The 144179-nt window shown below is 31.9% G+C and overlaps 3 protein-coding genes and 1 long non-coding RNA gene across 5 annotated transcripts; 2 read left to right on the top strand and 2 right to left on the bottom strand.

Moving 5' to 3' along the window:
* Positions 1-40867: 40867 nt before the first annotated feature.
* LOC143070833 (uncharacterized) lies at positions 40868-76939 on the top strand. The gene is made up of 7 exons (XM_076244955.1): positions 40868-40989; positions 55155-55273; positions 63172-63337; positions 66258-66463; positions 67127-67336; positions 70673-70765; positions 75418-76939. Exons 2-7 carry the CDS (start codon positions 55180-55182, stop codon positions 76125-76127), a joined length of 1479 nt encoding a protein of 492 aa, XP_076101070.1. The 5' UTR covers positions 40868-40989; positions 55155-55179; the 3' UTR covers positions 76128-76939.
* An 11122-nt stretch (positions 76940-88061) lies between these two features.
* LOC143070832 (uncharacterized) lies at positions 88062-92682 on the bottom strand. Its single transcript, XR_012976732.1, has 3 exons — positions 92344-92682; positions 91708-91916; positions 88062-88303 (listed from the first exon to the last, which is right to left on the bottom strand). It is a non-coding gene; the product is annotated as an uncharacterized LOC143070832 (long non-coding RNA).
* Positions 92683-97171: 4489 nt separating this feature from the next.
* On the bottom strand, positions 97172-135128 carry LOC143073347 (mediator of RNA polymerase II transcription subunit 27-like). Of its 2 annotated transcripts, none has more exons than XM_076248811.1 (8): positions 134887-135128; positions 132702-132843; positions 128959-129098; positions 112029-112122; positions 103146-103253; positions 101187-101228; positions 100227-100304; positions 97172-97324 (listed from the first exon to the last, which is right to left on the bottom strand). In XM_076248811.1, the coding sequence occupies exons 1-8, from the start codon at positions 135063-135065 to the stop codon at positions 97193-97195; spliced, it is 915 nt and encodes a 304-aa protein (XP_076104926.1). In that variant the 5' UTR covers positions 135066-135128; the 3' UTR covers positions 97172-97192. The 2 variants fall into 2 exon arrangements, with proteins under 2 accessions (XP_076104926.1, XP_076104925.1); XM_076248810.1 differs by having other exon boundaries at positions 97172-97327; positions 134887-135123.
* Positions 118388-121111, top strand: LOC143073349 (uncharacterized). Its single transcript, XM_076248812.1, has 2 exons — positions 118388-118427; positions 120546-121111. Exon 2 carries the CDS (start codon positions 120553-120555, stop codon positions 120997-120999), a length of 447 nt encoding a protein of 148 aa, XP_076104927.1. The 5' UTR covers positions 118388-118427; positions 120546-120552; the 3' UTR covers positions 121000-121111.
* Positions 135129-144179: the final 9051 nt, after the last annotated feature.

Below are 144179 nucleotides of genomic sequence, written 5' to 3'. Positions count from 1 at the left end.
AACGTGAAGTCAAATAATAATGAGTTTCTTTTCTTTTTTGTTCAAAGGAGTTCCTGTATAAAGTCTGCCTCATTTGAATGTATATGAAAAAAAGCAATGAGAAGAGAGGCACAAAAGAGGGACGAAAGCTACCAAAGGGACAGTCAAACTCATAAATCTAAAACAAACTGACAACGCCATGGCTAAAAATGAAAAAGACAAACAAAAAACAGCACACACGACAGAACATAGAAATCTAAAGAATAAACAACACGAACCCCACCAAAAAACTAGGGGTGATCTCAGGTGCTCCGGAAGGGTAAGCAGATCCTGCTCCACATGCGGCACCCGTCGTGTTGCTTATGTGATAACAAATCCGGTAAATAGTCTAATTCGGTAGGTCACATTCATGAAAGGGAAGGGGATTGTAGATACGACGTAAGGAACATATCCGATATCATTTGTGAAACGGTTATTCCATAACGGTCAACCAACTCGTGATGGCGTCCGTAAAATTTACGAAGGGATGATTTCATCATCACCATTTGGAACTCTTGGTTTAATAGCTTCATTGTGAGCAGCAACCCTCTATCAAGAAAATCATGATAGGAAATGCAAGCACGGGAATATCGTATCAATTGGGAGATATATACCCCGTATGCAGGTGCTGCTGGAATGTTACTACTTAGAAATGGAAAGTTCACAATTGGAAAGCTGAAATGATCTCTTTTGTCGTAAAGTTTTGTTTTCAACCGACCCTCATTGTCAATATCTAGATGTAAGTCAAGATATGAGGCCGACTTAACTGTTTCTGTAGTATCCCTTATTTCTAGCTCCATTGGATAGATGCGTTCCACATAGTCACCTAATTTTGAATTATTTAGTGACAGAACATCATCTATATAGCGAAAAGTAGAGTTAAAGGATATTGCTAACTTCTTATCTTTCTTCCTAAGAAGTTCTGCATGAAGTCAACCTCAAAATGATAAAGAAACAAGTCGGCAAGTAGAGGGGCACAGTTTGTTCCCATTGGAATGCCGACAGTCTGTTGAAAAACACGTCCTCCGAACGTAACAAATATGTTGTCTATCAAGAAATCAAGCATCTTGATAATATCAGTTTCAGAGAATTTTTTGTTCGAATCAGAGTGATCCTTTACAAAGTAGGATTTACCCCTCCCTAAGACAAGATACTTGTATCTACGTTGGCCATTCTTTTTTACGAAGCAAAGCAATACCAACTCTTTCAATTTGTCTTTTAGTTTGGAATGTGGAATACTAGTGTACAGAGTAGAAAAGTCAAATGTTTTAATACTGTTACAAGATGAAAGAGAGTTAGATTGTATGTATTCTAAACGATCTTTGGAATTTGTAAGTATCCACATCTGATCTACGCCCCCTCTAGAATAGGCAGTTTCACAATAACTTTGAAGCCCGTCTTTGATTGCTGATAAAATAGATGTTAATAATTTAGAAAGAGGTTTCGTGGAGCACTTGGAAGACCCAGCAATATACCGTTGTTTGTAAGAACACTTATGTAGTTTAGGTATCCAATACAGTGATGGCAGAGACAGTTCTTCATCTTTGGTTGAAATTCCAAAGGAACACAGAACAGACCTATGATTATCCAGGATTTCCTCCTTGGTAAGTGTCGTGAGGGTATATGTTGAGTTTCCAAGTGAATTGTCAATACCTATTTCGTTTATCAAGCAGTTAATGTAATGAGTTTTACATACAAAAACGATGTTGTTTGGGGCTTTATCTGCGGGGACAGCAACATATTTGTCATGGAGGTAGGATAGGTGTTTTGCAACATTTGGGTCTTTAAAGATTGACGTAGCATGGGCATTGATAGACCCATTCAGTTTCTTAATTCTGATTTGTATCAACTACCTCACTGCCTTAATCCATTCGGAAGAGTGTCTACGTCTTCCTTCTTGCGCTTAGCCCATTGCCTGGCATAATCCTCAACTGAATCCATCAAAATTGTAAAGTTGTAATTCCAATTGATGGATTTAGGCTCACAATATTTCGGACCTTTGGTAACACATTTGGTAGAGAAGTGTTATTAGCAATGTTGAGGTCACCGGTAATAACGTGGCCAGCAGGATTATATGTGAATTGGGAACTAGCACAAGTACAATCAGGAGGTTTAGACTTGAAGCCGTCAATATCGAGATCCTGCAAAACGTGTTTGTAATTGAAAATTTGAGTTGTAATAGGTTTGGTATAGGTATAAGAAATGATTGGTCCAGACTGGTTGCCTAAGTCGACGCCATCGATACATTTGTTGGCAAAGGAAAGATTAAGGAAAGATCTTTTCTCTTTTTCATCTTTGCCAATGCGGACTGGCTTTATAAGTCTGTGACTTACAATATCCGAAATTATAGCTGTAATTTTGTATTGGTTTGAATGAGGGTTTGTAAAAGTGGATTACAAACATAAATTGAACAGAGAATAAAGTTTTGAGAGGGGTAATGAATAAAGTTTCGTGCGAATGTGATGAATACCTAACGGCTTTTGTATAAATGGCAGCAAGTCATTAATAGATACATCATGCAGAGAAGGTGATGTATAATGACGATGACCATGACTGCGTCTAGGTCGAGGAGTCGAGTTGAAAATATTCATCACATTCACCGAGTTACACGAAGGACTAGATAGAATACCTATACCATCAATTTTGTCATTGCAACCATAAGGTGTCGCAGTTCCCAATTGTCTAATCCAGTGGTCCTCTTTTTGTCTACGGAGAGTTGTTGAAAAATTAGGATTGTTAGAGCTATGGTATATCTTTTCGATAATGTGAACTGTTATGGAAACGATGAAATGATCGGGCTGATTGAAATGCTGGTATAGAATGTCGTTAGCATTGAGGTTAATGTATGATCTATGACCGCACATACGTTTGTTTAGCCTTCCTTTTGTTCCACCGACGTATACCAATCCGCAAAGGTTGCACTCTAATCCGTAGACGACATTTATCGATTTACAATTCAGATCATCGTAACTTCTGGTAAAATATGACTTCTTGGTCAAATTACTAGTGAATTCAGCATCTGTAATTAAAATTGCACAAGTTTTGCAGCCTTTGGTCTCACATTTCGAAATGCAACAGTGTTGTACTGTGTCATCAAAAACCAAAATGTCTTTAAGGAGAACTGAACATGGCTGTATATGTGTAATATTGCTGTTGTCACTAGGACGATGATCTGAATGAGTCATGTATGTGATATTTGTCATGTCTGGTGATGAGGGGACACCTGATGTATCAGACGACACCGTGTTCATGGTGACGTCTGTTTCGGACCTTTTTATAATGGGCGACGTCCGAGCCAGTTTCCTGTTCGATCTTCGTAAATTCATGCAATTGTAGTTTTGCTACTGGGCGGATGATGTCCTCGGGGACAAAATGTCCACCAGCAGAGATATCGACCCAGTGGTTATAAAAGAGGGACGAAAGATACCAAAAGGGACAGTCAAACTCATAAATCTAAAACAAACTGACAACGCCATGGCTAAAAATGAAAAAGACAAACAGCACACACGACAGAACATAGAAATCTAAAGAATAAACAACACGAACCCCACCAAAACACTAGGGGTGATCTCAGGTGCTCCGGAAGGGTAAGCAGATCCTGCTCCACATGCGGCACCCGTCGTGTTGCTTATGTGATAACAAATCCGGTAAATAGTCTAATTCGGTGGTTCCCATTTAAATGCCGATGATTTGTTGAAAACATGTTCATTATCACTGAACCAGTTTATATTTGTTTAGGGGCCAGCTGAAGGACGCCTCCGGGTGCGAGAATTTCTCGTTGCATTGAAGACCTGCTGGTGACCTTCTGCTGTTGTCTGCTCTACGGTCGGGTTGTTGTCTTTTTGGCACATTCCCCATTTCCATTCTCAATTTTATTAACATACGTACATGTAATTGATATGTTATTAATCAAGATAAAGCATATTGATACTGTTTTTGTTTTAATCAAAGGAATTTAAAAGTACAACTTCTCCCTTCCATACCAAGATATTTCTTTATATGCTGGTCATAAATTTGTCTTTAATTTTTCAAGTTGGGTATTTTTTGTGAAAAGGTAATCATACATTAATATAATTGTGGATAATTTTGTACATATCTGTATCATAAGCCATTTCAAGGGGTAAATATTGATTGTTTTAATGTATACTATTATTATTATATTTACACTCAATATGTGACATATTAACATAATAACATAATGACATGATGACATAATGACATAATGATTGAATAAAAAAACATAAAGGTGAGTTAATGATACAGAATACGGAAAGTATATGGCTGTTCTTCGTTTTAAAATTTCTCGAAGGTCTTAATGCAACTTTATATAGTCAGAAACTGTTGAACTGAGCGAACATCGTGGTATCTGTTCAGACTACCTTCATAGAATTTGTTTTCGTAAAACGTTATCAAATCTCTTAAAATATGACAAATCTTAGACAACACTGTAATTATTTTCCAAGAAAGCATTTCATCATTTGGATCAATGTCTTTTATTCTGATACAAGATATTGTGCGTTTGGCAGAATTCTGTACCATTCTCGAAAATTGCCGATCCTATGTTCAAAACTTGTTAAAACTGTCAGTATAATGTCTTTGGCATATGTATTGTCTAATTATTCAATATATTATTTTTATTATTTGATGAATTTGCTTTTTTTATCACGAGGTCATATACAGTGTTACAATTTCTATCTGGGTTAAAGTATGCCATAAAATTTAATTCAATTATCCTTTTAAATTGTCTATTTATTCTTTCTTCAAAAAATTAGGAAACATAATATATACCCCGATACTTTCATAAATGTAAACAGAAAAATGGTAAACGTCAAGCTATCAAGTCTTTCAAATTAGATTGACATGTATATAACTGTGTGATCTCTCAAATTATCTGTTAAAATATAAAATATAAAATGAAATAAAAAAAAAGCTGCTACTAATTTCTCAAAATACCACAATATTGAGATATGATCAAATACAACCCTAAAGTTGGTTCTTTCTTTGATGGACACATGCATGTATGGCGCTGCGAAGCTAGTGTATTCAGCATATCAACACTCTCCTTCTTATCCCACACAGGAGTCTATGAAAATGTAGTTAATATATCATACAATACTAAGATCGTTACCAGAAATGGAGTTACATCTTATGAAAGACAAAACAAGTCCGAACAAAACAAAATTATTGTTCACGTTAAAACAATGCCCAAAATTTCTCTTCTCATGGTAAAAAGTAGACACATTAACATTAGCTGTACATATTGTATTGCCCTCACATATACTATTGTACTCCTGCGAATGTGTGCATTTCTTACATATTTTTAGGGGCAATACGCATAATAAGAATTTTTCTTTATGTTTAAACAATACATGTCGTCAATAATTAATAAGTTGTTTAATTATCATATACTTATCTTCTATTGGCGTGAATCTTATTATTAGACTGGAGATGTTTAAATGAACGCTCTCTAAATCTAAATCATATCTACAGTAGTCAAGGATATTAATATACAAATCCTCAATATATATAAAAAATACAAATAAAACATGATGAGGAGCAAACGTACACTTTAAACCTACTATATCAAGATTTTAAAAAAGTGGGACGAAAGGTACCAGAGGGACGGCCAAACTCATAAATTGATAAAAAAAAAAAAAAAAAAACTGACAACACCATGGCTAAAAATGAAAAAGACAAACAGAAAAACAATAGTACACATGACACAACATAGAAAACTGAAGAATGAGCAACACGAACCCCCGCAAAAACTAGGGGTGATCTTGGGTGCTCCGGAAGGGTACGCAGATCGTGCTCCACTGTGGCACCCGTCGTGTAAGTACAATTCAATAATAAATTATAGTGTGTCCTAATCTTAACCTGAAGATTTCTGAATTGCCTTCGTTAAACATCGTACAAATAAAATAGAAAGATATCAAACTACAAGAGAAATTCAAAATGGAAAGTCCTTTAAAAAAGTGTAAACTCCTTAGCGCTGACAACAACATCTAACGAATGGAAAACATCTGTCATATTCATAACTTGTTACAGACATGGGTAAACAAATGATTTTTCCACTGATAAATACAATACAGAAATAAGCTAATATTTATAACTATAGAAACACTTCGCGATTAATAATAAGCTTTCAAAAAGATATCGACAAAACTGGATATGAAAAGTGTCCATATAATAATAGATAAAGGTGTCCCTGCAAGTTATTTGTCGAAATACTGTTAAATATATGTATTAAATTATCTTTCACCTAAAGAATAATTGTTCAGATGTGATAAAACAAATGTTAGCATTCCTTGCTAATTTTTTCTCTTGTGTAAAATACCTTTAATCAACGGAAGATCGAATACATAACACGTGTAAAGAGAGATAACTGAGATAGATAATGTTTTCTATATCGTTAATTTTATAGAAAACAATTTGTTTTAACGAAACATTTGAAATTGGTCATCATAACATTTGCGTTGATAGACGCACTCGATTAGATATTAAGTGGAGAATTTCCATTGATTCGATTCTTCAAATTTATATGTATTTTATTTGTATATCTGCATGCCAAAATAATAATTGAATATTGTCAGATATATGCAATGTTCACGCATGTGTATATTTATGTATGTATTGGAGAAGACGTTACTAAGTTAAAAAAAATTGTTTATAGATATAGGAAGATGTGGTATGAGTGCCAATGAGACAACTCTCCATCCAAAAAACAATTTATAAAAGTAAACCATTATAGGTCAAGGTACGGCCTTCAACACGGAATCGAACAACAAGCTATAAAGGGCCCCAAAAAAGTTGTGTTATGTGTACTATTGTTTGTCTTTTTTTATTTTTTGGCCATGGAGTTGTCAGTTTATTTTCAATTTATGGGCTTGACTGTCCCTTTGGTATCTTTCGTCCCTCTTTTAAATAAACATGGTATCCTGAATAGTTCAACTCTGTATAGTATTGTTTTTACATGTTGATAAAACTGGATACTTATAGCATCTTTGTCACTACGCCATGAGGAAAACAAATAAAAATATCTTCTTATTGTTATTTGTTTAAATTGAGATGTTATAGTGAATAAAATAATATATTATATAATCAATCATTTTTTTGTTACACAAGATGTACTGTGGTGAGATGAATATGCCCTAATAATTTTATATGTTTCAAAGTAAGAATAAGTCATAAATAGGAGGAGACGCTTTTCATGTTTCGCTCGTACTTGCTTGTTTTTTAATTTTCATTTCTTTTTATAAATGGTTTATGAGATTTGAATTTGAATTAAAAAATTTTTGCATCAAATTACCCCCGCAAAATATTCAACAGGGGAAAGAAGAGCTATTCAAAAAATCCTTAAAGGCAAAATTTAAATTACAAAAATCCATGTCAGCTTGTAATCCAAGTATTGATACTGCAATTCATTTATATGATCACACAATAAAACCAATTTTATTATATTGTAGTGAAATTTGGGGTTCATTTAAAATTAACTCTGCTGCTTGCAAGAAAAAAAGTGACTATCTATTTGAATTAATCTACATAAATGATTATTTGGAAAAATCACATTTCAGATATTTAAAGTATATTCTTGGTGTAAATAAGAAAGCCTCAAATTTAGCAGTGTTATCAGAGGTTGCAAGATTTCCTCTTTATTTTTCTGTCATTATATCTATGGTAAAATATGTACACAGGCTTAACAAGTTGGACACAGGGTTACTTTATGATGCTTATGTTTGTAATAAAATTTTAGATGCAGAAAACATTAATTGTTGGTATTCATCTATGAAATATGTACTTCAATCACTTGATATACAAAATTTAGATACAAAGCTCAATAAATTAATTAAATTTGTAAAATGTAAACTTTGTAATAGTTTCAAAACATTTTGGTTGGTCAAAAGATCTGAAACCTTATCACAAGGTAATAGCAAATTAGAGAATTATTTCAACCTCAAGACTGACTTTGTAAAGGAGGCCTATTTATCAATTAAAGATTTTAGTATAAGAAGAGCTATATGTAAAATGAGAATAAGTGCTCATGATCTTAAAATTGAGAAAGATAGATATAATAAAAAATACATAGAGAAAACTCAACGTCTATGTCATCATTGCTTATCACATGGATCAAATTCTATTGAAGATGAGACCCATTTTACAGTAAATTGTCCATTATATGATGAACAGAGGAAATTATTATATGATAAAGCTACAACTTTTTGTACTAATTTTAAAGAACTACCTAATGATAAGAAATATTTCTGGCTGTTCACAAATGAGCATTTACCAACTCTCATGTGCCTAGGAAATTACATTATTAAAGGGTTAGAAATAAGATCCAGATGTAAACAAAATATATGAAGTAATTTAGTATTTTATTGTTATAAGATTTAATATAATAGTTATATAAAACACATGTTGTGTTAGGCTCTGATCCTGTTCATAACGTTAAAGTATGTATTAGTTTTCTGTTTTGCTTTTTCCAATCATATTGTGTTGTAAAATGATGCCCTTTATGGGTTCTTGATTAGATTAATAAAATTCTTATCTTATCTTATCTTATCTTATCTTATTCAGAATTCAATTCCAAGCAAAAAATGGAAGTTTTACAATAAAACAAACACAAGAATATGAAGATTTTAATGATTGTCAAAGAGAATGAAAGATTCAATGACAATCATGCAAACATTTATAGGTCACAGTACGACCTTCAATAACTAGACATACATTTGTTTGTTCGTGAAATGATTCTTGTGGTAGACTTTACGCATAAAAAAGTTGCTTCCCTTTGCATGCTTTGTACATACATTTAATGATAATCTTCCCCATGAAAAAATCATTGTGTTTTGTTGACATCTTCAGATCGTTTATTTTTAATTCAAATTATTCAACTAATGCCTTTTCAGTTTATAAATACGATGACTAAAAAACGACCAAAAGAAAAAGACTGATAAGATGATTAATTTCTGTTAATCCAGAAAATGTGGTTTACAATTTTAAAACAGTGTCATTATAAAAACGTCTACCTGATCTGTCAAAATTTTTCTACATTTTCGTTGTTCATTTACTTTATGGTTGATTTATACCCTTCAAAAGTGGCGAATTCTACCTTATTCATTAATTTTCATATAAGAAGGAAGAATTATTTAATTCATTCTGTCAAGGCTTAAATGTGGAATACAAGAGTCATGAGAAGACAAGTCAGTTATGTTTAAACTGTAAGTTTACATCGGAATCATGGTACCAAGACCTTGTTGATAAATATTCCGTATCAACCTCACAAATAATACATGATGGTCTTGATGTATAGATTCTGCGTACTGACGTTGTTTATCATCTTAACAACGTGTCATATTGTTCTTTCATTTGTCTTTGTACTTTTAATAATATTACTTTTACTGTTTGGATTGTTTTCTGTGATATCCATTTAACGTGGCTCGGTACGTATACATCCCGTCAATGTGTTTGTATTATCTTTTATTTGTGCTGGTGTGTTTTGTATAAGCGACTTTTTTGTTTATTTGGTTCTTATAACGTGATTCTGTACTTTAAAAGATCCCGTCATTATGTTATAATTGTTTTATTATATGTCATTATATCATAGTTCTATTATATATTAGAAAATACGTTGAACGACAATATTATTTTAATCGCGTAGTGGCATTAACCATTTGTGGATTCTTAGAAATTCTAAAGAACTTCTGGACAATTTTAAATCTCGGTCTATTTTTGAAATTAATTCTTACATACGTTTGGTTTGTTAACCCTGTATACCGACATTCCCCATGTGAAATTATAAAAAAAATGTATACACATTGAACGAGAAAATTTCTCCCTATGTGACGTATAAATTTTCTGACGTCAGACACGCGAAGCAATGGATGTGTTTTTTAATTTGATAGCTGCTTTTAAAATTATTTTTATTATTTTGAAATTGTTTCCTTTTAAAACAGTAACACAGTGATGACTGCTGTATCCATATTTTGTCTATTTTATTTATTATGTCTGTTTTGTTCACGCACCGTTGTAAATATAATGGAATTTGATGAGACTGTCGTACAAGTGAGAGGTTCAATCGACCATTTTCTACATTTGAAAATGCCCGAACAAAGTCAGGAATATGACAGTTGTTGTCCATTCGGTTTTTATTTATTTTGTTGTTTGATTTTGTCATGTGATTGTTACTTTCCGATTGAATTTTCCTCTTAGTTCAGTATTTTTGTGATTTTACTTTTCTCATCATTCAAGGGCTGTAGCATACCGCTGTTCGTTACTCGATTAAAAGACAACACATCCGGGTAACACCTTCAAACCGAAGGAAATACACGAATACATGAACTATAGAAGAAAACAACGGAACAACAAAAACACTGAACTGCAACTGCAAAAAAGCCAACATACATAGAAACGGACTATCTTAGTAAATGCAGATCCAGTCCTTGATATTTGGTTGAAATCTCTAAGGAACATGAAACAAATCTATTATTGTTCGTGACTTTCTTTTCTGTTAGTGGAGTGGTCGTATATGTTAAATAGTTATCCGATATCTAATTACGTTATCAAGCAGTTTTAGTAATGTTCAATTTTTCCGTTTTAGGATTTTATCTTCGCGAACAATAGTCTGTTGTCATGAAGGTAATATAGTGATTATGGTGCTTAGAAACATTTTGATATTATAAATAAGATACAGTGTGAATGTTTATTCTACAGGGCCATTTATTTTCTGCTACTTTGTATCAAACACCTAACAGTATTAACCCTTTCGAGAAGATTATTTACGTCTTCCTTATTAGTCTGGCCCTATAACATGTCGATAATCTCAGACACAATCCTATAGTATGTTAAAGTCATATTTCGAATTTATGGATTTAGTTTCACAATATGCTCTTTCGTTCACATATATTGCAGGGAAGTGGTTTGACAATGTTCGAGTCACCAGTAATAATGTAACCAGATGGGATTACAATTGAATCGGTAAATAGCGTATTGTTGTGCGTTTTTTTTTTTTTTTATATATTGGCTAGAGGTATGGGGGAGGGTTAAGATCTCAAAAAACATGTTTAATACCACCACAATTTTGCGCCTGTCCAAAGTCAGGAGCCTCTAGCCTTTGTTAGTCTTGTATGATTTTTAATTTTATAATTTTAGTTTCTTGTGTATAATTCGGAGTTTAGTATGACGTCCATTATCACTGAACTAGTATACATATTTGTTTAGGGGTCACCTATGAAGGACACCTTCGGGTGCGGGAGTTTCTCGCTACATTGAAGAACCATTGCTGGCCTTCGGCTGTTGTCTGCTCAATGGTCGGGTTGTTGGCTCTTTGACACATTCCCCATTTCAATTCTCAATTTTAGTCAGAATCAATAATTTTATTTATTTCTTCAGGAAAGTTCCCTGTCTTATAATCTGTGACGGGCTTTATAAAAGATCGTAGATTTACGTTTCCAAATGTTTTCTTAAATGTTAAGCTTGATGAATGCTTGCATTGTGAAAAGAAAAAAGAGACACAAGCTTTATAAATATTGTATCGGAATACCTTCAAGTATATGGCTTTGTCAGATCTTAATTTTCTTCAGTTCTAGTTTTTCTTTGTATCGTTTGTATTGGTATTAGTTACTAGTAACCTGAATTTCTTTTTCCGTTGTTTTCCAATTTATTGTTCAAATAGCTGTTTACTCAACTGTATAGCATTGAAATTTTGTATTGTTAGTATTTTTTTCTCTCACCTACAGAGACTTTCGCACAGGGCCATAACCGTTTTAGGGTTTTAGAGGCTATTTAATATCGTTGTCTTTTTTTAATTATTTCAACACTGAATTGATACTTCAACCGTTTTACCTGTTATGTGTTACATGCACTTTAAACATTTCACTACGACTCGTTAATACTCTTGGTGATGATATTATCTGTGGAAGAACATCATTTTCACAATTTCAACATTAATTACAAAAGGATTCTAGCGTATTTTCAAAGTGAGAAAGATTTGACGTAATGCATCCACTTTATCATCAGATTAGTCAAACTTGAAATATTCTTTTCAGTATTAGCTTTTCTTCGAATAAGCTGGCTGTTTCATTTTATTTTATTTGTGTTTATTTCGTCTCATTAATTCTTTAATCTTTAGAAATGGTTTTATCGATAGAAGGTATTGTGAGTAAAAGATTTAAAAGAATACAATAAACAGTCTACTGTACCAATATAATCTTATCATATATCATGTTTGTTCTTGATATTTCAAACCTAAAGGCCAACACAGTTAATCAAAGACCTTTTGTTGGAGAGTTCTCTTTTCGTCTATCTTTCTTTAATCCTCTGCAGATTTAAAACACCATTTTCATAGAAAATATTGTATTTAAGTCTCACCTCTTACAAAACATTTACATAACTTTACATTTAAAACAAGAGCTACTCTTAAAAGAATTATGAGAGACTATATCTTGTTATTTCAATGTAAAAGTGTTACAATTAAGTGCAAGAACAATATCCATGTGCTGTTATTTGTAGTTGTCCAGAAAATGAATGATGTCACAACAAATGGAAGTTTTTAACGACCTTGACTGGCTTAATGATGTCACAGTACACATTGTACCTTTATAAACCAAAAACGATTCAATCGATAAAAATTAAGATCAGTATTCAAATATATCTTTTTCATTGTGCCTGATGTACAATGAGATATTTCTTGTGCCTTTCATAATCAGCAAGTCATATACCCATTAACCACTAGATAGGCAGAAAAGTGCAGCAAATTCGTCCACAATGTAAAAAGTAAAATTACAAAAAAACTTTGAGGAAAACTCAAAACGGAAAGTCCGTTAGTGTAAATTCTCGTTATATTTGACGATGGAATTCAAGGGGACACTTCACCCATTTTTTTAAAACAACTATTCTATTTAAGAAAATGTAGTAATTTTATATTCATATGAACCTATCCTAGCAACATGTTTTCGTGGTCTTAGATCTTTAAATTCAGAAAATTTGTTTGATATGTATAAATAAAAATTAAGATCTGCTTGCTGGTTTGGATTTTGGTATAATAGTGGTTTATATTGTATAAAAATATCATTGACAAATAAATATACCAGTTTGTATTTGATGTAAAGTATTTATAATTTCAATTTTAGAAAAGCTTTCTTCGTGCAAAACGTCCGATGAACAATATAAAGAAAAGATGTTGAAAATAATGTTCGTCGAATAATATTTCGAAATTTTTGTATTGAATGTGTGATATAAGTAGAGAAAACTCTTGTTTACAGAACAAGTTTTTATCCCTAACGACTTTCAAGCATGAATTATTCCTTCTTCTATTTGTAATACATGACATTTTGTTTAAGTTTAGTAACAGTTTAGTAACCACGTTTGTTTATCACACGCACCATCAGGATCTGAATATTGAATAAGCAGATAAATCTCAAGCAATAAACCTTAGGTGGAAGAGTAATTGCAGATGAACGTAGACAATACATTAATTTGAATTTTATGATGAAATCAAATAAGAAGTAAATATCGAAAGCCTCCACATTTTGTATTGTTCAGTAACATGACATCAGCTTTATTGTCAACAAATAATGTATCGGAAATGTCTAATTTAGGAAAATATTGGAAATGCGCCACAGAAAGAAACTTTTCATGAATGATTTATAGTATGTAATCTTGCCTCCGATTGTATTCAAAATGTTCTGTTATGATCTACATGTATATATTTATGATATACCTATAAGCTGTATTGCTTCTGGTTTGAAATAAACTATTAACCTATTGCAGAACATGAAGTTTATGGATGATATGAGCTTCCTTTCTTCCTTATTTCATTATGATTACCTGATGAAAATAAGATGGAACATCGGCAAAAAGAGTAGCTTGGTTCCCAAAGGAATTTATAGTGTATGTTCAAATTAAACACTTTTACTAAACGTTATACTTTTTCCCCCGCTAAAACCTAATTTAGTTATCAAAGGTACAAGGATTACAATTTAATACTCCAGACGCGCGTTTCCTCTACTTAAGACTCATCAGTGACGCTAAGATCAAAATAGTTAAAAAAAAAAAACTAAACTAGTACATAGTTGAAGAGCATTGAGGATCCAGAATGTTGTTCCAAATCCGGCTAAGGTAATATTTCCCTTGGATAAGAAAATCCTTAGTTTTTTGAAAAATTCAAAGTTTTGTAACAGAAAATTTATAAAAATGACCACACAATTAATATTCATGATCCTGTAAGAGTGTTTTTACTACCTATAAGATAAAAATATTGCTTACAAGGAATCTGTTAAAGGAGGAGTTTCTATCTACGATAAATCAATTAAGGCCATCATGACTTTGTTAGCCGCTAGAAAAGTCTGTGTAAGAGATAACCCCATACCAAATGGGACTCATTAAAAATAATTCCTTTTTTTGCAAACACACCGATACATCTTGTTGAGCAGGAACTGCATACTGCATAGTATTACTGTAAATATATATCCAACTATGATTTTGATGGGTTCGTTTGTGCTTCACAAGGTTCAGATTTTTGTACCTTGTGAACTGGTATTATTTTTTAGGGGTTATCTCTTTTTGTTACTTATATTGTCTGTCATTTTAGGTACATGAGTTTGATTACCTCTTGCAACAAAAAATCACCTTTAAGTTATTTTGTATTTGTTAATCAGAATTCATCACACAGAAAATTTTAAATGCACTGTCTTCATGATGGTGTCATATGTTAAATAGGAGCAGCTTACAACGTTTTCCGTCCACCTGAGATATCCTCAGTTTTTTTATTTTTGTAGGTTCTGTGTTACACGGTCTTTAGTTTTCAATGTAACACAGAACCATGTAATATTATGAGTATTGTTGTTTGTCTTAAGATGGGTTTTTTATCCATGGTGTTGTTTATTTTTCATCGAATTTCGAGTTCAGCATCTCCCGCAACTCTGTTCAAATTATCTAAATAAGTTTGAAAATAATTTCAAAAAGAACAAAACGTTTGCATAGTAATTTGATCAAGAATATACTAGAAAGACGCCGTTGGTGTGGAGACAATAAAAACTGGTCTTAAGCTCAATCAAATTATGTTTATTTTGAAAAAAAAATATTGTTAAATCTATTAAACATTACAACAACAAGAGTCAATGTCCTTGTTTGGTCATTACATATTATGTTTTGATAATATATGAGTATCTGAACTAATAACAGAAAGCATAAAGGATATTCCAATATTCATACACTGAAAACAAGCCAACATATATATTAGAGACCCGGATTAGAGACCAATAATTGAGGAAGCAAGCATTTATGATAAAAACAATCAATCGATAGAACTTATAATGTACATTTCAGGTTAATTTTAACCATGACTGATTATAACCAACCAATCACAATTATTTACATAAATTAATCGATCAAACAGACGATACAGAAAAAACTAGGATAGTTCAATGCAATTACGTTTAATTAAATGAAGGCAGTAAAGATAAACAAAAACAGTTATATACGATCAGCATGTTCTATTGATTCTAAATTCTAAAACACATGTCGTGCGCACTCAAACTGGATTCGATGTCGACTTCCGGAAAACAAAAAGCAAAAAAACACATGAAAAGAAATTATATATCGAAGTTTAAAAAAATCGTTGTTTCGTGTTATTCAAGCTAGAATTACATAGTTTTGTAATACAATGAATTACGGAGGCAATGACATAAAATCTCAATATATAAGAAGTTAACATTTAAAGTTCAAAATACGACATTAAATACGGAGCCTTGGCTCAAACTGAACAGCAAGCTATGAAGAGCTATGAAGAGCACTAACATGAATAGTGTAAAACAATATAAACAGGAAAACCAATTGTCAAATCTATATAAAAATCGAGAAACGAGAAACACCTGAGTCACATCAACAAAAAACGTTATTACATACGCTAACATTTCACTGAGACAGTTGTGTTACTTTACTACATAAAAAGTCAAACTATATAATATCAATTGAAATGGCTTAACTCGATAAAAAAATACATTTAAACAAAAACAAGTAAACATACAAAGAACGCATAATTTTGATTTGACACAATACAGATACCATATTTAAACGTAGGTGCCTATTTAGCATAGACGTTACATGAAGTTATTAAAAAAAAAGATGTAGGAAGCCAGCCATAACCTTGGACAAAATCGCGTTAAATGTTAAATCAATAAACGTACACAGATATATTTAAAAATTTTAAATATTACAATTATGTTGTTAGGAGTACGAAAGTAAACATTTGTATACAAAATTCATGAATTTGTTGTTCAGAGTACGAGTACAGAAGTGAAAAATTTCTCGCTGCATTGAAGACCCATTGATTGACTTCGATTGTTTTCTTCTCTTTGGTCGGGTTGTTGTCTCTTTTACCCATTCCCAATTTCCATTCTCCATTTTATTGAATGTCCCCATGGTATCTTCCGGTCTTTTTTGTTTGTTTTGTTCGCTGTAAACTGAATACTGCCGATTCATCATATTATTACATTACCATCAGCATTTTTTTTACCATTGTGTTTAAACAAAGCATTGATTGGTGAGATAAAGTTTACTTTACATATGTCATGCAGAAAGAGCAATAAACACGGAATGAGTAGACTAGAATAAAGATAAATGATTAAGTATAAATTGTATTTTCCAAGCCATCATGGTTGATTGATTTACAAATTGCACAACGCAAACTAAGTTGGGCTTGATCTGCATACCATTTTTTGCATCTAATGTGATATGAAAGTACAAAGATACAAATTTGTTGTGTGCATTTGTAATATTCCGCATAGCACATCCAATAAGTAAAGATGGGGAAAAGATACAATAGCCATTTTGAGAATTCTTTATAATATATATATATTACATATCCAATGTGCAAAGAAGGGAAAAATAAAAAGAAGCACTACAACATATAACGGAAGACAAAATAACAACCAAATAAAAATAATTTTTAAAAAAATAAAGTCAACAGATAGTTTTCCTTAATTTGACATTTAGTCGAGCCTAAAATACAAACAATCTAAAAACATGTTATGAACAAAATGAACAGAAATAAACACAGATCTCCAATTAATATAAAATGGGAGATGTGGTATGATTGTCAATGAGATTATTGGCCACCGGAGTTATAATGACGTAGAGATAAGCAATTATAAGTCATCTTACGGTCTTTAAAATATAAACAAATACTGCACGTATTTCGATACAACAAACACGTTGATATCTAAATGATGACACTAACTGACGAAGTCCTTGATAATATTTGTAAAAAGACATAACTATATTCTTTTGCATTTCATTTTAAAAACTATGACTTTCCACGGCAATATATATATATATAACCAATCAAGAGAATACATCAGCTAGTTTGAAGTTAGATCGGGAATAATTAAAAATTGCAATGAGGGTACTTATACAGCCAACTAGCGGAAAGTAAACAACTTGGTAATGCATAACCCAAGTAAAAGTTTACAATCACTGAGCACTAACAACAGAAAGTCAACTGTATTGAAATATGGCTAGTTCAATGTTGCGAGAGAATTTCCGTGTTTGGTCATTTGAATATCAAAACGCAATAACCTGAGTGAACTTTGATAATACCTTGGATTCCAAATGTAAGGAGAAACGTGCACTTTATTGCATGGGTTAGAATAGTTCAATGGTCTTACGGAAACTTAATTAAATTCATAACTGCTACAAATGTATTTCAGAATTCTGTTTCAAGAAGGTAATTCATCGAAAATGGTAAGCCAAGTGAGATTTGACTTCGTAAGGGCGATTTTCTTTGTATATTTGTAGGACTCTAAAGTGCGATGATCACGCTAGGTTTATCACGCTAAAGTGCGATGGACCAAAAGGGTAAAATTTTAGGGCAAAAAACGTGAAAGGACATAAATGTTAAAAAAATGTATTTTTGCAAAAGCTAGAAAGCTAAAGTATAAATATGTGATAGCCTTTATAATTTACCGATAGGCTTGAGTAATTGTTCCTTAATTTAGAAGACCGACCAAGTTGTTTGTGTTGCCTAAAAGGTAATTTAGGTGTCACTAAAAAAATACAATTCAGTGGTCTGAAACGATGTTACTGTGTCTCATACTTCAAGTGATTATAATGTTTTGGTTGTTTAAAAACAAGAATAGTCGTCTGGTTGTTCATTACAAATGTCATAAAGGTAAAAGACAACTTTTCACAAAGAACAAAGCACACAAAAAGATTATCTAACAATCTAAGAAAATTTCAACACACTGAAGCAGGCAAAAAACTAATTTACACCTGCAGAAGTAAGCAGATTAAGAAAATAAAATAACGGGTTATTATCTCCAGAGTCCTCTTCAAGAAATTTAAATAAATCCTTATTAAGATATTCCTATTTTCGGATGTGTATTATTTTGTTTATTATTTTAATCATATCGTTTCAGATTAGTCGTGTCTGTTTTTCAAAGTCCTCTCTTCAAGAACTTTAAATAAATGCTTATCAAGATATCCCTATTTCCGGATGTGTATTATTTTGTTTAATACTTTAAATTATTCATATCGTTTTGGATTAGTCTTGTTTGTTTTTAGTGAACTTAATTAAGATGTCAAAATAAGTTTAGGCTCTCTAAGACACAACACATTGATCTGTATCGTTAATTAATGCTTACACAAACATGATGAATAATGTTTTCATAGGTTGAAATGGAAAACAAATCATGTAGTTTAAGTAACCTTGATATTAAGGTTGATAAATGCATCATCAGTTAAAGAGAAAACGTATAAGATGTTTAAGCAGAGTTCGTTCATAAAGAATCATTGAACTGATGAAAACTATCAGATTCTATCTTGACCCGGAGCCCATCTGATGATGATTAATCTGGAAACATTGTTTGTGTGCACAAACATCAAAACAATTTTTTTCTCTTGTTCTTCTCTTTTTTTGACTAAGTCAATGAAAAACTAAAAAACGCAATGACAAAAAGAAGAAAACGACTGAAAATCACAAAAGTATACAAACCCAACCTAGAACATTAAAGACTGATCAACACGAACCCTAACCAAAATTTGAGGGATATCTTATGCTCCAAAAGAGTAATAATATACTGTTTAATATGCGACACCTGTCGTGTTGGTTATATAAGTTTAGTATTTGAAATTGAAAAAAGCATAACCCCACATGTTTAACCCCGCCTCATTCTAAATTGTATTGTCGTCAGCGGCCAGTAGTTCGGCTTTGTCGGTGTTTTTTTTTTTTTTTTTTTTTTAATTTTTTTTTAGAATTTTTTTCGTAAAACATGAAACAGATTATTTGCTTTCTAGTTCATATTGTTTCACAATTTGCAATTATGTGGGGACATTTTAATGGTATATACAGTTAACGTTTTAGCCATTGTTTAAATACGTTGGGTACCTAGACTTGCTAACAACTGCGTTATTTGCATTCTGGTGGAGGGTTCCCTTATGCTTAATTATACTCATTTATATCTATTATCGCTGTTTGTTTCGCTTGCACGTTAATGTCAATAGTATGGAATTTTTTCTGTCATACAAAAAGAGGGGCGAAAGATACCAGAGGGACAGTCAAATTCATAGATCAAAAACAAACTGACAACGCCATGGCTAAAAAATAAAAATAAAACAGACAAACAGACAAACAACAGAACATAAGAAACAACATAGAACACTAAAGACTAAGCAACACTTTCCTCGCCTAAAACTAAGGGTGATCTCAGCTGCTACGGATGGGTAAGCAGATCCTGCTCCACATGTGGCACTCGTCGTGTTGCTGCAGTTATCATAAACCCAGTAAATAGTCTAATTCGGTTGGTCATATTCGTGAAAAGGGAAGGGGATTGTAGTTACGACATCAGGAACATATTAAATATAATCTGTGAAGTTGTTATTCGATAACGGTCAACCAATTGCAACTCGTGGTTGCGTCTGTAAAATTTACAAAAGGATTATTTGTTTTCATTGAAGCGCAATAAGTAAATATGTTATATAGAAAGATATTAAAAATCGAATTAGTAACGAATAGGGAATAAAGACAAAATAACGAATAGGTAAAGAATAAGGAATAAATAAAGAATAGGTAACGAATATGGAATAAGAAATAAGTAACGAATAAGGAATTAGTAGCCAACTTGACGACCCTATGCAAATATCAAAGCAATCTCTATTTTTCAAAATATTTTTTAAATAAACAATATTTTGATGCTTAAATTAACATTCATATTGTAATTTAATCTAAATCGTATATTTTATATTCCTTTTATCATGTAAACAATCAAATATCCAGTTAATTTTGGAATAAGCATGCATAATACATATATCACAGCGCCATTATTTGAAAATGTCAGCTCTTAATTTCCATTATTATTACAATCATTAATTTTTAACATGTGCATGCATACGAATTTAAATTGTTTTCCATTAACACTGTTTTTTTATCATTTAACATACTCTCTAAATTGATCATATTTGATACTTAATTTTTTCGAGTTTTGATTCAGATGATGTATCTTAACTTATGTACATTTTCGATGCACATTTTTGAGAATTGCAATTAACAATACAAGGATTTCTTTTTTAATTATCTTAAGTTAGTCCTGTCAGAACATTGGTCGCATTTCTATTCAGCGATCAAAATGATAAACAATTTTTTTTTTCTTTTATAAAACTCTTTTAAACATCTTTTTATGCCCTAAAAGGTTACGTTATTCAGCCTTTATAAACACGTGTCATGACCGTACCTAATGAATGTTATTCTACAAACCCTAGCATAAATCAAACAAAATTTTCATTTATATCGGTCGGCATCGCTGCTGGAACTGTTGCAGCTCTAAGAGTTCTATCGACCCAGGACCCTATTCTTCTATATCAACATTAGATTTAAATGATAGTCTGCCATGGAGTTGTCAATTCCACTTCGAGTTAATATCGTTATATAATATTCTCGGTGTATTTTAGTTTCAAATGAATGCTGTTCTTCACAAAGTAAAGATTTTTCATGATCTGAAACATTAAATAAAGGCAACAGTAGTATACCGCTGTTCAATAGCCATAAATAGATTGACAATCCTGGTCACAGACTAAAACTGAGGAAAACACATCAAACTACATGTATAAGAGAAAAATAACGGAAGAACGGAACAATAAACTGCTACAAAAACAAACGCCAACATACATAAAAACGGACTATTTGATGATAACAGTTATATTCCTGACTTGGTACAGGACATTTTAATAAATAAAAAACCCAGAGCAGGGAAATATATAAATACATAATACATGTATAATACTACATCACAACATGTAAACAATGTAATAACAATAAAGTCTATTAATTTACGACAGTTCACCGATACACTACAATAGAATTATGAACTGTGCGTCATACGAATGTATCAACGACACAAAAAGTGACATCATGTTAAAATATTTCTAAAAATAGAATATAAAATTGGGATGAAATTTGTAGTGGTGTTCAATCTATTTACCACAATTTTGTGAAAAAATCTCTGTAAAAAATAAAAAGAGGCAATACATACGATCCTTTAACATTACGAATGGTCGTGTAACTCGTAGAATAATCAAAGAACCTGCCAAATTTTAAAGATCGCTATAGAAAATTGATTTTCAAAGAAGATCTAGTACTTTTAAAGAAATCAAATTTGAATGTCACAACCGGTTGAATATATATCATCACATACCGTGCGTTAAAGTAAACATAGAAATATAGAAATCTCTCAAAAACCGATTTCGAACATATGTTATCTGGTATGATATTCGGTTGCAACACGACTATTGCCGCTTGTTGTCATTCGTCTTTTCCCCGTTTTTGGAGATTCAAGGTAATAAGAACAATGTGAACGTCTCAAACCATTGACCTGAGAATGCTTGTCTCATTTAACAAAATGTGCGTAAGTTTTAAAATAGAGGCGAAAGATACCAGAGAGACAGTCAAACTCATAGACTGAAAGTAAACTGTCATGACTAAAAATTAAAAAGACAAACAGACAAACAGACAAATACTACTACACAAGACAAACCAAAGAAATTAAAGACTTAGCAACACCAAAAACCGGGGTGATCTCAGGTGCTCTGGAAGGGTAAGCAAATTCAGCATTTGGATCTCTTGGTTTAATAGCTTTCTCAAACAAATTATAACAAAATAAAAAAATAAATGGTTGAAGACTAAATACTACCCTCTAGATGTCGTTCGGTTCTCTCTGACATTGTGTTGGGTTTTTTAGTATTGATTTTCAATAACATGCATTATATTTATTGATATGAACAGGAATGCCATACTACAATGTAGATCGATTGGATTTACTTCTATGTTACCTATTTCGGATTGAAAATTCTATTTGGAAGGTAGGTACTGTCCTACAAATGTTCGAAAATGTTGATGTCAAAGGAATCCTACAAATATTACATGTCAGTGGCGGATCCAGAAATGGTTATGAGAGAGGACCCACTGAGGGCCTAAGATGGGGCACGCTTCAGTCATGCTTCAGTAATTACCTAAAAAATCACCCAAATGGTGTCCCTCTTAAATCAGCCTTTGAACGTATAAGTGTAAGTGCAGTAATTTATTATTCATTGATATTAGACATCGATAATTAATTGGACGTCGATTAGAGAATCAAAATATTGGTCTTCGATTTGAGAATGTGACGTTAGATTTGGACGTCAATTTGAGGAACGGACTTCGATTAGAGACCAGACGTCGATTTGAGTCTAACAAATATACTAATTCGCTGGATTGTAAATATTAAACGACTTAAAGTGTTACAATTCCAATTAATGCTGAGGAAGAATACACCATATCGCTACTATGATTTGGAAATATGTTCCGCTTGAACATTCGATGTCATACAACAATCACTTTTCCATGGTGGCGTGATATATTTTCTAAATTCTTTATGACGTCAAAATTTTACGGGAACTTTTGTGATTTCCTCTGTTGATTTTTACATTTTTTTTCTACTACAGCACATTCGTAACTTTCTAAATTTCTTTTCATTGTGTTCTAATTTTTCATTTTTTTGCATGAATTTACATGCATCGTCATTTGATCTGTGAAAAAACACTTCTGATCGCCTAGCTGCTTCGGATGACAACTTGTTTACATATAGTTTTTGATTGACAGGTTACCGGAAGTTAAACTCGGGGGCTCGATATTGATTTCGAGGGCTGATATCGATATTGGCCTCGAGAGCTGATAACCAACCTTGACTTCCGGCTATTATTGGCCATGCAAAAACGTACATATCAGTACAAAATATGTGATAAACCATTATAATGGGTTTTATAAATTGTATTTTCAGGTCTCTTGATGTGTTTACCTAAATAATCAATTTAACCGAACTATATTAAATACTAAGCCCAGCTCAAGCTAAACTATTTTCAAATTAAATTTTTTTAAATAAATAAATGTATTAACCTACTCGTCTGTAAAAAAGTTAGCTCAAATTTTCATATACAATATGAATGGTTACAAACATTCTACTCAAACCATTAACTAAATAAATGTTTTAAAATGCTTTAAATAAAGATTCATAATGTGTTTTATTTTAACAATGTTTGTACACTTCAGTATGTTATTCTTATCTAAAAGCTTCATTGTTTGAAAAAAAAACCTGTAGCACTCCGTCTATAGTTTAGAGTGAAATTTTATTTGATGCAGAGTGATCTTCTTATTAGACCTCTGCAATTACCATCTACACCGCAACAGACAGGTAAAATGTAAATGGTCGTCTCAAAGGTAGTAATAATCGTTTATTTCACAATTGTAACTAGAAGTTGACTTCATTGAAAGAACAATATGTCTATTTCTATTTAACACAACGAAAGTTTGCTTGTATTGTTTGAAATGCCTTTGTTGATTTAAATTTGCATTATCTTTTTTTTAATGTGTCAGCCTAAAAGAGTGGTTTTTAATAATTGAATTAACATTTATAAAAGTTTAGATTTTGGCTTCATTGATAAAACTGGAAACAAATATATATTTATAAATTCGAGTAGTAAAGGTTGAATGAAACAATTTTCAGGTCTATTGACTATGGCGACACATGTCTCTGTTATATTTGTCTACGGATGCATCCTTTATGTACTTTATAATTCATAAATGTTTAATACGGCTATTTAATGTTAAACTTAATTCTGTATTTAGTGCCAATGTTTAAAGAACATTTACATATTGAGCATGTCTTTATTATATATCTTTTTTTTTGTTGTTGCCATATCAAAAAATGGGCAATTGGTAATAAAGAGAAAACAACGAACATGGAAATGCATAACATTACATATTACAAAACACAAAACAGATATTAAGAGTTATAGCGTGAACTCGAATACTGTCGGGGAACCATGAACAAGCAGCGATATATGTAAGTCCCAACAACCAAAAGAAACCATATCCAAAACGGGCGCAGCATAATAATGAAAAACATCTTCTTCCTAGAAAAGGAAATTACATTGACAAAATATATTCCGGACTTTTGACAGGCACATACATTATGCAGCGCCGCTTTTCTTATATGATTGTTTCAAAACAGCACTCTGTGAAATGAAAAACATCATAGGTATGTATAGTTACCCCGGATGACAGTAAAATCCCAAATTGTAGTTCAGTAAAAAATAAATTAAAAATACAAAGAAAATTCAGGGGACAAAAAAAATGATGCTCATGTTCGGAAACGGGGGGTATTTATAAGAAATGGACAAAGTTACGTGTCAGTCGGGACAAAGACAACTTATCTATGATAACATATTATGGAAATTGACGATATCAAATCACTACATACAGACTATTGGCTTATAATTTATATTCATTTATGCTTTTGATTAACAGATACAAGTTTTATGTCTGCTCAATGGTCGGGTTGTTGTCTCTTTGACACATTCCCAATTTACATTCTCAATTTCCACAATCATTATCCATTTTAAGAAAACAAGTGGCTGAAAACTTTCTTCACTTTCTTCACCGATTTTTACTCGAATTCTAATATTTTATTTAGAGAATACTCAAACGTATATCCAAATTATAAAAACTATAAAATAAACAATTAACAAGGCATTGGCTCGAAAATATGTACTTAAATTGCGTATTTTTGTCTAGACACCATCTAATTAACTGTGAAGTTGACCTCCGGAGACTGCCGACTAGTATAGATTTAAGTAAATAATTCATCATCGATATTTTTTACCTTATTTCTTCAAAAAAATCATACTGGCTGTTACAAACTAGTTTTTATTTCACTATTTAACTTTCATACAAAATTGAACATAACAAAAAAACATTTGTATATGTTTCGTAGCTAGTGCCGCTTTAAGACTTTCGATTTGAATACACATGAAATGTATGCCTCTGAACTTTCCGAAAACAAAATCAATCAATCAGTCGTTTTAAGAAACAAATCGATAGATTGTTTTTCAACTGCAAAAATACGGTCATTACTCAATACTATGTACATTTCATTTCCCCCTTAAAGCAATCAGGGTTTTTCTTCTATACAGTGTCACAACAAGTTACAGCGCTATTGGAAAGGGGGAAATCAATCAAAGATTCTTTAATCGAAAGTTGCACTGAATGCAGATAATGTTTTTAGTCAATGCTTTGGTACTAAATTTACATAATGTTCAATAACACTAAATTGTTAACTCACCAGGGATTACCATTTATAGTTGTACTGATCCATCTGCAATGAACCGATGGTGTAAAGTGTTATTGTTAGCATTATTTACTGAATTCCGCTGATTTGAATTCATTCCAAATTAACATGAAAGCCTCTTGTATACTGCAGATTTTCTCTTATAGTGAAAACAAAGGACCTATATCTAGAAGCAGAAATTAATCTTTGAAGTAAAGCTACCTGCAGATGATAATTCATTAATACAGACAAGATAAAAGGAATATATAGAAAAATAGAATCCGTAGTTCCTTCAATATTGAATAATTATACAGATATAATTCTTCCCTAAAGAATTTCAATTTTCCCCTCACACCAGGAGTGAAATTAGTAAGGGCAAGTTGTTGTTTAAATATAAGTCATTAATCAATTAATATTGATAATGAAATAACAAGCAATAACTTTCTACTTTTGAGGGTATGAACGTTTTTGATCAATATGTGAAAACACAGTCGGACATACAAACAAAAACAAAAAAACTATTTCGTTTCCTTATTTTGCAGTTTAAGGTAGATCATAAGTAAATGTTTTTTGAGACAGAATTCTCTTATAATTTGCAAAACTGAAGATTTTACTATGTTTTTTTTTAAAATATAATAAAAAGTATGGGTCACCGTGCTATTTTTCAAGCTATTAGTCGTTGAAAATTGCCTAAATTTGGTTAGTTTGTTCATGAAAAAAATACATAAGAGTGTATAAAAAAAATTCTATGAGTTAAAATTTTAAAATAAATTGTGAGAAGATAGGTTTCGTAATATGTTTTAAGAAAATAAAAAGAAAACATGGTATCACCGAACTTGTTTTTTTAAAAGATAAAAATAAAAAAATTCCCTATTAGCCCAGTATAAATTTTGTACTAAAAGAGTTATCTCCCCTTAAATGGCTCATTTGGAAAAAATGATTTTAAAAACCAAAAAGGTTGATATTTGTTAAAATATTTTTAATAATACAATAAATTAACAAGTTGATTTATATAAATAAACAGTCTAACCATTAAATTGCAAATCTGTTTCCAAATTTGCTGATTTCGGCAAATAACCAGACCGATCTCGTACTGTGATTGTACAATTCAAGATGGCGGTATATCACGTATCTACCTTAAATCCCTTTTTTATTACTAGATGTAGTGACAAACATATCGTTCAGTTGACAGAATTATTGAAAAAGTCACTAACAACAAAAAAGAATTGATGTAAAAGATTTTGGTTCCAGTTCAGTACAGTATCAAACAAGGTTTTCTAATCCTGACAAAGGAAACAAGATAGCAAAATTAGATAAACATCATACTAGCATTTTTAGTCAGATGAACTAAAATGTTCAATTTCACTTATATGGTTTATATTGACGGCTAAACCGAAAAAGTGAAAAATGTTTTTATTTGTAAAAGAGGGGCGAAAGATACCAGAGGGACAATCAAACATTGTAACTTTATTCGAAACAAACGTTAAAAAAAGGTCAATGAATTATTGGAACAGAAATGATAACAGCTTACAGTACTTGCAATTTCGAATGCGTTTCTATATAAACAAATGAGGTTTTTGTTTGCATCTTTAAGGGTTTTAGCTACCTTTGAACAAGCAAAATACCATTTTGGTCTCTGGATCTTCCTCATTTTCAAAGGCTATCATGTCGATCAGATATGTCATCATATGTTTTTGTCATTGATTGGGACTCTCCGTGTTGGATTTTCCTCGGAGTTCAGTATTTTTTTTTTATTTTACTTTTTTAATATAAATTTTAAGAATGTGAAATGGAATAATTAATCAATTAAAACTTTGATTAGTGTTCAAATTATGAAAGTAAGTCAAAACAAATTCTACCCCATGTATGGCATTTGCCAGATTTGATACAAGACTTGAAACCATTTGTGTAAAATTCTCTTCATCTTCTTATTTGATTTATTGTTATTTTTTTAAAACGCCATTAACGATGTTGGAAAAAGATACAGTTTTTTCAAACCTTGTATTCGTATAAATTGCTAACATTGTTCTTTTTTGACCGTATACACTTTTTAATGTTCCTATTATATTCCTTTTGGATCATGTCCAGTAATTTGATTAACTGAATTTCGTCCAAAATTTAGCACCATTTTAATATAATACAACTAACCTATCAAATAAGTTAAAACACTTAAGTTGTTGTTTGAAAATATAGACTAATGTTACAACAAACAAATTCATTTTAACATACCAATTAACAACCAATATTCTCTTTTAAACAAATGGTGATAAAATAATGGTTAAAATAGTAGTAGCAATTGCCTGCATTTATGAAAGAGTGAAAATTGTTAAATATTACATCAACAAGAATATTGAATTATGTATAAAATAAAATTGGTGAACAGGTAAATCGGAAATTCACTTGCTATTTTTGATTATAATTTTTCAATAAAATAAGAAATATTATAATATGACATCAACAAAAAACTAGAAAAATTGAAAGTATCATTGATAACCCTTACACATCGCCAAATCTATAAACCTTTGGAATAGGATAATTCGTCTGGCTGAACGCTTGTATGTGAATTTTTTTAAGAACAAAAATTCGACAAGATATTTAATGATGTTAAAAACTCAAAGGAAGAAAAATTTAAAAAAAAACACGAATTGACAAGATACATGTAACAATGCAAAAACAAAATAAACCTCCATTAAACAGTGCGAATTCTTATTCCCTATAAATAGAAGCAGATCATATTCCACAATGTCATTTGTCGAGTTGTTTATTACAATTAAAAACGGGTAATACATTCTGTTCGGTAGGTTTGCTGTCAACGAAAAGACGAATTTGTTAAATAAAGGCAACAAAGTCACAATGATGTTTATCATTCTTTTTTAAAATAATAACTTTCAAATTAAAAAGGCTGTGTTTAATAGTTTATTTGTAAGAAGCAACTCAATATAAAAAAATCGTGATAGGAAAAGTTAAAATAACAAAATACCATTAAACAGAGGAAAATTAAAATGGAAAATCCCTTATCAAATGGCAGATCAAAAGACCAAAAACATCAAACGAATGGATTATAACTGTCATATTCCAACTATCTGTTTTAATATAAAGAAAGTTAACAGATGTATAAATCACACGTATATACATATAAAAGATGTGGTATTAGTGCCCTAAAAACTAAAGCTGATGCAAAATGCATCATCGTTAAACTACTTTGGATTACGTCCATTATCACTGAACAGTATGCATATTTGTTTAGGGGTCAGCTGAAGATCGCCTCTGGGTGCGGGAGTTTCTCGCTGCATTGGTAACCTTCGGCTCCTGTCTGCTCTATGGTCGGGTTGTTGTCTCTTTGACACATTCCCCTTCCATTCTCGATTTTATTTGGATAACATATAAGTTACAGAGGGTTCACATTTCAAATCTAGTTCTCCTGGTTAGAAGCGCTGTTTTGATCAGAACAAGACAAGAAAATCAATCACAACCAAACCTTTTATAATAATAATGTATCCTATGATCATTCTGTAAAGATGTTGTTTAATTCATATTTGCAATAAATGTAGAACTTGGATTCAAATTTACTTTACATGATTTTAATGAAAGTTACTTGGTACTTTTTATTTGAAGCACAAAACCAATACCACAGATTGCAAGGATTGCATATAGTCTGATTCCTGAGTATGAAAAAAGAACGCAAATTTTAGAATAATTGTTTGCAATATCGACCAAAAATATCACTTTTTGTACCACCTCTTTATAGAGAGATAATAGGTGTAAATAGGTTATCATGTCATGGGAAGCAAAACAAAATAAAAACTGAAAGAACTGGCTTATTGTTTTTAAACGTTCGTTGTTGAACTAACAAAGGCGCAAATTCAATTGATAGGTATGCATAGAATACACTTTTAGTGTGAGTGCTGTAATGTTAAATAAATTGTTTTGTATGAATATTCGAAAACTGTTTGCTATTGGGTGAATAAAATTCAACAGAGGCACCTTTTTATAAAGTATCTTTTTGTTTTGTACAATATCAATAATCTATTGCTTCTTTTCAACACAATCAAATAATTCTGTTTTATATTTAATAATAACGTCTTAATTTTGATTCAAATTGCTGCAAATCAATGACTTTTATGTACGATATAAGTAGTTTATAAACAATTATCCTCAACTTTAATACAAGACTTTTGTAGTAATTCTAATACCATTGTAAAGCCTGTTTAATGTGAATAGCTTGATGGGGAAAATAAGATACAATATGAGCTTTAAAAACAAATATTGTTAAGGATATAACTTTTGATGCTAGTAATACTCGTAAAAATCGTTAATACATTACTTCATCTTTTAGTTAAATGTTTGTCGTGCGTATGCATCTTTTAAGTTGTTACATAATTACAATTAAGAGGGGATTTAAGTTTAACCCTTGTCTATTTTTACAGTTCTAGATTTTTTATATAAGAAAAATTAAACGAGAGGAAAATGTTGGTGTTACCAAGGCTTACCCCATTAATTCGCCGCATATTTCTTGCAAAGTAGCATTAATTTGTTTTAACCGCTCACTGGACATTGGTTTGATGTGATAATGCCCCTAAATGCATCAATGCTATTTTACTTAAATCAAGGTTTTGATGGGATATCAACAAACTCAAAATGCCGTTTTATAATATACCCCAAATCTCATTTAATTCATAGTAAGAATAAGCGATGAAAATATTTCGATATACGTGAATAAAATATGGGGATAGACCTTCTACAAAAACTATTCTGAATAGAATAATCAACATTAGCAAATTACCACATTTAGCAATAAATGAATATAAGAAAATGTCAAATAACTCATGTTTAGATTTCCTTTACTGAATAACTCTGCCAGATGAATTAAATGTAAAAGGTAAGCGACATTGTCCAATGCACTAAGTACATATAATACCTTGATATTCAATTGAAAAACTTAAAATAAAAAAATAAACAGCTTTCAATTTTCATTCCATCAAACATTATAAACGAGGAAACTAAACGACCTGCGTCATGGTCATTAACAGTGCAGACGTAAATAATAAGGCAATGCTTATTAGTTGAAAGAATCTGACCAACATCTAGTCAATTGGTTCAAACCTGCAATCAAGTTGTAAATGCAAATGAGAAAATGATGTATTGCAATCTCGTCGGCAATTATTAAATTTAAGTGATTTTCTATTGTTGGGAAGGTTAATGGCATCCAGTTTTTATGATGCGAAATGTTTTCCTTGCACTCTTTAAACTTTAGAAAATATGCAAATAGACCGAGCCAAGTAAGACAATTTTAAAAACATTACACGCAGTATCGCATAAAAGGGTGTAAATGGTTATTATTCTAGTATATTTTTAACAATTGGAGATATGATATCAATAACATATAATAAGCAGGCAAAAACTAATAGTAAGGACTTAATTGAAGTTGATACCAAGCATAGGCCATTAAAAATATAATAAGTAAACTTATCTGAATAGACCATGATATCAAATTGTACGATCTTGTATAACTTGATTTTAAGTTGTCATTGTTATTGGCTTTGAAATTCTTTCAGTAAAAAATCCTTTTTTTTTTTTGTTTTACTTTTTGTTTACCTTGTGCCAAACTTACGAGTCAAACTTTTTCTAACTACGTTTTACAGTTTTTTTATGTTGGTTTGCGTTAATGGTTATCAAAGGTACCAGGCTTACAATTTAATACGCCGGACGCGCTTTTCGTCGACATTAGACTCATCAGTGACGCTCAGATCAAAAAAGTTCAAAAGCCAAAAATCTACAAAGTTGAAGAACATTGTGGACCAAAAATTCCAAAAGGTTGTGCCAAATACGGCTAAGTTAATCTATACCTACGATAACACTGTCCTAGATTAAGGGGGGTGAAAACTATCAAGGATGTTTAACTCAGCCACACTATACCTGTGCCAGCTCAAATTGAGTAGTTAATCGATGGTCCTTGTACCATATTGTCTCACAAGTATACCGTTATCAATATGAATGATTATTGTACGTTCTTATTTTTTGCACAGGATGTAATTTCACTGTTGATGGTTAAGAAAGTAGTTGATATGTAAACACAAACTAGTAAAACAGCGGCACATGACTATTTACCCCACCTTATAAAGGAACTTCATCGGTGGTTGTCTGAAGGTTTTGAATTGTTCAACTTTAGTGTTGATTGCATTTTTTTATTATTATTATTAACGTCTCTATTTAATATATTCAAACTTCTATCCTCTCTGAACAAGGAGCTGATCTATTGTAAAAAGTAAAATAACTAAAATACCGAACTCCGAGGAAAGCTTAAAACTTAATCAATTGGCAAAATTATAGCTCAAACTTATCATACGAAGGGATAATAAATCTAATATTCCTTATTTGGTACAGGCATTTTGTATGTAAACAATGTTGCCTTAAACCTGGTTTTACAGCTAGCTTAACCTCTCACTTGTATAACAGTCGCGTGAAAATTCATTATAAAGAAACGATGTGGGAACAAAACAAACAGGCATAACATGTAACAACGTCCAAAAAGGATGCAACAGTCAACATTGTGTTAATATTAATCACCATAGAAACAAACAAATATGTCACCAACATTACCATAACACAATACCACAATGATACGATGGATATGTACCGAGCCTAGTCGAATGAATACAACCAAAAATAGACAAAACTGTAAAAGTAATAATTTACAAAGACAAATAAGAGAATCCTATAACACATTATAAAGATGATAAACAACGTCAGTAACTAGGATCTATATTTCATGACCATCGTGATTTATTTGTAAGAAATCGATCATGTTGAGACTTTAAGATGCATTTTATATGTCTTTATATTGGTTGACATCTGAATGATTGATGAATTGAGCGCTGTAAAACAACCAGTTGCAAATGTCAAGTGCATATATTAGACGACAACAAGTTTTTGCAATATGAATATGAACCCTGCTTTTATTTTGCCGACAAGCAAAGTCAGATTTTGAACGGACTAGCTTACAAGATAACAGTCCAAGGGAAGATATGTCACCGTACCAAGAAGCATATTTCTGGCTCCGGACTAAATCGTCTTTCACTAATTAATACATTTAGTGGAAAAGCAGAAAATACTAATTTAACGGTCTTTGGTTTGAACCCATGATCCCTAACGCACTCGAGGCGAGTACGCTACCACAATAAAACAAAAGTAGTTCATCCTCTTAATTACGAAACGCCTTTACAAAATAGGATTCTGTAAGTCCCGTAAATAGATTTTTTTATTATAATCTGTAAGTATGATTATTCCATGACTTTCTTTCTAAAACTATGATGAATTTTTTGTTTGCATTATTTTCTTTTAGATGTCCCCCTTGTTCAATATTTAATTCAGAAACACGACGATTAATTGAAAATTGAACTTGTATCCGTCTCAATTAGCCGTATTTAGCACATTGTTTAGGAATTTTGGGTCCTCAATGCTCTCAACTTTTTACTTGTTTTGCTTTACAACTATTTTGATCTGAGCGTCACTGATGAGTCTTATGTAGACGAAACCTGCGTCTGGCGTATGAAATTATAATCCTGGTACCTGGAACTATTTACACCACTGGGTCGATGCCACTGCTGGTGGACGTTTCGTCCTCGAGGGTATCACCAACGCAGTAGTCAGCACTTCGGTGTTGACCTGCATATCAATTATATAGTCATTTTAATAAATTTCCTGTTACTAAAAATCGATTTTTTCGAAAAACTAAGGATTTTCTTATCCCAGGAATAGATTACCTTAGCCGTATTTGTCACAACGTTTAGGAATTTTGGGTCTTCAATGCTCTTCAATTTTTCACTTGTTTGGCTTTACAACTATTTTGATCTGAGCGTCACTGATGAGTCTTATGTAGACGAAACGCGCGTCTGGCGTAATATGAGGCAGGCATTACCTGTAAATTGGGACAAAGTCTGTATGAATTATTTTTTTGTAACTTTAATATTTGTTAAAAAAAAAGAAATGGAAATACCGTAACGTTTCCCGGATTTTGGTTCTGTTGTTAGGATTTTAGTTGTGGCGTTATTTAAGTTATGACGTCATATACAATGTAAACAAAGAAACGCTATCATCAGGTAAGGTTTTTTTTCATATCGAGGAATTATTAAAAATGAAATTGGTATTGCGTTCCTTCCTATTTTATACAAGACTGATAAATATATGTTTTACTCAAAGTTTCATACAAACGAGACCAGAAAAAGGAAGTACATTGTAGATTTCTGCGCAGATCCGGAATTTCAAAAACGCGACAAAAAAAAATGAATGATTTTGAGTTCATTAGTACAATGAAAATATCGGGAAAATTTTCCCGATTTTTTTTTTTTTTTTTTTTTTTTTTATTGAATTTTCTACTGTTATTGGGGACTTCTTCCCCATATTAAATTATAATCTTGGTACCTTTGATAACCCATAATTTTCTACATACGAAAATGCCTGTACCAAGTCAGGAAAATGACAGTTGTCCATTCCTTTGATGTGTTTTAGCTTTTGATTTTGCCATTTGATCAGGGACTTTCCGTTCGCATTTGCCTCGGAGCTCAGAATTTCGGATAATTTTACTTTTCACTGGCAATTCCATGTGTACTGATTTGTAGACTGTAGAACGAACAACTATCATTTATCTGTTATATGGTTGGATATGTTTTCTGAAGCAATTTGTTGCAGTTAAATGTACATCTATAGCAATCAATAAAACATTTTTTTAGTATTTGTGTCACATCAAAGAAAGAATAGCATTTAAATGAATAATCAAAGTCAACTCCTTAGTAAATTATATTAAAAAACGAACGACAAGTAATCAATTTAATTGAAACTGCAGGAGATTATTTCACGTGGAAAAAACGATAAAGATGTTTTTTGCTTTAAAGATAGTGTAAGAACTTTTGTACAAACAATTTAAAAAAAATAACAATGTATTTTCTTGTTTATTATTAACATTATTATGGCATGTTTAACATTTGAATCGTGATAATTCAAACAGTATGACAGATACAGGACTATCTAGGGAAAGACTGTTATAAAAATAAAATAAATTAGACACTAACGCTTCATGCTATCATTTGTCCGTTACACGATTAGTACTTGTCTTGCCTTTTGAGATGTTACTATATTTCAAATCTTTTGTATGACTTTGATATATAAATGTTTGAGATTTTGATAATTTTGTAAATTCAATGTTAAAAAAGTAGTAGTATAAAATGATACATTTTTGATCTAGGGATATTTCCCGAAAGACTTTCGACCAATTATTATTAGAAAGGGACGATTTATCGGTTTCTTTTAATTTTTTATTTTCCTGTTCATACAGGGTTGGTTTGTTCACTCTTACTAAAGATGTTATGATTTTTTATTTTAAATGAAGAAGAAATCAAAGGCAAAATAAGATACGAAATGTTGATAAAAATCAGAAAATATTTTTGTCAATCAGAAACGATTAAAAGGAAACAGGATAGTCTACAAGAACTTCATGCACGTATAAAGAGTGAAAATCAAAACCCGTCTGAGTTTGTTCCTTTCTTAATGCTGTCAGATTTATTCATTTGGTTTTTTTAATTAATGAATCCCATCTTTCAATCTTACGGTAGAGGTTTTTCTCATTGTTCTGTTGAGAGTCTCAAAAAGTTGTGTCGAATGCAGCTGAAGGTTGAACTGTAACATATGATTGTTCACATCTTTGTTCTATAGGCTATGGATAGATGTATATTTTGCAATCATACCACATCTATAATATAATGTAATTTGATACGACTGCCATACAGGTGAGAGGTTTAGCTCGCTATAAAACCAGGTTCAATCCACCATTTTCTACATAAGAAAACAGGTCAGGAATATGACAGTTGTTATCCATTTGTGTGATGTGTTTGAGCTTTTGATTTTTTTCCTCAGAGTTCAGTTTTTTTGTGATTTTACTTTTTACTATCTCTAAGTGTATTCACAGATATGTTCATGGTTGAGTGACATATCATATTCAAATGTAATTCTCTTTCTTTAGACTTAACCCGTACACATCAGGGATACTGATATTACATATTGACCTAAAACAAATTGTACTTTTAGCTACTGTACATGAAATTGTTTTTATGAAATACTATTATCATGTAAATATGTTGTTTCCATTGACAATCAAAATGTTTATTCAGTAAACTTTATTAAAAACATAATTAACAAACACAAATTTTACCTTTTAAAATGATTTTTCACATATTTCGGTCGAACAATTTTTTTTCCAATAACCAGACGTACAGCACGTTAAAATACTCCTGCTGGATTATATACTGACATTCGTTGTAAAAACAAAGTATAGCACGAAGTGATATACCGATTGTGACCAACTTCTTTCGTATCGAAGTAATTTTGCGGTAGTGACCAACTTCATTCATCTTATTGCAAAAATATTTCCTTTACAGTTTCAATTATTTGTTAAACTTTATAAAGACAGTCAAAATGACTGGTACATATATATTTCAAAATACATGTAGGGTTAATTTGAATTAAGAAAATATAGATAAAGCTTATTCTAACAATGAACACTATCCTGTCCTGGAAATTAATATCTATATATTGAACGAGAAGCTTAATACTAAAATGTACGCTAAAAAAGATGATTTGTCAATTCCTATTATAGGTAATTATACATTTGAGGTAGTGACGTTCCCTTGTCACTATTTTATATTTCAACTTGTTTGATTCGTTCGTTCCCACGGGTGACGGGGAATTGAAATATGGTCACTTCAGATCTTCTTCCAGATAATAGTAATACCATTGACAAAGTGGGACGTACTTTTGCTGTGTGGGATGAACCAAATACACAGCCACGTCTGGTCAGAATGGAGCCGTTAAATAGAGAGAAAGTCTCTGCTTATGAGGAATTCGAGAAGTATCTCTCTGAGAGGTCCGTAAATGGCATGTTGCAATGCTAAACTTCGGTTCCTATCCAATGTATCCTCATTTTCACAATTTTCCCGTCCTGCAACAGTATTCTTGATTTGTTCGTGTTGCTCCACTGTTAATTTTTCTGCAGTAATTTGTTTCTTTTATAGAATTTTTTTGACTAGTGGGTGTCATTTTGCTATGATTTTCACCTTTTTCAAAACAATTCAAATTTTCCAAAATATACAAATCATATTTAACCGCCTCAGAATATTTTTACTCTTTTGTTGGTAACGATGCTTGTCTTACGTGACAGTGATTTCAAGATTTTAATCAAAAATATTTCTTTCAAATAGTCTTTTTTTCTTTTTTTTTTTACATATATACATTATTATCAAACTTTTATAACTTTAAGTGTGGGTACATTTTGCTGTTAGTCGCATCAGATTTTGTTCGGAGAACATAATTTCATTCATGATCAATAACTGTAGTTTACTGGTGTTTAAATCTCTTAAATCTATTAAAAATATTCAATTCAAGTTAGAGGCAAACTTGAGGAAGTTACATGGACTCCACCGGAAACGAGACGATGTGTCGTCAATGTAAGCATGCAAATCTACACGTAGTCATTAGGGAATTGGACAAATGGCTAAATGGACAAATAAGACGACTATTCGGAAGAAACAGAAATACAAAAAAAATCCATCTTTTGTGTTTTGCGACCTAGAAATACCGTACTGGTCAATTCATTTATGAAGATGACCGTTAACTACGTGTATTTAGCATACATGGTTCTCAATGCTCTTCAACTTCGAACATAATTCGGCTTTTGAAACTTTGTTTATTGGAGTGTCACTGATGAGTCTTTTGTAGTTAAAACGCGCCTCAGGCGCAAATACAACATTTCAATCCTGATATCTGTGATGAGTTAATTAATTCGTAAATCTCACTTCAATGTTGCATATTATCAATTTAGCCATAATGTTATAACCTATTCGAAGTAGAAAAAAATATAACTATATATTTGGGGGATTCTATATCATAGTGGCCTATGAGCTAGGAAGATATAGTCGTCTGATTTGTATTACTGATTTTGTCTTATAAACGATTGTAACAGCAATTCTAACATGACGTTCTTTAAACGCTTTGAGTACACACCCGTGGTAAAATATGAATATATAGCATAGGCTGTTCCAATCGTACTCCCACGTCATATGCTTTTTTATGGATAAGCTTCCCGACGTCATAGAACGATGACGTAAGAAAATAAGCATTTTACGGGAAAATGCAGGCTTGTGAAACCGAAAATCCTCACAACAAGGAAACGTAAACAAACGTGGAATATGCCAAATTTTTTTTTATTCACATAAGACATATAAGTAGATTCTCACTTTAATTCATCCAAAACTATATAAATAAGTTATTGTAAATAGTTTTAGCATGTCACTAATTCAGTTGGCTCCGTTCTTTTACGCCAATTTAATAGTGCGTTTATTTATGGGAACGGAAAATATTTGCCTCCACCTATAGCGCTTCGATCCAAAATAATTGCAGTATTTGTCCTATAAGAATCGAAATAATTCATGGGGGATTGAATATATCTCGATTTCACCACGGGTTGTCCCTTTATGCCGATATTTTACCCCTCGCTATCGCTCAGGAAAAATATTTGTCATAATGGGCAAACCCGTGGTAAAATCACGATATATTCAAGCCCCTGTGAATTATTTCTTGAATAGATACCATGTAGATGCGTCCGTTCTCGCTCCTATTAATGTGTGCGATTCTTTAAGTTTTGGTTTATTACCCTGATTTGTCTAATTCTGGTTAATTTACTAGATTTGACTATAAGTTAACTACAGTCGCTTGAATATTCTACATGGTTAAAAAGTAATCCATTTTGGGGATATTTTCATTGGTTTGGCATAAACGAGATTGTGTATTTGTAGTCCAATAAGACAAACATGTGATATACATAAACAACTGTTGTCACACAAGTAAAGTAAAATGAGAGATGACTGATTGACCTTTTGCATATGTTGTTCTTTATAATGAACTTATATTGTACACAATGAACATTATATTTTGCAACCTTGTAATAAAGTAAAGTACAGGTGAACTTTGATTTAGGTATTGGTTACATATTATCCTATTCTATAGGTTTATCCTAGATTATAGCACACTTGACAATAATGCAAAGTGTACGCTTGACAAATATTTATCATAATACAAAAAAGTTCAGATGTACATTGGCTCAATTATAACAATAAGTATTGACTTTGTTTACAAATGTGACTCTAAAATTACAATTTAGGTAAATATTAGTTCGGACATTTGAAGAAATATACTTCAGCTGATTATAGAACAGATGACCTCGGATTTATATGTTTTAATTCCTGATGCTTTTTAAAGAAACAATGATAGGTATAAAATAACCAGCAACAATTAAATTCTTATTTTGCGGCCTAAGCGCTACAGAGTAAATATTCTTTCGTGTCTCGATGATCTAAGGAATAGGTTAGTCTGATATTAATTATGTGTTTGTCTAGGGTAAAAATGTAAGGTGTAGGTGCGTCCTTATTATTTTGAATATTCTACGCGTTATTTCGATGCTTTCTTAGGCCGCATTTCTTTCTAACACAAACGATGCAAACGACTAAGCGCGCACATGTTTTAATTATTTCTTACAAACATGCGTTTGCAAAGTTTACATAAACTTTGACAAACTATGCAAACGCTAAAAATGCGTCTGCAGTTTGTCGTTTGTCGTTTGTTAGTACAAACGCTACATTTGTTTCTAACTTCAACCTGATTAAACGAAGTATTTGTTTCTACGTTTGTAAAACGTCTGTTTACCAACAACATGTGCATATGCATTATTTAACTTAAGTGCAAACAAGGTCAATAAAGACTTATTACACGATGTATTTGTTTCAACAACAAACGCGATACAACGTTTACAAAATTTTGGTTAGAAAGAAATGCGGCCTAAGTAGTATCAAATGTATATACTATTATCATTCAATGTTTCTGTTGATCATTAAAGTTTTTTAACCTAAATAAAGACAACAGTAGTATACCGATGTTCAAAACTCATAAACATAAAAGCGTACATTATGGAAACTACATCTTCAATACTTTTATTAATTTTCTTGTAAAGTTTTAATATTTTTTAACCTAGACTTATGCTGGTGCTTCACCTAAAGTTTGGTATAATAATGTCTAGCATTGCACGTAAAACAGCCAGTATTTATATTAATCAGCAAGTAATGGGTGTTTCAGTATATGTCTTTTTGCACTGCATTTTCATTCAGGACACCTGTGTAATTCTACACCGAAACGTTAAGTGGTATTTTCAACGTGCTGGTTAACATTGGAACAAGCATCCATATTCAGATGCATATGCAGGTGACGACTGGAGTTTGTTCTTACTCATTAACGACAAAGACACAAGATGACATACTGACCACAAAATATACCTCCATTTCAATTTTCTTAGTTTAATAAGGAGATGTTGCAGGGTTGTCCATGAGACTTCAAATGCGTTGTTAAATCAACTTTATAAAAGCCAAGAATAATAAAATGCTGGTTTCATGGAATGCTTAATTTAAGTTGAGTATAGAGTTGATTTTTTTTTAATGCCATTTTAACAGTATAAGGATTTACTGGATATATCAGGGAAAACATTTTGTCAATCGACCAATTTTATGTCCTGCTTTGCTCATATTTTTGTTCTTATAAATTTAATCAGCTCTTTAGCCGTTGAAAATATTTCTTTTTTTATTATTATTTTCAAAAGTTGTGTCCTCAAGCATCACCGAAGAGAAATGTATTGTCGAATATTTCATCTGATGCATTTTAATTGGTATTATTCATTTTATTTCGGACTCTTCTTATCTATGATAATTTAATTGTACAAATAAAAGTTTTTACTTTCTTCACTCATTTACTTTTTTGACTGCATCAAAGAACTTATAGTGTGTCGTTTTGTTTTTTAATAAAAAAAAATGTTTTCATGAAAACAGAAAGTGATTCTATATCAATAGATTAACATCACTACGTTAAACAATTAAAAAAGAAATTTGCCCATAACCCTAGACATTTACAAACGCATATACAATAATTATAGACTTTCGTAAGTCTGTCTATCAGTGCTGACCAGAAATGTCGTAACTTACAAAAGATACCATTATTGTAGTTTTAAAAAACCAATATTAGTTAATAAAATATCTACGAACAAAATTCAAAGCTGCGGAATGATACCTGTCAATATATCAAATAAATCCAATGTATGAGAGTAAAAGAGATATATGTGATGCATAAAAAGTATGGAACATTGGTTTTCAGTGAGTAATTAAATATATTGGACGTTATTAACATCATAATACTGAGTGCGACTTATATACGTTCAATTATTGATACGAAAAAGTTGGATCAGTTAAAAAAAGGGGTATGTTACTTTTATTTGTCTTTGTAATTTTTTAATACTTTTACTTTTTAGTTTATTTTTCGAAATAACCATTTGACGGGGCTCGTTTCTTGTACATTCCATCATTGTGTTATTGTGCTATGGGGATTTTTGTTGTCTTTCGTTTTTGCGCATGGACTTTGTAAATATGCCTTTTGCTTTTCTTTGTTGTCATATTTGTTTATTTTATAGTTATTACACAATGTCTGTTTATAACGTTCACCCATCGTTGTCAATTTAATAAAATTGTATGTGACTGGCATACAAGTGTGAGGTTTAGCTAGCTTTAAAACCAGATCAAATTTCCGTTTAGAACATGTATCGGAGTTGGTATTTTTGTTATTTTGCTTATCTTCTTTTTGTGATAATTTTCTTTTCAAATTGTTTGAAATGCATTTGGAACAGTGGAACTTATTGCTCTATATGAGAGTGGACTTGTTTTCATATATTTTCTTTGCTATTTTGATATAAGATTAAACAAAATGAAAACCATAGTTTTTAATTTTTTTAATTATTATCATATTTGGTCAGTCAGATTCTAGTGGCAAATAGGTACACAACGTATGCGGCAGCTATTTCTATTGTGTAGGTAATATACATGATATGAGAAAGTCTTGTTTTTTGTTAATTGTTATAATAAACTATGGGTTACAATACTCTTAAAACAGGAAACTATGCTTTTACTCATAATCTGCTGTTTACGATTGGTTGTGGTCCAAGGAGGTAGTTTTGGTTATTAAATCGTCGAGTAACACATTAGTTCATAGATACATATTTTCTTCTTTATTCATGTATTCATTGATACTGTGCCTTGTTTCTAACCAGGTAAAGTAAAATACTTATTTTAAAAATGTTCAAACTTTATGAAAATTGAAAAAAAAAATATTAAGATATTACTAATTACGATTTGAATTTATCCCAAACTATAAAAATACACCACTACTATAGCGGTTGTTTCTGTGAAAGATTACATGTAACAACTTTTGGGAAAGATATCTTAAGAAACTATGAAACATGAATTTCGAATACAACTCACACTTCCTTTTCATAAGCAATTGCAATCCAGTCGATATTTTTTAGCCTTCTTATAACATGTGAGTTAAGTTCGTACAATTTGTTTTATAAATTAACTTGTTTATTGTAAAGTCTAGACAAAAGTGTGAAATCCTCAGAATGAGTCGATATTTAAATCATAGACACCTTTATCCCGACAAGTGTTCATATGAATCGTTTTAATAAAAGTACTTTTATTTAACTTTATCTGTATGTATATTATTAGAATTTATTACAATCGTTCATTACATGTATTAATTTCTTCGTCTGTCGAATTCTTTCAGATTTCTTTTTTTTTTGTTTTTTTTTGAATGGGAAGTAACTTAGTTTTGCCAACAATAACAAATTGTTTACTTTTATTATGTTTTATTAACTTATTTCAACCTTTTATCATCAATTTCTTCGTTTGTTGAATCCTTTCAGATTTTTACCATAAAACAAATTTAAAGCCTAAAAGTTGCCATTGTTGGCATTTGTTTTCTGTATAGACAAATGGGAGTTGGATCTTAAAAAATACTTGATCACTTTGATAGACCGCTGGTCAAAATACCTGGTGAAGATAGTCTGTAAGATAAATTCGTTGCACCGTGTGCAAGTGACCTAATACGATATATATGGGGTCAGTTAATTACATATGGGGATTCGAGCTTCGCTCTCACCCCATATGGAATTTACTGACCTTTCTAGAGAATTATTCGAAAAGGCTTCCAAAATTTCATAAATTTGGTGCAAAATGACGGTGGACATGGATAACATAAACAAGCTCCTTTGGAAATTGGTCATGATACTATTTGGCTTCATTTTTTAGAATACATTAATAAAGTACTAACACCACACATAAATGTTTTATCCAGGTTTTTATTGTAAAAACTGGTAAATTTAGAAAATGTTAGTATTGTCGCCTATGGCAGAATAAATAGTACCGTTTTTCCTAAAAATGATTTCAGTTTGTTACCCGATTAGTTTTTTCTCAACCGATTTATAAATTTCGAACAGCGGTATACTACTGTTGCCTTTTTATCAGCTGTTTATTTACATAAACTTCCCATTTCTTCTCTGCCCTGGAATGATGATTACTGAATACATTATAATCTCTTATTATACTTTGTACTGCTAAAGGTGAAATAATACTATGCATTCCTTTTTGTTGGATAATTATAACATGTGTTAGGGTTTACTTGTTCTGAATTCTATTAATATGTCAGCATGAAATAAAAAGAATCATATAATACTGTATTAATTTGCTAAACCCTGTATGGCCATTCACATTGATAAGTTAGTGAAAATATGAGCCATCTAAGTTTAATCTTCTGTTGTTGTGTTAATTCCGTATTGACCGATAGGAACTTGACCTTAAAACGTGCAAAAATCAAATCAAATTGAATATTGTTGCTGTGAAACAAAATGTATATCTATAAACATTTAGATTCATTTCATGATTTAAATACCAGTATACAAATATTCAAAACAAAACTCATAATTGATAAGAAGAAAGATTTCAATGACAAGCTTATTCTTTTTAGTAAACACTCTGACAGGCCGAGATATCTTTTGTCCCGGTCCATGGTTATCATTGACTTGTCATGATTTTTTTCTATGTATGTTGCTGTTAATTTAATTAGGTTAAGACATTCAACAAATTCAAGAATCAGGGTTAAATATCGATTGGCACAATATACAAACACGTTTAAATAAAAATATAAAGGATCACGGATATTATTAAAAAAATATTGGATATTACAAAATACCACACAAACCATTAACTCCCAATTTCCGAGAAATAGATGTTTACAAAAATGACAAACAAATGGGTAACTGTCTCATTGATGTATATACAACTATTTTTTTTGTTTTATTCATAAACGCTTCAGTATAGACATACAGAAGGAAATTGATATAGCGACGGCATATAGAAATAAACATAGTGATAACATCTCAAATATTTCAATTATTATTCTGTTTTTATAAGTATTACATATTGATGCCATGTTGTGAGGGTTTCATTGTCACCAATCTCTAATTATTTTGGCGAGCCATAAAACCAGGTTCAACCATCCAGTGTCTTTGTTTTCTCGCTTTTTTACTCTCATACTTAATGTGCCTCCCTTGGTTTTAGTTTGTAACCCACATTTAATATATCATAGTCGATTTATGACTTTAAAACCGGGGTATACTACTGTTGCCCTTATCTAAATTTACATTAAACGCACATACAAGAGGGTTAACAGTGAAATATATTGACTCGGTGGTGTGGAATAAAAAGTCTTTCAGTACCCTAATCAAAGTTTTTTGGTTTAATTTGAGCATTTTCCGTGATAATTTAATTCATTGCCCCCATTCTTGTATTTGATATGATGAAGGTAAATCAAGAAAATATTTTTGAACGCATGAATTAATAAAATGCTATTTTCATTCATCTCAATGCTATTTACTCTACACTCGGTCTGCATTACGGAGTTTGTTTAGCAGAGTAGTCAACTCATATGTGTTTACATGAAGAAAAAAATCATTGATACGCTAATTTTTAGTAGTTTACTACTTATAACATGTAGATTTTTTTCTATCCTGTTGGTATTTTATACGACTGTCATAAAATCTAGTGTTTTATGCAAGCTATAAAAGCAGTTCAATCCACCATTTTCTACATAAGAAAATGCCTGTACCAAGCCCGGAATATGACAGTTGTTCATTCGTTTTATGTGTTTCAGTTTTTGGTTTTGCCATTTGATTAGGTACATTCCGTTTTGATTTTTTTTTTTAGTTCAGTTTTTGTTTTAGGCCTTATTTGGCAAACATTTTTGAAGTTTTATTCTATGCTCTGAAACTTAAAAGACTTTCCAATTATAATGATTCTAGTATTGATGAATCTTTTGCAAACGAAACGCGCGTCCTGTGTACCTAGCTGTAAGACTGGGTTTTTTTTGTGATTTTTGTTTACATTGGGTGTCATTTTGTTGTTCGCTCATTTATTTTAAACATGTTTTATTTTAAAACGAGAGCACGTCAATATTCGTAGAAAGTTTAACTAATGTTATTAAATTGTCAAATGCAGGACCATGATACTTCAAGCTATCCATAAGGATTTGAGGTATCACCACCTTCCAACTTTTTAATTCATTTTTGTTTTATTTATACCTTACTTATTTCTATTACATGGAAATTTTTCTAATATAAATCAAACATAAATGAGAAAATCATTTGATAAAACATAAAATTACCAGACGTGACACTGTGTGTTATCTTTAAATAGGATCGTCGATGTGAAAAAGCGTGATGTAATATTTAATGGCAATTTTGCGTGTTTATTTTAGTGTAATTATTACATTTATCTTAAACATAATATGTTCTGTCACTTCAGAGTGACTTGCCCGAATGAAAATTGAAAATCGAAGTAAATTGTATCAAAAAATACGAAATATATACAAACGTGACAAGAAAAGTGTTAACGTGTCAAGAAAATTGATATGATATGATTAATAAATCGACAAAAATCATGACAGTGATTGATTGGTTAAAGCTTAATGTCTCGTTAGAGCAAAACGGTCTTATTGTAACAAGAAACCTTTACTAAATTTCAATTACAGAATTCTCTCTTAGAACTATGAATAGAAATGAACATTAAGAAAATGAAATTTCTTCCTCGGAGAATGCTGTCTGTTTTAAAAGCCGATTGTTGGTATACGCCAATGACCCAACAAACGAACAAAACAAAGTCAACACGACACGTTCACTAAACGGTCTTAAAAAATCGAAAGGTGTGTTTACAAGGTAAAATGTAAAACATTGCTTATAAGGAATAGATTACCTTAGTCGTATTTGACATTACTTTTTTGGAATTTTGGTGACCTCAATGCTCTTCAACTTTGTTCTTGTTAAGTTATCTAACAATTCTGATCTGAGCGTCACTGGTGAGGTTATGTAGACGAAACGCGCGTCTAGCGTCTGGCGTACTAAATTATAATCCTGGTACCTTTGATAACTATTTACACCACTGGGTCGATGCCACTGCTGGTGGACGTTTCGTCCCCGAGGGTATCACCAGCCCAGTAGTCAACACTTCGGTGTTGACATGAATATCAATAATGTGGTCATTTTTATAAATTTCCCGTATAAAAAACTTTGAAAATTTTGAAAAACTAAGGATTTTCTTATCCCAGGCATAGATTACCTTAGCCGTATTTGGCACAACTTTTTGGAATTTGGATCCTCAATGCTCTTCAACTTTGTACTAGTTTGGGTTTATAAATATTTTTGATTTGAGCGTCACTGATGAGTCTTATGTAGACGAAACGCGCGTCTAGCGTACTAAATTATAATCCTGGTACCTTTGATAACTATTTTTAAATTATAATCCTGGTACCATTGATAACTATTTACACCACTGAATCGATGCCACTGCTAGTGGACGTTTCTTCCGAGAAGATATCACCAGCCCAGTAGTCAGCACTTCGGTATTGACATGAATATCAATAATATAGTCATTTTTATAAATTTCCCGTTTACAAAACTTCAATTTTTCGAAAAACTAAGGATTTTCATATCCCAGGAATAGATTACCTTAGTCGAATTTGGCATAACGTTTTTTGGAATTTTGGGACCTCAATGCTCTTAAACTTTGTTTGGCTATCTAACTATTTTAATCTTAGCGTCACTGATGAGTCTTATGTAGACGAAACGTGCGTCTGGTGTATTAAATTATAATCCTGGCAACTTTGATAACTATTTGTTTAATGTAGTTTTTTATTCAAACCCAAAAGATAAGGTATTTAAAATTATGTCTTTTATTCTAATAATTCGAGTCTATAAAACTATGCAGTTTTCAATTGACAGACGTTTAGGATAGTGCTTGTTGGTTAAAACCCAAACAATTTGAGAAAAAGGGATACCTTCAATTTTATTTATTGTAAACTTTTAGTTCTGATATCGCAATCCGAATCCCAGCACAAGAAATTACTTCCGTATACTCAGAGATGTAATAGAAATGTCCCGTTTAAAAGCACATACATAAGTTATTTCGTAATAAAGACACATTAACAAGCTCTCAGATTGTTTTTTTTTTCAAGAATTACTCGATAAGGATTCAGTGTTATGTAATATTCCTTTGGCATCTTCCGTCTCTCTTTTAAACGTCCTGGATTCATGATGTCAAAAGTTATCTCATCGCCGTATAATCAAACTCTTTCATGATATTATAGATCGTTAAAAACAACCTGTGTCACGACGACCATCCGTTTTCGCTTTTATCAAATTAAGATTAAAACTTCGCAATGGTTCAAAGGCAAATGTAGACAATGAACTTTGAAAAAAAATCATGACGAGACATTTTATGTTTGATAACATAGCATGCATTTTAGTCATTAATGAAGGACGTACATTGACTTATAATTGTTTGTATTCACGTCGTTTGAATTCTGGTGATAATTTTTTTTTATTTGCAATCATACCAAATCTCCTTATTTCTATATGAATAACAATAGCGCTTGAAAATTTTCTCAATTATCTGTTGTAATAATAACATTCTATAAAGATCTCAATAAGGAAAGATTCTTTCATCTTTCAATATTAACGTAGTTAAACTTTGATCATAATGGTCAGAAATTAAAAATTATTTTAAACAAATCACGATTTTTGCTTAAGAAGTTCCAGTTTTTAATTAGAAACATTATAAACCATGGATTTATTCAATATAAAAGACTGCAGTTTTATGAACAAGGGAAAAACGCTTTGACAACACAAGTAATTCAAGTTTAGTTCTATATATAAATTTCAAAAGGAATTATTCAATTTCATATTTACATAAGACGTTTTAAAATTACTTCTAAGTGGATAGTTAAATTTTTAACTTCCTATGACATTCTAAATATTTTCTATTCCAGTATATGAGAAGACATTTATTCTAATGAAATTATTAAAATGAATTTGAAACAACTAAAACATGTAAAATAAAAGATGGACTATATATAGATAAATGGTTGGGTTAAGTAGATATTACAAAATGAATGCATTTTTATTTTTTTTTAAATGAACGTATGAAAGAAGGTAGTTGCTTAACTCGGTTATGAGTGTTATTTCTGTTTCCATGTCTAGTCACTTTTGGTTTTATTTAATTTAATTTTTCTCAATACGCTTAGAAAAATTGAATGAGTAATGATTAAAATTCATTACCATAATCTTTCAATTTCGTTTGATTTTATCGTTCAGTTGATAACATTTAGACACTTTTCATACTTGATACAGAAAAAAAACAAGTTAACTAATCCATGGCGATATTAACAAAATTGACCTCTTAAATTGTTAGTCTTCCATTGAATAATTGATTGGACCAAAAGAGTACCCTGTAGGGGATGAACGAATTTTTAAATCTCACAATGTGAACATACAAGTCAATGTAAAAATCAAAACAGGAGCGAATTCAAAATGATCAAGACAGGGTAAGCATCAACTGCTATGCATGCATGACCAACAATGCAAATCCACACTAAGTAAAAAAATTATTGCAATAAGGGTATGGGAAACAGTTGATAATCTAACAGATCAGACTACTCACAAATGATTATAATACTCTTGAGAAATGGGAAATTGACCGAACCATATATTTTATTGTTTCACGTTTTTCCTGTCAGAGCATAATGTAGCCGACTATACGGAGTGGAGTTTACTATTTGCTGAAGGCAATATGATATAATTGCTTATAATCACTTCGTTTGTAGATAGTTATCTCGTAGGCAATCTTACCACATCTTCTTATTTTATATATACATCGGACAAATTGTATAATCTATCAATTTTCCCTTTTGTATCGAACAAGTCATTTATTGACACAAAACGTATAGCATTATGTTCGATTATATCAAATGAAATCATGTATTTATTTATGTTAAAGTGTATTTAAAATGATAAAGAGTAAATACTGCTGAGAATCATGAACCTCATATTTGATATCAGTAAAAATAATCTGATTGATACTTTTAATAAAAACATTATAGCTCTAGATAAACATAATAATTTGTATCTAAGAAAAAAAATCTTTAATGAACAAAACAAGTTAAGCTAAGGTTAATAGAAAAAGGCGACATTAGTTAACCGATAATCGCAAATAGCTACCAAATGAACCCGACTTATGATTTGATACGCCAGACGTGTATTTCGTCTACATAATAGACTCATCAGTGACGCTCAGATAACAAAAGTTAGAAAGCCAAACAAGTACAAACTTGAAGAGCAATGCGGACCCAAAGTTCCAAAAAGTTGTACCAAATACGGCTTAGGTTATCTATGCCTGAGATAAGAAATTTTAGTATTTCGAATAATTCATACTTTTGCACAGAGTAAATTTATAGGAATGAAAAAAAATATATATTTATGTCAACACCGAAGTTCTGATAACTGGGCTGGTGATTACCTTCGAGACGAAACTTCCACTAGAAGTAGCATCAACCCATGGATGTAAATAGTTATCAAAGGTACTAGGCTTTTAATTTGATACGCCAGACGCGTTTCCTCTACATTAGACTCACCGGTGACGCTCAGATAAAAAAGTAAGAAATCCAACAAATATACAGTAAAAGCATGGAGGACCCAAAAGTTCAAACAAAATTGTACAAAATACGGCTGAGGTATTCTATACCTGGGATACAAGAACCCTTAGCATTTCGCATGTTTATAACTGTATAAAAGTTGATTTCCAACTAAAGCATTACGTATTTAAATATAAAAAAAAAGAAAAGAAAGTAAGTCTCAGAAGAGCAAGACATTTCTGCAACGAAGAAGTAGTTCAAATCAAAAGGTTAGGCTTTCTTTCATTTTGGATTGCATATATAAATACGATGCAGCCTCTGTGGTAAATATCAATTTATCTTGATCTTTGAAATTTAAGAAATTATACCTGCGTGGTTCGGTTTTGAATTGAAATTACGTTGATGTTTGTAATAGGAAAATCAGAATAGATTGATTGATCAGAATTATTTTACATAATACTGATGAAGGATATCCATGATACCACCTACCTCATAATACTGATGAATGATATCATGATACCACCTACCTCATAATACTGATGAAGGATACCATGATACCACCTACCTCATAATACTGATGAAGGATATCATGATACAACCTACCTCATAATACTGATGAAGGATACCATGATACCACCTACCTCATAATAATGATGAAGGATATCATGATACCACCTACCTCATAATACTGATGAAGGATACCATGATACCACCTACCTCATAATACTGATGAAGGAAATCATGATACCACCTACCTCGTAATACTGATTAAGGATACCATGATACCACCTAACTCATAATACGGATGAAGGATATCCATGATACCACCTACCTCATAATACTGATGAAGGATACCATGATACCACCTACCTTATAATACTGATGAAGGAAATCATGATACCACCTACCTCGTAATACTGATTAAGGATACCATGATACCACCTACCTCATAATACTGATGAAGGATATCATGATACCACCTACCTCATAATAATGATGAAGGATATCATGATACCACCTACCTCATAATACTGATGAAGGATATCATGATACCACCTACCTCATAATACTGATGAAGGATACCATGATACCACCTACCTCATAATACTGATGAAGGATATCATGATACCACCTACCTCATAATACTGATGAAGGATACCATGATACCACCTACCTCATAATAATGATGAAGGATATCATGATACCACCTACCTCATAATACTAATGAAGGATACCATGATACCACCTACCTCATAATACTGATGAAGGAAATCATGATACCACCTACCTCGTAATACTGATTAAGGATATCATGATACCACCTACCTCATAATACTGATGAAGGATATCCATGATACCACCTACCTCATAATACTGATGAAGGATACCATGATACCACCTACCTCAAAAACTTTATTCTAATAAGATAGTATTCGAATTTGAAGCGTACAAGGTTACGAAAGTAGTTTCGGAAATATGGTTTTTCGAAGCGAAAACTAAGTGAAAAAGTCTTATTGACCAATCCAATTTAAGTATTTATAGATATACAAATGGTATAAGAAGGCTCTTATGATTTGACTAAATTATAATCCTGGTACCTTTGATAAATATTGACCACCGGTGCACAAAACTTATCGTTTTTTACTAATGACCTGCAAAAGATTCTCATTTAACGTGACGTTACAATAATAAATTCTGAGAAGAGCAAGACAGACAATTTACTATGATTGTATTTTAAGCAACGAGAACTGTGATCCAGTAAAATACAAGATTTTGATTTTTTCATTGAAAGTTTAAACCGGCTAAAAATGAGAGAAGGATATTTCTATATCAAAACTTAAAACGTTACGACTAGAAAAGTAGATCTTAAAGATTATGAGAAACTTCTCGTTTTTTGGGTTTATCCAATAAAAACAAAATAAAATATATTATGAGTAGATATGTTTCACTGTTGATATAAATATTTTAAAGGTGCCAAACTTAATTTAAAATGAAATGATTTACCCGTGGAAATTAATTTCGTAAAGTACGACATCTGAAAAAAATATTCGGGCATGTTTAATATGTCTGCTAATTTACTTTTGAAATCCATGTTATCAGTAACAATAAAATGACTGATTTTATTCATTATATTTATCATTCATTGAATTGTTTTCAGCCTGCATTTTTGAAGTGCACTGTTGCAATTTAATTTTGCCTGTTCGATAAAAATCGATTCCAAGATTACATCACTGAATTTATTAAAATGCAAATAATATCTGAGAGTAGTACTTTTCAACTTCCGAAAACTGTTAAACTAAAATAAATTTGCATGAATAAAATGTCATGAAAGACAATTTTTTACATTTGTTTTTGATTTATTGAAATTGTTATCATTTTCTTTCCTAAGTTAATCCTGAAATAAAACGTGGTAAATAATAATTCTAAACGTAATATGTGAACGGAGGTTTTATTTTTGAGTAGCGTTTCTATTAATTAGTTATCAAAGGTACCAGGATTATAATTTAGTACGCCAGATGCGCGTTTCGTCTACATATTAAGATTCACATTATAACCTTAGATCATCTATCTCCATTATCGATTATCTTCTTACTGCTAAAAGTAAACTTTTAAGCTTCAAACAAAAGGAAGAATTGCAAAGCATAATACTTAACCGTCACCGGTTTCAATTAATGGGATTTGAGCGTTCCTGTCGTATGTGCATCGTTCATAGCGTAAAGGTTCATTTGTTCAAAGTAATCATAGTATGGGTCTTAAACGTAAACTTGACCTAAAAATTATGACAAAACAATGATTACGCAAACTATGCCGTCAACAGTGTATGTGTATCCCTCGGTACATGGTAAATTCAAATTTAAACCTTCAATGTATCATGTATAAATCTCGTATTGTACGATGACTGGTTATATATATGACGATAACACCGAGGATAACATTGAACTTTTACATAAAGTATATCAAGTCATTGGAGAGATTAAAAATATTTAAAAATAGTCATTACTAGTATAATTTCAGTCTCATCAAGGAAATCAGAATATAACCTGCATGGTCAAATAAATAGTTGTTTATCTGTATGTGTTCAGTACTCGCATGAAAATTCATGTAAAGCTCTGATTTCTTGGTGGATTTTACACTTAGTCATTTTGTTTGTTTTTTTTTTTTTGTTTTTTTTTTGGTTTTATCTGCTTTTTAATGTTAGTTTTTGGTTTTTAACTGATATTACTGAAGATATATTAAAAATGAAAACCCCACTTTATAAATTTCTTTCATTCAAAACGCTTTTCTGGATTAACGTTCAACGGGAATTCAAATAGCCGAATATTTGAGAGCCAATATGAGATGGGAGTCCCAATTTTATCAATGTATTACTTTAAAAGTTCCGTTGCACTGTGTCGATACTGCTGATCAAAACAATCGTCAATGAGTGGGGACATCCATTGGAGCTGATAAATTTCTCGAAGGAGACGCTTACCCAGTCGACCCATTTGGTCTCGTTTCATTCGTTTTTTTTTTTTTTTTTTTTTTTTTTAACGCTGATTTGTCAACTAATAATAAATCGCTTTATTCAGATTTGATAATTAAATTATCTACTAATGAATAACTGACTTAAAAAAATCATTAGAATCAAAATTTTCAAATCTAGTAAGGAATAATACATGAGGGAAACACAGCGTGACCGGGTTTTTTGACAAAGTTGACGCCAAGGCTATGTCTGCATTATTTGCCATTCAAACTCATAAAAAAATGCAAGATAAGGGGAAAGACACAATTGGTAAAAAAGAACATGTTCTGTTTACCCCTCCTGAACACTCTAGGTCATCTTTTGTTTCATTGATGAGGTTCATGTTTCTCGTTTTTTAGTTTACATGTAGTTTTTTATAGACTTTATATTTTGCCATGATTTTATCAGTTTAACTTCGACTTATGAGTTCTGAGTGTTCCCTTCGCGAAAAATCACCAGTGCGTTGAAAAACCGACACATCGTATCGGCCTTCCAATTTTTGATACTGACAGTAAATTTAGGAACTTAGTCAATTATTTTCAATTGTTATACCTCACATTTCGTTGAATCACACCACTATTAATGTCGTCAATATAAATTTAACAGACACGATCATGACGTATCAAATGAGTTATAAACGCCTTTCGATTGTCCAGGGTTTCTTTTAAGTTTGATAAATGAGAAGTTGAGAATGGAAAAGCTCACATCATTACGTATGTCATAGTTTATAGTTTACTATTCTCTATCAATAGCTTGATCAAGAAAAGATCAATATTGCATTGGAGAAGACTTCTTATGGTTGCTGTTTGTTATTCTTAATTTCAGGTTCACTGGAATTAATTGAGCTACGAGGTTAAAATAGCCTGATAGCCATATAACAGTGGTTTGATTCCACCAGTGTACTTTATCCGGAGGATGAAAACTCCGAGTATTTTATATCCACCAACAAATATTAACTAGCATTTTTTTTTATCTTGGTCTAGTGTAAAATATCCATCAATCATCATAAGATTCTAAAGAGAGGTTTCAAAGGGGAAATGTATATAAAAAATGGGGCTTTGTATTTATGCAAAAAGTAGGGGGGTAATTTAATTAGATAAAACTTGGATAGTTGATTTATGTAAAACAAAATGGACAAACGAAACTATTTTTTTTTATCCAAGGAATGTTCACTCTAGTGTGTTTGATCCAGGAATGGTTACACTAGTGTTTTGTGCAAGGAATGATCACACTAGTGCTTTAGATCCATATATTGATGAAATATTTTAGTACTCATTTTGAGCACACACATGATAACACAATATTGCTTTATCTACGAATAAGATTTAAATATTTTTTGGCAATTATAAGTACTGGAGAGTTGTGTCATATTTATATACGTTCATTTCAGAATTTGGTGCGAAAATCCCGTCAAGTTATATTTTATGATGCTCTATATCATAAAAAGCAAGATTGATCCAGATTAATCAAACTGGTTCCTTGATGGTTTTTCTAGTTTAACACATTAACTGATGTAAATAATAAACTGCTCTAATATAAACAAAACAATATCACGTTCGACGCTCTCACGCTATGTACATTCAATATCTTCTAGTGAAAAACAGTTACCCGGAATTAATACACGGTGGAATGAAAACACGCATACAGTATTCGCACTCCGACTTTAAATGGGGGTTATAGCTATGTATAAAAACCAGGTGTACCCTACCGTTTTGTTCAGGAAAGTCAGGAATATGACAGGTTTTTTTTCCATTCGTTCTGTTGGTTTATACAGCCTTCATGTAGTGTTGGTTTTGTCATTGTTTTATGATTGTTCACTTTTTTCATTGCTCCTTGGACTATTTTTTTGTGGTTTATACTTTTCAATTGTAATATGCGTTGACTTTCCTTACTTTTACAATCACACATAAAAATAAAAGTAAATCCTTAATTTTGAATAGATGTATGTGTGTTTTCCAATTTTTTAGAGAACGTAATGAAAAATGAGTTCTATTGATGTTTGATTGATTCATATCTCTTATAAAAATATACATGATAGACTATATACGTGTTTTTTTTTTTTTATCTATTTACAGATTATTGAAATTTGTTCTAGTGTCAATGGAGTTTATTCTATTTACCTTGATTGCACTTCTAAGTGTAGACGTTGTACACAGCTACCATGAACCAGAATGGGTGACAGCGCCAGTACAAGGTAAGTCACTGTGGGTTAGCGAAATTATATGATTTCTGGTATGGTTGTATGTATCTATGATTTGCAATAGTATAAGCTTATGAAGAGAAGAAAATGATTGCAATAGCAACGTCATTTTAAATCAGCCTATCTGTAAAACAAACGAAAAAAATGATAAAATGACAAAAAGAGTATGTGTTTTATAAATAGTCTAAAAAGTTCATGTGTCTAACAGAAAGAAAGGGAAAATCATTATATGTGAATAAATTGCGTTACAGGCTTTTGGCAGACTGTTAACCGTTTAACCAACCAAGATTAATATTAGATAACAGGCTGTTTTTTTACGATTTACAAATTTCATAAATCAAATACAAAACGAAAACGAGTGTGTTGACAAGGTAATCGCCTCACACTATTTATAAATCATACACTATGCTTATCTACACTTAGTCAAAATTTCATAATCGAAAAATTTGCAGATTATACGACTATTCTAGTATCTAAATATCTAAGACCGCGAGTACATGTCGCTGGTGAAATGACCACTCTCAACTACTAAAGTAATACCCGATGGTGACCGTAAACCATATGAAGTGTCGATTAAAGTTGTTCTGTCTCATAACTATCGTTAGGATTTTTTTTGAATGGAGTAAATAAACAAATGTTGTGTAAGGAGAAAATAAACGAATTCTTTTGAGGAGAAATTTAGAGGTGTCTAAGCAAAGCATTACCAAGCATCGTCTAAAACGTTTACAAAAAGCTCATGATGATGTTGCTTTCATGCTTGTCGATGAGTGATTAGGCAAAATACTTCATTTCCTTTTAAAACGGTTTACTTAATGAGGAATTTTTTTAAATTTATTCAGTTCTAATTTGGAGTTGGTATAAAAAAAAAAGAAATTGCAATATCTTTACGTATACTTTTCTTTTTATTTGCTGAGAAAGTCTATTTATAAAAAGTGAACTTATTTGATATTCAATTCATTCCTTTCCCAAACACAATGCGTTTAATTATCTCATGAACAAATGGTTTTGAATTTCAAGGGAAATCTATTTTGATGACATCTTATGTTATCGAATAATCATATACCAAATTATTCATTAAAACTAGTAATTAAAATGAAACAAAGGAACATTACAGCAATGAAAATTAATAAATAAACCTGGTACTTATACATCATTTAATAACTACTTACAATTATTACTTCTGGTAAAGAGAAGTCCTGATGAATTATTAAGAAGGCTACGACTTTTATGTAAATAGAGACTAATTAAAGTTTGTAATTGAGAATCAAGCATGTTCAACATTTCACAGGAAATGCTTTAAAAAAAGTAGGGGGCGATACAAAGGAGAAAGAGATAATTTCGCCATTAAAATAAAGATGTTTATGAAAGATTATGCTCATGAAAAATACTAAAAGCATCTTTTTCATCAAAAATCAAAATAGAGTAAGATTTTTTTTGAATGAAAGATCGAAAACGACACAACGCAGTTTTTTACGGACACCATCACAAAAGTAGTTGGATGATAAAATGAGATAAAACAAATTCCAGTTATTTGTTCTTAAGAAGCAACAATATACGTATATTTATCAATTGAATTCTGCCTCCTGTATCTAGACATTTTAATGTTATTTGAATTAAGATTGAGTTTGTATGATTTTGTTTTATCTGAATTGTATATGAGAAATTAACTACAAGAATTGAACACCGATAAACTACTGGTGCTTCCTATTTGAACATCTGTAAATAACTGATGCTTCCTATTTGAACATCAATAAACTACTGGTGCTTCCTAATTGAACCTCTGTATACTACTTCTGCTTCCTGTTCGAACATCTGTATACTACTGATGCTTTCTATTTAAACCTCAGTATACTACTGCTGCTTCCTATTTGAACCTCTGTATACTACTGATGCTTTCTATTTGAATCTCTGTATACTACTTCTGCTTCCTATTTGAACATCTGTATACTACTGATGCTTTCTATTTGAACCTATGTATACTACTGATGCTTCCTATTTGAACCTCTGTATATTACTTCTGCGTCCTATTTGAACCTCTGTATACTACTGATGCTTTCTATTTGAACCTCTGTATACTACTGATGTTTGGTATTTGAACCATTGTATACTACTTCTGCTTCCTATTTGAACATATGTATATTACTTCTGCTTCCTGTTTGAACATCTGTATACTACTGATGCTTTCTATTTAAACCTCAGTATACTACTGCTGCTTCCTATTTGAACCTCTGTATACTACTGATGCTTTCTATTTGAACCTCTGTATACTACTTCTTCTTCCTATTTGAACATCTGTATACTACTGATGCTTTCTATTTGAACCTCTGTATACTACTGATGCTTTCTATGTGAACCTCTGTATACTACTTCTGCTTCCTATTTGAACATCTGTTTACTACTGATGCTTTCTATTTGAACCTCTGTATACTACTGATGCTTCCTATTTGAACCTCTTTATACTACTTCTGCTTCCTGTTTGAATCTATGTATACTACTGATGCTTCTTATTTGAACCTCTGTATAGTACTGATGTTTTCTAATTGAACCTCTGTATACTACTGATGTTTGCTATTTGAACCTCTGTATATTACTGATGTTTGCTATTTGAACATCTGTATATTACTTCTGCTTCCTATTTAAACATATCTATATTACTTCTGCTTCCTGTTTGAACATCTGTATACTACTGATGCTTTCTATTTAAACCTCAGTATACTACTGCTGCTTCCTATTTGAACTTCTGTATACTACTGATGCTTTCTATTTGAACCTATGTATACTACTGATGTTTCCTATTTGAACGTCTGTATACTACTACTGCTTCCTATTTGAACATCTGTATACTACTGATGCTTCCTATTTGAATATCTGTATACTACTGATGCTTTCTATTTGAACCTATGTATACTACTGATGATTCCTATTTGAATCTCTGTATATTACTTCTGCTTCCTATTTGAATCTCAGCATACTACTGCTGCTTCTTTTATGAACATCTGTATATTACTGCTGCTTCCTGTTTGAACCTGTGTATACTACTGATGCTTTCTATTTGAACCTCTGTATACTACTGCTGCTTCCTTTTTTAAACCTCTGTATACTACTGATACTTCATATTCAAACCTCCGTATACAACTGCTGCTTCCTATTTGAACCTCTATTTACTACTTCTGCTTCCTATTGAAACCTCTGTTTACTACTTCTGCTTCCTATTTAAACCTCTGTATACAACTGATGCTTTCTATTTCAACCTCTGTATACTACTGATGTTTCTATGTGAACCTCTGTATACAACTGATGCTTTCTATTTGAACCTCAGTATACTACTGCTGCTTCCTTTTTGAACCTGTGTATACTACTTCTGCTTCCTATGTAAACCTCTGTTTACTACTTCTGCTTCCTATTTAAACCTCTGTTTACTACTTCTGCTTCCTATTTAAACCTCTGTATACTACTGCTGCTTCTAATTTGAACATCTGTATATTACTGCTGCTTCCTATTTGAACCTCTATATACTACTGATGCTTCCTATTTAAACCTCTTTATACTACTTCTGCTTCCTATCTAAACCTCTGTATACTACTGATGCTTTCTATTCAAACCTCTGTTTACTACTTCTGCTTCCTATTGAAACCTCTGTTTACTACTTCTGCTTCCTATTTAAACCTCTGTATACTACTGATGCTTTCTATTTGAACCTCTGTATACTACTGATGCTTCCTTTTTGAACATCTGTATACTACTAATGCTTCCTATTTAAACCTCTGTATACTACTGCTTCCTTTTTGAACCTGTGTATACTACTGATGATTCGTATTTAAACCTCAGTATACTACTGCTGCTTCTTATTTGAACCTCTGTATACTACTGATGCTTCCTATTTGAACCTCTGTATACTACTTCTTCTTCCTATTTGAACATCTGTATACTACTGATGATTTCTATTTAAACCTCAGTATACTACTGCTGCTTCCTATTTGAACCTCTGTATACTACTGATGCTTTCTATTTGAACCTCTGTATACTACTTCTTCTTCCTATTTGAACATCTGTATACTACTGATGCTTTCTATTTCAACCTCTGTATACTACTGATGTTTCTATGTGAACCTCTGTATACTACTTCTGCTTCCTATTTGAACATCTGTATACTACTGATGCTTTCTATTTGAACCTCTGTATACTACTGCTGCTTCCTTTTTTAAACCTCTGTATACTACTGATGCTTCCTATTCAAACCTCCGTATACAACTGCTGCTTCCTATTTGAACCTCCGTATACAACTGCTGCTTCATTTTTGAACCTGTGTATACTACTGATGCTTCCTATTTAAACCTCTGTTTACTACTTCTGCTTCCTATTTAAACCTCTGTTTACTACTTCTGCTTCCTATTTAAACCTCTGTATACTACTGATGCTTTCTATTTGAACCTCTGTATACTACTGATGCTTTCTATTTGAACATCTGTATACTACTTCTTCCTATTTGAACCTCTGTATATTACTGCTGCTTCCTTTTTGAACATCTGTATACTACTGATGCTTTCTATTTCAACCTCTGTATACTACTGATGTTTCTATGTGAACCTTTGTATACTACTTCTGCTTCCTATTTGAACATCTATATACTACTGATGCTTTCTATTTGAACCTCTGTATACTACTGATGCTTCCTATTTGAACCTCTTTATACTACTTCTGCTTCCTGTTTGAACCTATGTATACTACTGATGCTTCTTATTTGAACCTCTGTATACTACTGATGCTTTCTATTTGAACCTCTTTATACTACTGATGTTTGCTATTTGAACCTCTGTATATTACTGATGTTTGCTATTTGAACATCTGTATATTACTTCTGCTTCCTATTTGAACATATCTATATTACTTCTGCTTCCTGTTTGAACATCTGTATACTACTGATGCTTTCTATTTAAACCTCAGTATACTACTGCTGCTTCCTATTTGAACTTCTGTATACTACTGATGCTTTCTATTTGAACCTATGTATACTACTGATGTTTCCTATTTGAACGTCTGTATACTACTTCTGCTTCCTATTTGAACATCTGTATACTACTGATGCTTCCTTTTTGGACATCTGAATACTACTGATGCTTTCTATTTGAACCTATGTATACTACTGATGATTCCTATTTGAATCTCTGTATATTACTTCTGCTTCCTATTTGAATCTCAGTATACTACTGCTGCTTCTTTTATGAACATCTGTATATTACTGTTGCTTCCTGTTTGAACCTGTGTATACTACTGATGCTTTCTATTTGAACCTCTGCATACTACTGCTGCTTCCTTTTTGAACTTCTGTATACTACTGATGCTTCCTTTTTAAACCTCTTTATACTACTTCTGCTTCCTATTTAAACCTCTGTATACTACTGATGCTTCCTATTCAAACCTCCGTATACTACTGCTGCTTCCTATTTGAACCTCTATTTACTACTTCTGCTTCCTATTTAAACCTCTGTTAACTACTTCTGCTTCCTATTTAAACCTCTGTATACAACTGATGCTTTCTATTTGAACCTCTGTATACTACTGATGCTTCCTTTTTGAACCGGTGTATACTGCTGATGCTTCCTATTTAAACCTCTGTTTACGACTTCTGCTTCCTATTTAAACCTCTGTTTACTACTTCTGCTTCCTATTTAAACCTCTGTATACTACTGATGCTTTCTATTTAAACCTCTGTTTACTACTTCTGCTTCCTATTGAAACCTCTGTTTACTACTTCTGCTTCCTATTTAAACCTCTGTATACTACTGATGCTTTCTATTTAAACCTCTGTATACTACTGATGCTTTCTATTTGAACCTCTGCATACTACTGCTGCTTCCTATTTAAACCTCTGTATACTACTGATGCTTCCTATTCAAACCTCCGTATACTACTGCTGCTTCCTATTTGAACCTCTATTTACTACTTCTGCTTCCTATTTAAACCTCTGTTAACTACTTCTGCTTCCTATTTAAACCTCTGTATACAACTGATGCTTTCTATTTGAACCTCTGTATACTACTGATGCTTCCTTTTTGAACCGGTGTATACTGCTGATGCTTCCTATTTAAACCTCTGTTTACGACTTCTGCTTCCTATTTAAACCTCTGTTTACTACTTCTGCTTCCTATTCAAACCTCTGTATACTACTGATGCTTTCTATTTAAACCTCTGTTTACTACTTCTGCTTCCTATTGAAGCCTCTGTTTACTACTTCTGCTTCCTATTTAAACCTCTGTATACTACTGATGCTTTCTATTTAAACCTCTGTATACTACTGATGCTTTCTATTTGAACCTCTGTATACTACTGATGCTTCCTTTTTGAACCGGTGTATACTGCTGATGCTTCCTATTTAAACCTCTGTTTACGACTTCTGCTTCCTATTTAAACCTCTGTTTACTACTTCTGCTTCCTATTTAAACCTCTGTATACTACTGATGCTTTCTATTTAAACCTCTGTTTACTACTTCTGCTTCCTATTGAAACCTCTGTTTACTACTCCTGCTTCCTATTTAAACCTCTGTATACTACTTCTGCTTCCTATTTAAACCTCTGTATACTACTGATGCTTTCTATTTAAACCTCTGTATACTACTGATGCTTTCTATTTGAACCTCTGTATACTACTGCTGCTTTCTATTTGAACCTCTATATACTACTTCTGCTTCCTATCTAAACCTCTGTATACTACTGATGCTTTCTATTTAAACCTCTGTTTACTACGTCTGCTTCCTATTGAAACTTCTGTTTACTACTTCTGCTTCCTATTTAAACCTCTGTATACTACTGATGCTTTCTATTTAAACCTCTGTTTAGTACTTCTGCTTCCTATTTAAACCTCTGTATACTACTGATGCTTTCTATTTAAACCTCTGTTTACTACTTCTGCTTCCTATTTAAACCTCTGTATACTACTGATGCTTCCTATTTAAACCTCTGTATACTACTGCTACTTCCTATTTGAACCTCTATATACTACTAATGCTTCCTATTTAAACCTCTTTATACTACTTCTGCTTCCTATCTAAACCTCTGTATACTACTGATGCTTCCGATTTGAACCTCTGTATACTACTTCTGATTCCTATTCGAACCTCAGTATACTACTGCTGCTTCTTATATGAACATCTATATATTACTGCTGCTTCCTATTTGAATCTCTATATACTGCTTCCTATTGAAACCTCTGTTTACTACTTCTGCTTCCTATTTAAACCTCTGTATACTACTGATGCTTTCTATTTGAACCTCTGTATACTACTGATGCTTCCTATTTGAACCTCTGTATACTACTGATGATTCCTATTTGAACCTCAGTATACTACTGCTGCTTCTAATTTGAACCTCTGTATACTACTGATGCTTCCTATTTAAACCTCTGTATACTACTGCTGCTTCTTATTTGAACCTCTGTATACTACTGATGCTTTCTATTTAAACCTCAGTATACTACTGATGATTCGTATTTGAACATCTGTATATTACTGCTGCTTCCAATTTGAATCTCTATATACTGCTTCCTATTTAAACCTCTTTATACTACTTCTGCTTCCTATTTAAACCTCTGTATACTACTGCTGCTTTCTATTTGAACCTCTATATACTACTAATGCTTCCTATTTAAACCTCTTTATACTACTTCTGCTTCCGATTTGAACCTCTGTATACTACTGCTGCTTTCTTTTTGAACCTCTATATACTACTGATGCTTCCTATTTAAACCTCTTCATACTACTGATGCTTTCTATTTAAACATACTTTTGATGTATTGTATTCAAGATAGGGCTACTAAGAAAAATATTGTCTTAATTTGAACGATTAACAAGTCATATGCAACACAAACATGTTGTTTTTATTTTATTTCGCTGAAGGTTTGTACAGTGATATGATCAAATACACCCTGTATTTAGAGGAAAAAACATGGAATGATGCTAAAACCATCTGTAAAAACGAAGGTGCCCATCTTTTGTCAATCACTTCACAAGAAAAATTTGAATTAATAGAAGAATTGAAACTTGACCAGTGGGGAGAGATAGCGTAAGTATTTTATACTTAATTGATTCGTATTTCATTGTATTGTATTCCTTTTATACGTTTGGTAAAAAAATCATTTGTTTAATCATACCACACATTACCCCGAAAACATGTTATGAGATATATATGAGAACCATCTTTTCCGTCATTCCATCCGTCTGTATGTCCGTCTGTTTGTGTTCACTCTCGCTACTCCTCCTAGGTGCTGGATTGATATTGGTGCAACTTTACAGAACCTGCGAATGAGCATAAAAGAATTAAATCCCGGGCAACAGGTTCAACTCACTTGCCTTAATGTAACAGTATAAAGAAATAATTGATGCAGGCTTTACTTTATTGTAGTTTTAACATGGGTAGGCATTATATTCGTGATTATTTTTGCCCGAGCCATAGCGTTCGTTTGAATGACCCTTCGGTATAATTCGCCTCTTTTTTGCTGATAAAAGAGAACCAAAAACATATACATGGGGTGAAATGAATAGAAATTATCTATAGAGTAGTGATGTAGTCTTTCTTGCTATGTATATATTAAAGCATGCCTAATTGTTAAAAAATATGTAAAATCCAGTTGATTAAATTTTACGGTATGAAAATTATCTATATTATTAAACGAGAAGACCTCATTTTGTATGTCGCTTTTCTTCCTTCTATGATGAGTTAATCTTCATGCCTCTCTTTTCTATAGGTACCACGCATAGTCGCATTTTTCATCCATTATCATGATTATTCAGTTATTGTGTTATTTTGGGAGAAAAACAAAAAACGCGTCTGGATATTTTTCTGTCATCGGACGAACTATTTATTACGTTATATACAAGACTTCCGTTCAGAACTTTTTTCATAAGTAGTCGGGGACAATTATTTTCGCGTTTATCTGCATGTATACTATGATCATACTACTATTATATATAGAGACTCTCTATATAATATATCAGTGACCGCCATGAATAATAAAATTGAAATTTGATAGTTAATAGATACAATATACAATTATGTGTGTTCATAGTATACAAATAAAATAATTGAAACAAGCAGAAAACAAAAACAATAACAGACTTTGGAAAAAAGGGAAAGGGCTAAACAAAAATTGTCCTGTCTCCAAGTACCTATGACTTTTGATCCCTCTCCTGAAATTCTCCAGTCATAAAATCTTTTAAAAAAAACATCCTTCAACAGTTTACATACTTTCAACCAAGCTCTAACATGTGTAAATGCCCGCGATTTCGCGGGTGTGTTCTAGTTTATATGTATAAAAACTCCTTTTCTTCAAAGCTGTGTTTTACTTCATGAATTATTTGCTAAACCAATCCAGTAGTCAACAAATTTATGACATATGTATTTAATACTTTCAAGCCATAATAATCTAATAAAGATTGCACAAAAAGGCCCCTTTTTAAAAAAAATTGTTTAGCCTAAGTTTCAAGTTTACTTTCATGTATTTTAGTATATATCTTATATCTTATATTTAAATAAAAATATTATTTTCCGTTGGATTAGAATTCTTATGAATATAATTGCCATATCAACTTGAAATTGATTATAAAAAAAGTTATTTCCATATCTAGTACATTGTATTGAAATTATAAACAATATTTGATTGTGATAATTGAACTATAAGCATCAAACTTTGACTTTGTCATTAACATAAAACCAAAGCTTTATAAAATTAATCTTTTTATGTTTGAATTTATAGTAATTGTATAAACTGACATGTTCTTTTTCCAATAATTGATGCATGTATCAAGGAAAAAAGTTCGCAATATTGTGGAATTATGACTAGAATCTTTAATAGATGTATCAAAGGTTCATTTTGATAGAATAATACTACAATCTGAATTGTCTGATCTGAATTCGTACGGAAAGTATCATGTATAAGACAATAAAAAGTTGCATTGAAAATGAGGTCAAATTCATTATTGTGATGAAAATTTTTGAGCAACAGTTATACCTTTAAAAAAAGAAAATCATAATGAAACTTAAAAGGTATAGAAATATTTCCTTAAATTTTATATATTTCAATATGAAAAATGTCTAGAATTGAACTAAGAACAAATTAAGATTAATAGAAAATTAAAGAATCTTTATATTTTTATTTTCTGTAAAATTCTTACTTTCACACCACTTTTCCCATGGTAGTACTCTACATCAATATATTGGTACTTTCCCTCCTTTACCAGATTTTTGTTTTCTTTCAATGAAAATTTATTAATAGTTTATGTTTATACTTCCCTTTGATCTATCGCATAAAAATTTTAAGAAGATGGACAGGTTTTCGGAAAGTATCGACATCTTCGGCTCCAATAGTGACATCCTCGTTTTGATTATGTTTAAACACTTCGATGATCGAGTTATGGTTTGCCTAAAACTGTTAATAGGCAGAAACAATGACAGGAGGTCGATGTTCGTTTTCTTTAGAAAAAAATAGTCTAGTAAAAGAGAGGCGAAAAATATCAAAAGGACATTCAAACTCATCGAAAATAAACTGACAACGCCATCTCTAAACTTTTAAAAAAAACCAAAAAAAAAACAGATAAACAATAGTACACAAAACACAACATAGAAAAGACTGAGCAACAAGAGCCCCACATACAACGGGGGGAAGGATCTCATATGCTTCGGAATGATAAAAAGTAGAAATCCGTTCTCTCATATAATAACATGTAGATATCATTCAATTTACTAGTAGTACTTAATCTTCAAACATAAGATAAAGTTTGAATTTTAAAATAAATTCTTTTAACATGAGTTCAGTACAAATAACATATCAAAGAGAACTGCAACAACCTTTATTTAAAACTTCATGTTACAATGTATGGGTTGTCTGTCTTGTTCAATTCCAAATCAATGGTTTACGTAACTGCTATCATATATATAGGACGGTTCATGTTAATGACAATTTATATTTATCTTTTGTTTTATTTAGAGATAAAGACTTCTGGTCAGGGTTATCACAACCAAATCTAGAGTTGTTTCTCTGGGAGGACTGTACAGAAATGACCTTTGATATGCTAAAGGATGAGAGTTACAATAGTAATGAATTGTGTTATCGTATAAATAAAGACACAGCAGAGTGGGAAAGCAAAAAGTGTGACGACAAGTTGTTCTTTGCGTGTGAAAAGAAAATATCAGGTATACGATCTGGTACTGTAATGGTCTACGCGTGAGTTTTCTTATCCTTTCTTCTTCTTCGGAAGGGTCCGTTTCATTAGTTTAATGGGGACAAATCGGATAAATTCTAAAAATGTATAGTAGATAAAGTTTAATGATGAAATTTTAACAGAGTTTCAGCAAGTGAATGAACGAATGGTACCGATTCAACATGTGTAGGCTTGTAACATTTAACAATGATAAATACAATTTTGTGGGTACTGGTAAAAAATGAAAAGCTTATATTTTCTACGTAATCAAAAGCTTATATTGATAAAACTTTGCAGATTTTTTTTACATGGAACGACATAATTGCGCATTTCGGCAAGTACTGACAAACAAAAGCTCTGAAAAAATTGAAATTCACAAGTATTGGTACTGTATCACCATGATTTTGTAAAATTCTATGTTATATTTGTGTTTTATGCTCTGGAGCATCATAACAGATACATTTAATCAGCGCTCAAGCATTACATTTGTAGGAAAAATAAGTATAACAAGAAGATCTGTCGACACTCCCAGTTGGAGTTAATACGATACCCTTAGTTTGTGAGTGTTACCTTGATTTGTCTTTGGTAATCAATTTACGACATGTGATCATCAGTAAGCTACTGTTTCTTATGCTTTAATTGCTTCTTTATTCAGGAGCATGTTCTTACTCCACCATTCTAAGTTCCAATAAGGTTGGAACATTGGCCAACATGACAACAAGTGATTGTAAGAACAACTGTTCTGCAAGTTCATCGTGTTGGTCTGGGATCTCTACAGACGCAGGACTTTGCATTTTACTTAAATCACGAATAGGTACAGCATCACTATCAGATGTTACCATGTTCAAAAAGTCTTGCGTAGAAGGTAAGTTATTGACGTCAACGTTAATGAATAAACTAATCACAGATACCAGGATTAAATATTGTATATATACGCCAGTCTCTAGTTTCGTCTACAAAAGACTCATCAGTGACGCTCGAATCCAAAAAAATTTAAAAGGTTAATTAAAGTACGAAGTTGAAGAGCATTGAGAACAAATTTCATAAAAGTTTTGCCAAATACAGCTAAGGTATTCTATTCCTGAGGTAGAAAATCCTTAGTATTTCAAAAATTCAAAAGTTTTGTAAACATGTAATTTATAAATATGACCATATCAATGATAATTCATGTCAGCACAGAAGTGCACATATACAGTGCTGACTACTGGGCGGGTGATACCCTCGGGGAATTAAAAACTCCACAAGAGATATTTTGACACTACTTTGCTAAAGTTCGATGACTGACAATATCAGTTATGATGACATTGTGACGTCATAATTATACTGTTTGTTGTATCACGACCAAATGGAAATGTTATTTATTTTTCATAGTTAAATTAACCCTCGGATAGGATTTTCTCGCTGTGTTCAAGACCCTTTGTTAGTCTTGGCCGTTTTTTACTCCTTGGTCGGCTTATTGTATCTTTGTCACTTTCTCCGTTTCCATTGTGAATTTTAAGTACTAGATCTACATTGTAAGTGAATTCCAATGAAATGATTTGTGAGCAAGTTAACAAAATCTATTTTAACATAAATGTGAATTTAAACGAAGGTATAACAGTTATAACTTTCTCAGCCAATAAGTTAACAGAAAATCATAAAAAGAGATGGAAGATACGAAAGAGAAAATACAAACTTTTGAAATTAAATTGACCATCAAATTTTCTTCTAGAATTCTTGAAATCACAAAAAAATACAAGGTTGTAAAGCTGGTTGTTTCATCATTCTTTATTTTGCTAATAACACCAAACCAGATCCCTTTGTATTCAATTGTAAAGACAATAAATTATTATAGATTATAATTGATCATCTCAACGAGATTGATTTTCTCACTTGAGTCAGTGTTATATAGCCATTATTTCTACATGCCAGTTTTTCCCCCATGGGGTGGGGGGGGGAGAAACAGGCATGACCCAATTTTTCCCCTGGGAAAATGTTGGATCATTGATATTCTTCTTCCGTGGATATTTGGCAATACTTATACATATAGTCATTTTTCTTTCATACCAATTTTCCTCCATAGTATAGATTTCACTATATTTATATAATGCTGAAGGTTTGGTACCGCTAAACTTAATATCAAACTAACGTCACCGACGTTACATTACAAGGAAGAAACATTAGTTTTTGTTGCTTTAAGGGAGAAATGTGTCCTGATCCTACATTTCTCTCCATTACGCTGACAGTAAAAAGTTTAATCCGACCTGGAAAAATTGGCATAGAGGAAGAATGGCTATGGGACACCAGTAAGGCGAAAGTGAGAAAAGCAATCAAGTTGATATGATCAATGATAATATGTTTATAGCTATTTACCTATGACGATGTTGTTAATTCAATTGACAACGGGCACGTGCGCCCTCAGTTTCTAGAGAAAATGTTTCATATCACTCTTCTGTTCTGAGAAAGGAAATTATCAGTCGGTGAGATCAAAGGAAAATTTCTTAAAATAGCGATAACACAATTTATAATGGGTTAGAAAAATTCATTAGGAGAGGCGGGGGGAGGGGCAAACGCCGAATCTCCTATGGAATTTACTCACCCACAATGGTCCGTAGGGGGTCAGTAGTGAACTGTATAACGAATTTATCGCACGCGGAACTTTTTTCCTCTGCGTTTTGATAGAACAATAAAACCAATGCAACAACATGAATAGGTGACGTCACCATCAACAGTACATGTGACGTCATGAACCCTCTCAGAAATTTACTTTTCCCTGAATCCATAGGAAGTCACCACGTGACATCAGAATATAATAACTTACACACGGTGTGATAAAGTCTGCTGATACTTAACGTTTATAGTAAACAAACTCATCATAAATACCAGGATTAAAATTTTGAACTTTCGTGTAGAAAAGACTCATCAGTGACGCCCGAATCAAAAAAGTAAAGAGGTATTTAAAAAGGAAAAAAAAAGTACCAAGTTGAAGAGCATTTGTTAATGACCCAAAATTCTGAAAAGTTTAAAAAGAAAAAGCTAAGGTTATCTATTCCTGGGATAGAAAAACCTTAGTACTTCGAAAAAATCAAGGTTCTATAGACAGTTAATTTATAATTATGATCATATCAATGATACTTCATGTCAACACAGAAGTGCTTAAAACTTGTGGCCTATTTCATTGCATCGACCTTTTTTCAGTGTACAAATATTATTGACTGTTTTTTGTTTAAATATATTATATATTACTAGAACACACCCGTGATATCGCAGGTCCGTGACTGAATTAGAGTATATAACTATGCGTATGCCTTATTTAAGTATTGGTATTGTCATCTGATAAAGTCATGCCGATTATATTAAGATGCACAGTTTTCTCTGCTTTCAAAATCTTTCTGTTTGAACCCGTCGATCTGGAACCTATACTATCAATTATTGGTAATATTAAATATTAAATATCTATATCATTCTTCTCAGCTCTTAATTAATGAAATTGCATATTACGGCTTTGTGACGACAAATACGTTGACCCGGCCTTAATAACTTTGAATGGACATATCAGCGACGTCATAATGTTTGAACCGACGTTGATCAGTTTGACCCGACGTTATCAAGTCATCTTCCGGTTGCTGGTGAAACAAAGAAACCACTTCCAAAAGACGCAAACACAGCCCGATAAATTGATTATCAGGTTATCTGCATATTAATGTTGTCAAATATCAGCTGGTCGACACAATATGAAGGCTTTTTGATCTCGTTCGCTGCGCTCACTCGACAAAAAGCTTCCAGTTGCGACTCGCAGCTGATATTTTACAATATTAACACGCAGACAACATGATAATCGGTACATATCTAAAAGAGGGGACAACGACCAGTATAAGAACGATAAACAGATTTTCTTCGTATATATCACGTAAAATATCAGCAGCTCGAAACTTGTGAAGCTTTTTAGCTCGTTCGCATTGTGGCTCGCGGCTGATATTTTACGATACCAATGTGTAGAAAACCTGAAAATCTATACTTACATCATTTACAAATTTCACTGATTAACTTTTCATCGAAAAAGAAATCGGTAGGATAATGGACATTATCGTTAAAATTTATAAAATCTAATTTTGAAATGCCAAATATAAGATATTAGATGTATTGTCTAATGTATAAACATTTTGTATATGTCGTACTTCCATAGATAGAAATCAAGACACGTGTGTTGGTTATATTTTAGTGGCGGTTGTACAAAAAGATGATGTCCCATCGCTAACAACTGAAGACAGAGACCTTCAGCCTTTGCTCAATTGTTCGAGTGTACAACAAACAGGTATGCATTTATTTAAACTAAGTATTCTGGAAACTGTAAAGCTTTTATCAAAGTTACGAATTGATCGAAACCAACTAAAAACATATATATGACAGACATGAACCAATGACAATCACTGAACTTCAGACTCCCAACTTGGGACAAGCACATATTGAATGTGGCTGTGTTAAATACACATTTCAGTCAAATGCACAGGTTTAATGAATCACTGTACTTCTATTTGGTTTTCGTATTTCCTGTCAATTAAAGTTGGCAGATAGATTCGTATGGGGTGGAGGACCCTTGTATGTTTACCAGCGATATCCATTTTTTTAAAATTATTATCCGTATAAATTGAATAAAAGAAAATATCAACTATTTTATTTATCTATAATGAATTTGACACCAAGATATAAGGGATGTATATGGACCCTACAACAACCCCAATTTGCTCTTTTTTTTTAAATAAATTTTATTAATAAGAAATAAGAGTATCCTGGGTCTATTACAACAATAGTCCCAGTTATTAGTATAATAGTCCCAGATGTATCATATGAAAACATTTGCAGTCGAGTTTTTAGTAGTGAAGATAGTTAAACGCGCCAATGAATTCGTTTTATTTTAAATAAACTCATCATAGAGACCAGGATTGAAAATTTATATTTACGCCAGACGCGCGTTTCGTCTATAAAAGACCCATCAGTTACGCTTGAATATATAAAAAAAAAAAGGCCAAATAAAGTACGAAGTTGAAAAGTATTGAGGACCAAAAATAACCTATCGATATTATACTGGTAATGTAATTTCAATCGTGTTTTTAAATTATAGATTTGAGTAATGTTTATGCATGTGAATATGTAAGACGGATTTCTCGCTCCGTATACCCTTTTAGTTTAAATTAACCCCGCCATATATATATATATATATATATATATATATATATATATATATATATATATATATATATATTTATGTTCCAAAAGAAAGTCGAAAGTTACCAGAAAGACATTCACACTCAGAAGTCGAAAATAAAACTGACAATGCTATGTCTAAAAAAAAAGGACCAACAGACAAAACACATCATAGAAAACTAAAGACTGAGCAACAAGAACCACACTTTAAACTGAGAGTGATCACATGCGATCTGGAAGGGTTAGCAGATCCTGTTCCACATGTGGCACCCGTCGTTTTGCTCATGTTTGTACAAGCCCGGTTATATGTCTAATTCGGTAGGTCACATTCATGAAAAGGGGTCGATGTTGTAGTTTTGACATACAGAACATATCCGCTATCATCTGTTAAACGGATTTTCCATAACGGCCACTCAACTCGTGATGGCATCCATAAAATTTATGATGAGATGATTTCAACTTCACACTTTGAAACACTTAGTTAAATAGCTTCCTTCTGAGCAGCTACGTTAACCCTATATCAAGGAAATCAATATAGGAAATACTAGCCCGGAAATAACGTGTCAATTGGGAGATATATAATCCGTATGCAGGCGCTGCAGGAATGTTGCTACATAGAAATAGAAAGTTCACAGTTATGAAGATAAATTCATCTTTTTTGTCGTCAAGTTTTGTTTTCAACCGACCCTCATTGTCAATTAATAGATGTAAGTCAAGATATGAGACAGACTTAACTGTGTCAGATGTATCCTTTATCTTTAGTTCGATGGAATAAATGCGTTCATCATAGTCACAAAATCTTGAATTATTTAATGAGAAACATCATCTTTATTGGAAAGTAAATTTACAGGATACAGATAACTTCTTTTCTTGTAAGTGCCTGTATAAAGTCAGTCTCATATAAATAAGGCAACCAGTCGGTAAGAAGAGGGGTGCGGCTGGTTCCCATGCGAATGTCGATTGTTCATTAAAATATAAACGTCCTCCAAACTTAAAAAAATATGTTGTCAATCAAGAAATCTAGCATCTTAATAATGTCAGTTTTCACAAGCCAGGAGCCTGTATTAAAGTGAATGTCGTGTTTTGCTGTTTTTCATACTTGTTCTAAGTTTACTTTTAGCATACTATGTTCTTGTAATCTGCTGTTACAACACTGACCCAGGTTGGGGGTTGGTGCCTTTGATCTAGTTTAACACAGCCATACTCGATATGTGCCTGTCCCAAGTTGGGAGCCGGAAGTTCAGTGATTGTCACTGGTTCATGTCTGTCATGATAGTTTTCTCAGTTGAATATTTCCTATTTTGCATAACAGAATCAATTATAACCGACTATTGGGTATGGGTTTTTCTCATTGCTGAAGGCCATACCTTACGGTTGTCTATAATTGTTTACATTCAAGTCACTTGAATGTTGGTAGAAAGTTGTCTCATTTGGAATCATATCACATATCCTGTATTTTATAATTTTTTTTTAGCTGTGAAATTCCAATATCTGATCATTCATTTTATTACAAATTAAACAAAACAAGCATTCGATAAAAGTGCAAAGCACTGCTAAAATATCAGGATAATTAATTTCATTGTCAATTTTATCTTACATCATCGTATTGTATTTTATTATATATTAAACTTCCATAGAACATGTTAAACTATACTGAACTTATTTGTCTTACCGTCTGTACCATAGTTAATATTATTCAGATTTTGCTGAAGGGTGGTTCATATTTTGTCTATTCATGGTTCAATATGTTGAGTTATAAACTATCAATTCAGCCATTTTGAGTTATTTTTTTCCTGATGACAATATATAAGCTAACGCTTGTATTGAACTCGAAGAAAAGGGTTAACATTCGCATACAAACTTAAAATATTGTCAATTGTTCAAGGCTCAAATAACCTATTCGTTCTTAACTTTTATTGACGACTTTTATACAGTTTGTGGGGTTTTTTTTTATTGTCGAAGACTGTACGGTTGCCTATAATTTCATTTAAATTTTAGTGGATAGTTATCTCATTGGCAATCATACCACATCTCTTCATTGGTTATCTTCATTACTTTAAATTTTAATTAAGAATAAATAAGTTGAATTGTCGGTACAAAATTTATAATTAATGGATGACTTCTTTTTAGCTCACCTGGCCCGAAAGGCCAAATGAGCTTTTCTCATCACTTTGCGTCCGGCGTCCGTCGTCGTTGTCGTCCGTCGTCGTCCGTCGTCGTTAGCTTTTACAAAAATCTTCTCCTATGAAACTACTGGGCCAAATTGAACCAAACTTGGCCACAATCATCATTGGGGTATTTAGTTTAAAAAATGTGTGGTGTGACCCGGCCAACCAACCAAGATGGCCGCCATGGCTAAAAATAGAACATAGGGTTAAATGTAGTTTTTGGCTTATAACGTATAACCAAAGTATTTAGAGCAAATCTGACAGGGGTAAAATTGTTCATCAAGTAAAAATCCATCTGCCCTGAAACTTTCAAATGAATCGGACAACCGGTTGTTGGGTTGCTGCCCCGAAATAAGTAATTTGAAGGAAATTTTGCAGATTTTGGTTATTATCTTGAATATTATTATAGAAAGAGATAAACTGTAAACAGCAATAATGTTCAGCAAAGTAAGATCTACAAATAAGTTAACATGACCAAAATTATCAGTTGATCCCTTAAGGAGTTATTGCCCTTTATAGTCATTTTTGACCAATTTTTCGTAAATTTTTGTAATCTTTTACAAAAATCTTCTCCTCTGAAACTAATGGGCTAAATTTAACCAAACTTGACCAAAATCATTATTGGGGTATCTAGTTAAAAAATGTGTGGGTGACCCGGCCAACCAACCAAGATGGCCGCCATGGCTAAAAATAGAACATAGGGAAGAAATGTAGATTTTGGCTTATATTTCTGAAACCAAAGCATTTAGAGCAAATCTGACATGGGGTTAAATTGTTTATCAAGTCAAGATCTATCTGCCTTGAAATTTTCAGACAAATCGGACAACCTGTTGTTGGGTTGCTGACCCCAAATTAGTAATTTTTAGGAAATTTTGCAGATTTTGGTTATCATCTTGAATATTATTATAGATAGAGATAAACTGTAAACAGAAATAATGTTCAGCAAAATAAGATCTACAAATAAGTCAGTATGACCAAAATTGTCGATTGACCCTTAAGGAGTTATTGCCCTTTATAGTCAATTGTTAACAATTTTCATAAATGTTTGTTAATTTTTGTAAATTTTAGGAAATATTTTCCACTGTAATTACTGGGCCAAGTTCATTATAGATAGAGATAGTTGTACCAACAAAAATGTTCAGTAAAGAAAGATCTACAAACACATTACCATCACCAAAACACCATTTTGTCATGAATTTATCTGTGTCCATTGTTAATATGCACATAGACCAAGGTGAGCGACACAGGCTCTTGAGAGCCTCTAGTTATTTTTGCATTTAAATTGTCGATACGTCTTTCTGTTTTAAGAAATGTCTTTTTTGATTTTGCATGGTTTTTGTAGACGTCCATTAAAGAAATAACGAAAATTTAATAAATTATGTTTTACATTATTTGACAGAAAAAAAACCAATACCATAAAATGGTAGACCCTGTGTAAATTTCCTAATTGTGACATTGATTGTAAACCCTGTATTTTCTTTTAGTGAGGAATTGTCTTGTCTATGTGCGATTCAAATGAATTTCAAATAAGATTAATAATAATAAGCCGTTCTGCTATTTTAAATTATGAGTGTTTATATTTATTTTACTTTAGGAGGAGGAGTGACAGTACCAGTTGTAACAGAGGTTACGGAATTAAGCACAGTGCCCGTCATTTCTCCGACACCTTGTTATGTGTATGAAACACTAAATGTTACGAATATATACAACACAACGGAAGTTATATCTGTTAATGAAACAGAAACAGTTTATGTTACTGCATCAATTAGTTCATTGAACATAATAAACGTAACCGAAACTGTAAACGTAACTGAAACTGTCACTGAAACCGTGATAGTATCAAGTATTTCAGTAATACCTTTAGCCCCGACAGTGACTGACCTTCTAGGTGCGATTTTGACGGTGACTTCGACCGTTATAGTTATTGACACATACAACGTGACAAACGTGTTTAACGAAACTGATATATATAATTTCACGTCAACTATATATCATTCGATATGCACGGATTCCTGTAGAAACGGTAATCAATCTTATCTGTCCCCAAATGACCCATTGTTACTAGAAGCCATTGCAAGTATGTCGAAAGAACTGACAGTGGACAAAAAGACAACAAACGCTGCCATTAGAAAATTGACAAGTGCGTCAGACAGTCGACCGTCGGCCCGTGCTATTGGAATATCAGGATTAATACTTCTCATAGTACCTTTATCGCTTATTGTAATCAGTGATTTACCTGCAGTTTTGCGTAAAACTAAACGCATGATTGAACGGAGTCGTAACCCTAGCAATTATCAACGTTAGTATCACTCACATATTGTGTATTTGCAGAACATAGCGCATTCCTGTTGACCACCTATAGCAAAAATATGCTTAGACTTCAAATTCTTGTGATGTCTTTTCACTTAAACCGCTGGATATGTACTGAATCCAAATACAGACTGGGAAAAAAAGCATGGGTTAATTATTGATATTGGTTGTGAACTAGCTTTCAATATATACTAGTAGTCTTTGTTCGAGACATTTTGTCTATATTAGTTGCGAATTGTGATGATCTGCTGACTAGAAACAATTTGATCATATTTTTACAATATGTTGTGCTGGTGCACTACTAAAGAAAGGTTATAGGAATGGTTGAGCGATAGCAAAACATGTTTAACCAAACTCATACATATATGTCCATAACAATCTCGACATCTTCTTCAATATACCGTAATGTATGTTTCAATGTTTCAATGTATAATGAAACTTCCAAAAACTGCACATATTAATAAGTTTTACTTCGACACACTTGGCCTCAGACTGTTTGGCTATACATAAAGGTCCATTGTCAGGCTTTTTCTTCTTCTTTTATATTTGTTGCGATATAGTTTGCCAATCATTTCGTTCGTAAATGTCATTTAAGAAAAGATGTTAATGGATCTTTTTGTAGTTTTCGAGGCTCAACAAGACAGTAGGAAAAAATGTGACGAAGTTACATGAACATTTAGATTGTTGATTAAAGAGATGTAATTCAGATTTATATATATTTTATTTGCTAAGAGATTAAGTAACGTTTTTTGTTATGTCTATTGTTACTCATTCATTGATATATTTCTAATAAAACCATATTAAGTAAAGAATTCTTATTGACATAATATTGATTGCCTTATGTAATTTGTTTTTTTCTTTTCAATCAGTAAGTAGGAGTAAGTGGTTGGTGTGGTATGATGTATTGACCAATAGTTTTGGTATTGATATTATTATCATGGAAGAAAACGTATGACCGTTGAAGCTGAAACGATATCCTTTAACGATTTAATAAACTTTCATACAAAAAACTCACACTTTAAAGAAAATTAGAAAGTCGATTTGGATCTTTGTGAATATGCATACGTGTATTTATATTTCTCTAATTCTTCGTCGATTTATCCCTTTCTGCACCCATTGTATAGAAAAATTTAATGCATACACAAGAGTGAAGGACATTTTTTTTTTACATTAATAAGTACACGTGCTATATCATTGATAACTCTTATAAATATAATCATTTATGCAAACGGGAAACACTTATACCCTGTAATAAATTTTAATATATATATATTTTTTTTACCTTAAATGTGATAAAAAAAATCTCAATTTCCCATAGCATGTGAACTTTTAGAAGGATTTCCAAATATGATTCTTTAAAAAAGAATAGTTTTAAGTTAGCGTTTACTGTTGTCAAAGGCCATTTGAAAATAACATTCATATTTTTTTCTTCCCCTATGTTTCTATTGTGGTTATTGTACCTTTGACTATGGGTTGATGCTTTAAAAAAATCATAAAAATTTCATTTTTCGTCGCAGTTCCTTAGCAGATATAAGATTGAAAAATGATGAAACAATCTTATTATCAAGAAAAAAATATTTTAAATCAATGTTTTCTGTTGTCTGCATTTTGAAATGCAAACTCCAAACCTCCGTTCGACAGATGTCGTATGTACAGTATACAAATAGATCGACATTAAAGAAAGGTTGACCTTATAATAGATTCTGCTTTGCCCACTTTCATTATTTAGAAAGAAGAAGTGGTAATTATTATAGAAAGTTCTATCGAATTTTAAGAGATTTGATACAGAAAAATGTATCAAAATGACGTATTTTGTTTATGAATTTGATATACCGTGGTCATGATATATATCGATGAAAAAAAAATGAACAATAGAATAACACAGATACTTTCAAAACCGAGGTTATGTCAATTTACCAAAATTATGACGACTTAATTTAAATACACGTACGAAATAGTATGTGTCATAATAAAATTATATTTCTGTGAGCAATTTAAAACTATCAGAGTTTTTATAAAAAATTCTTAAACAACTTGGGTTATCTCGCTTTGAAATGTCCAATATTCTTGAACATGAACATGAGGTTCGTTTGATCTCAATTCTTCATTGGTTAAAATCCAATTATGACGTTGAATTTCTTGCTTCCCCCTGAATTTCCTATTGTGACAACATGAAACTAGAGGCTCTAAAGAGCCTGTGTCGCTCACCTTGATCTATGTGAATATTAAACAATGGACACAAATGGATTCATGACAAAATTGTGTTTTGGTGATGGTGATGTGTTTGTAGATCTTACTTTACTAAACATTGTTGCTGCTTACAATTATCTCTATCTATAACAGTACTTTCTGTGGAAAATGTTATTGAAAATCTTCAAATTTTAAGAAAATTGTTAAAAATTGACTATGAAGGGTAATAACTCCTTAGGGAGTCAATTGATTATTTTGGTCATACTGACTTATTTTTAGTTCTTACTTTGCTGTACATTATTGCTGTTTACAGTTTATCTCTATCTATAATAATATTCAAGATAATAACAAAAAAACAGCAAAATTTCCTCAAAATTACCAATTCAGGGGCAGCAACCTAACAACCGATTATCCGATTCATCTGAAAATTCCAGGGCAGATAGATCGTGTCCTGATCAACAATTTTACTTCCTGTCAGATTTGCTCTTAATGCTTTGGTTTTTGAGTTATAAGCCAAAAACTGCATTTTACCCCATGTTCTATTTTTAGCCATGGCGGCCATCTTGGTTTGTTGGTCGAGTTACTTGACACATTTTTTTAACTAGATACCCCAATGATGATTATGGCTAAGTTTGGTTAAATTTGGCCAAGTAGTTTCAGAGGAGAAGATTTTTCTAAAAGATTACTAAGATTTACGAAAAATGGTTAAAAATTGACTATAAAGGGCAATAACTCCTAAAGTGGTCAACTGACCATTTTGGTCATGTTGACTTATTTGTACATCTTACTTTGCTGAACATTATTGCTGTTTAAAGTGTATCTCTATCTATAATAATATTCAAGATAATAACCAAAAACAGCAAAATTTCCTTAAAATTACAATTTCAGGGGCAGCAACCCAACAACGGAATGTCCGATTCATCTGAAAATTTCAGGGCAGATAGATCTTGACCTGATGAACAATATTACCCCTGTCAGATTTGCTCTAAATGCTTTGGTTTTTGAGTTATAAGCCAAAAACTGCATTTTACCCCTATGTTCTATTTTTAGCCATGGCGGCCATCTTGGTTGGTTGGCCGGGTCAACGGACACATTTTTTAAACTAGATACCCCAATGATGATTATGGCCAAGTTTGGTTAAATTTGGCCCAGTAGTTTCAGAGGAGAAGATTTTTGTAAAAGTTAACGACGCCGGACGACGGACGACGACAGACGACGGACGACGGACGACGGACGACAGACGACGGACGACGGACGACGGACGACGGACGCCAAGTGATGAGAAAAGCTCACTTGGCCCTTCGGGCCAGGTGAGCTAAAAAGGCGACCATGCCTGATGACGTCACATAGAAAGAACACCTTGCTGCAAACTACGTATAGACATATAAAATAACAACATCAGATATATATTCTTGCAAATTAAGCCCGAAACAACATCGTTTTTGTGTGTAAAACTCATTACATTAACTGCTTGATAAACGAATTAGGTATTGACAATTCACTTGGAAACCCAAAATATACCCTCACTACACTTACCAAAGAGGAAATCCTGGATAATCATAGGTCTGTTCTATGATTCTTAGGAATTTCAACCAAAGATGACGAACTGGATCTTCCATCACTGTATTGAATACCTAAAATGCATAAGTGTCCTTACAAACAAGGTATATTGCTGGGTCTTCCAAGTACTCCACGAAACCTCTTTCCAAATTATTAACATCTATTTTATCAGCAACCAAAGACGGGCTTCAAAGTTATTGTGAAACTGCCTATTCTAGAGGTGGCGTGAATCAGATGTGGATACTTAAAAATTCCAAAGATCTTTTAGAGTACATACAATCTAACTCTCTTTCATCTTGTAATAGTATTAAAACATTTTACTTTTCTACACTTTATACATGTATTCCACATTCCAAACAAAAAGATAAATTGAAAGAGTTGTATTGCTTTGTTTCATAAAAAAGAAGGGCCAACAAAGATACAAGTATCTTGCATTAGGAAGGGATAAATCCTACTTTGTAAAAGATCACTCTGATACAAACAAAAAATTCACTGAAACAGACATTATCAAGATGCTTGATTTCTTGATTGACAACATATTTGTTACGTTCGGAGGACGTGTTTTTCAACAGACTAGCGGCATTCCAATGGGAACGAATTGTGTCCCTCTTTTTGTCGACTTGTTTCTTTATTATTATGAGGTTGACCTCATACAGGAACTTCTTAGGAAGAAAGATAAGAAGTTGGCAATATCCTTTAACTCTACTTTCCGCTATATAGATGATGTTCTTTCACTAAATAATTCAAAATTTGACTTACATCTAGAAATTAACAATGAGTGTCGATTGAAAACAAAACTTTACGACAAAAGAGATGATTTCAGCTTTCCAATTGTGAACTTTCCATTCCTAAGTAGCAACATTCCAGCAGCATCTGCATACGGTGTATATATCTCCCAATTGATACACAAGGAAGCTATTAAATCAAGAGTTCTAAATGGTGAAGTTGAAATCATCTCTTCGTAAATCACGAGTTGGTTGACCGTTATGGAATAACCGTTTCACAAATGATATCGGATTTATAAAAAGAAGATGTGGTATGATTGCCAATGAGACAACTATCCACAAAAGACCAAAATGACACAGACATTAACAACTATAGGTCACCGTACGGCCTTCAACAATGAGCAAATCCCATACCGCATAGTCAGCTATAAAAGGCCCCGATAGGACAATGTAAAACAATTCAAACGAGAAAACTAATGTTCCTTACGTCGTAACTACATCCCCCTTCCCTTTCATAAATGTGACCTACCGAATTAGACTACTTACCGGATTTGTTATCTCATAAGCAACACGACGGGTGCCGCATTTGGAGCAGGATCTGCTTACCCTTCTGGAGCATGTGAAATCACCCCTAGATTGGGGGGGGTCGGTTCGTGTTGTTTATTCTTTAGTTTTCTATGTTGTGTTATGTGTACTATTATTTGTCTGTTTGTCCTTTTCATTTTCAGGCATGGCAGTGACAGTTTATTGTCGATTTATGAATTTGACTGTCCCTCTGGTATCTTTCGTCCCTCTTTTTTAATAGGTATCATACATTATTGATAATACTATGTATACTGCACGTGCCAGATATTTCTGATTTGGTAATGGTACATATACCACACGTGACAGATGTTACAAATTTGGTAATGGTACGTTTACATCACGTGACAGAAACAACTGATTCGGTAATGGTACGTTTACATCACGTGACAGAGATTACTGATTATGATATCTATCTCATGTGACAGTATACTGATTTAGATCAGCTACAGGAGGACGTGAATAAGGCCCCTCATGTTGTCAAGGTGGATGTTAAGGTCACTGATGGACAAAGCTTTGTCAAGACTACTCAGGTTAACAATAGTTATCAAAAGTACCAGGTTTATAATTTAGTACGCCAGACGCGCGTTTTGTCTACATAAGACTCATCAGTGACGCTCACATCAAAATGGTTATAAAGCCAAACAAGTACAAAGTTGAAGAGCATTGAGGATCCAAAATTCCAAAAAATTGTGCCAAATACGACTAAGGTAATCTATTTCTCGGACAAGAAAATCCTTAGTTTTACGAAAAATTCAAAGTTTTGTAGCAGGAAATTTACAAAATGACCACATAATTGATATTCATGTCAACACCGAAGTGCTGACTACTGGGCTTGTGATACCCTCGGGGACGAAACATCCATCAGCAGTGGCACAATCGACCCAGTGGTGTAAATAGTTATCAAAAGTACCAGGTTTATAATTTAGAACGCCAGACGCGCGTTTCGTCTTCATAAGACTCATCAGTGACGCTCATATCAAAATAGTTCTAAAGCCAAACAAGTACAAAGTTGAAGAGCATTGAGGATCCAAAATTCCAAAAAGTTGTGCCAAATACGGCTAAGGTAATCTATTCCTGGGACAAAAAATTCCTTAGTTTTACGAAAAAATCAAAGTTTTGTATCAAAACTCTCATCAGCCCAAATCTTCTTCTTTTTCACAGCCTACGAAGAGAGCAGCTTTTTCTCGTCCTATTTTTTCAGGTTGGCAGAAAGCTAAAGTTGTTAAGGGAAAGGAGCAGGGTAAGTGATGTGTTGTCCCCTCTGGTGAATCTTTTCCAATTTGAAGAGGACAATTTTACTTCTCCTCTTCCTCATCATCCAGTGTGTGTGGGGGTGCAGGCTGTCACACTTTCTAGATCAATGGTCTCTGATAACTTCAGACAATTGGGTACTTTCGATTTTACGAAGGAGATTAGAGCTTCAGTTTATGTAACAGCCTCCTCTTTCTCCTGTTCCAATCAATCTGTCAGGGACAAAGAATTCGCATCGTCATTTCCTGAGACTGGTTTGAACAGATAAGGTTTACAGTTTCAAGACTATGCCTTTTGGCCTTGCTATAGCACCCCTAAGTTTTTCAGACGGTGGTGTCTTATGTTCATACTCAGACAGTAACCATTCACTCCTAGTAGGAGTCTCCTACCTAGTAGTTATCAAAGGTACCAGGATTATAATTTAGTACGCCAGACGCGCGTTTCGTCTACACAAGACTCATCAGTGACGATCATATCAAAATATTTATAAAGCCAAACAAGTACAAAGTTGAAGAGCATTGAGGATCCAAAATTCCAAAAAGTTTTGCCAAATACGGCTAAGGTAATCTATGCCTGGGATAAGGAAATCCTTAGTTTTTCGAAAAATTCAAAGTTTTGTAAACAGGATGAAGTTGTTTGGTAGAGTTATCTATAGTGGTGTTGTCTGGTGATTTGAACTGATGGTGTTGCCTTTGTCTTACAGTTTTGCCTGAGGGGATTTTTTTTTATAGTGTTACCAGATGGAATTGCAAGAGGGGTTATCTGTTGGTGTTTTAAGATAAAAAAAAATGTCTGATGGTGTTTTTTGGGTATTGTTTTATGATATTGTCGGAAGGAGTTTAATGAACGTTTAGGTCAATGTCATAGTTAATCAACTGCTAATTGTATTTTAAATGTATATCATTCAATTTGTGTCCTTTGAACTATGACTTCTAGGTGGAGGTTATCTCAGGACAAACAGTTCGCCAGCAACGATATTGACACCCTGGTTACTTAAATTGCACTGTGATCCGGAAATTCAACTTTCCATCCTTTTGTTTTTTTTTTTGTTTTTGTCTTTTAACGTCTTCCCTTAAGATGAGTGTAATATGTGGAAAATACAGTATATTAAATCTATAGTATTTTCCTGATTAATGTCATTTTTTGAGCCTTAATAGTGATCGATAAATCTTTATTATATTTCATTTTTTATGTGTTTCCTGTCAACCTTTATAGGTCATGTAAAAATATTGATATTAATCTTAACATCTGTCAATTCATCATATTTTGCTGCCTTTAAGATCACAAAAAGTATGCATGTATCAAGTAGACCTTGAGGGTGTTAATAGTATTGTCAAAGCAGAATGATTTTTTCAGGAGGGGTCGTTCAGATATTTATATTATTAAATAGCATGATAAATGCAGGTTATCCAATTTCATATAACAACATCTTGTGTAAGTATTGTAAATGAAAGCTAGGACTTATCAAGACTACTTACTGAAAATGACTGAAATACGATTATTTCCCCTACAAATAAAATGCAAGTTGGAAATAATCACACTAAAGGGATAAAAAGTGTCGTTTAATTCAAACAGACAAAACATATTTTCTGAGTTAATGATATCTATAAGTTTGACATTGTCAAGCAACGTACATCTTATTTACTTAAATATATTTATTCAATAAACAAGTATTTAGAACTACGTTAATTAATCAACGGTAAACCTTAAATAACCCCCCTGTTAAACTTTTCCAATCTGATTTTGAAGTTGGTAGGAGGTATGAATCCCTTGTGTAAATCACTGGGAAGATTTCCATAAAATTAGTCTCCTGATTAGTAGTATCATTGTTTAATAATTCCACACATTAACGCTGTTTTTAAAAACTTTGAATACAATTGGTATCACGTTATACAATCTACTTGCTTCATAAATATAATTTAAAAACCTTACATGTATTCTATATCAGATAAAAACGTCATATGGTAATACGAAGAATTTAGACCTCTTTACATTGACAGGTCTTTCTTTAGCTTACTTTGGATGTAGCTTAAACATGGTATGAAAATTTATAAATATTCTATAGAAGCTGGATTATAATTCATTTTTCTAAGATTAAAATGCATATTACCATGGAAACTTTACAATCACTGAAAGTGGATTCTGTTCCTGTTCCGATATTCAGAGGTCATCCAAATGGACATAAACTACGATTCACACAAGGTGGCCGATCACCATATGGACTCGAACGGTCAAAATCATTTGGAGTACCTTTTGCTAGAGAGGCATCGTTTGAAATTGAGAGACCTCAGGGAAATTCTAAATATGTAATAAATATACCGACATCATTTGTTCGTAAACAGAGAACTGGAACAAAATATTCAGAACAGAGTTTTAGTAGAGGAACGACTTCACTACCGAACATTTCTTCTCCATCGCCTAGGACGCAATTTTCTAAACCTGTGAAACAAACATCTAAGATAACAGTGATAGAGGGTGAGTCGTACGTACGAGCGTCGTTTAGGAAACCAGCCGCGTTACGACCAGCTACACCTATGAACCTTTCGACAGAAAAAGAACGCTGGATTGCGAACTGGATTGAAAAAACGAACAAGGCGTTAGACGGTTGTGAGACTCCTTTACCAGTTATAAGTGAATAAACTCCAAATTTGATAAGTAAAAGGAGGTCTGTCGTTCAAGTAACGTAAAAAATTGGTGCTTGGTTAAAAACGTTTGTAAATATGAATAAAATGCAAAAAGTTACAGATAATTTATTTCATCTTACAACTGACGGATATGTTTTAAAATGGTGGCTTTATATAACCATTCAACAAAACGGAATATTTATGTTGTTTTTAAATCATCGAAGGATCATTTTCCATTTAATGGAATTTAAATGCTAAATTAACGGTTATTTTAAGATATTTAGCCTCAGTACAATTATATTTTACGAATAAAGGTCAGTTGTTATCCAAGTTATGATTACAAATGTTAATGTATTTACGAATATTTAAACATTTATCAATACATATATATATATATTACATATTTCGATAATGTAGTGTTTAATGGAGTAACATAATTACGGTTTGAAGAAAATTGACAGTACGGGATGTTGTCACATGATCAGAGTTTCTTTTTTAAAAGAGTAAAAGGGAACAAATGAGGCCCTAAAAGCGTGTGAAATGAATTTTCAAAGATTTTTTTTATTTTAAAAAGAAAATTCAAAATGCATTGATTTTATAATATATCATTTGAAAGAAAAAAAACGCTTTCACCGTGCATTTGAAATACTAATGTAAGGGTGGATATAAGTGAGAGGGAAAACAGCTTACCTGAATTTTCTTTTTTTCAATTTAAAGTTTTACTATTAAAAATTCTTGCTTGTTAAAATTTTATCTATTGTTCAAAAGGACAAGTACAGCAGATATAAGTCTTTCCACTAAGTAACTTCTTCTCCAATACACTTTTATATTTTCATACCATGGAAATATTCAGCTAATTATGTAGTGCACGTTTTAGTTTCTACACATGGTGTTGTATAAGGAACATCAGTAATAAATCGATTACGTACCATCAGATATTAGAAATAGTGGTATGTGTTTGATGATTTAAAGACTATGAAAGATTAACCGGACTTGACTTTACAAAAACTAGGATTAAGGTAAAGTCCGATTAATCCATCGCAGCATTTCATTTACATGGTTGGTGGCATTTACTTCAATGGTTTACTTAACCGCGTGGACATTTGAAATCTCAATGTTATTTTAATTCTTATGAGTCGTGTGTTGAAACTACTCAACAAGTTCAAAAATCAAAAAGTCAAAAATATTTCGGTTACTTACTACTGCAATGATATGTCTTTTAATATCACACTGCCTTAATAATTTTCGCTTTGAAGTACAATTGAGAAGTTTAAGCTAGCTATAATTAGATAAAATTAGATGTGGTATGCATGCCAATGACACAACTCTCCATCCAAATCACAATTTGTAAAAATAAACCATTATTGGCCAATGTACGGTCTTCAACACGGAGCCTTAGCTCACACCGAACATCTCTATAAAGAGACCCAAAAATGACTACCATAAAACCATTTAAACGGGGAAACCAACGGTCTAAATTATCATTGGCACTTGTCTCAGATCCCCCTATATACCTTTATATAACACAAGGCACTTAAATTGCATTTTTGAAATTGTCAGCCGGTCGTGAAATCCGTAATATGCCGATTTCTCGGTTGTTAACCCCACGTTAACTTAGTATGTTGTAAATCTAAATCGATATTTCTACACAATGGTGTATATAAACTCATCATAGAAACCAGGATTAAATTTTGTATCTACGCCAGACGCACGTTTCGTCGACAAAAGACTCATCAGTGACGCTCGAATCCAAAAACGTAAAAAGGACCAAATAAAGTACTGAGTTGAAGAGCATTGAGGACAAAAATTCTTAAAAGTTTTGCCAAAGTCGTCTATTTTTTTGTCGGAATCATTTGTAGCAATACTACCAAGTATGTCAATCGTAATTATTTCGTCTACCGACGCCAGATCTTTGATCAGTGTATGTCCATATGTGTTAATATGTCTTTTGATAGAGTTAATCCATCTCAATTGATATTTTAAAGTGTCTCATTCTACGTGTTAATGTTACACTATAGTTTCTGTTAAGGGTGAAGGTTTGATACCATTAAAACATTTAAACCCGCTGCAATTTTTTGCACCTGTCCTAAGTCAGGAATCTGATGTTCAGTAGTTGTCGTTTGTTGATTTTTTATATAGATAAGACCGTTGGTTTTCCCGTTTAAATGGTTTTACACTAGTATTTTTTGGAGCACTTTATAGCTTGCTGTTCGGTGTAAGCAAAGGCTCCGTTGGAGACTGTACTTTGATCTATAATTTACTTTTACAAATTGTGACTTAGATGGAGAGTTGTCTCATTGGCACTCATATAACATCTTCTTATATCTATTTAGTTGGGTTGACAACCGAGAAACCGGCAACGAAATTTCGCGACCGGCTGACATTTTTCAAAAATGGAAGTTAAGTACTAGTACCTTGTTTTATATTAAGGTTTGTAGGAAATTGTTTTTCTGAGACAAGTGCCTGTGTAAATTATATAGAAACGAGAAATACGTATGAACGACATCAATAAACGACAACCAGTACAAAAGTGTAACATCACAACATAGAAAGACACACTATAAAATATCACTTGAAATGGCTTAACTCAATCAAAAGAACCAGGTTTAAACCATCATTTTCTACTGATAGAAATACTGTTCAACGGTTGTACCAAGTCAGGAAATATGTCAATTGTTTTCCAATTGTTTGATGTGTTTCAGCTTTTGATTTGGCCATTTGATTAGGGATTTTACTATTTGATTGTTCTTGGTGTTCGGAATTAAAATAATAAAATCAATCGGCAAACCTTGTTTGAATTCGCTACCATCCTTTTTTCTTTCAGATGAAGGAACGGAACGTGACGACCGAGTTTAGATGAATGGTATTAACAAAAATTATTTCATCTGCCGATTCTATTAAATGTTGTTTTTTTTTTTTTTTTTTTTTTGTTTTTTTTTTTTATATAAAACTGACTATTCCAATTGCTGATGATAAGTCAAGTACAAAACATGTACAAGTACAAGTATAATCAAAAACAAATCCGTTCCAATATGCTAAAACTAAATGATGAAAATAGATGAGATATATGTTTACAACTTAATAGTATAAGTTGTAGAAAATCTTGTTCATGATGTTCAAATTGTACGGTCTTTCGAAACAATCGTGTAACGTACGTACAACCCGTAATAAGTACCAGTTGGATCGATTCGGATGGTAGTTTTGCCTTTATTTATTGTAGTGCAAGTGTCAGATCCTGTAACAGAAAAAAAAGTATAAAATTGAGTATTTAACATTATAGTAAACAAGAACACATTAGCAACACTTTGGCCATGTAAAACAGTATTTCTTTTTCCGGTAAACGTCAAGTTGTTGATTGTTTGAATTTGTTCGATTCAATGAAATCATCTTCAAACATTATTTTTTCATGTTTCTTTTTAAACAACATGGACGTAAAATGTTTGACATGAAATGAACATTGATTTTAACTATTAATTAGCGTAGTGAAATATTCATATATTAGCGATTGAAAAACAAAGAGAGGTGAACTAATTGTACTGATAAAATAAAAGGCGTGATTTTCCTTATGTAACAATTCTAATACATGTAATGCTTAAGTTTCTGCTTTAACCTTCGTGTCTAATACGGATTAATATAGTAGTAAGTCGTTATCTACAAATCCTTGTCACGGGTTAATAAACAAAAGAGAGATAGAGAAAATAACACCTGAAAAAAAGAATTCTTAAAGCACAAAAGAGTAATTGTTCCTGTGTATGAAGAAACAGCATAAAAATGTACTGCATACGGCATAACTCGCGTAGCGGCTAATTTAACAAGAGTGCACACGCCTTCTTTACTAATCATTGATATTATGTTGATAGTCTTAAATATAAAGCTTTATTACAACTGCAATATAAACTTAACATTAACCAAGAGAACTAAACATTGATCAATGCACCATGAAAATGAGGTCAAGGTCGGTTGAACCATGCCAGACAGTCATGTACAGCTAACAATTTCTTCCATACTTACAAATATAGTTGACCTGTTGCTTATAATTTAATAGACACAAACCAAAACACAAAAACTTAACACTGAGCAATGAACCATGCAAATGAGGTCAAGGTCAAATAAAACCTGCGCGACTGACACACAGATCATAAAATATATTCATACACCAAATATAATTGACCTATTGCACATAGTATTAGAAAAAAAAGACCAAAACTCAAAAACTTAACTCTGACCACTGAACCATGAAAATGATGTCAAGGTCAGATGACACCTGTCAGCTAGACATGTACACCTTTCAATCATTGCATACACCAAATATAATAGACCTATTGCATACAGTATAAGAAAAACAGACCAAAGCACAAAAACTTAACTATAACCACTGAACCATGAAAATAAGGTCAAGGCCAGATGACACCTGCCATTTGGACATGTACACCTTACAGTCCTTCCATACACCAAATATACAAAAATTGCTCATAGTATCTGAGATATGGACTTGACCACCAAAACTTAACCTTGTTCACTGATCCATGAAATGAGGTTGAGGTCAAGGTAAAACTGTCTGACGGGCTTGGGGGACCTTGCAAGGTATGCACAAACAAAATATAATTATGCAAGGTAACACAAACAAAATATAGTTATCCTATTACTTATGATAAGAGAGAACACTATAAAAAATCACTGAACCATGAAAATGAGGTCAAGGACATTGGACATGTGAGTGACGGAAACTTCATACCATGGGGCATATATATGCAAAGAATGAAGCATCCAGGTCTTCCACCCTCTATTATAATATTTCAAGAAGTTAGCTAACGCCTCCGCCGCCGCCGCCGGATAACTATCCCTATGTCGAGCTTTCTGCGACAAAAAGTCGCAGGCTTGACAAAAATCTGAACGCCACAAGTCTATATGTCATTTCGAATAGTAATGAAAAAATAGCAAATTTATTCCGGCTTATAAGTTGATTCTAAATTGCATTTTTATGAGTATATCGTGAAAAGTCTTTGATGACGTCACGGTCATGTAATTGACAAAATTATGTCTATCTGCTATTATAGACAAAAAATTCCAGTCACTCAGAGGACGTATTACATCCAAATTCAAATTATTTCGCGATATAACTGAAAAGTGAGAAATAAACGTTCAAGCAGAATACAATTTACACAAATCGTCAAGAGCCAGATATATGTGTGCTGTGCATGTTACCCAACTGTTTTATTTCCATTAATTTATTCTTGTTTTAGTTTATTTTGGTAAACTTGTCTTTCATTGTTGCGAATGTGATTTGTCTATGAGCACCTTTTTGTGTTTCTTTTATACATATAACGTGGCTCTGTACTTATACATCCCGTCATTGTGTTATTGTGGTATTGTAATTTTTTGTTTTCTTGTCTTTTATTTTTGCTAATGTGCTTTGTTTACATGCCTTTAGTGCTTCTTTGTTTGACACTTGTTTGTTTTTATGGTGATTGAGATTAAAACACAATGTAGACTGTTGTATCCCAATTTTTCACATTTCTACCCATAATGTCTGTTTGTTTTGTTCACACATCGTGTCAATATAATGGAATTTGATGCGACTTTCATACATGTGAGAGGTTTTTATTACCTAGCTATAAAACCAGGTTTAATCCACCATTTTCAGCATAAGAAACTGCATGTACAAAGTCGAGAATATGACAGCTGTTATCCATTCTTGTGATGTGCTTGAGCTTTTGATTTTGCCATTGGATTAGGGACTTTCCGTTTTGAATTTTCCTCGGAGTTCAGTATTTTTGTGATTTACTTTTTACTGATAAAAAAAATCTAGTTTGAAAGTATTCTTATGTTTTTTCATTCGCCTGCCTAAACAGACGCTTATGACAAAGAAAAGACATGTAATTGTTATTTTCTTCCTATGTACCTAATTTCTTGACTGAATGCTCATTTTATTAGTACATACTTGTATTTGTAAATGAAGGTTGTCGTATAAGTAATTGTGTAACATAGAAAATATGTCCCTGCATTTTTACTCTATGTTTCTATTTATATGTAGATTGGTGGTCAATATAAAAAATCTTGCTAAATTTAGATTTACGTCATGACGTCACACAACCACGGAGAAAGTCCCGCATTAGAAACATTTGCAAGTTTATCGGAACATTTCAAGAAATTTATGTTAAATGCAGACGATAAGAATACAAGAATGATAATGCAACAAGCTATGAAGTTGTTAAAAAAACGATATTTCAATAACAAACGTCATGTTAAAATTATTGCAAAACATAATTTAAAAAAAAAAACACAGAAAGAACATTGAACGTCATTTTCCCAATGCATAATTTACATATGTAATATATAAATTAAGGACTTTCACTCAGTCAATACGTTACATATGGACCTGTTAGATCATATTGACACTCGGACTTCGTCCTCGGTCAATTTAATCTGAACAGGTTCATATATAACGTATTCATGAGTATTAACCCTCGTCAAAAGTCCATAATAGATAAATAGCAAGTGGTATGTTTGCCAATGGGGTAACTACCCACAACAGAATAAATGGCGTAAATGTAAGCAATGGTATTGCATCGAGGCTTTCAATAAAAGGATGTGTCATTTACTTTAAGTTTTAAGCAAGTATACTTTTAATTGACATACCTTTTCTCGGCGTTCCCAACTTAACCAATTTTTTTTCTCTCAACTTTTTAACGGTGTACTTCTGTAGTCCATTCGGTGCTCTAGAGCTGAAGCATAACTCTTTGGTGTCGGAGGTTTGGAAAGTTAAATTCAAATATTGTTTTGTCAATGTCCATCGAATCTCCCCTTTCTTACAATTTTCGCTTATGTTGATATTGTGAGAGCGAAATCTACAAGACGGAATAATAATAAATTTGCGTAAGTTTTAAAATAACCTTTAAAACCAGTAAACCCTTTTTAGTTTTTGTTTTACCAATTGGTGGAATAAATGAAACATGACTGACAATCGATGTATGCTTTGTTCAAATGCCATTTTTCGACTTTCAATGTCTGCATGTACCATGACAAAGAGTAAGATCGTTTTCCACGAGCTTAGCCTATAGTGCTTCAATGTAGTGCAGTAATTTTTTTCACTCTCGAAATTAACTTCAGTGTTGTACTTTGTCCAACCATTTTGATAGATAGTTTTAAGAAATTTACCAAAATGCATACTTCTAGCCACAGAGTATACGGTTTTCTCTTTTACCGTGTACTTTTAGTCGAATTATTATTTGTGACAAAAAAGGCAAGTATAAAATGTTAAAGATAAGAACTCACCCGGAAACCCTTTGCTTGCACGACTGGTGCTTCAAGTCTTTTAAGTTCGATTTATTCCGCCTGATTACTGCGCCGTTCAATAATACAATAGAACAAGATAGCAGAATGCAGACGCGAAGGATACACATTTTTCACAGTCTATTAAAACCTTAAAATAATGGTTTGTTTCAGTAAACAATATATTTATATAAATCACGACAACATTAGTCAACGTCAGTTAATATCGTTATTTTTATGTTTTACAAGTTGTTCTTCTTTGAAGGTACAATGTTTCTCTTGACATTAAATGTTAACATTCTGGGTTTCACCAGGGAAAAATAAGTTAAGTTTGAGGAATTTATTTTTTATGTACGTTTCAGAAAATTATGATATTTCATTTTCCAAAGATGTATTTGTTGAAAAAGTTAGAATTTAAAAAAACTTTTAAACACAAACCAAACTGAACAATTAGATGACAGTTGTTATCCATTCGTTTGATGTGTTTGAACTTTTGATTTTTCCATTTGATTGGGGACTTTCCTTTTTGAATTTTCATCGGAGTTCAGTATTTTGTTTTTACTTTTTAGACCCACACAATTACGGTTTGTTGTTCAACTTAAAATGAAATGCAATGCTACTTTATGCTACAATTGTAAATAAAATCATGTTACGGTAGGTTACGAAAAATAATCAGTCATCAAGCTTTCATATTTGAAATTTATCGAAATTCCCATCATGTTTTAGCATTTAACTTAAGTATAAAAGTTAATAGTAATTTTGTGTACCGAAACTTTCTTAGTATTCATATTTATTTTGACATAAAACTTTGAACAACATCAAACGAAACCTGTGGCCTCCTCTTCAACGTCCTGAATCTGATTGCCAAAATAATTTGAACATTTTATTTCATGGCATACACTTAGGTTTCCTTTTCTGTACTTTTAGAATCGTTTTGCAATTATCAATCTTTTTTGAATGATACCTGTTATTTGGAGCATCCGTATACACTCCCTAACAGGATTAATGTAGGTGTGTCACTAAGTTTTGTATAACTATCACCAAGTCCAAACCCCTAGCACAATGGGAGTGCTTGGACACTTCGAAGTCTGCTATTATAAGGAAGGAAGCCGAAGTACTCTGAGAGAACTACTGGGCAACTCCGTGGGAAAAAACAAACCCAAGAAATATCTGAAGATTGCTTTCCTGGTCAAAATCGGCAGCCACTTTGACCAACCGAAGAACACATTCTAGTTTTAAATTTCAGTCTGGATATCCGAGATGTTTGATGGTGAATATCATCCTTCAGCACTGTAACCATCGGTCTTAACCACTAGACCATCAACCGAAAAAAAAAAATACTAAGGAAAATTTTAAACAATCTACATTGAAAAAGTAAAATCACATAAATACTGAAATCCGAGAAAAATTCAATCGTAAAGTCCCTAATCAAATGGCAAAATCAAATGACAAAACACATCAAATGAATAAACAACTGTCATATTCCTAGCTTGGTACAGACATTTTCAAATGTAGAAAATGGTGGATTGAACTTGGTTTTATAGCGCTAAACCTGTCACTTATATGACAGTCGCATCAAATTACATTATATTTACAACCATGCGTGAACAAAACAGACATAATAAATAAAAGTCAAAATATGGGTACAACAGTCATCACTGTCTTTCAATCTCAAAACAAACAATCATTTACAAAAAAGCACAAAAGCATCTATCAAATTAAAAAACACATTCATTGCTTCGCGTGTCTGACGTCAGAAAATGTAAACGTCACATAGGAAGAAATTTTGTCGTTCAAAGTTTATTCAAAACAATCACGATTCCACATTGGGGATGATGGTAAACAGGGTTAAAATATCAAAAGTTATGTTAGAATCATTTCAGAAAGGGCGGTGAAAAACCTCCAAAAACAAAACTGTGTTCCTTAACACGTAAAACTTTAACAATTTATCCTTGTAGTGAAAAGTCAGGGTCATTTATAATCTTCTTTGGCACAAGAAAGATCGTCTTGCAATGATGCAACAATTTGCCAACCGTCAAATGCACATCAAAGAATGAAAAAGGTTATATTCAAACTAGACTTTGCTCAATATTTTTTTACATTGAAGACATGGTCACATGAAGCCCACAACACCTCTTATTATGATACACCTTCATACAAAATGTCATAACTAAATGAGAATGTCGAACATTGAAAAACAAAAATTTATAAAAATACTGCTAAAATTATTGAAGATGACATAATAAGGAACAATAGTGCACACGTTAAAATATCTCGCCTTCTTTACAAACCATTGATTTTTGTGATAGTAGTCCTAAATTTAAAGCTTTACTACAAGTATAACATCAACTTAACATGATCCAAGAAAATGAGGTCAAGGTCAGATAAACCAAACGAGAAAATCACCTTACAATCATTCACTACACCAAATATAGTTAACATATTGCTCATAGTTTCTAAGAAACAAACTTAATCAAGAAAACTAGCATGTTCATCATAAAATATTTCCATTCACCAAACACAGTAGACCTATTGCTTATAGTATCTGATATATAGACTTGACCACGAAAACGTAAACTTGTTACATCATACAAAACAGGTATCATTATTATATATGAGTACTAGAGAGGTTTGATGACAATAAGTGATACAATACTTAACCGTTTAGATGATCTGAAGGATTATATTGAATAGGAAGAGGACAGGTATTTTTAATATTCACGGTCTTAAGGTCGCAATAATCAATACAGATCCCTATACATTGCATACTATTCCAGTATGATTAAAACCAGCCCATTAATCGCAAGTTCATAGTGCGGGCGGATTTGAATCCGACTAAAACTATCCAAACTTTTTAGTGAAATGAATGGAAATAACTTTGAACTTATTCTAAATGAATTTTCAACCCTATAAGGGTAGAGCTCATATAATAATTGAACAAAGAATAAGATAAGTCAAATTAATAAAATAAGCAATAATAAGCATGTTACACTGTATTAAAATTATGGTATAGTGAATAATACAATATATGTGTAATGATTAGTGAGATGCAAGATGTTTGCATGTTGGAGGCATCGCTTTGACTTTGAAATAATGACCATCAATTAAAGAGGTGTTCCGTTGATTTGGGGCTCTTAACGTGCATGGAGTATCAACAGCCTAAGATAAATGATAATAAAGGGATCACAGACTCAAATGGATGGGTTGCACAGATTACTTCTTAAACAATGGAATGGTCAATTTTGAACACTTTTAAAATAAAGTGAGATGGAAAATGGAAAAAATGTCAAAAAATATTAAGGACATAACCTCAATTGGCATAGGTTTGCACTTCCTCTGTGGTGTTGGGTAGCTCGTTAAACTAGTTAAGGACAAAGGAAGATAACTTCAATTTTAAATATCACCTTTCACAGTAACACCATTTTTGTTATAACAGATAGATTCATGCACCATACATATCTAATATCATTCTCTTGACAAGCATCACAACACACATCCTTTTGTCACTTAAATAATACCTGATCATATTTTGTATTGATGATATACATACTGTTAAATAAGAAATGTTTGTGGAGGAGTTAATTACGTTTATTTCATGGAAAGACTATATCCACGGTATTAAAACCCTCCTCGAAAATTCAACTGTCATATAATATCACTTTCAATTAATGGAAATCACGAAATTCAATCCCCATGAAATCTAAAATAGCCACGAAATTAGGTGTTTCTACAGTAGATAGGATGATTAGAATTTTCATCTCAATGCTTTATATTTTTGAAATATTCAACATAGTGATGAGTTCTGGAAAGTTTCACTTTCAAGCCAGTGCCATAAGGGTTTTTGCATGAAAGCAATCTTACCCCAAATGTTAGTCATAGCTCATCATTGTAGGAAATACAACTCATATACAGATTCTTCCACAGAATTTGGTCATTCAGCTGATCTTTTTTGCTGTTAACAGTTTCTACATATCTATTATAGTTTTCAACATAATAAATAACAACTATTAAATAGGTAAACCATTGTCTTTCAAGTGCAATACTTCCTATAAGGAGTCATCAACAGTTTTGGTTTTAGACGGCCATGTTGACTGTTTGTTAGGAACATAAACACAAAATTAATTATTTATTTGCTAAATCTGGTTTAATTATTTTTTCAATGACAAGAGTTTATTAGGACTGGTACAATTTGTTCAACCCACCATTTTTTCTATAAATGTCCTGTACCAAGTCAGGAAAAGGGCTATGTAATATTATAGTTCATTTCTGTGTTTGTTGCATGTACGTGTTGTGTCTTTGTTCTCCTCTTATTTTTGATGTGTTTCTCTCAAATTTAGTTTGAAACCCGGATTTGTTTTTTCCTCAATCGATTTATGAATTTCGAACAGTGGTATACTACTGTTGCCTTTATTCATGATGGACTTTTCAGACTATAATCAACCCATTTTGTTATTAATAACCTTTGAGACATTGTAACAACAGATTCTACAACTCAGGACTTCAATCAAGCTATTCCTTAGGAAAATTTGTAATTTGTTAAACATTTAAATTCAGGGTTTTACTGTACCAAAGAAATCCACGAAAAATGGTATCAAATGAATATTAATGAATCCACAGTATATTATTTTTTGCAAAAAATTCACTACTACGACATAAACAGGAATTGCAGATATATGCAGTCAAGGTTATGATTAGTATTTTCATTGATTACAATTAAATCCTGACTTTTTTGTATTCTGTATAACGATGATATCTGACACCTTAACAGCAATCAGGACATAGTCTGGTACACAGAGTGGTACACAGTTTTGCAATAGTTAAACAACACATCTTTTGTACACAAATATCTTTATTATCTACATCCATCATGTAATGGTGCTAATGTTCTGAAATCTCTCCATACAGGAGGTAATCCTCCTTGTAAATGTTTACCACACTTGGAACATGGGGCAGAAAATAATGTCTTGTAGGAGTTAAACCATTGCTGCTGAAATAGTAATATAAAGAAGTCAGAATATTATACATATAAAAATAAGAAGATGTGGTAGAATTGCCAATTGAACAATGAATTTAAAAGCTCAACAGGATACAAATTTTCTATAGGCTTGTATACATCTATTCTTTTCTCATATCTCCTCCTTTTACAACAACTTGACTGTTAGTGTTGCTCGCCAATTATTGCAATTCATTCAAAATTCTGACTAAATTGCAATTGTTTTATTAAACCAAACTGTTCAACTGGTCAGAATTTGAACAAATTGTTGAGTCAAAATGTGAAAGTGCAAGGTGATAAAATAAAACATACTTACTATCCTAAATGATTTCTGGCCACTTTAATGTTGTTGTGACAAAATCAGTCTTACAGTTTGTATAGATATAATATAGTCATTAACGTTGAAATTTTGAGTTGCTATAAAAATGTCTCAAATAAGTTTTCATATAATTTTTCTTACAAAAAAGTCTTCTATATTCATAAGAATCAGACATCATTGGAATTAAAACATCATATATTCAGTAAAATCTGTTTGAATTAACAATACGCTATTGATAAGTTTCAATGGGGAGATAACATAAAACATTATTTTTTTTAATAAAAACTTTTTGAAAGAAAAAAATTATTATCTCCTCATGGAAACTTCCCACAAACATATTGCAATTTCACACATATTTTACTGAATATGAAATGTTTTAATTCACATTATGTCTGATTCTTATGAATATAGAAGACTTTTTGAAAGTAAAACTCCATGAAAGCTTAGTTTGGACATTTCTATAGCAGTATAATATCTATACAAACTGTTGCCCTCATTATTCACAACAACATTAAAGTTAGTGTCTTATAAAATGTAGCTATGTTTTATTATATCACCTTGCACTTTCATGACTTGGCTTTGATTTTCTACAGCAGTTTGTTCAAATTTTTGACCAGTTGAACAGTTTAATTTTATAAAACAAATTGCAGTTTGGTCAGAATTTTAAATAAGTTGTAATTGGTGGAGAGCAACACTTACAGTCAAGTCACAGTAAATATATTAAATCTTATGATATAAACAAAACTTTCTTCAGAGTAGGACAAATAAATTTAATTGTTTTATCATTAAGTATATATTTTCACAGATCTGATACATGTAGGTATGTTAATGTACGTTTCTTTTCTAACTTATCCTTAATAGATGATCATGTCATACATAGCATAAAATATGTTCAACTCCATGATTAATTAAGAATTTATAATAATAATGACTTTGCCACTACTCTGTACCCAAGGCTTCTGTACCAATATGATATCAATGATAAATTTTGAGTGTAAATTTACTTTGTTTAAAGTATTTGACAAAATCTCTCTGAATTTTTGGTTCTAAATCCCATTTTACTTTTACTTTTTTGGCCTTTTAACTCTTTTGATAAGAGCACCTCTGATTTTTCTTGTAGAAGAAAGGTATGAATTCAATCCTGGTAACTATGATAAGTTTAAATATTACTATTATAAAGCTAAGGTTGCAAACTACATCACACAAAGTTAATCATAGATGATTTCATATCTTGTTTATCTGGCTCAGAATTTTTTGTTTTGTATTTTATTCAAAAAATTTCAGTGTCAAACAAACCTTATGAATGTTATTGTTGGCACATATTTGATATGTGGATACTCCTAACATTAATACTATTTATCAATTTTAAAGAACGCTGATTTTTTAATAAGGTTTCACAACTGACAAAGGGAATTGTGTCAACAATTGTCTAGTCCATGAAGAGTGGTAAAATGGCCAAAACATGGGTCTCAAAAAAAGTGTTTGAAAATTTAAAATCTGATTTTTATACTTATAAATATATGCAGATGTGTTATGACTGCCAATCCCAAAAGACAGGTTTTAAGGTGTAATAAATCATTTTAAAACCTTTTGATATAATGTATCACTACTGCACAGACCATAATAATGGTTAAAAGTGGATGCCAAAACTGCTGATGTACATCAAAACAAAATCCTTTCTAAAGGCTTAATTAGTTATCAAAGAAGGAAAAATCCTTTCTAAAGGCTTAATAAGTTATCAAAGAAGGAACAATCCTTTCTAAAGGCTTAATTAGTTATCAAAGAAGGAACAATCCTTTCTAAAGGCTTAATTAGTTATCAAAGAAGAAAACAATCCTTTCTAAAGGCTTAATTAGTTATCAAAGAAGGAACAATCCTTTCTAAAGGCTTAATTAGTTCATCAAAGAAGGAACAATCCTTTCTAAAGGCTTAATTAGTTCATCAAAGAAGGAACAATCCTTTCTAAAGGCTTAATTAGTTATCAAAGAAGGAACAATCCTTTCTAAAGGCTTAATTAGTTCATCAAAGAAGGAAGAATCCTTTCTAAAGGCTTAATTAGTTCATCAAAGAAGGAAGAATCCTTTCTAAAGGCTTAATTAGTTCATCAAAGAAGGAACAATCCTTTCTAAAGGCTTAATTAGTTATCAAAGAAGGAAGAATCCTTTCTAAAGGCTTAATTAGTTCATCAAAGAAGGAAGAATCCTTTCTAAAGGCTTAATTAGTTATCAAAGAAGGAACAATCCTTTCTGAAGGCTTAATTAGTTATCAAAGAAGGAACAATCCTTTCTAAAGGCTTTAATTAGTTATCAAAGAAGGAACAATCCTTTCTAAAGGCTTAATTAGTTATCAAAGAAGGAAGAATCCTTTCTAAAGGCTTAATTAGTTCATCAAAGAAGGAAGAATCCTTTCTAAAGGCTTAATTAGTTATCAAAGAAGGAACAATCCTTTCTAAAGGCTTAATTAGTTCATCAAAGAAGGAAAAATCTTTACTACTTTGAGACTTCTTTTGCCAAAAATTCTTAAATTGGGAAAAAGTCAGTAAAACCTGAGAACTACAAATTTAATCAAACTTACTATGAATGTCCTGATTGTAATTTCTGGCATCTGTGGGTAATAGTAGTGCTGTATGCCAGCCATCATTAGATCTGATACCTGGAGTTAAAAATAATAATTCAGGATTTAATACACAAATAGATATTAAAGCAGTATTATTCAAAATATATTTCATTTACTGATAAACAAAGAAATCATGTTTAATAGGATATGCAACTCATATCAAAACGCACAATTTTTTTAAGATCATTAGTTGACATTCAATAAGCTTACATTTTGGTCATCAATACCTCACCATGTGCCTGTTTTACAGAACTTTGATTTATTATAGGTTGCAATATTCACGCCACAGGTCTCTTGTTTCATTATGTGAGGCCAAAATTTAATCATTTTCACAAACACTTTCAATAGTAATTGTACCAGGATTAAATATAATTGCCTTGTTATAGATTGCTTATAAATTTTCAAAATTTGACATGTATTTTTGGTTTAGGCCTACAGATAATTCCAACTAGATTTAAAAGTCTTCGTCCTGATGCCCTAATGATCTTTTCTGCTGAGAATGAGCACCCCGTTACACTTTCATGTTAAATGTCCAATTAAATTTTGAATATAAAACATGTTATTCAGTTTTAACAATAAGTCTTATGGTATGTAAAAACTCTGGGGGTACCAGAATTACTAACTGTTACACCAAGTTACTCCTAACATGTACAACTTAGGAAAATTTCCTGAGATCATTTGTTTAATAAAACAGCCAGAATATTTTAACTTTCTTCAAATCAGATGATAAATGAGAATTTGGTTGGAATTATCAGATCACTTACTGACCTTTTCTTTTGATTCACAGATTTATCCCAAGACTTTCTGAACTCAACCATGCAGTCAATCCAATAATACTATTATAATATGAACCAGATGGTCAAAGCTATTAATTGAGAGTTATTGTTTCAGCAAGAGTATATTGCTTTAATTATTTACCTTTTCAAATACTTTATATCTTGACTTGGACCATAAGTCTATCTGTAATTAAAAGAAATAATAACACATTATTAAGATTAAACATAAAAACCATGCACTATTAATAAATGTAATCTTAAAATACACCAACATGTAAGCTTACATATATAGTAACTGACAATGTTTAACAGTAATTCAAATGTCCAGTACAAAAATTAATAAGAAGGAAATTATAAAAAGCAGTGGATACAAAATATTTTATGTATAAGTCTTATAACTTTTGAATTTGCACAGAAACATGTTTTTGTTTTCATGTCTCTCATAAAGAATAACAGGGTTCCCTGCAATAACATTATAAAGGAGAATACAACTTGCATAAAGACAATAAAAATGAAATTTGCAGTGTACTATATTCCCCTAAACTCTTACAGATACATGAATAAAATACCTGATATATTAATACTTTCATACAATCATACCTGCAATAACATGACCAACACTGAGGAAGATTCTATAATGGTGCCCAACTATTTACAAGAAAACTTTCATTTCACTGATAATCATAATTATAATTTAAGTTTAGCAAATGAAAAACTATTAAATCTTCGAAAGCCAAATACTATTTTTGTTTAAGAAAACATTTACCTATTCTGGTTCTCAAATATGGAACAGTTTACCACAAAAAATAATAATGAGTAGTTCACTTGTAACTATATATCTTTTAAAACAAAATGTTACAAATTTTTCCTAAATTGTGCAAATTAATATAAAATTGAGAATGCTTTTTCATTATAATATTGTATTTCATTAATATGTTATTTTAATTTTGAAGACTCTCAGGAAGATTATTTTTAACTAATTATGGGATTATCCTCTCGAAATAGATTATAATTTATCATTTTATTTATTCATTTATTTTTTAAGCTTATTTTTCAACAGAAATTATCCAAGAAGTTTGGTTACTTTGGTTATTATTTAGATTGAAGACAAAGATTAATAGATGTTTCACTCTTTACTTATATTTCTGATCTTGCTTATGATGTTTGTAGCAAAATTACACAACAATGTAAAAAAAATAAGATTCTATTGGTAATACAAATCAAATTTTTCCAAATAAGTAAAACTGTTTTACATAATAGGTAATAATTTAATTTTGGATGTAACGCGTCTTCTGATTGGTTGGTCATCAAGAGAAATGACTCTAATATTTTTTCTGTCTATTCGAAATAACATAAAAAATGTGGTGCACACTGTAAATAACCCGCTATGTGCGCTATTCAGTGTGCACCACATTTTTTATGTTCTTTCTTCATAGACAGAAAAAATATTACAGTTATTCCTTAAATATATCTTCATCCTCTTTCACAGGTAACACCCGCCTTACATTACCTTATAAAATTATAGTGCATGAGGATAAATTGGTAATTGTTGAAAAATTGCAAGAAAGTTTGAGAGAGAACAATTTATGATCATTTATTATCATCAGACTATAAATATGTTATTTTATGTTATTTTAAATAACTATTATAGATGATGCATATGATTATTTTTTTTTAAATAAAATAGTATGAAATAAAAATAAATTATATAAGATCTAATTTAAATTCCATAAAAGTACAAAAGATGAATGTCATCTGTACTGTTTTTTGAATACAGATATGCATATCTGATTCAGGAAGTACTACAAACAGATTCTATAGTATTTTTATGTCAGATCATATACTTCTTTTTTCAATGCTAGATCCTATAGTATTTTTCTATGCAAAATCCTCTTTTATGCAAGATTCCATAGTATTTTATTTGGTTAAAATCCCTAAGTATTTTTTCTATGCCAGATACTCTAGTATTTTTATCTAGGCCAGATTTTTTCCATGTCAGATCTTATGCCCTTTTATTCTAGGCAAAATCCTTTACCTGTTTTGTATGCCAGTTCCTATACTTTATCAATAAAAACTTTACTGTTAATGGACAGGACATTACCTTTCCATCATTTGAGAGAAAATCTTCATTATAACCTTTCACGTTAACATATTCTATGAGAAAACCTCTCAACACACAAACTGCCTTCAATGTCTTGGAAAGAGTTATCTGGAAAATGAGAAATAAAATTTATATTATGTCTTCCTGATCATGAGGATATTCTACTTCAAAACAAGTTGTTTATCATATGACTGATCATACTATATTTTTTTATATTTTTTGTTAAGATGTTTCCTCAGGACACAATGCCACACTCACTATCACAAATATTGAATTCATTTTGAATTCATATTGAATTGCAAGATATAACTGTATAAATTATAACTCTTATTTGGCAAATGTTTTTTTTTAAGTTAACATCATAATATAATTCATTAATGTTCAAATGTACTTAGCTTCAAGTGAGTGTACCCATAACTTCATGGTAAAATACCTTAAACCAAAACCTGTCACGGATAGATGAAAGATAGACAGGTGAACAAACTAGAAAACATAATGACATCTACTATCAGGTAGGACTTCTTCTATCCCAATTCCCAAAAGACATTACAGAACATAAATCAGTTGGCAATCATACCACATCTTCTGTTCATGCAATTGCACTCCAAACATGATGGACACTTGTTTTAAATTTGATGTTATAAATAAAGGCTATGAGTATGTACAGAGTACCAAAATAACAAAGTTAAGGGAAGAAGTCCATATACTTATTGTAAATTGTCCAGTGTAAACCACAATCAGAAAATTACTTAAAGTTAATGATAGAGAAAAGGATATTAGTAATGACATACAACAAATTAAGTGTGTATGAAAGTTATTGATAGAGAAAAGGATATTAGTAATGACGTACAACAAATTAAGTGTGTATGAAAGTTAATGATAGAGAAAAGGATATTAGTAATGACGTACAACAAATTAAGTGTGTATGAAAGTTATTGATAGAGAAAAGGATATTAGTAATGACGTACAACAAATTAAGTGTGTATGAAAGTTAATGATAGAGAAAAGGATATTAGTAATGACGTACAACAAATTAAGTGTGTGTGAAAGTTAATGATAGAGAAAAGGATATTAGTAATGACGTACAACAAATTAAGTGTGTATGAAAGTTAATGATAGAGAAAAGGATATTAGTAATGACGTACAACAAATTAAGTGTGTATGAAAGTTAATGATAGAGAAAAGGATATTAGTAATGACGTACAACAAATTAAGTGTGTATGAAAGTTATTGATAGAGAAAAGGATATTAGTAATGACGTACAACAAATTAAGTGTGTATGAAAGTTAATGATAGAGAAAAGGATATTAGTAATGACGTACAACAAATTAAGTGTGTATGAAAGTTATTGATAGAGAAAAGGATATTAGTAATGACGTACAACAAATTAAGTGTGTATGAAAGTTAATGATAGAGAAAAGGATATTAGTAATGACGTACAACAAATTAAGTGTGTATGAAAGTTATTGATAGAGAAAAGGATATTAGTAATGACGTACAACAAATTAAGTGTGTATGAAAGTTAATGATAGAGAAAAGGATATTAGTAATGACGTACAACAAATTAAGTGTGTATGAAAGTTAATGATAGAGAAAAGGATATTAGTAATGACGTACAACAAATTAAGTGTGTATGAAAGTAAATGATAGAGAAAAGGATATTAGTAATGACGTACAACAAATTAAGTGTGTATGAAAGTTAATGATAGAGAAAAGGATATTAGTAATGACGTACAACAAATTAAGTGTGTATGAAAGTTAATGATAGAGAAAAGGATATTAGTAATGACGTACAACAAATTAAGTGTGTATGAAAGTTATTGATAGAGAAAAGGATATTAGTAATGACGTACAACAAATTAAGTGTGTATGAAAGTTAATGATAGAGAAAAGGATATTAGTAATGACGTACAACAAATTAAGTGTGTATGAAAGTTAATGATAGAGAAAAGGATATTAGTAATGACGTACAACAAATTAAGTGTATGTGATTTGTTGAAGATTTTTTTTTTTTTTTTTAGTGATATATACAGTTTATGGGTTAAAGAATAAAACCATAAACTGTTCTTGTCCTAATACTCTATTGCCCTTGTAGAAAAAAGGTGGGAATAGTTATCAAATGTACCAGGATTATAATTTAGTACGCTAGATGCACGTTTCGTCTACATAAGACTCATTACACTCAAGGTCATATGTCTGGTTTCTTAAAGCGCAAACGTAGAATCAACCAGGTGCTCCACAGGGCGCAGCTTTATACGACCGCAGAGGTCGAACCCTGAACAGTTGGGGCAAGTATGGACAAAACATTCAAGCGTGATACAGCTCTGAATTTGGATTGTGATCAAATTTTTGACATTACATGTTTTTTTTTACACAAAACAAATGTCAAGATTTTACAAATCAATTAAAGATTTCTTCTTCAAACTTTTTAAATCTAAAATTAAATAGTTGACACAGCATAGGTTTCTGACACAGAATGAATGTGGTCTAATGAACTTAAAATATTTTTTTTGCCTTTGAGCAATTCACTATGCTGTTGAATATTAATCCTCTCAAAAAAATGTTTGAAGAAATTTTCTTTTTATTTATGAAATCTGAAATGAGAAAAATTTAAACCCCCCCCCCCCTTTTTTTTCACATCCCCGTTTCCCTTTTTCCAAAACTGATATCAATTCAAATTTCTAATGGAGTTTGCAACAATAACTACTCTTTTAAATACATCATAAAATATTAAAATGTAAAATAAAGTGCTTGTTATCACTGAATGGTAAAGATTGGTTGGTAGTAAAAGTGAATATACATTGTTTATTGTATAAAACAATAAAAAAAACTTCATCAGCAACATTTTATATTGGCAAATTTCCAATGAAGTTATTTACATAAAGTTATTGGCAAATAAAAATAGAAAATGACATCATAGTCATGTCTGGCAAATGTCCAACATACATTATCTAAAAACATTTTAGATAAGATAAGGAAAAAAAGCTTCATCAGCAACATTTTATATTGGCAAATTTCCAATGAAGTTATTTACATAAAGTTATTGGCAAATAAAAATAGAAAATGACATCAGTCATGTCTGGCAAATTTCCAACAAATATTATCAACTTCTATTCTATACAAAGAAAGATAACTCCAATTGAAAATTAATTGCTATTGCACAATATTGTGCAATTAGATATTTCTTGCTATTGTGCAATACTGTGCAATTGAAAATTTCTTGCTATTGCACAATACTTGATATGGAATCCTGATTTGGACCAACTTGAAAACTGGGCCCATAATCAAAAATCAAAGTACATATTTAGATAAAGCATATCAAATAAGCCCAAGAATTTAATTTTTGTTAAAATCAAACTTAGTTTAATTTTGGACCCTTTGGACCTTAATGTAGACCATTTGAAAACTGGACCAAAAATTAAGAATCTACATACACAGTTAGATTTGGCATATCAAAGAACCCATTTATTCAATTTTTGATGAACAAAGTTTAATTTTGGACCCCCATTTGGACCAACTTGAAAACTAGGCCAATAATTAAAAATCTAAGTACATTTCTAAATTCAGCATATCAAACAACCCCCAGGATTCAATTTTTGTTAAAATCAAACTAAGTTTAATTTTGGACCCTTTGGACCTTAAAGGGAAACTTCGCAAAAAAATCAAAAATTGATATTATGTTTATTCTGTATAAAAATTCTCAAATTCATAGATATTAAAGTTTTATTCTGCTAGATAAGAGATCACCATCGATTTTAAATTTAAAGTATCAATTCTCTGCGGTCGGCCATTTTGTCACCTTCTCCGATTTGCAGTCAAGATATGTCTAAGGACCAAAACTACAGTAACCCGATGTAGTCGTAATTGCGTGTCGATATCTCGTCAATCGTACGGTTGTTTTATCCGACTAGTTAACTAACTTGATACGGAAAATTATATTCTTTTTTTTTAAATAACCAGGATCTGTTATTTTTAGACTGATAATATAGGAATTAGTGAAAAAGTCAAAATTTCAAATCATAAATAAGTCTTCCGTGAAACTTGAATTGTTTTCGAAAATCTAATTAGTTCATAATTCTTTTATGTAATAAACTTTATTCAAATAAATTAGGATCTTCGCTCCACTGATCACCCGCATGGCTAAAGGTATTACTCCCAAAGGTATTGGAGGGGTGTGAGGTGACACGTCCAGGTATTCAAGCGATTTCCTGTCGAGTTTGCAAATTCATGCATCGTTTCACTTCTTAGTGTATTGATAAGTGTACACGGCCGATAACTTATAACTTTCCATTTTGAACTATTAGGTGTAAAATATACATCTCTACTTGCGTGTCCGAAAGTGATATTACTAAACTCATACGCTTGTTTATGAATAACATTTCTGGTGAAAAGAAATTTATTTATAAAATATAAATAATACCAAAAAAACAAAAAAAACAGATTTGATGAAATAAAAATCAATATACGTATTTTTTCCAAGTGTAAATTTGGTAAAATGTAATATATACTCGTTGTCAATGGTGAAGGCCAGAAATATTGATTTAAAAAAATGTACGCACTTGTCGACCATCCGTATATACGCCTGGATTATAAGTTACGGAACTACAGCGCAAATTAAAATATATACATGTATACATAGAACATAAGAAAGAAACATACATTTTGCGTAAATTGGGGTAAAAGTTTTGTAAAATGACAAGTTCATGTATGCCAACAGTATGTAATCATCAAATGTCGATAGACTATTGTATACCAAAAGAAGAAGAAGAAGAGATTTAAATACTGGTCGATATATAACTGTATTTGGCTCATCGAAGTTATGGACATTTATATATCGATTAGATTGTTCTCGAAAAAAGGAAGAAATTCGCCATCATCACAATTGTTCCGACATGTATGTAATATATATACGCAACTGAAAGTACACTAATACCGAGGGATGTGAATATTTTCCAGGAAAACTATAGAGTATCAAAGTTTCAAATCAATTTCGGGATTTATTTTCTCTCTTGATATTCAATGACAGCAATTTGCAGAATAAACTGCTTGTCCGCTTTACTGGTATTCTTGCCAGTTGAAACAGACTTATAATTACATTAAAAATAGGGAAAGATGACATTTAATTCGTTCATTTTTTTTTTATACATCGTTGGTCAAATAGCTAAAGTATTATATATAGTTACGGTGTGAGACGAAGAGTATTTTAAGAAGGACATTCCCGATTATGTATAAATTTTGTTGATGTTTTTCACACTTGAAAAGCATATCTGTTCGTAATTTGTTGATTCCATTCCAATTAGATCCTTTAATTTCCTGTCAATTTTTTAAAACATCTTTTTTCAAATATCTGAAGTATTCATGTGTTGTGAGATTTAAAATATTTTGATGAGCACATTAATTCCTAAATAGGTAATTAAAGATCACTTTGGGTTGACTAAAATATATAATTGCAATTGTTAATGACCTGTTTGAAATATTTAAGGCTGCCGATCCTAATTTGAAATAGTACAATTTTTAGTTCATAAACTCGTGTTTAGAAGGCTATTTTTATTTATAAATACTTCAATTAAAATAATTCAGTATTTTATCGTTACTAAAGTATTCAAAAGTCATAATTCATTAAAAGTGATCTTATGCAAAATATAAAAATATACAACAGCTATCCAGTTATTGTGCGATCTTATTATTCCCGTTAATTAATTTTAATTATTTTTTTTTACATTCATGTGTCTGAAACTTTGTCTGACTCCCGTTTACAATTGATACGAAATGTTATTCACACCTGAAATGCCAGTGAACCGTGACGCCTAGATTTCACTGAATGATGATCAAAAGATTAGAATTACATAATGCTAATCTTTTAATTACCTTGAGTTAAACTACGCATTCCACATTCTTTAGGTGTCACAAAACAATACACATTTTATTGTTTCCACCGTACAAGTAAGTGAAAATGATTGCTGGAATGAAGCAAAAAGGTCAGAATACAAACATATATTTTTAATACACTATCGATCATGTCAGTTTCATATGTTTGTTTAAAGTATTTTTAGAAAAAAAAATCATAAAAATGTTCTATTGTATGATTTACTTTTATTATTAAAATTCGTTTTAAAAAATCCACACGATCTGATTTTAAAAGTTGCATGGCTATCACTTATTTTTCGTTGGTTAATAGCTACACCAAAAGTCGTCGATGCGCTTTAAATCGCGTTATTAGATGGTTAACGAACAAGACTTAAATGAGATATTTTCACTCCCGGCATGCATCAAAGACTTAAACTACGTCACATAAGTCATGAAGTTTCAAAAAATAAAATTAATAATTCCCAATTTTCTTCTTTATTAAATTTCATATCAAAATAAAACTTGGTGAATATGTTTTTTATGGTATTATGAACATAATAAGATGAAAAGTGAAAAATCGCGAATTATCCCTTTAATGTAGACCAATTTGAAAACGGGACCAAAAATTAAGAATCTGCATACACAGTTAGATTCGGCATACCAAAGAACCCCAATTATTCAATTTTTGATGAAATCAAACAAAGTTTAATTTGGACCCTTTGGGCCCTTTATTCCTAAACTGTCGGGACCAAAACTCCCAAAATCAATACCAACCTTCCTTTTATGGTCATAAACCTTGTGTTTAAATTTCATAGATTTCTATTTACTTAAACTAAAGTTATTGTGCGAAAACCAAGAATAATGCTTATTTGGGCCCTTTTTTTGCCCCTAATTCCTAAACTGTTGGAACCAAAACTCCCAAAATCAATCCCAACCTTTCTTTTGTGGTCATAAACCTTGTGTCAAAATTTCATAGATTTCTATTAACTTAAACTAAAGTTATAGTGCGAAAACCAAGAAAATGCTTATTTGGGCCCTTTTTGGCCCCTTATTCCTAAAATGTTGGGACCAAAACTCCCAAAATCAATCCCAACTTTCCTTTTGTGGTCATAAACCTTATGTTAAAATTTCATAGATTTCTATTCACTTTTACTAAAGTTAGAGTGCGAAAACTAAAAGTATTCGGACGACGACGACGACGACGCCAACGTGATAGCAATATACGACGAAAATTTTACAACCAGCAAATAATCTCAGAAATTCATCACAATTTTAGAATACAATACAAATATCCCAGTTAATTTCCCATGGCCATTCAGTGTTTTTTTTTTTTAATTTTGTTTATAAATTTTTTGTTTATTTTACAGTGCTTATCCAGTGACCTTTGGGGTATCACAATAGCAATGGCCAAAACAGTTTACCAAATTGCAGTTAGATTTCTTCTCCAACTAACTGATCAACTGGTAAAATGTTTTAGCAGATTGCTCAAGTGAAATGTTGTTAGTATGAAGTGAGTGCTGTGAAATCAAAAGTGATACTTACCATCCAGATCCAGTTAGTTGATATCTTTGTCAATTGTTTCAAACACAAAAATGACTTACTATAGTATGAGTCACTGAATAAGAAGGTCTAATTTTGACATGGAAACTTCTATCATAAATAGATTTTATAAATAAATAGTTCAAACCATTGTTTTGTAGATGTATATTTTATAGCTTTGTCTTCTAAGACAAAGTTATTGTGTAATTATGATTCGTATAATATTTTCTATACAAATTACTGATCTGCTGGCATTAAAGGGAAATAATTTTTATTGAGTTATTGTACACTAAAAAATTAATCAATGATACCTGGCTTCTGATTTTGCCTACAATTTTTTTCAAAATTTTAATCATCTTAAAAATAAATTTCATTGTTTCTTTTCAAAACAGAGGATAAAAGTTTAATAACCATAAAAGTAATGTTACAAACAAATTAAATGAGGAAAGTTGATATTTGTCAGACAAAATTTGTGACAACATTTTGCTGATTTTCAGTAATGCAAATTATTTCCCTTTAATGGTAGCAGATAAGTAATTGCTTTAGAAAAAAAAATCCAAATTACAATTATGCACTCACTTGTTGTTGGAAAACGGAGCTATTAATTATAGACTTACAAAACAATGCTTTCAACTATTTATTTATAAAATCTATTTATGATAGAAGTTTCCATGTCAAAATTAGACCTTCTTATTCAGTGACTCATACTATAGTAAGTCATTTTTGTGTTTGAAACAAAGATATCAACTAACTGGATCTGGATGGTAAGTATTACTTTTGATTTTACAGCACTCACTTCATACTAACAACATTTCACTTGAGCAATCTGCTAAAATATTTTATTAGTTGATCAGTTAGTTGGAGAAGAAATCTAACTGCAATTTGGTAAACTGTTTGAGCCATTGCTATTGTGATACCCCAAAGGTCACTGGATAAGCACTGTAATATTTACATAACATTTTCTGCATGTGTGTACTATCTGCACTGAAAAACATATATCTTTTGACTGTATAAAGAATATTAGCTTCCCTCATGATCAGATATTTATCAGTAAAAATAGAATTCTAACTTTTGGATGGGTACACATGCAAGGGAAGCAACTGTTAAGTGAACAAAATTGATGAAAATACTGATGTCTTACAGCCGATTGCATTGAGTGTGTAGGCAAAGGTAATAATCTTTTGTTTAGCTTACTTGCTAGCTGAACCGTGAAGTCATTATTAGGTTAGGTAAACTACCCTTCTTCCAGAGTATACTAGTCTGACAGATAACCATTCTATCTGTCTGTTGTACTAGGCTACTTCGAAAGGAGGGTAGTATACCTTACCTTACAATGACTTCAATGTTCATCTAACAAGCAAGCTTACAAGATATTACCTGTACCTACACACTCAATGCAATCGGCTGTAATATACAAATTAAAACAAAAAAAATTAATTCACATCAACTGAATCATTTCACTCTTTGTGAAGTTTCCAGTTACATTAATTACTTTACCTGTAACACACAACTACTCCCATTAGGCCGGGAAACAGTTATACTGGTATCTGGTAAATGTTTTTCTAAACTATTTAGCACTGTTTCTACAGTACTGAAAAAAAGGTGTAAAGAAGAGGTAATCATTAGCAATATGGTTTCTTTATATGGAATTACATACAATCAAATATCAAGTCAGAAATAGTATACAGTACTATTATGATTATTTTCCTATTTATGTATCAAAATTTTGCTTTGTTTAAGGATGTACTTAGGTGAGGTTAGGTAAAAATTAAGAAATTAAGAAATTAAAATTGATACTATAAGCTGTTAGAGTATCAATTAAGAGTAAAGATAAGCTTAAAATATTGATAGGTCATGGACCTCCTTTTTGAGATATTTAAGATTTAAAATATGGCGGGAAAAGGCTGACTCGGACATTTACCTTATATTTGCATTGGTATTATTTGGGTCTCAAAACAAAAGAAAGAAAATCAAGAATCTTGTAAAATTTTGGTAAATGACCTTTCATGAGCTATTAAGTCTCACATGAAAAAATAAATGGGTGTTATGGGGCAAAATATTTTACATTGTATTGTATGGAAAAACACCAAGGAGTCCGAACATTTGGCACAAATTCCAAAACTTCACCTAAGTACATCCTTAAAGCAGAAAATTTAAAAGAAGCACAAAAATTTGACCATTCTTTAATTTAACTGCATATTTCAAGATTCATGACTCTTTAAACATTTCAAACATAATATTGTCAATTCCATAGTATACATGTACAAGAAATTGATATGTAAATGGTTTTCACCTTGAAGGTGAAATTATTATAATAAGCATTAAATATAAAATCAGTCATTTCGTTGATGGACAGATCAAATGAACCTGCATATCTAATTACGATCTTTTTTTTTCTAATACTTCAATTGGTTAATCATACATGTCAAACCTTTTTTGAAAAACATGTTGATAAGGAACAAATTATTGATTGATGTCATAACCTGAACATTTTGCATTGAAAATAAGAATAAAATTAAAATAAATCACATTTACAAGGATATTTGCACAAATAAGCTGTAGAATGATCAAAACTGTCAATTAATAGCATGTAGCAATGACACAATTTTACTGTCCTTGAACGTTCTCAGAATTATGCTTATTTCAGTTTGCAGTAAATGTACATTTGTACTAGTATTAATGTACTCAATTGTTTGTCAGTTAATGAAAGTTAATGTTGCTTACATATATACTAGTAATTACAATACAATACAGTGACTTTTTTAGTATGTTTTACCATTCAGTATTAAAGGAAAACTATACACAATGTATATTTAACCTGCCCTTTTTGTCTTAAAAAAATTGGTATAATTTAGGCAGTTAGTTTTCTAGACATTATATATATGTGTTTCCCTCTAGATGTCTTTGTTTGTTTTTTCTATAAATTGAATTGTTATACTTTAGGCCTTTAGTTTTCTAAACAGTAATATATATACACTTTTCCCTCTAGATGTCTTTTTACATTTTAATTGTGCATTAGTTTAATGTTTCACTTATTTGCAACTCTAGGTAAGGTGTTTAGGGTGTAAAGACAAACCCTCTTAAAAATACTAATAATAAATACTTTTTAAAAAAAAAAGAAAAAATATTAAGAAAGACTTCTAATTGCATTTTGACCATTAAAGTAAGAGCACCATAACTCATGACCCCCCCAAAAAAAATATCAAAGACATCCTGGCTAAGGTCATATATAATACATAAAATTAGGATATCATTTTTGTCATATTTCCATACAAAACTTAACATTTACTTTTATCACAATCAAATTATAACACATTGTATGTCAATGTATATAGTAGTACTTTTTTTTAACATGATATATATGTCCAAGTCATATAATTAACTTTTATGGTACTCATAAATGCCTATGTAATACAATGATCTTTGAAGTATGAACATAATTGCAACTTTAATTATTGAGATTTGTGGATAAACTACATACTGATACATGCATTTCTCACCATTATTTCTGAAATCACAGTAACTATATTGATTTCAATATATGTAGGGTTTTTTTTTCAAAACAAAACAAGTATTACAACAGGGACATTCAAACACATAAGACAATAATAAAAGTGATAACGCCATGTTTTAAGACCAACAGACAAACAATAGTACACAAAAAACAACATATTTATAACAAAAGATGGTGCAGCAGAAACCCCACAAAAAACTTGGGGTGATCTTAGGTGCTCATAAAGGGTAAGCAGATTCTGCTACACATGTGACTGTTTTATGTTTGATTAGTGGGTAAGCAGATTCTACTACACATGTGACTGTTTTATGTTTGATTAGTGGGTAAGCAGATTCTGCTACACATGTGACTGTTTTATGTTTGATTAGTGGGTAAGCAGATTCTGCTACACATGTGACTGTTTTATGTTTGATTAGTGGGTAAGCAGATTCTGCTACACATGTGACTGTTTTATGTTTGATTAGTGGATGGAAAGAGGTTTTTGATTCAGGGTCGTGCCTTTTAATCATGTTCATGATAAAATTAACATATCAATAAAAGAAAATGTGAGGTAATTGTCAATGTGAAAAAAACACAGCTATATTTAATAAATAAAAACAACTGAGGTTTATATATGATAGTATGATATCTACATCTATAATGAATTGTTCATACAATAAAGGACTGTGACAGCTTTAATTGAAAACTTTATTAAAATATCAACTGTGCATTGAAAGACACAGAAGCAGTTACTGCAGTCAAACCTGATAAAAGTGTCACCTCTTGTATTCAGATGTTTTTTGTTAGTGCGCCCTCTTCATGTCCCATTGTAGTAAATCTTTGGATTTTTAACCTCAGATCATAGGTCAACTCTATAAAAATTATAAGACCATCCTGACCTTAAGTTTATTTACAGGATCGGCTGTGAGTTCTTTTTATTTTCTTGCTTGCAATTACGTGACTATTAGTGCTTACGTAAGCCACATAATGTATAGTCTAAATCACTTACATTACAAATACAGTTTGTACTATTTCATTACTTGATGAATAGTTTTATTATCTTGAATGATTATTAAAAATACGACAACTCCTTTTATCTGGTAAAATCTATTCCAGTTTTTTGGGGTTTTTTTTACAACTTATTGTACTTTACCACAAAAAACAACAAATCACTAATTATCTGACCACATGTACTGATAGGTTTACTAGTACTACAATATTATGATTGAAACAATGAAATACAAACAATAGCAAGGTGTGTTAAATTGACAAATATTAGTAACAATCTGATAAAAAATCCTTCCTTTTATATTTGTTATAAACCAAAAATATCTGTTAAATCTTAACAGATAAAATTTGATAAAAACATTGAATTAAAAGAGAAAAATATAAACCAATGTCTTAAACTTACAGAAATACTGGAAATTAAATTATAGACAAAATCATTGTAGCATCAAAAAGGTATTCAGTTTAACTAAAGGTTTGGCTCACAAAATGTTACCCTTAGCCCTTTGCAAAGTTCATGATTGCATTATATGGTTCTTTAAAATTTCATTGGAGGAGAAGCACATACAAATCTGTCCAGTTAGATGCATATATGCAGTGATATTGTTGGCTTTTTTCAAAACTACCTCTACCCTTTTTTATTGGGAAAATATGCATCATTTTTATCAAATTGGGAAAATTATATCAAAGCATGAATTTGACTGGAACTTCAATTTGCAGACCCCCTTTCAAGAGGTAAACCCTCATTTGAATTAAGACCCCTTAATGTCAGTGATGATACATAAATAGACCCTCAAATCTGCACATATAATCATTTTAGGCATGAAAAATGTTAAAACTAGTGTTTTTTCAGTTTGTATTCATGCACAATTACCACTGAGACTGCACTGTTTGGGAAAAAAGTTGTCGTTTTGGAATTAATTTTAAGCCATTTTTTTTCAAATTGGGATTCTTCTCCAGGGGAAAAAGCCTTTAATCTCCGGTAATTTAAGGCAAACAATATCACTGATATGAAATAGTACATGTCAGGCCAAAGAAAACCCCAAAAATGGTTTAGATCAAGAAGTGAAATAAAAAGTGTAAAAGTACTTCATTTGTGGATACTTCTGTGAAAGTTTCACAAAAGATGTGGTTCAGAAGCAGTAGATACAAAAGTGGGATGGAAGGAAAATCTCACTCCCATCAATATTTTTGCCCCCTTTCAAAAAGCAAAGGTATCATAATTAAATTGGTAATTAGTATTTCTTGGTTTACTTTTTATTCACCTGTTTATGTCAATGTGGTTTTATTTTTTTTGCTAATTACTTCTTCTTACACGTGTCTTGCGTTTCCATGTACTGGTAAACAAACAATTTAATCACTACATATCTTTAGACTTTTATTCAGTGTGACTATCTGACCCATAAAAAACAATGATTAATTAAGAACAAGCATAGTTCGTTATAAAATTATAATTTTTTCCCAAATTATAGTGCTCATCAAACATACAAAAACTTAATTTGTCTTTTTCAACTTTTTAAAGGTCAGAGACAGTGCGGTTAAATATAGTTATGCCATAAAAATATTATTAATTTCAAACAAATTATACAAAAAATAAAACTCTTATGCAGCAAAATAGAAAAAAATCTTTAGGAAGATAATTGATCACTTTTTCTATGTCATAGCAATTTCATCACTTACTATGAAAAATTAAGCTGTCGCGACGAGGAGCTTGGTAAACAGTGGCTTTCTTAGTTACGGACTGGTAGAACGTGGGATTAACCCCTTCAAAATATTTGTCAACGTCCAATGAAAAAGTAAAATCACAAAAATACTGAACGCAGAGGAGAATCCAATCGGAAAGTCCATAATCACATGGCAAAATCAAATGACAAAACACACAAAAACGAATGGACAAGAACTGTCATATTCCTGACTTGGTACAGGCATTTTCAAATGTAGAAAATGGTGGATTAAACCTGGTTTTAAAGCGCTAAACCTCTCACTTTGATGTCAGTCTCATCAAATTCTGTTATATTTACAATGATGGGTGAACTAAACAGACAAAATAAATAAAATAGTCAAAATATAGGTACAGCAATCATCATCGTGTAACAATTTTAAAAGGGACAATTGAACAGAACACAAAAAACATCTATCTACAAACACATTCATTGATTCGCGTGTCTGACGTCAGAAAATTGTATATGTCACATAAATTTGTCGTTCAATGTATATACAAAGAATTTAAAATTTTCACATGGGCAATGTTAGCATACAGGGTTAAAAAATCAAAGTATGCAAGAATTAATTTCAGAAATAAACAAAGATTTAAAATAGTCCAAAAGTATATAAAATTTATAAGAATCAACAAATAGTTCATTCCACTACACGATATTGAATAATTTTGACGTTTGTGGTTCAACGTATTTTCTAATTCATAATAGAAATATATCATAATGACATATAATAGAACACTATCATATTGACAGGATCTTTTATAAGAAAATTATCATTACAATCAAATTGCATTAGAATTAGACTATATCTAGTTGAAGTTGTGCTAAAATAGCATCCATGGTCAATAAAAGGTGTTAGAAATGATATCATACCACAATGTCTTGTCTGACACACAACTTTTTTATTGCAAATCCTAGATGCTGTGTACTATGGAAATTTCTGAAAATTAACCTAACTTTTAAAATGGCAGAGTTTTTTAACAGCCACGAAGCATTTAAATCTGCTTTTTAAGTACAAATGTAATAATGCTCCAGTAAAGATCCTTATCAAAAAAAATTGTTAGACAAAATATAACAACCCCCTATCTGAGACATGGTATTTTGCTCCCCATGCTTATTGCTATGGTAATCTGCCCCTACCATGGAAAACTGAACCCCTCTTGTAGCTACAAGACTTATTTTAAAGAAAACATGCAGTATTTTTTTCCATAAGGGTTTCAATATTGAATGTTAAAAATAAGACCAACCATGAGAAATGACCGGAGTACACTTCAGGAGCAGGATCAAAATGCCTTGTTCTATAAACAGCTCTGTGGTTCCCAAAAACAAAAACAAAAATTATAAGAAACCTTTAGTCCTGGTGACCTAAAAATAACTGAAAAAGTAATTTAAATTCTGGGCTAGAATAATCTTAATTGGTTATTATGATAAATATTATTATAATAAAGACAATATTCATCACTTATGATAAATGACATTATAATGAGTGAATATTTATGCATGTTAACATCAATAAAAGTCATAAAAAAATATAATGATCACTTTCTTCTTTTTGTGGAAAATTGTGACAATTTCTGATGAATTGAAATCTATTCCTCATCAATCTTACACAGGATGTTCCAGTATATATACCCCTACAGGACACTGATGAGAACACACAACTTTCCAATCCTACACAAGGTAAGTACTCTTACATATTCATTGTCTATCACATTTGAAAAATATACTAGGTGCTTTTAATTCTCTTGCTATTTTTTATTCTTAGAAAAAAATAAAGATTTAAAATCATGCCTCTGATATTACTTTATTTTTTTCAATCATATTTCATGCAAAATTAAATACATTTAAATTCAGTTTAAACTTTCTTTTCAAAATTGTAAGAAAATATAACATGAGACCTCCTGCAAAAATTATTATTCATTTTAAAATTAAAGTTTTTTTATACATCCATCCCCTTCATGAACTAAAATACATACCATCTTTAATAAGAGAAAGATAAGATTCACAACTTTATTTCATACTTAATAAAGTATCAACCACTTTTACTAGTACTATTCTAAATTGTACCTCTTTGATTTTGCTCTATAAATACCACAGTTGAATTAGACCTTTTAATACTCTGAACAGGCCACTCTAAAGATTTTCCAGCAGACATTTATTTTGGAAATTATTTTTAAAATTATATGCCTACTATCATAGACTAAATATTGCCATTTCTAGAAGGCTGGTTGAATTTTTGTTATAAAGATATGGATATTTCAATTTGCAACCACAAAATTTCCTATGATACTGAATTACAAACTTGCATAACAGTGTTATCCAGTTTCTTTGGAATGTGCGATTGCATTATTTCAATTTTATGAAAAGCTGTTTAAAAAATAATAAATTTTGATGAAAATAAATTCACCTGAAAAAGCACAAATATTAATACAAATATCTAAAGTGAAAGTGATAATAGTCAGTTAGAAGAAATCAGTTTGGAAATACTAAGTAAATATTCTGATGACAGTAAATTGTTATTTGTATACCTTGTACAATATTTCAGGAAATATGAAGGAAAAAACATATAAACTCTTAAATTTAAATTCAGTTACACTTCAAAAATTATAATAACCAAGATCAATTAATATAATATTTCATAAATTTGAAACACAAATAAGTAAATGAACAACAATATATTTGCATTTTTGTTCTCAACTGATGTTCCCTTACTTTTATAGTCTAACGAATCTTATTATTGATAAAAATAAAGGTAGGAAATTCGGTAGCAAAGTGCAATATGGTCTATCTTCCTATAAAACTATAATACCAGATTTCTCAGTTCTACATTTTTATCTTAATACTTTGCATTATAAAAAGTATTTGTTCACAGGAAAATCACAGTAAAATAGTGTTTAGTGCTGCAATTTATTTGGTTTTTTTTCTCTCAAAAAAATGATAGGACATTTATATTAGTACATGTACCAGTTCCACCAAGCTCACTAATTTGGTATGATTTCAACTGAATCTATAAGCAATTCTCAGCAAACCAATGCTTAGAAGTATCTCTAATAGAAACATAGGACCTCAATTTTTTTTTAAAGAGTGTTAAAGGTATCCATCAAAAAGGAGTGGATAGAAGGGGGAGGTATAGTAACAAGTGTGTTTAATTCAATATAAATATAAAAGTGTACCAATGGACAGACACTAGTGTGTTTAATTCAATATAAATATAAAAGTGTACCAATGGACAGACACAAGTATGTTTAATTCAATATAAATATAAAAGTGTACCAATGGACAGACACGAGTGTGTTTAATTCAATATAAATATAAAAGTGTACCAATGAACAGACGGTCACAGACCTACTTTGAAACCAATTGATTGACAGAATAGGCCTAAACGTATGTGAAAGGGGTTCAATAGGAATTCTTTCCCATCTTTAGTCTTGATAGTCTTTAATCTGCTAGTTCTGAGTTTTACTGAGGAGATAATTAATACATAGTAACAAAAGACAGCTTTATCTTATTGTACAAAAAGTTCTTATAGATATTTAAGTTTTTTACTTCATTTTTTATTTGCCATTTCCTAAGATTCACTACAAAATGTCTAAGAGGATACCATGCTACTTGTCTGATGTCTGTTGGTTATTTGTGTCATTTTTTTTCCTTAACACTGTACGTTCTCATAAGATTATATAACCAAAAAAATACAACTAAAGTCATTTACATAACCATACAACGAAGAGGTTATGATCCTAAAAAAACACCAGCTTAAAACAGATAAGACATTGTACCATAATATTCATATATTTTCAGACACATCATGCAGCTCTCCATTGCTCTAGGTTTACTATTGGTAGCTGTCTGCACCAATGCCTCATACCTCAAATGTTGGGGTAAAGGCTGTGGTGGATACGGTGGCGGATATGGTATTGGATATGGAGGTGGATGGGGAGGTGGATATGGAGGCCTTGGTGGCTGGGGAGGAGGATGGGGCAGAGGAGGAGGATATGGCCTAGGAGGTGGATACGGAGGATGGGGTCTAAGAGGTGGATATGGAGGATGGGGCAAAGGAGGTGGATGGGGTATTGGAGGTGGATATGGAGGATGGGGTATCGGAGGTGGATATGGAGGATGGGGCAAAGGAGGTGGATGGGGTATCGGAGGTGGATATGGAGGATGGGGTGTAGGAGGTGGATACGGAGGTATCGGAGGTGGATATGGTGGATACGGAGGTGTTGTACTAAAAGGAAAAGGATCATACTATTAAATTTAGGAAATCTTCTTCTGTATTTTTTCAGAAGACAAAATGGACACAAATTTAAGTTAAATCTTCAAATCACTACATGTAGATATCTAGCAAATAAAAATTAGCTGGCTAACTGTGTTTTTACTTAAAAGTTTTTATCATTTTATACAAATGCAAATTTCACAAACAAAAGTATATATAGATAATGAACCCCCCCCCCCCTTTTTTATGCTCTGTCATATGCATGAGAATTGTTCTACACATTTGAGATTTGACAAACAGTAATGAAATTGTTACGCTGTCTATAAGACACAAATCATGCCCCCACCCCTGTCCAATAGAAAATTATAAAATTTAACACTATGTATGATGTTCTATGTCTTCATCTTATGCTTAAGGCTACACGTGCAGGACAGAATGTCTATCCAAAGGGTTTCAACTTTCAAACATACTGTAAGTCACACCTTCATTGGGTGATTGAACATCCTACAAAATATTGAAGCTGTAACTCCAAAACTGTAGGAGGAGATAGCCCAACAAACCAAGATCTCTTTCTGCAACTTATACAAAAACCAGGTGCTCTGTAGGGCGCAGCTTTATACGACCGCAGAGGTCAAACCCTGAACAGTTGGGGCAAGTATGGACAAAACATTCAAGCGTGATACACCTCTGAATTTGGATTGTGATCAAATTTTTGACATTATATGGGTTTTTTACACAAAACAAATGTCAAGATTTTACAAATCAATTAAAGATTTCTTCTTCAAACTTATTTAAAACTAAAATTAAATAGTTGACACAGCATGAATGGTTGGGGCAAGTATGGACACAACATTCAAGCTGGATTCAGCTCTAAATTTGGATTGTGATTAAATAGTTGACACAGCATAGGTTTCTGACACAGAATGAATGTGGTCTAATGAACTTAAAATACTTTTTTTTCCTTTGAGCAATTCACTATGCTGTTGAATATTAATCCTCTCAAAAAAATGTTTGAAGAAATTTTCTTTTTATTTATGAAATCTAAATGAGAAAAATGTAACCCCCCCCCATTTTTTTTTCACATCCCCCTTTCCCTTTTTCCAAAACTGATCTCAATTCAAATTTCTAATGGAGTTTGCAATAATAACTACTCATTTAAATACATCATAAAATATTAAAATGTAACAAAAGGTGCTTGTTATCACTGAATGGTAAAAATTGTTTTAATTTATCAGTTGGTAGTAAAAGTGAATATACATTGTATATTGTATAAAACAATGATTTAAGTTGATTCAACTACTTGTACTATTCTGGACAAAGAAAGATAACTCCAATCAATTGAAAATTTCTTACTATTGCACAATTTTGTGCAATTAGATATTTCTTGCTATTGCGCAATACTGTGCAATTGAAAATATTTGCTATTGCACAATACTGTGCAATTTAAGATTTCTTGCTATTGCACAATACTGTGCAATTGAAAATTTCTTGCTATTGCACAATACTGTGCAATTGAAGATTTCTTGCTATTGCTGAACTGTGCAATTGAAAATTTCTTGCTATTGCACAATACTTAATATAATAATTTTGGATCCTGATTTGAACCAACTTGAAAACTGGGCCCATAATCAAAAATCTAAGTACATGTTTAGATTCAGCATATCAAAAAAGCTCAAGAATTCAATTTTTGTTAAAATCAAACTTAGTTTAATTTTGGACCATTTGGACTTTAATGTAGACCAATTTGAAAACAGGACTAAAAATTAAGAATCTACATACACAGTAAGATTTGGCATATCAAAGAACCTCAATAATTCAATTTTTGATGAAATCAAACAAAGTTTAATTTGGACCCGATTTGGACCAACTTGAAAAGTGGGCCAATAATCAAAAATCTAAGTACATTTTTAGATTCAGCATATCAAAGAACCCCAAGGATTCAATTTTTGTCAAAATCAAACTATGTTTAATTTTGGACCCTTTGGACCTTAATGTAGACCAATTTGAAAACGGGACCAAAAATTAAGAATCTACATACACAGTTAGATTCGGCATATCAAAGAACCCCAATTATTCAATTTTTGATGAAATCAAACTAAGTTCAATTTTGGACCCTTTGGGCCCCTTATTCCTAAACTGTTGGGACCAAAACTCCCAAAATCAAACCCAACCTTCCTTTTATGGTCATAAACCTTGTGTTTAAATTTCATAGATTTCTATTTACTTAAACTAAAGTTATGGTGCGAAAACCAAGAATAATGCTTACTTGGGCCCCTTTTTGGCCCCTAATTCCTAAACTGTTCAGACCTCAACTCCCAAAATCAATACCAACCTTCCTTTTGTGGTCATAAACCTTGTGTTTAAATTTCATTGATTTCTATTTACTTAAACTAAAGTTATTGTGCGAAAACCAAGAATAATGCTTATTTGGGCCCTTTTTTGGCCCCTAATTCCTAAACTGTTAGAACCAAAACTCCCAAAATCAATCCCAACCTTCCTTTTGTGGTCATAAACCTTCCGTCAAAATTTCATAGATTTCTATTAACTTAAACTTAAGTTATTGTGCGAAAACCAAGAAAATGCTTATTTGGGCCCTTTTTGGCCCCTAATTCCTAAAATGTTGGGATCAAAACTCCCAAAATCAATCCCAACCTTCCTTTTGTGGTCATAAACCTTGTGTTAAAATTTCATAGATTTCTATTCACTTTTACTAAAGTTAGAGTGCGAAAACTAAAAGTATTCAGACGACGACGACGCAGACGACGACGCCAACGTGATAGCAATATATGATGAAAAATCAAAATTTTTGCGGTCGTATAGTAATGTCCAAGACCAACTACCTGTCATTTTCAGAATATTTAAAAGTAATCAAAACCCTGTGGCCATGCACACCTTCATTATGTGTATGATCATCCTTTAAAAGTTGTACCTCCAAAACTGTGGGAGCAGATAGCCAGACACACAATTTATCCTAATCAGGACGGACAGGGGTAAATAAATATTCCCCTCAACATTTTGTGAGGCCCTAAAAGAGCTCCTTTTTCAACTACAGTTTCAAATTAGGATTTTTTTACCAATATCAAAATGATTCATAGCCATTACAATGACTACATAGGATTTATTTTTTTTAATTTATTCCTGCACTTTAATTTAAAGTTCATGAAGTGTTTTTGGGATCGTCAATATCTAAAATAAACTAGAAATAATGCTTGTTCTGTAGGAACTTAATCACACTTTCTATGATATCAGCAGTGTTGTCTCTCAATTCTATGGTATCAGCAGTGTTGTCTCTCAATTATAAGAATTTAATTTGCCAAATAATTCATGCAAAACCATCTGCGCCAAAAACTTTTTCATCTTTTAATTGGGAAAAACTTAAAATTGAAACTTGTCTCTATTATATATAGTCTGGTGCATCTGATCTGACAAGTGGCTAACGGTACAGACTAGCAATATAGTTGTCCGGAGCAACAGTGCAGACTGGCAATATAGTTGTCAAGGCTAACTCTACTATCCTTATACAGAAACAACACAACAATACTACTCAACATTTACTTCATAATATCAGAGGTGCTAAGGCTACGTCACACACTGACATCAACCCTAGATACAAATCAGTAAACTCCTACGGTATTCTGAACAATAGTATCATATTATTTCAACTACTTGCTCAACATGGGAAGGGAAGTGACAATGCCCCCAATGATAGACATTTTTCAAATTCATGCACTTTTCCTGTCACAGTAAGAACCCATTGTTTGATGACATCATTTATGCTGATTGAACTCTGGTAAACCAGTGCAACTCTTTTATAAATAAATGCTCCCACAGCACAGCTTGGAAGAACAGCAGAGGTCAAACCCTGAACAGTTCGGGCATGTATAGACACTTCTTGATACAGCTCTGAATTTGGATTGTGAGTTAATATTTAACATATCTAAATAAATGTGGTCATAGAAGTTGAGAAAGAACTGAAAATTTTGAATTGGATCTTTGCCTTAATTGTGGTCCAAACTAACACCAATAAATCATTTCTAGTTATTGGCAATAACAGCTTTTAAGTTTTCAAGGAAGTTTTCTTCATATAAAGGTATTTGTTCACAAGGTATCATGCATTTCTGATATATAAGACTTTAAGCAAATAGTTTAAGCAGTATCTTTGCCACCGCCTGATTGTTATCTCTATGTCTTGTTTACTTTAACTTTCTTTGTGCGGGCGAGAAAAAATTATAAAAATCCCTTTACTCCCTCTAAATGGCACCAGCTAAGAGATGTATAAAAAATCTAATATCTTTTTTCATTTGCTCAATCAATAATGCAATGCAAATAGTGAAACAATAATTAGCTTTTAGCAGCCAGTATGGTTTAATTTTGTCAAAATAAGCTAAAAAAACATTGATTTTGAATTATTCACTTGCAAGTGAATAATTCGACCTCATTGAACCCGTATTCATGTGAACTTCAATTTAACCCCTTAGCTTGAGATTGATAACACGTGATTTAATTTGTATGTGTGAAGTTATTTTAAAGAAAAGAATGTCAACATTGAAAGTGAAACAAAGGTAAATCATTTGAATGAGTGATACAATCCACAAAAAAATAATTCTTAAACCGGTAAAAACATGATAAACATTTATTTTTCATCAATAAAATAAAATTGAATAGACCTAGAATAATCCAACAGCACATGTTTGCTTTATCTATTTATATCTATATTTATGTTTACATCGCTTATATGGTCATGGCATGACTTTTGAGGTCAACTCGATAATTAATTAGATGGCGTCTGGACTAAAATACACACGAAATGAAGCTATGTATTTTCATGCTCGTGCCTTGTTTATTATATTTTTCAGACTTTTAATAGTTTGGATAAATATTTTTCATTGTTATAAATAAAATATGAGACTTTTTCAATTAAATCGGTGAACATGAATTTGAGAGCTAGTGCTCCTTTAAGTCCTTGTAAGCAGTAAATGGTAAATATTGCATTCATTTTGCAATTTACATGATTAAGGGAAGTTTAAAATAAAAAATCTAATTGTATTCTAATACGCAAATTACAAATTTGAGTTGGAGTTATTGTCCTTTGCTCATGATTGTACATTTGTAGTTAAACCAGATTCATACAATATTCATTACTGATAAACTGTTGACACAGAGGTATGGATCACCTATCAGTAAAAAAAATCAGAATAACAGAACATAGTTCCAACATCCCCTGCATTACATATATTTTATTTATCTAAGATTAAATAATTTATAAAAAATATTGTTTTCTTGTTGTTTGAAACAATTCATAAATATCGTTGAAGGGCCATAACTCATACAAATATTTTATCTGCCTTTGTATTCAAAACTGTCAAAGATATAGCTGATATATAGCTATAATATAAATTCTTCAAAAGTCAGGCAAGAATTATACACAGGAGAGCACTTACAATTCAATATATATCATATAATCAATATTTCCAAAGGGCATAACTCCTTCAAAAATAATAGATTAGCATTATTTTTCGAATTTGTCTAATTAAGACATTGCTGACATAAACCTGTAACATAAATATTATAAAAATCTACCAAAAATCATACACATAAGAGCCTAGCAATGCAAAATTCAATACAACTAGAACACACCCGCAAAATCGCAGGCTTTTAGAGCTTGGTTGAAAGTATGTAAACTGTTGTTGGATGAATTTGAGTAAAAGATTTTATGACTGGAGAATTTCAGGAAAGGTATCAAGTCATAGGTACTTAGGGAGAGACCAATGTTTTAAGCCCTCCCTGAGGTTTTCAAAGTTCTTTATTGTTTGTTTTCTGATAATTTCAATTATGTTCGTGTTTTTCTGTATACATGTACTATAAACATGCATATTTTATAAATAAAGTGTATTTGCTATTTACTATCAATTCCAAGTTTACTATCAACGACAGTCGCTGATATATTATATAGACTTTCTAAATAGCAAATACACTTTTATCTATAGTATATATGTATGATCCCAGTATACAGGAACACACGAAAGCATTGTTTGGTCTCCAAATACTGTGTAATTTTAAAAACAGTCCTAAATGGAAGTCTTGTCTATGACTTAAATTCCGTCCAATGACGGAAATAAATGCACACCCGCCAAATCTCCCAAAATAACTCAAACTGAATAATCATAAGCAAGGATGATAAATGCCACAATGCATTGTACCTATAGGACACAGAGGCATGATGATTAATTTATTCTGAAAGGAAAAGAAGCGACACACGAAATGAGGTCTTCTCGTTCAATAGTATAGATTATTATTTCTACAGGGCATAACTGTTTTAATAATAATTGATTGGTACCAATTTCAAACTTGACATAAAATCATTTCTTACTTTAACAGAAAAACTAAACATTAAAATGTGTTTAATGATTCAAATTCACTGGACAATATCCTAGGGAACAGGGCCTCAATATAGTCTTCAACACTGGACAATATCCAGGGAACAGGGCCTCAATATAGTCTTCAACACTGGACAATATCCTAGGGAACAGGGCCTCAATATAGTCTTCAACACTGGACAATATCCTAGGTAACAGGGCCTCAATATAGTCTTCAACACTGGACAATATCCTAGGGAACAGGGCCTCAATATAGTCTTCAATCTTTATTGTAATGTTAGCTATTTATACAAAATTTCATTGATCTATCACAAGTAGTTCTTATAAAACTGACTTAAGCAGGAAAACTCAACACTAAAAGTTTCTAATTAATTCAGTCACAGGACCATGTCCTAGGGAGCAGTGCTTCAAAATAGTTGCCAAAGTGATATGTTCTACAAGTAATGTGATCTGATACAAAATATCAGTGGTCTATCACAAGTAGTTCTTATCAAACTAACTTAAGCACAACTGAACAATTGTTGACAATGACCAGATAAGATCTAAATAATTATCCCTTCACTGCACTATTGTGTTGGAACTATCAAAGGTAGTGATAATCTTTGAAAGATATAGATATCAAGTCAGTATCATAGGGTTTTGACTGCATTTAATGTAATCTTTTCCCCCAAAATTACCAAATCAAAATGAGGGTATACCTTGACAGAATATCATGAATATGATAAACAATGAATTATAGAAAAATCATAAAACTGACATTTTATAAAAATCTCATTGTCAGTAAAAAGTTCAAAATGCTCATATGCTGCATCAGAGTTCTTCAACGGTGGTCCTTGAAGAAAATATCCTGGTCCTCACTAATAAATCTATTACAAAATACCAAAATTGTGTCAGCCCTCTTCAAATGTTTGAGGGAAGGACTCAGGACTTCTAACTACCACTTTTTGAGAACTTTGCTGCAATGAAGTCAAAGGTACGTCAACTGGATGGTTATTCACAAGGAATCTGTTTTCCTAACTGACCAACTATTTATACTAACAAAAGATCACAATAAATGTGACTGACACTCATATAATTCATTATCACTGAATAATATGTCGAATGTGTTATGAGACTAATGTTATAAAACATTTACCAAACCTACATTGTACAAGATAAAGGCCCGATAATTACATACATAGATATTTTACACAAAATAGTTTCTACTCATAACTGAGACTATGAAAGTCAGTAAAATACTTCAGTAATTTTGCACCAAATGAAAGCTTTCATTGGAATTGGAACTTTTTTCATAATAGAAAAAAATTATATGAAATAGGAAAAGGAAGGCATATATTTTTTTTAGATCAGCAGTACCTGTTTAGGAAATTTAAACTTTACACAACATAATTCAAGGTCTATTGCCTTGGTCCTCATCTAAAAAATTATTTATGTCAGATTTAGCAATAACAAGATAAATCTTAACTATGCTTGAACTAATACATTACTTAACAACCAGAATTTTTGGAATAATGTAGACTTTGGCATCTTTATTTCAGGAATTACACAGTTGCCATCGAGTGATCTACTCAATATACATAAAGGCAGATAGCATCATTAATCTTAACATAAAATTAAATACCTTGCTGGGATATTATGAGCCACTGGTGGCATGCGCCTCTGTCGTTTTGTAGATAAGCCTGGTCCCACCTGACTTTTATTGGTTCTTCTTAGAGTAGCTTGTTGTAAAGCTTGGCATGCATAATCTGAAAGTCTGTTCACCTATGTAAAACATATCAGTATATCATAATATGGTTGAAAATTCAAAAAGTCTGTTAAAATCTACAATTTATGATTATATTATAAAGTGGTTGAAAATTGGGCACGTCTGTTTATGTACAACATATCAAAAATAATATAAAAGGTTGAAAATTCGACAATTCTGTTCACCTACAAAGTATCAGTATTCACAGTATCCAGTGGTTGAAAATTGGGCATTTCTGTTGACCTCCAGCATATCATTTTATCTTTAAGTTATAACGTCCTATGCATGTACATTTCTAGGAATATGATTGGTTAAAAGATAAAAGAGTCTGTGTGGAGACCGTGTATATTCCATATTAGGTAAAAAGGGAGGCTGCAGGGCTTATTTCAATACATGGTTGGTAGTGGAAGTATGACTTTGGCACTATTTGAGATTAAATATATGTATTGAAAGTTCTGTTATTTATTGTTATATCAAGGTTGTTGACATTAGACCAATGGAAGTAGGTTCTTAAAATTGAACACTTGAACACTTTAGTCTTTAAGGTCAAGGATCAGTAAATGACCAGTCAATAGAATTTTTAAAAATTTACAACTCAATTAGATATTGAAAATATACATCAGAAAATGTAAAAAAAAGTACATGTCACCGACTTCGTTTTTCGAGAAAAAGCCATTTCTAAAATGGTCCGATCGGGTACTAAATTACATTGAATATATAAGAAAAATCAATATTTTTCAACAATTTTCGGTTTCCTGAATAAATCATGTGAACTACTCCATAGAATTTTAATAAAAATTTATATGTTCTTCCTCTTTGTCTAAAAAATTAGATGATGTTAAAAAAAAATATGGTCACCTACTTCGTTTTCCCTGTAGAAGCGACACAAACTCAACATTTTGACAAAAAACAAGAATGTGTCCAAAGTACACGGATGCCCCACTCGCACTATCCTTTTCCATGTTCCATGGACCGTGAAATTGGGTAATTATCTAATTTGGCATTAAAATTAGAAAGATCATATCATAAGCAACAAGTGTACTAAGTTTCAAGTTGATTGGACTTCAGCTTCATCAAAAACTACCTTGACCAAAAACTTTAACCTGAAACTCCCACTTTCATTTTCTATGTTCAGTGGACCGTGAAATTGGGGTCAAAGTCTAATTTGGCTTAAAAATTAGAAAGATCATCTCATAAGCAACAAGTGTACTAAGTTTCAAGTTGATTGGACTTCAGCTTCATCAAAAACTACCTTGACCAAAAACTTTAACCTGGACGGACGAACGGAACCACAGACGGACGGACGGACGAACGTAGCCACAGACCAGAAAACATAATGCCCCTCTACTATCGTAGGTGGGGCATAAAAATCAAAAATCTTGACGTCGTCATTTTTATTACATAACGTCAATTATCATGTTAATATTTTCCAACATTCTTCATGTTGATTATGCATGATGATTATGTGTTTTGAATTGATAGGTTCTTTTCATCATTAGAGCCAAGATTGTTATCATTAGTGTTTATTTTTTATTACCAGTTTTCTTTATTCTTTATATTTTAGCACCCCATTATTCTCTTTTCTTTATTTTCCTTTATTCAGCAATTTTTGCCCGTTATTCTGTATTCCGTAAACCCCAATCAGACTCTCTTATATGGACACGTATTTTAAAGAAAATTAAATGTTGAAAAAATAATATGTTCATTATCAATATGTAGATGTTTAAGACAAATACTGATTTAGACAAAAATACTTTGTACGTACATACACGTAAAAAATATTAAAAACATAAAAAAAGAAAAATCATTCCCATGAAGGATTGATTTAATAAATCAAAGATAAAATTCAGTAAATTGGAGCAACATTTTTTTATAACTGAAAGTGGGAAGTGGGGGGGGGGGGATATTGTGTTACCCTTGTCCATCTGTCCGTCCTACCTTCCGTCCCATTATGGATATACATATCTTTCTATATCTATATAGTTTTCCACATAACTCCTCATCCTAGGAAGTCTTCACTTTGCTGTCCATTTGTACAAATACTAAAGGTGTGCATGTGGTTAGGGTTTTGATTTTTATTAATATTTGCTCTTATGGGCCGGGAGAAAGTTGAACTTTGTCGTTCGTAATCTCGTCGACTATCTTGCATGTCATCTGTTTCCATTTTTTCTCCGTTCCGATATATGATTTAGCCACTTTTTGAAAAACCGGTAACTTTAGCAGCGGAACATGCAATAGCTTGTTTTCAGTACTATATCATGACAGAACGTGTTCTGTCCATAAACTGCTGCTTAACATCGCATATATAAACAACATTATCAATGATTCTACAAATTCTTGAAAGAGTGTCGTGTGTTTATTTATACATCTGCAAGTTAACAAATAAAACATGCATACAAACTGACAACTTTTTTTATCAGTATAAAATTTATTTTATACAAGTCTATGGAAACGTTAAAGTTTACTAAATGGTTCTGACTCCAAAAGCATTCGAGGGTATGCTCGAAGCATATACAGAACCAGAACATTATAAATATTAAATGATTGTTGCAACCGTGGCGAAGGTTAATTAATTTAAATGTAAAATCATTTTGTGTCATCTGTCGTCATTCACTGACTGACGACTCACGCAGCAGAGAATTTATGCTCAGTATATATTTATGTGGTTCATTTCCTTTTCTTAAATTTGAAAAGGTTTTTACTTGTTCCGACTGGTGTGATTATTTTCAAAATAGGGAATATCTAGTCTAACCGTACAATACAAGGTTTATGATTAATGTCTAAAACTTGTACCCCCTTCTGCTTATTTCCTGCCGAACGATGTCTATTTCCAGTGAATATAGGGTTTTTGTTTGGACAGTTTTGACATACATGTACTAAGTACATATGGAATACTTCAGAGAGCATACTGTTTTTTCTAATCACAACTTAGGAAGAAATGCACACTGTTTAAATTGCTTAGCGAGCTACATATGTATCAAAGTTCTACCACCTTATACCCGTCAAGTTCGCGATTTTCATTTTGAAGATCTTCTTCATGACTTTTTTCATATTCATTTTTAAAATCCTGGCGTATTTCTTCATCTTCAATTTTAGCAAACAAGTTAATTCTCCTAGAAGTTGCATACTTTACATCATATATTTACCGTTGTCCTGTCAGAAAGTCGCCGGTTGCAACAATGCAAAATCTAGTCAAAGGGACGTAATTCGTACAAAACGTCGCAAAATTTCACAGAATCCGGTAGACGGCGTTCATTTACTATTACTTGACCTTAATATAAAAATAAGAAGATCTGTGGTATATTTGCAAATTAAATGAGACAACTGTAGTCTAAATTCAACAAATAAAAATAGTCGGTTAGATAAATTTGTTACATAGTGTGTTAGTGACCTAATATGATATATAGGGCAAAGCTCTCACCCCATATGGAATTTACTGACCCCATATATATCATATTAGGTCACTAACACACTATGTAACTAATAATAGTACAGTGGTTATATATTGGGCAAGTCTGTTTACCTACAACATATCATTATATTATAAAGCGGTTCAAAATTGGGCAATTTTGTTCCCCTTCAAAGTATCAATATAGTATATCAAGACTAGAACTGTTTACCTTATTTGTCCACTTGTGTGCATGTATTAACTGACTAGGCAGTTGTGTTCTGTCTGTAGCTGGATCTAGACATACTAAACTAATATTATTAGAAGTCTGGTGAACTGTAGATGGCAAACTCTGTGAGATCTTTTCCAGGTCACTACAAAAAGCATTTTAAAATAAACATCAGCAGATCTAGAATCCATGATATATGCAAAAGTATTTCATGTCGACTCGTGCTGACATCATACATGTGTCATATATATATCAGCCTCCCACATCAGTTCTAAATATGGAAAACTATCAATTTGTTAATACTTTCTAAATGTTGGTCATAAACAATCTTAAACCTTTCAAAACAATATAAAGAAATTCTATTATTAAATAAAATTCCATTTGAATGCATTTAAATAAGTCGGTATACATTTGTAGTTTAAAATGGAATGAAAATATAAATAAACAGACACTTGAATTTATCTTGATATGGTCACTTTAATTATTACCTGTGAGGAAGTTCTCAAACCTCTTTCCCAACTTAGTATATTCTATCATCTTCAGCAGAGATGAAAAAAGTGCACTGTACAATCCAGTTAAGTTACATTGTATGAACTTTCTAAATCATGCAATGCATTTGAATTTAATTTATCTAGGGCATGCTATGCTTTAAAAAATTTTCAGATGCACAGGTTTATCTGTCTGTACACTGAGTAAATTTTGAGGTGAAAGTACGGCCATATCAGCAAAAGGGTCCACATGAACCTTAAGGTTTATCATTACAAATGGACAAATATGGCCGTATTTTCACCTCAAAAACTACTCTGTATACCATGCATACTGACTTACCTGTACTGTTTGGAAAGTTTTAATGCCTAGCATCCAATAGATATATAAAAGTTAAATGCATTTTGTGTTTAAGAAAGATAAAATCTTTCTTGGTTTTTGATGGGCATTTTTTTTTTCCTATCTGCAGAAGGTGTAACAATAATTACATCCCAGCTCCTTTGTTCTAACAGGGGTGATCTGAGCCGGATCACCCCTGCCAGATCACCCCAGTTTGAGTTTCTTTGTTATGCATGCTTTCCTTTGTTCTGTAACATTTTGGCGCGAATGTCAAATCCACTATAAAACTTATAATTAATTATTCGGAAAAGACTATCTGTCAAAATTCACGTAGAAAAAATCCAGTGTATATGTTGGGATTCGAACTCAAGACCTTCAGCATATCAAGCCACGACACATACCACTACACCAGAACGACTGGATACGAATTAATAGTTATTTGACATACTTAAAGGAAGCAAGATCTTTTTATAAGTGGGCGAGTTGTCAAACCTTTATTCAGTGGGGCTTAAACCTTTTTCGTTAATAACATGAATAAGCGAGTTTTTAGATTGATTGTTCAATTTGATTTTACACTTTTTCAAAAGTGGGGCGAGACGGTAAACAAGAGTGGGGCGATTTTTTTATAAAGTGGCGATATAGTGTGGGCCGATTGGCAAGTGGGGCGAGTTGACAATTATTTGATATCTACTCATCGTGTTTGAGGGTCATTAAGGGTATACATCATACAGTAATATATAAAGTATATTATAATTGTTGTGTGGCATTCTAAACTAGATTTTATTAATTTTAAATGGTTTTCCGTCTAATCTAAAACAGCTGGGATTTAAAATAGTTATCCCATTCGGAAATGGTGTGTCAGTGTTAGATCACCCTCTGTCCTCTGGCCATTAGGGTGATCTTACACTGACACACCGTGTCCTTGTGGGATAAATATTAAACAAACACCTGAATTACTTTGATAGTGTCCACTCACTGACTCAGATAAATCACCTATAGTTGTGAAGATACCTGTTGTCCAAGTCAATTAAGGACAATCAAAACAATACAAACCGGTTTTTTACCTGAGGGAGCAGAGTATCTCATAGTTGAACTACTGTCAATGTATATTTGTTCCACCTAACAGAAGTTGCACTGGAAACTTTGTTATAAACAATGTCATAATACCTGTTCCTGTTGGACCAAATATAAATTTCTATACCATTTATTCCGTGAGGAACATTTCCTGTAATATTTACTCCAGTGGAAATAATATTCCAGAATATTGTTTCCATTTGGAACTTAAATTATGAAGGAACTTCTATTCCGTGACACTACAACCAAGGACGTATAACTAACATACATTATTTTGTTTCAATTGTACCTCAAATTATCATTCATAGATAACAAAGACTTCTGTAGATCTTCAAGCATTTCTTTTTCCTCTTCTTTCGTTGATGTTTGGCCATTTGATAGGTCTGTAAATACTTTCGTAACACTTCCTCTGAGCTTTTGAGTTAATTTTATTGCGTGAATAAGTTTTTCGGCTTCTTGGTCCCCCATTTTTAATGGCAACTGTGTCTCGGCTATCCTTAGGTTAATTGAGCTAAGCAAGAATTCCAGTTTAAATTTAAAGTTTTGAGTTATTTCGGATTTTTTCATGTCGAAAATAGATCAAATTTTTATAAGAATAGTTCCGAACAAAATCCGCGGGAAATGTAAAAGTAAACCAAATACCGAAAATAACTCCGATTTTATGATAACTATCTTTTACAGAACAAAGTGCAATAACCCAGAGGCAAATCCAGAATATGGAACATATATGTAACATGTCTCATTTATTATTTGATAATGATAATATTGAAGTTTTCTTTAAATTGTATTTGTTTTTTTATGCTGATGATACTGTTATATTTGCTGAGTCTGATACTGAATTACAATCTGCCTTAAATGCCATGTATTTGTATTGTGAAACGTAAACAGACAGATGTTCTTATAATGGATTTCTCAAAGGCATTTGATAAAGTCGGTCACAGTCTCCTAGTACACAAACTAGAACATTACGGTATCAGTGGTAAAACCAATAGATGGATAGCCAGCTTCCTATCCAATCGAACGCAAGCAGTGGTAGTGGATGGAGAGTGCTCATCACATATACATCAACGACATGCCAGATGGGATCAAATCCACTGTCCGCCTATTTGCTGATGATACAATAGCATATCTTACCATCTCATCTGACAAAGATTCAAATGACCTTCAAAGCGACCTCGACAAACTGGGAACATGGGAAGTCAAATGGAAAATGTCCTTCCATCCGGACAAATGCAACGGTTCTCACCATCAGCCGCAAAAACAACACCATTCCAACATCTTACACATTGCATGGCCACAAACTGGAACCTGTCAAAAGTGCTAAATACCTTGGTTGCACCTTCACATCCGAACTGAAGTGGAATGATCATATCAATAATATATGTAACAAAGCCAATAGGACAATAGGCTTCCTTAAGAGAAATTTAAACATAGGAGCTACTTCAGTAAAAGAAAATGCATACAAAAGCCTCGCAAGACCAATTATAGAGTATGCAAGCCCAGTATGGGACCCATACTTTAAAACGGAAATAGATCGTTTAGAAATGGTCCAGAGAAGAGCAGCAAGATACGTTTCCAACAAACACCATAATCACTCAAGTGTCAGCAAAATGATTGAGCACCTGGAATGGCCATCTCTGGAAAAAAGGCGAAAAGACGCTAGGCTAACTATGCTCTACAAAATAGAACACGACAAAGTGGCTGTAACTAAGGAAGGTCGTCTTATGCAACCAACACGACTGTCGAGGAACATGTACGACAAAAGTTTCCAAATTCCTGCAAGCAGAAGTGATTACAGGAAATACTCATTCTTCCCAAGAACAATCAGGGATTGGAACGCTCTCCCTCCTGGGGTAGTATCAGCACCGTCAGTCGAGGCCTTTAAAGCCTCACTGACAAAGCTGAACTAAATTATTGAATTGGGGGTTGGGGGTGGGGGGTCTGTATGCGCACCTAAGTCATGGCTTAATAATCAGCTCGTTGATTGTGGCCATTATCAGGCAGAAGCAGAAGCAGAAGCAGAGAACATAGAAGCTTAGTGTTAATGTAGCCAAAAACCAATATTGCGATATTTTCAAAAAACAGACTATGTGAAAACACTCAATTTTTCTATAACAATAAACCAATAGCTGTGTTAGATGATTTTCTATATTTGGGTACAGTTTTTTCTAGAAAAGGTACTTTTCACAAAAATAAGGCTAGACTTGTACAACAAGCTAGAAAAGCCAGGGCCGTAACTACCTATGAGACAGGGAAGGCAACTGCCTGCCCTGAATTTTCTACACCAATTTTTTTTTTTTTTTTTTTGAAGTAAAAAAAATAAAGTATTGACAATATGTACACGAAGAACTTGAATTTATATTATAAACAACACAAGTTAACAGTTTTAACAGTGTTATCATGATACGTGATATTTCTGTCATTTTTCGGATTTTTGATCGTTTCAGTATTTGTTTTATTCTTTTTTTTTCTCGTGTGGCCGTCCGTCTGTTATTCAGTATTGAGGGATCAGTATTCGTATTAGAACACATGAAACTTTGCTTTCGATAATTTTGAAAAAAACGTAACTATTCACATTTATTTTGGGGCTCAATTATTTAAGCAGAGGAAGTTCCTTTTGTATTGTGAATTTTTTAGGATATCGGAAATTCGTTACCGGCTGAATCAGCTGTTGGATCGTTTTTTTAAGTTTCCCGATCGTAAGACAACATTATGGTCAATGCATTAGTAGGTAAACACTCCCATTCGTTGTAGCAGGGACTTTCTATACTAAGTATATATACTAGACTAGTATAGAAAGTCCCTGGTTGTAGTTTATATACATGTCTGTTCAGCTTTCAACAATATTGAAATTCAAGATCCTCCATAAAAAAAAAGTATCTTGCGTTTTAAAAAAAACAAAATGTTTTATAATGTTGCAAACCAGTTTCTAAAAAAAAATATCTTTAAATACAGAAAACACAGATAATAATTGTTTGCATGAAAATTGCCCCAAGGATCCAGCAAAACTGATCTTTCTTAAAGTAAGGAAATCGAAGGAAAACGGGTAATTTTAGCCATATCATTTGGGAAAAAATCCACGGTCACAATGTATTTAATGTTAACAATTATAGGTCAAAGTACAGCCTTCAAGACGGAGCTAGCCTTGTTTTTGCATAAAAGTTGCTTCCAGGTTCAAGCAATACTGATGTTTCTTAAAGTAAGAAAATCGAAGGGAAACGGGTAATTTTTCGTCAATGACTGAGAGGAAAAAATCGGTGGAGGGCTGCGCCCCCTATCCCAAGGATGCTCAATCGGCGGCCCAAAAATCCCTGCCTCCCCTGAATTCGAACCCTAGTTACGGCCCTGAAAGCTATGTTCTATGTTTTATATAAAGCGAGAAAGCTTAGTTTGCCAATAGATATTGTGATGCAATGGTGGCACCTATTTTATTATATGGTGAAGAAGTATGGGGTTATGAAAATAATGCCACTATTGAGTCTTTGCATTTAGAATTTTGCAAGTATATATTAAAGGTTAAAAAATGTACACCAAACTATATTGTATATGGCGAACTTGGTAGAACACCCATGTCTATATGTATTAAAGCTAGAATGGTTGGTTTTTGGCAGTGAATTTTAAATGGCAAAAAAGAGAAAATATCTCGAACATTGTATGATATGTTGCATAAACTGAATGAAGGTGATGTGTACCATTCTAAATGGTTATTATATATAAAAGATATTTTAATTGAATGTGGTTATGGAAATTATTGGTATGACCAATTTGTACTAAGAAATATAAGCCTGTCTAAAAATTTAAAGCAAGTTCTTCATGAAAAATTTGTAGAAGGTTGGAAATACCAAGTATATGTCCTAGCTGGAACCAACAGTGATAACATCAATTCAAAAAGCCGACGTTACAACTAATGCTAATGTGTCAAAGAATCAACCACCCGACCAAAGAGCAGAAAATTGCCCGCGTAGGCCATCCAATGGATCTGTAACACAACGAGAAAATCCAGCACATCAGCTGGCCCTTTACACAAAAACGTGTACTAGTTCAGTGAAAGTGGACCGAAGCCTACATTCTCATTAAGGGGACAGCCGAAGCTCGCCTCCGAATGTGTGGATTTCTCGCTGTGTTGAAGACCTATTTGTTGACTATGGCTGTTTTTGGCTCTTTGGTATATCATCTCTATTTTCATTCTTGATTTTGAATAAACTAGAATTAAACAAAAATACAAGACTAACATGGAAACAGTATATCTATATGATTTATTTATATGTGCCTGGACTAACAAAGGTCAGAGGTTCTTTACTTGGGACCGGCGCAAAAGAAGCAGCAGGGTTAGATATGTTTTTTGGAGATTTCAACCCTCCCCTTTACCTCGACTAGCTCTAGCCGATGTAGAATTAAAATCCACAGAAAAACGCACAGTAAAACTAAAGTAAAGTAAAAAGTACAATGTCAGAATAGATTACAAATGTAACTATTCAAAGAAAAATAAAAAAAAATGTTGTTGAAAGATTATGTCTTCATCATATGAAAATCAAGGACAGTTGCTTCCGTTTTGGGATTTAGTATCATACCAGCATAAAAAACATGAGAAGAACATAACCCGTATCATGCAAACAATCTCTTTCCCAAATACTGCAATCAATACCAATACGTACACCTCCGGTGGATTCAGTCTCAAAATATCATAAGAAGTCGAAGTCTTTATTAGGAAGAGATGACCTTGTGATTATACCAAAATATAAGTATTCAGAGAAATTTGGAACAATTAGACTGTTCAGAAAAATGTTATGTAAAAAAATATACCAATAGACTAACAATCCTCCTTATGCTTGCAATACCTCTCCGTAATCAGGAGAATACTGGATTCGACAAAAAGTAAAATCACAAAAATACTGAACCCCGAGGAAAATTCAAAACGGAAAGTCCCCAACCAAATGTCAAAACCAAAAGCTCAAACACATCAATCGAATGGATAACAATTGTCATACTTCTGACTTGGAATAGGCATTTTCTTATATTAAAAATTGTGGATTAAACCTGGCCGTTTCATAGCTAGTTAAACCTCTCACTTGTATGACAGTCACATCAAATTCCATTACATTGACAACGACGTGTGAACAAAACAAACAGACGTAATAGGTAAGAAAAAAGGGGTACATTGTGTTATAGTCTTAATCACTACAAAAACAAACAAACACATAACAAAGAAGCACAAAAAGACACAGAGACAAATCACGCTAGCAAAAACGAAAAACAAGAATATAAAAATCTACAACAGCACAATAACACAATGTCGGGACGTCCACGTCATATGTATCAAGAAACACAAAAATGCATATACACAAAGCACATTAGCAAAAAAGAAAGACAAAAATACAAAAATTATCACAGAACAATAACACAACGACAGAATGTACAGCGTTACGTCAAATGGATATCACCAAAAACGAACTGAACAGTAAAAGTTATATTCACAAAGACAATGAATTAAAAGAAAACTATAACACATAATAAAGACCATAACCAACGTCAGTGCCGGGAATCTATACTTCAAGACCATCGTGTATAATTTGTGAAGTCGGCACGGAATATTTATCAACAAGGCCTTGATATCTTCCGATTAACAGTATTTATTTTTAGAGAGAGAACGAGACGTTCTTTGACATACACCTGGTTCATCAATGTTCTACTCAGACACTGGCCAGTGACCTTTTTGCAATGTCTGAGTACCGGAACTGCAAGCTCTTGAATACTGAATAAGTTGATAAATATATATCCCATATGCAGGTAAAGTTGGCATATTGCTGCCAAGTTGGGGGGTATTGATAATTTCAAAATTAAACTACAACTGCATGTGAACTGCGACACCATATGGTTACAATCACAAGTGATAATAGATACATTGTTTTCTATATAGTCCTTCCCGTAGCTCGGTGACTGTTCCTTCAACTCTGCTCCTCGGCGTATATAAGACATGCGGTACGTCGTCATTGTACAGTACCTACACTTCGCACTATATACTTTATTGTCCTTCAGCCATATAGCATTTATTCAAAGTCGTGGGTATTCGTCGCTTTTGCACAAAGCTTTATTCCTAACCCTTTTAAACAACTTATGAAAGAAAACCACTGTTCAAAATCACAACCAAAACAAATACAAATGTACTGCTATCATCTCGGACACTATCTGTCGCAGACTTTTCAGACCGGTTTTAATCGGGGAATAATTAAACGGGGAAAACAAATCTCAACCTTTTCATCTGTAAACATCTGTAATTCTTCAGGCTATTCGCAGTTACAAATTAGTTCAATCGAAAAATACCTCGCTACCTCGCTACTATAAAGATCTATGCTATAAAGAACAGTCTGTACCTAAATTATGTGCGAAATGTTACCCAAAGCTCGAAATAACATGAGCCTTAGTACGTACATCAGTTGGAAACACAACTTCAAAACACTGATTAGTCAAAAATTTTATTCCAAGCAATTGGCTAAACGGTGAAAATCAAAGATCTTTTTGAATGAGTTAAGCTTTGAAGTCGTTGATACAAATTAGAATTAAAAACTGAATGAGTCTTTGAATACTTATTCCAACATCAATCTCATTAGAACCAAATATTGATGAGCACCTGGACTACCCATATGACAAATATGTAGCTACCCTGCAGAAAAAAAAAGCCTAAAGCAGCGTTGCTTTTGTGTGTAAGTCACATTACTTAAATCGTTCTACAAAGGCACTAGGTATTGGTAATTCTTTTGAGAACTCGATACGTTCCAAAAGAGGAAATTCTGGATAATGATTGTTTTTTGGAATTTCAACTAAAGATGAAGTAACTTACGTGTCTTTTCAAACAATTTATGTTGCTGGATCTGCCAAGTGCTTCATGAAACCTCTTTCAGTCTTAAAGATAGCATGAACGAATTGGTCCATCTTTGTTTCATAAAATAAGACTGCCAAACGCAGATACTTATATGTCTTATTTTATGGAGGGACACATCATAATTTGTTTTAAAAAATCTGATTACATGAAAAATGTCTATAAAACTGACATAATTGGGAAGCTTGATTTCTTGATTTATAACATATTTCTTACGTTTAAAGGACGTGTGTTTTTTACACACACTCGACATTCCTATAAGAACCGAGTGAGCTTTAAGATCATGATCTGCTATAGATGATGTCCCGATGTTTTACATCAATACCCCATGCCATTTATTCCGGTGGAAAAAAACAGGGTCGATTCAAAATTCCCTCCGAAAACTTGTGATGATACTCCCTCAACTTTAGACATCTAACAATATGTTCGTGTGTAGCTCGGATGCTCTCTATATACCGTGCTTTTACTCCCTGGTGTCGCCCCTGCATGTTTTTCGTGATCCATGTTTCTTTTTTACTTTTAGTTTTCAGAGTTGATGGTCTGCTATTTGAACTTCTGTGTCCCGGGTTTGTCTTTTGCTCATTTATTGTCCTACTTTATGACAATAGTCTGAGTGTTGATTTTTATTTGTAAACGTGTGGTTTTGCAATTCTGCATGCCCACCGATGTCCAGATTTTGTGCGAGAAAATATTTTAAGAATATACAAGACACAGAAAAAATGGTTGTTTCTGCATGGAGAATTGAATTTGACATCAAAGAATTCACAACTGGCTTCTTTTGGTTGATAAAACTAGATAGCTGACATGGTTTAAATTAAAGTAAGGTCACCAATTTTCCGGTATCAAATAATTTGAAAAAAAAGCAATAATGTATTGCCATCTGACCATTTCCATTGATGGGTTAAACTTGCATTAAGTCATGTTCAGACCCTTTTACAGAAAATAAAGGAATATGGAGTAAATGTGCACGAAACCTAATCGCACACAAAGTCAATGCATAAAAAAATATACTTATGATCATTCATTTGGTCAAAGTTGCTGGAAGGTCTTCAACAATAAAAGAATCATTAAATAATACCGTAAAACAGGGTCAAGATGGTCCTTAGTGTCGATTTAAGCAGTACTAGTATTTAAAGCATAATACTGCACTGTCACTATATTTCAATCTAGTCATAAAAATATCACCGAAGTCACAAGTCTAAGTACAATACAAGACTAAAAAAACAGACAGACAGATCCGGTTTTAATGATTATGAAAATTACGAATTTTGCTTTGTCCTACATAGCGGTCTTTTAATGTTGTCAATAAAACCTTCAAGTCTTCAATTACAATGAGTCTATGTTTTTGCTTACAGACCAGAATATTGTTGAAAAAAGCTAAAAAATAATTGCGTTTCAATGTCAGAAAGAGTCTGGGAAACGCTCAGAATGCACGATTTTTCGTTATTTTTCTCAGAGCTTCTGGGGGCCTTGAGCGGCCCCAGTACCCTCGCCAAAAATTTTTCGATATATTTTGCCTCACTATTTGAAGTAACTAGTTACAGACCTGTATGTGTACATATATAAAGTGATGCCCTACCTCCACCTTCCATCACGCACACACTTATTTGCTTACAATCATTCATTAAGAAATTAGTTTTCCACTATGACAAAAGAAATTGCTAAGAACTCTCACATCAAGCGTAACTCGATCCTGATGCAGATTTAGTCCAAGAACAAAAAACGGTAATATATATATGATGAAGAATACTGCAAAGACATAGTGAAAAGAAATTGTCTAAATATTTAAAAAATAATAAAGTAAAAATGGATCATTTAGGCAATATAACACGTTTCAAAGACAGAATGACAACATCAGACCTAAAACGAAACAAAAAGTAAAAAAAAAGTTCATATCTTGACTTACATCTAGAAATTGACAATGAGGGTCGGCTGAAAACAAAACTTTACGACAAAAGAGATGACTTTAGCTTTCCAATTGTGAACGTTCCATTTCTAAGTAGCAACATTCCAGCAGCACCTGCATACGGGGTATATATCTCCCAATTGATACGATATTCCCGTGCTTGCATTTCCCATCATTATTTGATTATTGTTGCAATATATGGGGAAGCTGTTGTGAAAGTGGAATAAATAAACTTAATAAGTTATTAAAGAAATCTGCTAGGGTTATAGTAGAAGCTGACAAAATAACATCATCCAGTTTATTGTTTAATAGTTTACACTGGTTAAATGTGGGAAAACGCATTCAATACCAAAAGGCAATACTTGTATTTAAATCATTAAATGGTATGGTTCCTAACTATTTACAAGAAAATTTTCATTTTATTGATAATCAAAATTACAACTTACGTTCAGCTGATGAAAAACTATTAAATCTTCCAAAACCAAAAACAAATTTTTTAAAGAAAACATTAACATATTCAGGTTCTCAAATATGGAACAGTTTACCAAATGAAATAAAAATGAGTAATACACTTGTATCTTTTAAAACAAAATGTTACAAATTGTTCATCAATTGTGCAAATTAATATGCTTTTTCATTATTATTTGAATACAATTGTATATTGTGTATAATAGAACTTTATAATACTCTATGTACTTATAAATATGTTATTATTATTTTGAGGACTCTCAGGAAGATTAGTTATAACTAATGGGATCATCCTCTTGAATTAAAGATTACTTATTTATTTTATTTATTT

Source organism: Mytilus galloprovincialis, chromosome 4 (genome assembly GCF_965363235.1).
Source record: "Mytilus galloprovincialis chromosome 4, xbMytGall1.hap1.1, whole genome shotgun sequence".
NCBI lineage: Eukaryota > Metazoa > Mollusca > Bivalvia > Mytilida > Mytilidae > Mytilus > Mytilus galloprovincialis.
The sequence above is the reverse complement of the archived record's forward strand: the minus strand, read 5'-3'. Positions and strand labels throughout refer to the sequence as shown.

Bases quoted from the DNA above. Each gene is read 5' to 3' on its own strand.
- LOC143070833 (XM_076244955.1), top strand. From the start codon at position 55,180: ATGGAGTTTATTCTATTTACCTTGATTGCACTTCTAAGTGTAGACGTT. The intron at 66,464-67,126 runs GTATACGATCTG...TTCTTTATTCAG, and splicing joins GTGTGAAAAGAAAATATCAG to GAGCATGTTCTTACTCCACC. The intron at 70,766-75,417 runs GTATGCATTTAT...ATTTTACTTTAG, and splicing joins TTCGAGTGTACAACAAACAG to GAGGAGGAGTGACAGTACCA.
- LOC143073349 (XM_076248812.1), top strand. From the start codon at position 120,553: ATGCAGCTCTCCATTGCTCTAGGTTTACTATTGGTAGCTGTCTGCACC.
- LOC143073347 (XM_076248810.1), bottom strand. From the start codon at position 135,065: ATGGGGGACCAAGAAGCCGAAAAACTTATTCACGCAATAAAATTAACT. The intron at 103,254-112,028 runs GTAAAGTAATTA...CTCATTTTCCAG, and splicing joins GGAGTAGTTGTGTGTTACAG to ATAACTCTTTCCAAGACATT. The intron at 97,328-100,226 runs GTAAGTTTGATT...TTACTATTTCAG, and splicing joins TTACAATCAGGACATTCATA to CAGCAATGGTTTAACTCCTA.